At 36.4% G+C, this 122,364-nt stretch overlaps 10 protein-coding genes and 1 pseudogene across 18 annotated transcripts; 3 read left to right on the top strand and 8 right to left on the bottom strand.

Annotated features, from left to right (window-relative positions):
• Nucleotides 1–818: 818 nt before the first annotated feature.
• On the top strand, nt 819–7,900 carry LOC110633421 (protein STRUBBELIG-RECEPTOR FAMILY 8). 3 transcript variants are annotated; one of them, XM_058130487.1, is made up of 16 exons: nt 819–1,309; nt 1,829–1,961; nt 2,057–2,128; nt 2,228–2,293; nt 2,387–2,458; nt 2,545–2,616; nt 3,523–3,594; nt 3,687–3,752; nt 3,827–3,892; nt 3,982–4,292; nt 4,730–4,986; nt 5,555–5,826; nt 5,912–6,047; nt 6,176–6,315; nt 6,451–6,607; nt 7,453–7,900. In XM_058130487.1, exons 1-16 carry the CDS (start codon nt 1,174–1,176, stop codon nt 7,597–7,599), a joined length of 2,175 nt encoding a protein of 724 aa, XP_057986470.1. In that variant the 5' UTR covers nt 819–1,173; the 3' UTR covers nt 7,600–7,900. The 3 variants fall into 3 exon arrangements, with proteins under 3 accessions (XP_057986470.1, XP_057986472.1, XP_057986471.1); XM_058130489.1 differs by having other exon boundaries at nt 1,161–1,309; nt 1,866–1,961; XM_058130488.1 differs by lacking the exon at nt 819–1,309 and adding an exon at nt 1,362–1,689 and having other exon boundaries at nt 1,866–1,961.
• A 712-nt stretch (nt 7,901–8,612) lies between these two features.
• Nucleotides 8,613–14,008, top strand: LOC110633422 (O-fucosyltransferase 15-like). 4 transcript variants are annotated; one of them, XM_058130493.1, is made up of 10 exons: nt 8,613–9,400; nt 9,932–10,021; nt 10,154–10,247; nt 10,446–10,507; nt 10,670–10,758; nt 11,152–11,264; nt 11,332–11,513; nt 11,637–11,971; nt 12,522–12,665; nt 13,567–13,713. In XM_058130493.1, the coding sequence occupies exons 1-10, from the start codon at nt 8,924–8,926 to the stop codon at nt 13,568–13,570; spliced, it is 1,590 nt and encodes a 529-aa protein (XP_057986476.1). In that variant the 5' UTR covers nt 8,613–8,923; the 3' UTR covers nt 13,571–13,713. The 4 variants fall into 4 exon arrangements, with proteins under 4 accessions (XP_057986476.1, XP_057986474.1, XP_057986475.1 ...); XM_058130491.1 differs by having other exon boundaries at nt 8,624–9,400; nt 12,522–12,762; nt 13,567–14,008; XM_058130492.1 differs by having other exon boundaries at nt 8,626–9,400; nt 11,152–11,272; nt 11,370–11,513; nt 12,522–12,762; nt 13,567–14,008.
• Nucleotides 14,009–31,410: 17,402 nt separating this feature from the next.
• Nucleotides 31,411–35,652, bottom strand: LOC110631949 (uncharacterized). Of its 2 annotated transcripts, none has more exons than XM_021779999.2 (9): nt 35,494–35,652; nt 35,219–35,426; nt 35,053–35,114; nt 34,823–34,949; nt 33,922–34,070; nt 33,242–33,349; nt 33,014–33,133; nt 32,287–32,460; nt 31,411–31,763 (listed from the first exon to the last, which is right to left on the bottom strand). In XM_021779999.2, exons 2-9 carry the CDS (start codon nt 35,322–35,324, stop codon nt 31,662–31,664), a joined length of 948 nt encoding a protein of 315 aa, XP_021635691.1. In that variant the 5' UTR covers nt 35,325–35,426; nt 35,494–35,652; the 3' UTR covers nt 31,411–31,661. The 2 variants fall into 2 exon arrangements, with proteins under 2 accessions (XP_021635691.1, XP_021635692.1); XM_021780000.2 differs by having other exon boundaries at nt 35,219–35,335; nt 35,494–35,648.
• Nucleotides 35,653–37,766: 2,114 nt separating this feature from the next.
• On the bottom strand, nt 37,767–43,654 carry LOC110631920 (homeobox protein SBH1). The gene is made up of 4 exons (XM_021779942.2): nt 42,372–43,654; nt 41,727–41,970; nt 38,474–38,718; nt 37,767–38,148 (listed from the first exon to the last, which is right to left on the bottom strand). Exons 1-4 carry the CDS (start codon nt 42,732–42,734, stop codon nt 37,945–37,947), a joined length of 1,056 nt encoding a protein of 351 aa, XP_021635634.2. The 5' UTR covers nt 42,735–43,654; the 3' UTR covers nt 37,767–37,944.
• A 6,921-nt stretch (nt 43,655–50,575) lies between these two features.
• LOC110631927 (plant UBX domain-containing protein 4) lies at nt 50,576–53,948 on the bottom strand. The gene is made up of 4 exons (XM_058130497.1): nt 53,595–53,948; nt 51,924–52,209; nt 51,379–51,474; nt 50,576–51,144 (listed from the first exon to the last, which is right to left on the bottom strand). Exons 1-4 carry the CDS (start codon nt 53,741–53,743, stop codon nt 50,761–50,763), a joined length of 915 nt encoding a protein of 304 aa, XP_057986480.1. The 5' UTR covers nt 53,744–53,948; the 3' UTR covers nt 50,576–50,760.
• Nucleotides 53,949–54,735: 787 nt separating this feature from the next.
• Nucleotides 54,736–61,391, bottom strand: LOC110631926 (uncharacterized). 3 transcript variants are annotated; one of them, XM_058130495.1, is made up of 14 exons: nt 61,177–61,391; nt 60,852–60,982; nt 60,518–60,700; nt 59,988–60,118; nt 59,686–59,830; nt 59,338–59,609; nt 58,790–58,914; nt 58,358–58,401; nt 57,703–57,834; nt 57,473–57,550; nt 55,774–55,856; nt 55,564–55,686; nt 55,131–55,191; nt 54,736–55,059 (listed from the first exon to the last, which is right to left on the bottom strand). In XM_058130495.1, the coding sequence occupies exons 1-14, from the start codon at nt 61,292–61,294 to the stop codon at nt 54,892–54,894; spliced, it is 1,794 nt and encodes a 597-aa protein (XP_057986478.1). In that variant the 5' UTR covers nt 61,295–61,391; the 3' UTR covers nt 54,736–54,891. The 3 variants fall into 3 exon arrangements, with proteins under 3 accessions (XP_057986478.1, XP_021635641.2, XP_057986479.1); XM_021779949.2 differs by having other exon boundaries at nt 60,539–60,700; nt 61,177–61,390; XM_058130496.1 differs by having other exon boundaries at nt 54,828–55,081.
• A 5,266-nt stretch (nt 61,392–66,657) lies between these two features.
• LOC110631921 (uncharacterized) lies at nt 66,658–67,916 on the bottom strand. Its single transcript, XM_021779943.2, has one exon. It carries the CDS (start codon nt 67,738–67,740, stop codon nt 66,817–66,819), a length of 924 nt encoding a protein of 307 aa, XP_021635635.2. The 5' UTR covers nt 67,741–67,916; the 3' UTR covers nt 66,658–66,816.
• Nucleotides 67,917–71,604: 3,688 nt separating this feature from the next.
• Nucleotides 71,605–77,738, bottom strand: LOC110631934 (pyrophosphate--fructose 6-phosphate 1-phosphotransferase subunit beta). The gene is made up of 16 exons (XM_021779968.2): nt 77,385–77,738; nt 76,990–77,151; nt 76,763–76,884; nt 76,407–76,460; nt 76,225–76,331; nt 75,966–76,071; nt 75,175–75,238; nt 74,618–74,706; nt 74,012–74,143; nt 73,657–73,827; nt 73,462–73,577; nt 73,157–73,268; nt 72,747–72,831; nt 72,315–72,359; nt 72,055–72,123; nt 71,605–71,912 (listed from the first exon to the last, which is right to left on the bottom strand). The coding sequence occupies exons 1-16, from the start codon at nt 77,572–77,574 to the stop codon at nt 71,836–71,838; spliced, it is 1,701 nt and encodes a 566-aa protein (XP_021635660.2). The 5' UTR covers nt 77,575–77,738; the 3' UTR covers nt 71,605–71,835.
• Nucleotides 77,739–88,357: 10,619 nt separating this feature from the next.
• LOC110631947 (ankyrin repeat-containing protein At5g02620-like) lies at nt 88,358–90,871 on the bottom strand (annotated as a pseudogene).
• Nucleotides 90,872–91,424: 553 nt separating this feature from the next.
• On the bottom strand, nt 91,425–94,068 carry LOC110631928 (ankyrin repeat-containing protein At5g02620). The gene is made up of 4 exons (XM_021779953.2): nt 93,420–94,068; nt 93,175–93,312; nt 92,486–93,051; nt 91,425–92,394 (listed from the first exon to the last, which is right to left on the bottom strand). The coding sequence occupies exons 1-4, from the start codon at nt 93,949–93,951 to the stop codon at nt 91,714–91,716; spliced, it is 1,917 nt and encodes a 638-aa protein (XP_021635645.2). The 5' UTR covers nt 93,952–94,068; the 3' UTR covers nt 91,425–91,713.
• A 3,894-nt stretch (nt 94,069–97,962) lies between these two features.
• On the top strand, nt 97,963–98,841 carry LOC131170386 (uncharacterized). Its single transcript, XM_058129434.1, has one exon. The coding sequence runs from the start codon at nt 97,963–97,965 to the stop codon at nt 98,839–98,841; it is 879 nt and encodes a 292-aa protein (XP_057985417.1).
• The last annotated feature ends 23,523 nt before the right edge of the window (nt 98,842–122,364 follow it).

Raw genomic sequence — 122,364 nt, forward strand, 5'->3', positions numbered from 1 at the left:
TAAAACTTTTGATTTCACTCCTCCAAAAGTCATCATTCACGGCCCGAGTCAATTAAAAGAAGAGTTTCCATTAGTTCACAAGTGGACATTTTAGTCATTTTCATAACTTCCCTGCATGTGAAATGCTAGTCCCATTCTGCTTCAAAGTTAATGACAATGTTAGCCTTAGAATGGCCATAGTTTTGTTGTTCTCCAATCGAGAAATTATTGCCTCGACTCCTATCTCTTATACAATAAAGAATAAGAGATGTAATTTTTACCATCCATTTAGTATCTATTAGCTATTGTATTTAAAGATTTAAAATTATTTTTTTAAATAAAAATATAAAATAATTTTAAATATTATTAAAAAAATAATTTTATTATTTTAAATTTTTTATAATTAAAATTTAATAAATTTAAAAAAATAATTTTCTTAATAATAATTCTAATTAGCATGCCAAACAGCGCTACACGAACTCAATGTGTTCTCTTCTGATCCTCTCAACGCAAGAAACAAAATTGTTAGGGGTAATCTTGACATTAACCATCCCCCCTCTAAGGTTACTCGCGGAAGCCATGGGTTTGAATGTTCTACTTTGGATCTCTTTCCATATTTTTTTTACTCCACTGCCCTCATCACTAAAATTAATAAGGGCAGGAGAGCGTGCGGATGAATTGTACTCGATAAAGGGTTGGATCTGACTGCCACCAGATAAAATCAGGACAGATGTTGACTTGTAAAAGGATGGCAGTGAAAGTGTAAGGAAGAGTCGCACGTAGAGAATCCAAAGGCCAGAGGAGAAAAAGGGGGAAGAGTTACCTGAAACAAGAATCATACCTTGCTTCCCTACTTGAAAGCTCACTCCTTTCACCTGATTGCATTATTTCCTTTACATTTTATTTTTATTTATTTAACTCTTTTTCCTTTTTTGCCGACACCCATAAGCCTCTCTCTCTCTCTCTCTCTCTCTTCATCACCAAGGCCTAAGCTTCGATTCTTTCTCTCTTGCTGTCCTTTTCTTTAATGGCGATGCCTCTTGCCACTGGCTCCGATCTCAACCTCATTATTGACCACTTCCACTTTTCTTCTTTTTATTCTTCTTATTTTCAGTGTCTACGGTAGTCTAACATGCTCTCTACCTCACTCCAAGCTCACCTGTAAGCACAACCACACAACAAGAAATTTCAATAATGGCTGGGAAGCCCAGTGCTCTTTCTTTCTGTGTACCTCGTTCATCGCTTACTGAGTTGCTGTTTCTTTTATTTTTCCTCGCCTCTATCTTTGCTTTGCCGCTTCTTGTTCAATGCAATACTGATCCCTCCGATGGTATTTCCCCCTCAGTTTATTTATTATTATTATTTTTTTTAATTTTTATTGATTGGTAGGTTGAGTTGTTAGTGTGATGGTGATTGGTGAGTTTAAAGTGATTCTTTTTCTGTTTATTGCAATGAGCTGGCTACAGTCAAAGAAATGAGCTTTGACTTCGCTGATTTTTTTGTTCTTTTTCTTTTTTTTCGCAAGTTTGTTCCTTTATTTCCGTTTGTTTCCCGGGAAAATATAGGAAAATATGGAGAGCATAATGCTATAGTTTCTGTGTTTGATGTCGGTGTACGACAAAAAAATTAAGGAATTTAGTAGTAAGAGCGGGATCATTTTAATCGTGCTATGCTAAGCTGGTGGTCTCAAATGATCAAAATCAAAATGCTGTCTCTTTCTAATCTCATTTAAGCCTTTTTGTTCTTTTTCTTTGTTTCTCAGCAAATTAATAAAGGGTTTATGCCTTTTTTTTTCTTTTTTTCGTAATTGATTAGTTTTGGGAATCGAATTTAATTAGTTCTGTTCCAGTTCAAGCTTTACAGGTCATTTACACTTCATTGAACAGTCCTTCGCAGCTAACCAATTGGAAAAGCAATGGTGGTGATCCGTGTGCAGAATCATGGAAAGGAGTTACTTGTGAGGGATCAGCTGTTGTTTCCATGTATGAACTCATTATAACAAATATGGCCTTTGATCAATCTTGTGTTTTTCTTTGCGTGTTTTATATAATAGGTTTGTTTTTCTGTTCTTTAACAGCCAGATTTCTGGATTAGGACTCAGCGGGACGATGGGGTACATGCTTTCAAACCTTATGTCACTAAGAACATTGTAAGACATGATTGCTTTGGTTCATTTTTGGGTGTATGCAATCTCGTTATTTTTCTTGGTTAGTTGGGTTGTTGATACCATTTTGTTTTTGCTTGGCAGTGATCTAAGTGACAATAACATTCATGATTCAATCCCTTATCAATTACCGCCAAATATTACAAGCCTGTAATGTTTAATCATGTTGATTGTTTCTGTTTTTATGGAGCTGTTAGATTTATTGTCTACTGATGCAACTGACCTTATTGTTACTGAATGCAGAAATCTTGCGAGAAACAACTTAAGTGGGAATCTTCCTTATTCCATTTCTAGCATGTTTTCGATCACTTACTTGTCAGTGACTTCTCTCGACTGCTTTGAAATTTTATTTACTAATGTGTAGTTGTGTCGTTGCTTGATTCTAACATCCTTGGTTTTAGGAATGTGAGCCGTAATTCACTTTCCCAATCAGTTGGAGATGTTTTTTCAAATCTTTCACTTTTCACAACCCTGTAAGATGTCTTACTTCATTACATGTTATCATCACTGTTCTATTAGCTCTTATTGCAAAGAATTTTTCTTGTCTTTTTTTTTTTACCTAGCAAGCTCTTTGTAATGCTATAGTTTGTTTATATGGTGGATCTGAATTTTATATCATTTTTGTTGAGTGCCTTGCTGCCTTGTGGTTCTTTGTATAGTCAAATTAGGGAGCAATCCTTGTACTGTGGCTCTTCCATCAATCATTATAAGTTCATGCATATTTACTGATTGAGAAATACGGAAAAAGAGACGATACCCTGTGATATCATGAAGTTTTAGGACTGAATTCCTGCAAGGATAGCTATTGGAAAGGTTAGGCATCAGATAGAGCTGTATGTAAGGCACTGCTAACAAGGAAAATGGAGAACAAAGAGGTTTAGTGTTTCTCATCAGGAGAGAAAAAAGAAGGGGGTGGTCGTTGGTGGTTGGTGTGGCGGGTTTGGTGACAGATGGAAAGATGCCAGATATTGAAGGGGTGTCAAGCATTAAAGGTGAAGATAAGAAGTTCTAGACAAGATATAGTCGTTTAGCTTCAAGAGACAGCTAAAAATAATCATTTTAATAGTTTGAGTAAATCAATATCTATGATTGGCAGTCAAAATACAGTGGGAATACATTTGAATATTCTATATCTGGACTTGGTACATTATCTGAATTAAGGATTAGCAAGTGCCAAGTGGCCAATGATTTTACTTTTGTTGTGCCTCTTTTTTTTCTGTACATAAATAAAAATTAATGCCCTTGGCTGATATTTTACATGGACATGTGTGTATGTCTTGCAAACCATAATATTTGTCCCTCTGAAACATGTTGAATGCAATTTTAAATAAATAGTGCTTTTAGGTTGTTATTTTATGCTACCATGCTTGTGGATGCAGGGATCTCTCTTTCAACAATTTTAGTGGAGATCTTCCCAGTTCCATTAGTTCATTGTCCAATCTTTCAACACTGTGAGTTGAATCCTAGTATCTTTCTAAACTAATTAAATAACAAAATATTGTGCAGCTGGATTGGAGTTCTCATGATATTCTAATTGTGGCAGCAATGTTCAGAACAATCAACTGACTGGTTCTCTAGATGTTCTTACGGGTTTGCCTTTGACTACTTTGTAAGTTCTTTTACTACTGGAGTGTTCAATTTATTATCTATTTTTTTCCTTATTTTCATTTATATTTTCAATAGAAATGTTGCAAACAACCATTTCAGCGGATGGATACCTCAAGAACTTAATTCAATTCCAAACTTTATGTAAGTTTTTTATGTGATGCTTTGTGTTTCTTGCATTTCAGTTCACTTTTGCAATAAGTCTAACTTAGCTGTTGAAAAAAATAAAACAGATATGATGGAAATTCTTTTGACAATGGTCCTGCTCCTCCTTCTCCACCATATACCCCACCGCCACCTGGTAGATCTCATAATAATCGTAGTCATTCAGGATCAGGCGCACATTCACCCCCATCTTCTAATGGCCAGTCATCTGAATCGGATAAGGGAATGTCAGTGGGGGCTATTATAGGCATAATCATGGGTTGTGTGTTTATGCTTCTCCTTGCACTTCTTGCTGTTGTTTTTTGCATTAGAAAAAATAAAAGGAAGGACACTGGTGTCATAGTTTCCCAGGGAAGTCGGTCTGCTGGCACAAATGACAGTAGGTTTTCTTTCCTTTTTTCTTTTATTCTCCTTACATTACTATTTCTTCTTCTTCTTCTTCTTCTTCTTCTTCTTCTTCTTTTTTAAGCTTTTGAATGTTGACTTGTTCATTCATTTAAATGTTCACTTGAGATTTGGATATTTGTGGGACTATGATATCTGTAATAGAATATATACAGAGGGTGTCTTCTTATTCTTCTTCCTCCTCTTATTTCTCCTCTTAGAAGTCATTCAGTTTCTTTGGATCACAGATAGGAATAGCTAAAATCACTCTAGTGGCACTGGTTAAACTGTTTACTAACTATGCAGCACTTTACAAGAATTTGGAAATTTTCTTCATGTCAATTTACTTCAAAATTTGTTCATTAATAGCTTGAAAAAGGAAGCTCAATAATGCTAATTATTGAGGTGCTAAATTCTGCTTCCTTATTGCAGTAAATATGGACATACAAGAGCAGAGAGTGAAAAACATTGCTGCTGTTACAGATCTGAAGCCCCCACCTGCTGAGAAATTGGTAGTTGAGCGGTTACAGGGGAATTCTGGATCCATAAAGAGAATGAAGTCACCAATCACTGCTACTTCATATACTGTTGCTTCTCTCCAAACAGCAACTAATAGCTTTAGTCAAGAGTTTCTAATTGGTGAAGGTTCTCTTGGTCGTGTTTACAAAGGGGAGTTTCCTAATGGAAAGGTAACTTGATCATTGCATATAAAGAATAGATGTCTTTGTGATTCTTTCTGGTTTGTATATGCTTCTCTGAGTATAAGGCATTGGAGCTGCCAGTGTTGCATCTGCAGGATTCTACTGTAGGCAATCCTGCAGAGTAGTACCAAAATTTTATTTGTCCTTGAATATTTTCCACAAGTGTGATTTGAGCAACTACTCTAAAGTGTTAACAACATTTTGCTAAGTTAGTCTACAAACAGAGACAAAACTTTGGAGGTTATTAATGATGTATATGAGGTCATGTTATGCCACATCTTTTACCGATGCCTGATTGCAAGTCTCTCTGTCCCCTTTTTTCTACCAAGTTAGATAACAAATAGGCATACGTACACTGACTTAATTGGGGATAGCCACTGTTAAACTTGTGTCATGTACCTTGTATCTCAGTTTAATTCTTTTCTTGTCATGAACTTATTAGTATGATATAACAGAGCCATCATGAAATAATAGTTTTTCTTTCTGTTTTCTGGTTTGGATTTTTCTGAATTATGTTACAAAAATAAGTTAATCAAATTGTGTGCTGTTGATGTAGGCAATGGCTATTAAGAAGATCGACAATGCAGCACTTTCATTGCAGGAGGAAGATAACTTTCTTGAAGCTGTTTCAAATATGTCTCGGTTGAGGCACCCAAACATTGTTTCACTGGTAGGATACTGTTCAGAGCATGGCCAGCGCCTTTTGGTTTATGAATATATTGGGAATGGGAGTCTGCATGATATGCTGCACTTTGCTGATGATGGTAGCAAGACTCTATCTTGGAATGCACGTGTTAGGGTAGCACTTGGGACGGCGCGGGCTTTAGAGTATGTTATATTTGTATGGCATTATAATTCTCTATCTCTCATTTGGTGCCCTGCTTTTCATTCTAAACTGTAGCATATTTGTCAGGTACCTGCATGAAGTTTGCTTGCCTTCTGTTGTGCATCGAAATTTCAAGTCAGCAAATATTTTAGTTGATGAAGAGCTCAATCCCCACTTGTCAGACTGCGGTTTAGCTGCTCTCACACCAAACACAGAGAGGCAGGTAAAAGCAGAGATGGATAATTTTTACAGTGGGCAATCTTATTATTTTTTTTTCCCCTCCTTGGAACTTGTTGACATAACTTCGTTTGTATAAGTGCTGAATGAGTATAACATTGTTCACAATGACAGGTGTCAACACAGATGGTCGGATCATTTGGCTATAGTGCTCCTGAATTTGCCTTGTCAGGAGTATACACTGTAAAGAGTGATGTGTACAGCTTTGGTGTGGTGATGTTGGAGCTACTGACTGGTCGGAAGCCGCTGGACAGGTAACACTTCTGTTGTTTGCTGATTATTGTCTTTCTCTTCTAGGAAATGTTAAAGATTATTTTTTTTTATTCTGCAATTTCTTAAAATTTATTTACATTATGGCATCCTTTGTCCAATTTTTGTGTGTTTCATAGTTCAAGGGTGAGATCAGAGCAGTCACTTGTGAGATGGGCTACTCCTCAACTGCACGATATTGATGCTTTGGCAAAAATGGTTGATCCTGCCTTGAATGGCATGTATCCTGCAAAGTCTCTTTCACGTTTCGCTGACATCATTGCCCTCTGTGTTCAGGTAAGCTTCTTTATTGATGGTAAGACTAAATATATGTTGAGACCAAACTATCATTAGCACAGTTTCCCCATTTGCTTCCAAAAGCAGATTAGACATTCCCCGGATCCCTTCCTGGTGTAGCTTTAAAAAAAAAAAAAAAAAAACAACAACAACAACAATAACAAAAAACTATCAAGAAGACCTGGTCTTTACCTCCAGGAATATTTGGAAGGACATTAGAAGGTGACTTCGGTGTAACGATAAAGTTACTCCATTTGTGACATGGTTATTACATATTCAAGTCACGGAAACAGCCTCTTTACAAAGCAGGGTAACACTGCATATATCAACCCTCCTCAGAGCCCATAAGTGTGATATGCTTCGTGCATGAGGTCACCCTTTTATTAATATCTGGATTCTAGAAGGACAAGTGTATGATTGCGAGAGCATGCAAATATACTGACGCAGAGCAAACAAGAACACAGAACAAAATGAGGACTAATAATTGAAAAAGAGAACTAATTCTCAATAATTTTATTAATGTCAAATAATCATAGTCTAAAGCTACTGAATAATAGAAAATTAGCTCTATTTATAGAGCTTACTATCCGAATCAAATTAGGAATAGAAAGCCTAATTCATAATTAGGAATACTAAATAAGATAAATTAGGAAATAATGGACCTAATAATAATATAATTCCTAAACAATAAGAACTCTTTAAATTTTCTATTTCTATAATAATTAAAATTCTTAAATAAACTCTAAGCTTCCTAGTGCTGGGTTTTCTTTGATTTTATTTTGTGTAATATTATTCCCATCACTGAGAAATGAGAGGGAACAACTTTCGATTTGTTTTCTGTATAGCCGGAACCTGAGTTCCGCCCTCCCATGTCTGAAGTTGTGCAAGCATTGGTGCGGTTAGTTCAAAGGGCGAGTGTGGTCAAAAGGCATTCTAGTGATGAATCGGGATTTGCATACAAGACTCCAGAGCATGAGGCAATCAATTTGTGATTTTGATTGTCCTAGCCTTGTTGAATTGGAGGTGACACTTCCAACTTGGTAAATGACCAGAGAGAGATATATCATTGAGTGACTAAAGAATGAGCACATATTTAGAGGAAAGAAGTGAAACGAGTACTAGAATCAGATCACAGAAGATACTGTAATTATGTCCAGAACAATTGTGAACTGCAAATACTTCAGGGTATCATTATCTGTAAATGGTTCAATGTTGTATTAAAAAAATTTTCCAGAATCTTTTTGATGCAATATGTATTGCGGCACAATAAGAATTTCCATTTGATTCTTGCAAGTTTATGTTTTGATGAGATTTGTTGTGTAAGAAATCATCTTGTGAAAAGTAGTTTGATTGTGGAGACACTTGATATTGAAAGCTGACACTCTGAGACATTAATGACCCCACTGAAACAGAAAATCCAAAGACAATTTTCTTTTGAATTCCTGTTTGGCGCAAATCCAGGCACTAAAGGGTTGCCTTCTATGATTCTCTTGTTTAGAATTCAGGAAAAGTTGCATTGCAAAAGTGGAACTGAACCAAACCAACTCATGAGTTCTACTTTCGAGTGGTATTATACCAGAACCTGACCGCCCTGAAAGGCAAGTGCGTATCACTTTCGTCGTACATCAACGCATGAAGACGTGTGATACGGGAAGGTGAAGTGGAAACGACAAGGTTAACTGATCAAAACCAGGCTGTGCCACGTTGCCTCTGCGCTCTTCCCTCTTCAGTTGTAATGTAATGAGTAGGTGGACAGGCTTGTTTTTACTTTTGGGCAAGACGTGAATAGAACTGCTATCTTGTAATTTCCTTAAATCCTCGTCTTTCATGCTTGGCTTGTGGAGATGAGAAGTTCGTGAAAATCAGTTACAAACGAAGGTTGGCATTTGAGCTAAGAACTTCTCAAGTCTTCCTTTGAAATTGTGATGAGAGATTATAAAAAAAAAAAAAAAGGATTGATTTTTTTTTTTTTTATGATTTTTCATAAATTGATCCAAAATATTAATTAGCCTAATGAATCACTGAAGAAGAAAAGCAGGCAGCCAAATCGCAGTTGAAGCAAAAACTGTTATGATTTTGTGGGTCCTAGTTGTCGTTTAATAGCCGTCAATCAATCCCATTTGCTATTTTAACTCGCTCTCCTAAGCCCCACAACAGCACACCATTTTTATCTCAAGACATTTCAGGACAACAAAGAGAAAATTAAATGACCTGAAATTCAGACAGTTCCTTCAATTTTTAGCAAAGCGAGCAAGGAGCTCTCCTTGTCATAAAGCAACCTCTCTTTCCAACTTTAAAATTTCAATTTAAACCCAGATGGATTCATCATCTGATCTCTCAAACCTTCTCCAAAAAGAATACCCTCAGCTTTCAGATATGTTGGTTTCAGATCGAACCGAGAGTAGTTGTTTTTTCCACTCCCGCTCCAATTCTGCCACCTCTATGAGCCATCAATCGTCGCCTAGTCAATCACCTCGACTCAGTTCCTCTAGGTTACTAAACAATGACTTATATTTAGATAATCGACACGGCAAGCCATTTTCGTCGTCAATTTTGTTCTGTTTTTTGCGGGATCAGAAACAGAGGCAAGTAAATAGGACGGTGAAGAGAAAAGGCGGGAGGCTGTGGTATCAAAGGAAGAAAGTGAAGGGACTGGTGGCTGTGATTGGATTAGTGGGTTTGTTTTTCTTTGTTAATTGGTTCATGCTTTTGCGGCTTCAAGACCATCGAGTGGCTGACCTCCAAAACTATTCTTCTCAAAATTCTCCTCCTTCGATCTTGGTTTCCAAAAAGGTAGGTGTCGATATTTACTTACTGAGCATTTTTCTGAAAAACTCGAAGAGATATATTTGCAGTTCTACTGGATTTGGAAAGATTTATTAGAATAATTGCTTGCTGTGCAGTTTTACTTTTATTTACTACTTATTGGAAAAAAAAAGAATTTTTTTCCCCCGCTTTTCTTGAGCTTTATTTATATGGCCTCCTTCAGGAAGATTGCTTTACGAATGCTTTGGTTGGGAGATATGTGTGAATGAATGTGGCTTTTTATATTTGAACTAAGAATACAAGAATTTTTCCCACTATTTTCCTATTTTTTTATGGTGACTGCAGATTTTAATACTAATAGCAAAAAAATGTCTTATTACCTTATTTTAGCTTTACCAATTCAGGGAAAATGAAATAAAAAAAGGGGCTTTTCTGTTATTCGGAGCAAGGCGGTGTTTCAGAATTCTAGCTAAATTAGTGTGGAAGGGAGGGACATTCATTTGTAAGTAAGCCTATGCTGCTAGAGTATTGTTATTTATATACTTGGAATGTGTGCAGGAAAAATGGGGAAAGCTTAGCAAAGGAAAAAAGACGCAGAAAGGTAGTTATGAAAGGATGTTGGCTTTGGCTGCCCATGCCTTGGCAGAGGTAATTGAACATCAGAATTTCTTATCTAGTTCTTCTCTGTATGGCAGACCATTTAGCTTCAATCTTTGGGTTTTATTTGCCTGTGTAATGTATCTTAATTGATTGCTTTTGTGTTATTACACATGGTGACAGAATAAACGCGAGCCAAAAGATTTGTGGCAGGAACCATTTGTTGAGGCCTCCGCTTGGATACCTTGTGCTGATCAACGCAACTGGGATCCTAGTGGTGACTGAATTTCTCTTTCAATCCTCTCTCCCAATGTATAGGCATGAGAATGCAATTTAATGTTTGCATTTCATTGTGTCTGCATGCCATGTTTATGTGCAAATATGCTGTGGATATCTTAAAAATGGGTGAGAAGGTGCATATTATGGTTGCTAAAAGCAGCTTCTGACATGATATTTTTCTGTGTGACTTTAATAGGGGGAAAAAACGGTTATATAATGGTCACAGCAAATGGTGGGATGAACCAGCAGAGAGTAGCTGTAAGTAATGCCTGCGACCAATTACAGCTTACATGAGTTTTCTTATGAGGCCCAATCTCATAATTTTGTATGCTTCCTCTTTGCTTCTGAAGGTTTAACATATGTTATTTTGTTTATGATTTTCAATTGGTTCAAACTTAGTTCTTACTTGTTTGAAAACAGGTTTGCAATGCTGTTGTTGTTGCACGGTTGCTGAATTCAACTCTTGTTGTTCCTAAATTTATGTACAGTAGCGTCTGGAGAGATGTGAGGTAACATTTTCCCCCTTCTTTAAAATTCATTTGTATTCATATCTTCACACCTTTTCCCCCTTAAGTGAAAACAAACTATTGATTGTTGGATAGACTATAATTATCTATCTATATTATTGCTGCCCTGATAGTTTTTAGATCGCTTCACTGCTAAGCTTGAAGTTGGTTTCTTTTAATAACCTCATGGAAAAAATTCTTACTTCAAATAAGCGGCATTATAATAATATTGTGAATGCCTTGGCTATCGCCCCAACTCTCTTCTTTTTTCATCCCCCTTCTTGGAAACTCTCATTTATGATTGTGTGGTTTTGGTGGAAAAGTAATAACTGTTGCATATGATTATATCATTTCAATGAAAAAGTAATTAACTATGTCAATTGTTATATTTCATAGTCAATTCAGCGATATCTATCAGGAGGAGCATTTTATTAATTACTTGACTCCCGATATTCGGATAGTGAAAGAACTTCCTGAGGAGCTTCGATCACTAGACTTGGAGGCAATTGGTAGTATTGTGAGTTTGATATCTCAATTAATTTGAACATTTTTTAATTGAATTGGTTTTATTTACAGCAACCGTTCGTGATAATGATATTTCAAATGGTGACCAGGTGACTGATGTAGATATTAGGAAAGAGTCCAAGCCAAGCTTTTATCTGAAAAATATTCTCCCTATTTTGCTGAAAAATAGAGTTGTCCATTTCATTGGATTTGGGAATCGCTTGGCATTTGATCCAATACCATTTCAGTTGCAGGTAAATGTTTAGCCTTCATTTCTCTAGTCCATTACAAGTTATCGTATATTGTAAGAATTATTTGTCATTATCCTTTATTCTCATTCCTACTTTGCTCTTCCTAATATGGGGGATTTCATCTAGAGACTTCGATGCAGATGTAATTTTCACGCACTGCAATTTGTTCCCAAAATACAACAAACTGGTGCTTTGCTCCTTCAAAGGCTGCGTAAACGTGCATCTCATCATGGACCATTGGATCATTGTCTTGTTGGTCCTTATACAAAATCAAATGTGGAAGAAACAAGGGCTCATGGTGGAAAACCTTCAAGATATCTAGCTCTACATCTGAGGTTTGAAATTGATATGGTAGCACATTCTTTATGTGAATATGGTGGTGGTGAAGAAGAGAGAAAATCATTGGAAGCATACCGTGAAATTCATTTCCCTGCATTGGCACTTCTTGAGAGGACAAAAAGGTATGCGCTTCTGCAATTTTTGCTGTTCTCTTGCTTGCACATATTCATATGTACGCGTGTCAAATGCACATCTTCATGTATTATAATTTGCTGGATCAGTGTGCCTTTACTATACATAATTGCTATCTGCAAACAGTTGATAAGTTGCTTTGAATTTTATTTCATTTATTTGTCCATTGCCATGTTATTTTTATTATTTTTGTTATTTAGACTTACTGATGAATAGATGCTGGACTTGTAATTTTTCCTCTTTAACTTTAATGAGTCTTCAGGGGCACATGCATGGTCAAGCCCACTTTTGGAATTCTTATTTCTCCCATACCTGCCATGTGTTAATGGACTGTGATTCTTCAAAGATTTCGCATTTTGGTGTGTCTAAATAGGATTAGTAAAAAAAAAAAAAAAGGGATTATTAAACTTAATTTTCTAATATTCTTCCCCATGAAGTAAAATTTGTCATAAAAAAAGGTCATATCCACCTATTCACTATATCTTTTGGAAGGAAATATGTCTACAGTATTTTCTTAGTGAATTGTTTGACTTTTTGCAGGCTACCTTCTCCTGCAGCACTCAGGTCAGAAGGCCTGTGTCCATTGACACCTGAAGAAGCAGTACTTATGCTTGCTGCTCTTGGTTTCAACCGGAAGACGCATATATTTGTGGCTGGTGCGAGTATATATGGGGGACAACCTAGGTTAGCTGCTTTAACCAGCTTGTATCCTAATTTAGTTACTAAAGAGAAACTGCTTTCAGCAACCGAACTTGAACCATTCTCAAACTTCTCATCTCAGGTAACAAAGTGGCACTCATCTCTTTTGTTTTCTGCTATATATAGTTTAATGCACTAGGTGTAGGTGGAGAGAACTGTGAAGAATAATTTCTATAAAAATTTAGGGAAAACGAATCTTGATTCTTGACACTATATTGGTGTATGATGATATCCTTGTGATAAAAAAGAACATTAAAAGGGCTCAACAGACTTTTAGATGAAATATAACTTCATTTTCCTTCTTCTTGGGTGTGGTGAGTGGCTACAGGCAAGGAATCTTGATGGAGTTTATCTCAACGGTGAGAGCCCTGGGTAGCTGCAAGTGAATGGGTTTTATTTTCGAGTTTAACCAATTCATTCCATAAAGGGTAGGACTCTTTCAAAATCTTCTCTTCCCAGGACCTGTTTGGCAGAAACATAACCTGGTGATGGCTTCCCTTTTAGTTTGGAATCTACCATATACTTTTTTGTAGTAAGAGATAGGTCTTCTCTTAATGAGAGTATAAGATATGCCCTCAGACTATGAATGTAGTCTTCTAACCTTCTGAAAATTAAAGGTCAGAGAATATTTGAAGTTTCTAAGTTGGATATTGGTTCTTTCTCTTGAGAAACCTTCTGGCTGGGGGTTTGGCCCCTTATTCTGTGGTCCTATTCCAGCTCTCTATTCAGCTAGCTAGAAATAATTATAGGGGGGAGCTTCTGCTCTGTAGTAATCTTACAAAACCATTAAAAAGGTTCAAAAACTGTGTCATTGTCAAAGTACTTTACCAATTGACCTCATTTCTGGTTACTGTAACAATGCATGACGAGCTCATTTCATCTGCAGCTAGCTGCACTGGACTTCATAGCATGCACTGCTGCTGATGCATTTGCCATGACAGACTCAGGGAGTCAGCTGTCATCTTTGGTTGCTGGATATCGAACATATAATGGTGGAGGGAGAATGCCAACAATACGGCCAAATAAGCGGAGACTTGCAGCCATATTCATGAAGAACTCCACTATAGAATGGAAAGTGTTTGAGCAAAGAGTTAGGAAGGCAGTCAGACAAACAAAACATATTTTTGAAAGGCCCATTGCGAGGAGTGTTTACCGGTTTCCACGATGTAAAGAGTGTATGTGTTTGACAGAATAAAACTTACACTTTTAGCAGGCATGATGATGCGATAGTAACTTGTAACATTAATAGATTCATTATTATTTCATTTGTTCTGACACAAGTTACATATATTCTAAGCGTAATAGGCAAAGTTCATTGCACCTCAAAACTTCTCTTGAAAAGAGTAGGAGAGGCTTTCAGGATCAACAATAGCGGATCTAGTAGAAAGATTTTTTTCCCCCATGGCAGGCGACCATTGAAGCTAACTGCCATTGATTTCTGTATATAGGAATGTAAAGTGTCAACTCAAATCTCAATCAGAGCCGAAAGAAAAAGAATATACCAAAAGTTTATTCATGGAAAACAACCACTAGAAACCAAGTGGTTGCCTCGAACACATGATCCATCATCACGTGTAGACTGCCAACAATTAATTGGTTATCTCGTACGTGTTCTACCACTGAAGAGAAAGATTAATCTCTTTGTCAGGCAGACTGCTATAGCTTTTCGATAGATGCAGAAGAACAGACGATGGAAGATCATTGCTTTCTATCATAAGAAAAGTTGATGATCCTCAATTACTGTCAATATTTTGTCGAATCAATTTAATTTAGGATCTAGAGACTGACACCATCGGTAATGGGATTCTAACAATATGATTTAAACTTCCTGTCAGAACAATTTCTCCAAAGCAGAACACATCCCGTGCCTGGATCACGCGAAATTTTATGTCTATATCTTGAGTTCCTTGTGGAGCAATTGTAAAAAAGGCCGGAGACAGGTTAATTATGGTCCCATTAGGAGATATCACTGAGCACAGATATGTCTATAACTTGCCACCTACATTCTCGACGCTCCGCACTGTTTGAAATCCTAGTGCTGATATCACGAGACCAGCACCAAAATCAAAATGTGCGCAGAGGGACAGAAGCTGTTGATATCATGTTCTTCTGCCAGTATGACTTCTCCATAATTATCATACTTTGGTGGCAGTGGTTGAGAGGGCTGATGCGATCGTGGATGGAGTCCATGAAGGTATGAGTTGCTTTATGAGTGTTGCTATTCCCACTACATGTCTTGCTCCAGACAGTAGTGCAAAATCGTATCCTAAATAACTTGCCAATGGAATAGGTGTTTTGAATCTAGTCGCTGTACTTACATAATTTAGCAACAAATTATTGCATAATTATTACCTGCTAGTAGGGGATCAAAACAGGGCTCCAGGCTGCCCATATTTGGTGTCCTGGGGCAAGAATATCTAGCTTAAGCACGTCACCAAGATTTTGTTAATGTCAACAAAATCTGGTCTCCTGTGTCACGATGGTAATGAATTGGCCCGATGAAACCACCGTGCGGCACTAGTATTGCTCCCCCTTGATGAATACTAGTTAGCCTTTCCACTAAGTTAGTCTAGCAGAAATAGACTAACAAGGTAAGAAACTTAGCAATGGAAATGTGAAGGATGGTAATGAGGCAAAGTTTGGGCAGAATTAACTAAGTACTTGTATTACTTTGGGAAAAAGAAGCTATACAAAGCTTTACAAGAGGTACCAAGTTGCTGTACAAATGTTGCTATGGGAAGGGTTTGTCTATACACTCATACATGTCTCAAATGAAAGCCCTAATCACCTATTTATAATTGAGCCACCTACTTGGGGTTGTGGCTGGAAATGTGTTGGAGGCTTCTAGAGTCTTCTGGTGCTGGTTGGCTGATGATGGAGCGTTCTGGAAGCCTCTGGGGTCTGTTGGGGCGCGCTGGCGCACGCTAGGCCCTTCCAGTGGGCGCTGGAGCATGCTGGGTGAGTCTGGTAGGTGCTGGAATCTTCTGGAAGGCGCTGGGGCGCGCTGCAAGGCTCTCGCAGGTGCTGGAGGGATTCGGCCCATGTAACCTCGTTTCAGGGCGCTGGTAGGCTTGCGGACTTGTGCTGGCGCGCTTGACTCCCTCGCCCATGCTGCTGGCTATGTGGCCACCCTCTTGGCCTGTCCCTTGGGCGGGTTGTCCCGATCCTTCAGTGGCGCAAAAAATTGGGACGATTTGTGTGGGGAACCTTCGGTAGGCAACATTCTCCCCCACCGAATCTAGCGACGTCCTCGACGCTCGGCTATCTTCGTATGCGGCAATTTTATCCTTAAACTGCCACAGGTCGTCCAACGGTTCCCAACTTTACTAATAGCTCCCAAGTAGGTGCTTTGTGCCCATGATGCACGACTCGGTCGGAGATAATCTCCTCCACCTCCTTTGAGTATTGAATGCGAACTCTTGCTAGTGCTCTAGAGGAGATTGCTCTTTCAGGGTCTTCATGGTCTTCCACGAATGGCTTGAGCAAGCTGACATGAGAGACCGGATGCATCTTCAAATTGGGTGGCAGGTCCACCTTGTAGGCTTGCTTACCAACCCTTTTGATAACGGGGAAGGGTCCCACATATCTCCTTAAGAGTCCCCGATGCTGTCCTGCTTATCCTTTGCCATGCTGGTAGAGTTTTACCAGCACTAGATCTCCGTCCTGGAACTCTCGTGGGCGCCTCTTCTTATCAGCCCACTTCTTCATGCGCTTGGCTGCCTTGGAAAGACAAGCCCTGGCTGCCTCTTGTTGCTCTTCCCAGCTCCTTGCAAACTTGTAGGCCGCTGGGCTTACTCCTTTGTAGCCGATAGCCACCTTGTTGGGAGTAATCGGTTGCTGTCCTATGACAATCTCAAACGGGCTTCGACCAGTAGACTCACTTCGGAGCAAGTTGTATGAAAATTGGGCAACATCAAGCAGCTTAGCCCAATCCCGCTGGTTGGCACTTACATAGTGCTGTAGATACATCTCAAGCAAGGCATTTATCCTTTCGGTTTGCCCATTCGTCTGGGGATGCATTGCTGTAGAGAAGTTTAACTCCGTCCCCAGTAGCTTGAACAGCTCAGTCCAGAACCATCTCGTGAATTTGGAGTCTCGATCACTGATGATCGTCTTGGGTAGCCCCCAATACTTAACTACATGCTTGAGGAAAAGTTGAGCTGCTTGCTCTGTAGTGCAGTCTTTTGGTGCTGAAATAAAGACTCCATACTTGGAGAATCGGTCTACCACGACTAGCATGCATCCGCTGCCTTCAGATTGAGGAAGTCCCACAATGAAATCCATGGAAAAACTTTCCCAAGGCTTCTCCGAAATGGGTAGCGGCTCCAATAGCCCTGCAGGGTGCTGGTGCTCTACCTTATCTTATTGGCAGACAAGACAAGATTTTACGTAGGCCTCAATGTCATCCCTCATTCGAGGCCAGAAATAGGCGTCCTCCACCAAAGCTGTTGTCCGCTGGATGCCAGAATGTCCCGTCCATCGGCTATCATGGCATTCCCTCAATATTTCCCCTCGCACGTTGCCATGTTGAGGCACATAAACTCGGCGTCCCTTGTTGAGAAGCAGTCCGTCCTCAAGCCAAAACCTTCTGGTTTTGCCCTCCTTGACTAAGGAAATATAACTCTTGGCTATAGGGTCATGCTCTAGCCCTTGCTTGATCCTCTCCAATAGATTGCTAGTGGGTTGGCTAATGTCAGCCAGCTCCCCTTTGTGACTAAGAACATCTGCTACGAGATTAGCTTTGCCCGACTTGTACTCCATTTTAAAATCAAATTCAGCCAAGAAGTCTTGCCATCTAGCTTGCTTAGGAGAAAGCTTCTTCTGGGTCTGGAAGTAGCTAGTGGCCACATTGTCTATTTTGACAATTAACTTGCTGCCAAGGAGATAATGGTGCCAAATACGGAGGCAATGGACTACTTCCGACATTTCCTTCTCTTGGATGGTATAGCGCCTTTCGGTGTCATAAAGCTTTTGGCTTTCGAAAGCGATAGGATGCCTTTCTTGCATGAGAACACCACTGATGGCGAAGTCGGATGCATTCGTGTGTACTTCAAAAGATTTCCCATTATTGGGCAGGTTTAGCACTGTTCTGCCACAATTGCACCCTTCAAGTCTTCAAATGCATGCTGGCACTTACTAGACCAGTCCCAAGATTGACTCTTCTTCAACATGTTTGTAAGGGGTGTTGCAATGGCGGAATACCCTTGTATAAACCACCGATAGTAATTGCACAACCCAAGGAAAGACCTTAGCTCGGTTACTTTGGTGGGCGGCTCCCATTCTTGGATAGCCCTCACCTTGGAAGGATCCATCCATAGTTTGCCTCCTCAAATAATATGCCCTAGGAATGCCACTTCCTCTTGGGCAAAGGAGCACTTCTCCTGCTTGACATAGAGCTCATTGGCCCTTAAGGTGTTGAACACCTTCCTCAAATGTTCCACATGCTCCTCCAAGGAATTACTATAGATGACAATATCATCCAAGTAAACTACAACAAATTTATCAAGATAAGGAGCAAGTACCTTATTCATGAGGGTACAGAAGGTTGCCGGTGCATTCGTCAAGCCGAAAAGCATGACTAGAAACTCGTAAGATCCATATCGAGTTACGCAAGCTGTCTTCCCTTCATCACCTTCGGCAATGCGCACCTGGTAGTACCCCGAGCGCAGATCCAACTTTGAAAACACCTTAGCTTGTCCCAGCTGGTCGAACAAGTCTGTTATGAGAGGAATAGGGTACTTGTTCTTGACAGTAATCTTGTTCAATGCTCGGTAGTCTATCCACAATCGAAGTGATCCATCATGCTTCTTTTGGAATAGCACCGGTGCTTCATAAGGTGCCTTAGAGGGCCTGATGTATCCAGCATCTAGTAGCTCCTTCAGTTGTCTCCTCAATTCTTCAAGCTCTGGTGGAGACATGCGGTAGGGGGCAAAGGCTGGTGGTTTTGCCCCTATTTCAAGCTCAATTGCATGATCAACCTCCCTTCGTAGAGGCAATTTCTTTGGAAGCTCGAATGGCATGATATCCTTGAATTCCTTGAGCACCCTCTTGATCGGAGTGGGGATAGATGCTCCCCCACCTTACTGTCCTTCATCCTCCTTGAAGGCAACTAGGAATGTTGGTTCATTCCTCTTCAGTCCCTTGGACAGTTGCATGGCCAAAATAACATTGCCCTTGCCATTCTCCCTCTTTATGGGCACATAGTAGGGCTGTCCATGTTGCATAATACACATGGTGTCTGCATAGGGGACTAGCAGTGCTTGCACCTCACGCAAGAAATCAATCCCCAAGTACAACTTCTTCTCGTTGAGTGGGGCAATGGTGATATCAACTTTGCCCTGCCATTGCCCAATCTGCAAACTTACGTTCTTTGCAACTCCGGAAATAGGCATGCTTTCAGCAGTCATGCCCTTAACTGACCCTTGCACCTTCTCATAGGGCAGCTTGATTTCGTCCGCAAGTTGGGTGGACATATAAAGGGTGTCCGCACCAGTGTCCACCAATGCTACTATAGGTGTACCCTGGACACCAGCTTCTACCAACATTCGGCCTAGGTTTTGTCCCTTAACCTTGGCCTTGATTGCACTAAGCAATTTTAACGAGGCAACATGCCTCTCCTCTGGTGGTTCAGTTTCTTTTGAAACCAGGGCAGCGAGCTTGCCCCTTTTGGGACACTTAAATGCTCTATGAGGCCCGTTATAGATAAAGTAAGTAAATTTGGCTCTAGGAGACTCCCCGTCTTTCTCCTTAGCCTTGTCCCTCGCTCCTTTGTTCCACCGGTTGTCCTTGCCATGCCTGGACTTGTCTCCACCCCTGGTTTTGTGGCTTTGGTCTGTTTTCTTCCCTTTATCCTTGCTGGGCTCCTTCCTCTTGAATTCGATAAGGGATTCAGCAGCTGCCATTGTGGTGGCAAGGTCTTGCACACCTCAACGCTGGAGCTCCAATTTAGCCCAATTTGAGAGGCCATCAAGGAAGCATAATAGGGCGTCCTTCTCCCCCATGTCCGGGATCTCCAACATCAATTCGGAAAATTCTTTCACATACTCCCGGATAGCACCCTCCTTGTGCTGGAGGCGCCTAAGCTTGGCCCGAGCCTCACTTTCAGCATTCTCTGGGTAGAACTGCCTTTTCAGTTCCTTGGTGAACTCTTCCCACCTGGAGATTGTGCAAGTCCCCTTCTTGATGTCTTCATTACGCCTTCTCCACCATACGATTGCCACATCACTGAGATAGAGGGGAACAGTGCGGAGCTTTACGGCATCCTCGGTGATGCCTACTGCCTTGAAGTACCTCTCCACATTCCATAAGAAATTATCAATCTCGCGAGCATTCTGAGCACCGCTGTAGGTCTTCGATCTTGGCGCGTCAACCCTGAGGCCATGAGCTACCCCGCTGGTTCCAACCCCACTGACCAGCGTTGTCTTGCACAATGCAAGCTCCTCCTCTAGCTTGTCTACCTTCTCCCGGTAGGCAAGTAGGATTGCCTCCATGGCTTAATCCTTCTTCGACAGGACGTTTACTGCTATGTTGAGAGCCCCTTGCATCTCAGCCTGTAGCTCTACCTCGTCCCCCTTGGACTCAAGCTCGGTGAGACGTGCGTCAAGGTCGTCACTCCTATCCCTTTGCTCCGACACAATGCCCTCCAAATGGGCGAGCCTCTTTTCCAATGCAGTAATGACATCTCGGGATTTCTCCCTACCCTTCTTCCCTGTGGGTGGGGCTTGTAAGGAGGTGATGGTGGCTTGCTCCATCCCTGTGCTGCCAGACATGATGAATGCTCAAATAAGTTAACCTCGACCTTGGCTCTGATACCAACTGTGTAACACCCCCATTTGCATAGCCTGGTAGATCTCACTGTTCCGGTGACCGGTGTCGGTCCGGACAATTAAGGAGATTAGAACCACATCGAAGACAACTAAATAAGCCATAAACATAAATAATTAGTAATTGCCAATTAGTTAAGTATAAACAAGAAAAACAGAACATAAGAAGTTAAACGAGCTAAGAGTCATAGCGATGGGTGACCTTCTCGGGAAGGACTGTGAAGTCATTTTAAACTCAAATTTCAAACCGTAAAATATGACGCCGCAATCCTTAGGGCCATTACGAACACAGTGGAAAAGAGAAAATCACGAAAAAGAACTGTTAAGCCAGTCAAATAATTAGGTCAGGGAGCCGGAAGAAATATTGAATTATTTGCAAACCGGGTTGAATTCAATCCGGCAGCCATGGTTCAAATGGCCATAACTTGAGATACAAAACTCCAATTGGAGTGATTCAAAAAGGAGAATAAACTTAAGACATTAGGGAACATTTTCTATGAAGAAAGTTTTATCAAATTCCAAAAGTAAAATAACCAATGGAATAGTGCAACTTAGGATACCAAAACTGAAAATTGGCAATTTTGCCTAAAAGACCTAAGTTTTGAGAAAACAACCAAAACCAACAAATTTAGTGACCAAAATGGTGAAGTTGGAATTCCCATACCTATTATGCCTTAGAAATTCAACAAATTGACTTGAAAAGTGTAGTGAATAGTAACCCCGAAACACAAAATTTAAAGAACGTCGAGTTTAGCAGATATAAACTAGATAAAAGTGAAATTGAATTTATTTTTGGATTTATGCTAAGTTATGGTACTGAAACACTGTGAAACTGTGTGTTTCAGCTGAAAAAGACTTGGAAGGTTTGAGAGACTAAGTCAAGGCCTAGAGGCGACTCACGTCAGGTTTGTGCACAATAAACCTTATTTGAGTATTTTGTCATTGAAAAATTGATTTGATATGATTTATGAAAATTTTGTGTTAATAATGAATTGTGTTTCCACTTTGTGAATGAAATTATGACTTTAGAAATTTATCGGATTTCTCATAAATTATTTGAATAAAATGTTTGAAATAGATTTTTGATTCACACTTAGCATGACAGTGCCTTATTACTCCTCCTCCATTCATGGGGTGAGATCGATTATTTTTTCTCCCTCTCTGGTTTATCAGTTGAGGTTGTAGATCGGATGAGTACTCATTAGCTAGCTAGCCACCTCCCTCATTGATTTCGATTAGTGGGGTTGTAGATTGCTTTGTCGTGGTGTACAACACGGCATTGATCGAAAATTTTGTGTCATGGCTTAAGTTGTGTATGACTTGGCAACACTGTATTTATTAAATTATTTGACTAAATTATGTTATTATGAGTTTTGATAATTTGTGAAATGTGGTTGATTAATATTTAAATTGTGTTTTGTTAATGAATGGTTTATGTATTGTATTTAAAATTTTTATTATGCATCACTGAGTATTTTTATACTCAGCGATAGCTTATTTTGCTGTCGCAGATAAGAGCAAGGAGAAGGCAGCAAAGTGAGCTGCTATTGAATTGAGGACCACACTGATCTTTTTGTACGGGTATTATTTTATACCCTTATAGTTAATTTTGATGTAAATATTGTAATGTTTTATGTATCAATGTAAAGTTGAGCAGTTGTATAATAAATTATAATAATATTATTTTTGGATTTCCTTCTGTAAATTAAGATTTGTATTTGTGAATTTCATATTATATGCACTGTGGATGGAATTATGAAATATTTTAAGTTGATAAATTTTTTATTTGAATTGTGTTGATTTGAGATTATTTGAAGGTTGAGAGTTGAGAAAGTTATTGGAAGTGCTTTTTTTTTAGGTATTTGAAGAACTGTTTTCTCCAAATACAAACAGAACTCTGTCAAAATTTTTATAAAATTTGAGAAAAAATAAAAATGGACAAAATTTTTACTAGTTTATAAGCTTTGAATAAATGATTTTAATTCCTACCAAAATGCTCACCACTTCCAAAATGCAAGAAAATATTTTTAAAATCCTTGTAGTGTACTTAATAAATTATCGATAGGTGAAGTTCGGTAGTTCATTAGGTATTCTACAGGATCATGTTATGCCTTACAGAGGGGTAAGGTGTGGCATGTTTTAGTGGTATCAGAGCATGGTTTTTCAATAAATTTTGACTATGTGTATGAATATTTCTTTGATAAGTACAACTGCTCAAGTGTCTTTAATTGATACATATGATATATTTACATCATGAATATGCACTAACGGAAGTCAACCTCCTTGTGTTTGATCTCAGGAAGTAGAAATTTTGATAAAACGAAATGAAAGAAGGAGATCATTTCGTGGAACAATCTGTTGAGGCTGAGGTTCAAAGGGAAGCCCCAGCACTCCAGAACTTGAGTGGGTCAGCCACTCTAGCTTCTACTCCAGCACCGCAGTTTCCTGGTCAGTTTGCATAGCAGATGGCTGCGTTTTTCCAGCAAATGGCGAGAAATGTGCCACCTCAAGCTCAGATGCAAGCACCTATAGCACAACCACAGCCCTCAACTCGGCAATATGAAAAATTGATGAAACTTGGGGCCACCGAGTTTAAAGGCACTGTGGATCCACTGGAGGCAGAACAGTAGTTAGAGTGAATGGAACGGGTTTTCAGGAAGCTACAGTGTACACAAGAGCTAAAGTTCGAGTATTCTATTTTCTTATTGCAAGGGGATGTGTATGAATGGTGGAAGACCATCCCCCACAGCCTGGTAGAACCTCCAGTCCTTACTTGGTCAGACTTTTTAAGGGAGTTTCGACAGAAGTGGGTCCCCGATGCATATGTGGATATAAAGTTACAAGAATTCCTGAGTTTGAAACAAGGGGACAGAACTATAGCAGAATATGAGAGAGACTTCTCTCGACTGAGCCACTACGCTAGAAACTTAGTCTCCACCCCCAGAGATAGATGTAAGAGGTTTGAGGCTGGGTTAAGGCCGAATCTGAGAATGCAAGTTGTGGGTTTCCAACATCAGAATTTCTCTGAGTTGATCTCACAGGCCCTGGAATTGGAAAGGATAGAATCAGAAGGGGCAGTGAAGAAGGGTACACAAGAGAAAGAGAAGACTGAAAAGACTACTGGACAAGCACCTGAGAGTGGTTCTGGGAAGAGAAAATAGTTTGGGGGATCCAGCTCCCTTAGATCTGGTAGAGGCAGATTCTCTGGCCAAAGACCACCCCGGTCTGGTCAGCAGACCCAGCAAGCACCTCGAGGAGCTCTATCAGTACGGCAGTGTGAAACTTGTGGTAGAACACATGGTGGGGTTTATTTCAAGGCCACCGATGCATGTTTTAACTGTAGAGGGAGTGAACATTTCCCTAAGGATTGTACTAGTCTGCGCCGGTCTGGACCTTCTACTACATCTGAGGGATCAGCCCAAGTCTCTACACCTAGAGGATCACAGCCAGCTGGTAGAGGTAGATGCAGAGTTAGGGGTACTGGTAATACTCCTGAAAGTCAAAGCACTATTAACCAGCCAGTGTCTAGTGGTGCACCAGTCAGAGTGTATACCATGCGTCAGAGAGAGGAGGCTGAAACATTAGACGTAGTAGCTGGTATTTTCTCCATCCTTGACCAAGATGTACATGTGTTATTTTATCCTAGCTCCACACATTCGTATGTTAGTGCTAGTGTGATGTGTTCTACTGCTATTCAGTGTGTACCAATGGATTATGATGTGCTAGTAACTAGTCCATTAGGCCAGGAGGTCAGGGTAAATAAATTATATAAGGATTGTCCTTTGGTGATCCAAGGACACACTTTTGTGTCTGATTTGATTGAAATGCCCTTCAGAGATTGTGACATTATCTTGGGCATGGATTGGTTAGCCAGGCATCATGCGATGATTGACTGTAGATTGAAGACAGTCACTTTTGGTCTTCCTTAGTATGGTGATGTAGTAATACATGGGGAGAGGCAGTTATTGCCTTCAAACATCATTTCAGCTGCACTGGCCAGAAAAATGATTAAGAAAGGGTGTGAGATATACTTGGCACATGTGATAGACACCCAAGTGGAGAGTCCAAAGATCGAGGACATTCCTATCAGATGTGACTTTCCGGATGTATTTCCTGATGAATTGGCAGGATTACCTCCAGAAAGAGAAGTTCAGTTTGAAATTGATGTTATGCCTAGTGTGGACCCAATCTCCATAACGCTATACAGAATGGCACCAGCAGAACTAAAAAAATTGAAAGTGCAGTTGCAAGAGCTGCTTGACAAGGGCTTTATCCGCCCTAGTGTGTCACCTTGGGAAGCGCTAGTGTTGTTTGTAAAGAAGAATGATGGCACTCTCCGGTTATGCATTGACTATCGACAGTTGAATAAGGTGACAATAAAGAACAGATATCCATTGCCCCGTATTGATAACTTGTTTGATCAGTTGAGGGGTGCAGCTGTGTTCTCCAAAATTGACCTGAGATCAGGTTATTATCAGCTAAAAGTACAAGAGCAGAGTATTTCTAAAACTGCCTTCAGAACCCACTATGGCTATTATGAGTTCTTTGTTATGCCATTCGGGTTAACTAATGCTCCAGCTGCTTTTATGGATCTGATGAACACTATCTTCATACCATACCTTGACCAGTTTATTGTGGTATTTATAGATGATATATTGGTTTATTCGAGGAGTGCAGAAGAGCATGATAGACATCTGCGGATTGTAATACAAACTTTGAGGGAGAAACAGCTATATGCCAAATTGTCGAAATGTGAATTTTGGCTGAAGGAGATATCCTTTTTGGGATACATAGTATCAGCAGAGGGTATTAAGGTAGATCCTAGCAAGATAGAAGCTGTTCTTAATTGGAGACCACCCAGAAATGTCACAGAAATTCCAAATTTTTTGGGTTTAGTTGGATACTACCGTCGATTTGTGAAGGGATTCTCCATATTGGCATCTCCATTGACCAAGCTGCTTAGAAAGGATGTGAAATTTCAGTGGACGGACAAATGCCAACAGAGTTTTGATGAATTGAAGAGATGTTTGACTGAGGCTCCAGTCCTGACTTTACCTACACTGGGTAAAGAATATACAGTTTACAGCGATGCTTCTCATAATGGGTTAGGTTGTGTGTTGCTGCAAGATCGGAATGTCATTGCCTATGCATCACGCCAGCTGAAACCGCATGAGAGGAATTATCCGACACATGATTTGGAGCTTGCAGTCATTGTGTTCGCTCTTAAGATCTGGAGACATTATTTATATGGGGAGAAGTGCTACATCTACACAGATCATAAGAGTTTGAAATATTTGGGCACCCAGAAAGAGTTGAATTTGAGACAAAGGAGATGGTTAGAGTTGATAAAAGACTATGATTGTCTGATAGACTATCAGCCAGGGAAAGCTAATGTTGTGGCTGATGCCCTAAGTCGCAAGACTACGGTAAGTCTACGGGTTACTCCTTTGTCTATGGTACATGAGTTAAGATCATTGCATGCCAGCTTAGAGATTAATGATGAGGGGCAGACAGCAGTTGCATGACATGTACAGCCAGTGTTGATTGATCAGATCAGAATGGCTGCTCAGAATGATGAAAGGTATCAAAAGTTGTTGGAAGAAGTTCGGCAGGGCAAGAAACTAGAATTCTCAATCAGATATGATGGTCTACTGCTACACCAGGGTAGAATGTGTGTTCCTAATGATGCGGATTTAAGGCAGATCATTTTGAAGGAAGCACATGAGTCTCCTTTTGCCATGCACCCTAGTGGTACAAAAATGTATAGAGGGCTAAAGGAGCATTACTGGAGGATGGGTATGAAAAGAGATATGGCAGAATTCGTTTCCAAATGCCTAACTTATCAGCAAGTGAAGGCAGAGCATCAAGTACCAACTAGGTTGTTACATCCACTACCAGTACCAGAATGGAAATGGGAGAGAACAACTATGGATTTTGTGATGGGACTTTCGAGAACACAGAAGAGTCATGATGCAGTATGGGTCATTGTTGACAGACTGACTAAGTCTGCTCATTTTCTGCCAGTCCGAATGGACTACAGTTTAGACAGATTGGCCAGGTTGTACATCGATGAGATTATGAGACTTCATAGAGTGTTAGTATCCATTGTATCAGACAGAGATTCTAGGTTCACTTTTAGATTCTGGGGTAGTCTTCAGAGAGCCCAAGGAACTAGATTGAACTTCAGTACTGCATTCCACCCACAGACAGATGGCCAGTCTGAGAGGGTAATTCAAATCTTGGAGGACATGCTACGGGCTTGTGTGATTGAATTTGAGGGCAGTTGGGACACACAGTTGCCTTTGATTGAGTTTGCTTACAACAACAGCTACCAATTAAGCATTGGGATGCCTCCATATGAAGCTTTGTATGGCAGAAAATGTAGAACCCCGTTGTGTTGGGATGACGTGGGTGAAAGAAAGATGATTGGACCCGAAATTGTTCAGCAAACTGAAGAAAAGATCAGGGTGATCAGAGATCGACTTAAGACTGCATCAGACTGTCAGAAGTCCTACATTGATTTGAAAAGAAGGGATATTGAGTATGCAGTGGGTGAGAAAGTTTTCCTCAAAGTTTCTCCTTGGAAGAGAATTATGAGATTCAGCAGAAAGGGGAAACTGAGTCCTCGCTTCATTGGGCCATATGAGGTTCTGGAAAGAGTGGGTCCTTTGGCATATCGTTTGGCACTACCTCCAGAGTTGGAGAAGATACATACGTCTTCCATGTGTCTATGTTAAGGAGGTATCGATCAGACCATCTCATGTACTACCAGTAGAGGAAATTGAAGTGAATCCAGACCTCACATATGAGGAGGAACCCATAGAGATTCTGGCTTATGAGGTGAAGCAGCAACGGAACAAGCAGATACCATTGGTAAAAGTGCTGTGGAACCATCATTCGGGCTAGGAGGCCACTTGGGAACGAGAGGAGGACATGAGAAGACAACACCCATAGCTGTTCAGAGATTGATACCAGGTAAAATTTCGAGACGAAATTTATTTAAGGGGGGGAGAATTGTAACACCCCCATTTGCATAGCCTGGTAGATCTCACTGTTCCGATGACCAGTGTCGGTCCAGACAATTAAGAGGATTAGAACCACATCTAAGACAACTAAATAAGCCATAAACACAAATAATTAGTAATTTCCAATTAGTTAAGTATAAACAAGAAAAACAGAACATAAGAAGTTAAACGAGCCGAGAGTCACAGCGATGGGTGACCTTCTCGGGAAGGACTGCGAAGTCATTTTAAACTCAAATTTCGAACCGTAAAATGTGACGTCGCGGTCCTTAGGACCATTATGAACACAGTGGAAAAGAGAAAATCACGAAAAAGAACTGTTAAGCCAGTCAAATAATTAGGTCAGGGAGCCGGAAGAAATATTGAATTATTTACAAACCGGGTTGAATCTAATCTGGCAGCCATGGTTCAAATGGCCATAACATGAGCTACAAAACTCCAATTGGAGTGATTCAAAAATGAGAATAAACTTAAGACATTAGGGAACATTTTCTATGAAGAAAGTTTTGCCAAATTCCAATAGTAAAATGACCAATGGAGCAGTGCAACTTAGGACACTAAAACTGAAAATTAACAATTTTGCCTAAAAGACCTAAGTTTTGAGAAAATAACCAAAACCAACAAATTTAGTGATCAAAATGTGGTATGTGGGTGAAGTTGGAATTCCCATACCTATTAAGCCTTAGAAAGTCAACAAATTGACTTGAATAGTGTAGTGAATAGCAATCCCGAAACACAAAATTTAAAGAACGTCGAGTTTAGCAGATATAAACTAGATAAAAGTAAAATTAAATTTATTTTTGGATTTATGCTAAGTTATGGTACTGAAACACTGTGAAACTGTGTGTTTCAGCTGAAAAAGACTTGGAAGGTCTGAGAGACTGAGTCAAGGCCTAGAGGCGACTCACGTCAGGTTTGTGCACAATAAACCTTATTTGAGTATTTTGTCATTGAAAAATTGATTTGGTATGATTTATGAAAATTTTGTGTTAATAATGAATTGTGTTGCCACCTTGTGAATGAAATTATGACTTTGAAAATTTATCGGATTTCAAATGAATTATTTGAATAAAATGTTCGAAATAGATTTTTGATTCACACTTAGCGTGACAGTGCCTTATTACTCCTCCTCCATTCATGGGGTGAGATCGATTATTTTTCCTCCCTCTCTGGTTTACCAGTTGAGGTTGTAGATCGGATGAGTACTCATTAGCTAGCTAGCCACCTCTCTCATTGGTTTCGATTAGTGGGGTTGTATATTGCTTTGTCGTGGTGTACAACACGGCATTGATCGAAAATTTTGTGTCATGGCTTAAGTTGTGTATGACTTGGCAACACTGTATTTATTAAATTATTTGACTAAATTATGTTATTATGAGTTTTGATAATTTGTGAAATGTGGTTGAGAAATATTTAAATTATGTTTTGTTAATGAATGGTTTATGTATTATATTTAAAATTTTTATTGTGCACCACTGAGTATTTTTATACTCAGCGATAGCTTATTTTGCTATCGCAGATAAGAGCAAGGAGAAGGCAGCAAAGTGAGCTGCTATTGAATTAAGGACCACACTGATCTTTTTGTACGGGTATTATTTTATACCCTTGCAGCTAATTTTGATGTAAATATTGTAATATTTTTTGTATCAATGTAAAGTTGAGCAGTTGTATAATAAATTGTAATAATATTATTTTTGGATTTCCTTCTGTAAATTAAGATTTGTATTTGTGAATTTCATATTATATGCACTGTGGATGGAATTATGAAATATTTTAAGTTGATAAATTTTTTATTTGAATTGTGTTGATTTGAGATTATTTGGAGGTTGGGAGTTAAGAAAATTATTGGAAGTGCTTTTTTTTAGGTATTTGAAGAACTGTTTTCTCCAAATACAAACGGAACTCTGTCAAAATTTTTATAAAATTTGCAGAAAAATAAAAATAGACAAAATTTTTACTAATTTATAAGCTTTGAATAAATGATTTTAATTCCTACCAAAATGCTTACCACTTCCAAAATGCAAGAAAATAGTTTTAAAATCCCTTGTAGTGTACTTAATGAATTATCGGTAGGTGAAGTTCGGTAGTTCATTAGGTATTCTACAGGATCATGTTATGCCTTACAGAGGGGTAAGGTGTGACAAACTGTCACGATGGTAATGAATTGGCCCGATGAAACCACCGTGCGGCACCAGTATTGCTCCCCCTTGATGAATACTAGTCAGCCTTTTCACTAAGTTAGTCTAGTAGAAATAGACTAACAAGGTAAGAAACTTAGCAATGGAAATGTGAAGGATGGTAATGAGGCAAAGTGTGGGTAGAATTAACTAAGTACTTGTATTACTTTGGGAAAAAGAAGCTATACAAAGCTTTACAAGATGTACCAAGTTGCTGTACAAAGGTTGCTATGTGCAGGGTTTGTCTATACACTCATACATGTCTCAAATGAAAGCCCTAATCACCTATTTATAGTTGAGCCACCTCCTTGGGGTTGTGGCTGGAAATGTGTTGGAGGCTTCTAGAGTCTTCTGGAGTTGGTTGGCTGATGATGGAGCATTTTGGAAGCCTCTGGGTGGCGAGTCTAGTAGGCGCCGGAATCTTCTGGAAGGCGTTGGGGCGTGCTGCAGCTCTCGCAGGTGCTGGAGGGATTCGGCCCATGTAACCTCGTTTTGGGGCGCTGGTAGGCTTGTGGACTTGTGCTGGCGCGCTTGACTCCCTCGCCCATGCTGCTGGCTATGTGGCCACCCGCTTGGCCTGTCCCTTGGGCGGGTTGTCCCGATCCTTCAGTGGCGCGAAAAATTAGGGCGATTTGTGTGGGGAACCTTCGGTAGGGAACACCTGGAAGAGAATCTTACTAATAAGAGGCGCTTTACCCCCAAAAGCTGCAACTCTACCCTCTCCTATAGCTGCTTGTGCGCGAATTTCAGTCACAAATCCTCTCTGATCCCTGTGAATTGGTTGCTCCTAGAAGAGTGATATAATCTACATATTTGATTAGGTATTATTACTTTTCATAAGATTAATTGTGTCCGTGGGAAATAATAGTTGCTGTTTCTTTCTGAAGTAACATAAATACCTGTGCATCAACAACTTTTGGTATCATAATGCCTGAAACTGCAGAGGGAATGTGTTCTGCAATGAAATCGCTGTAGACTGGATTTGCAACTAAAGCAAAACCCTTAAATCCTAACGTAAGACACAAACGGTTGAAAGACCTAGCCCATGGTTACCAGCCGCCTGCGCTGCAAAAACTGCTGCTCGTTCTGCAAATAACATGAAAAATCACACGCTTAAGAATGTGAAGTCTTGTGATGCTTCATCTGGCCCAACAGAGAGTTAATATGTCCATTCTATTCGTTATCGTTATCGCCTGGCAAGAAAAGAATCCCAATCTCTATGATTTTGAGACATTTTAAGAATGATCTTGTTAAGCCAATATTATACTATGCTCGTTTCCGGGAAGGAAAATGAAGAATATGGTATCCATAAGGTAGCCCATTATTTTCAAATTAAGAACTTACACTTGAGATACAAAAGTGAGTTAAATAAATTTATTTTTACACTAAATATTTATATTAAAATTATGTAAAATTAATTAAATTTATAAATTTTGATATAAATATTTAATTTAAAAATTATTAGATTCATTTTTATATAAAATTAAATTTATAATAATTGGCCATAGTAAACAAAATTTTAGATACATTATGCTTTTATTTTTCCACACAGTAAACTTTCTGCGATATATCATACAAGAAGTTGAACTCCATCTAGGATGAATTTCACATAACAAATTTTTAAATGAAAATATCACCCATGGATCATTCAAAGCCAATGTATTCTGAAATGTGTGCAATGAAGATTGAAACAAGATGCATCCAAAACTGAGAACCAAGGGGGCGTAAATTTCTGTCTGGAAATACCAATGCAAAATCTGCATCATGCCATTTTTGATCTCTCACCGAAATTCAAATAAAAATGTTCCTATTTGAAGGGTAAACTAGTCCTAGGTAATGGGCATCTGACTGCATTTTTGCATATTTTAAGGAGAAGAAAACAATACAAGATTATTCTGGATACTTCTTGTCGTCTTTCAACTCAAAAACTAATGGAATGGAGCACAAAATGATGTCACTTCATCGATTAATTGGAGTGTGCATCCGTTCAACAATCCTGTTTATGGCATCACGAGACATCACCAGTGTATCATGCAGCAGGATGCTGTAGACATTCAAGCCCTGAAAAGAGCACAAGAAATTGCAAGCTCAGAGACAACAGATGCCCACCTCCATAAATATCCAACTTGTGTGATCATGTCTATACATGCAAGCCAGTTCATATGTTTCTATTCTGATGCAAAGAGAATCTTGAAGACACAGGAAAAGCTTTGGTGTTTGGACTTTGGGATATTTTGAAGTAAAATATTAGCAGAGAAGAAAGAAAGTGTGTAACTATTTAAGAGAAGGGGAAAAAGAAGGTTTTGTGATGTCTTCAGTGGATCACTCATGATTTTTACAGCTCTCACATGCAAGGATTCTCAAATGAAACAACACCCAAATATATCAACAATTCAAGGAAGTCAAAGAGTTATGCCACAGTTTTAGCTTTGCAGAGCCTGAACTTAGGGTTTTATCCCTGAATTATATCGAGAAGATCACACACTTGAAAGATTATTAAAATGTAGCCAAGATCCAGGCAGCAGAATTTTCATTCCATATCCAACTATATTGTGAAAAAGGATTAAGGATTGCAAGAACTTACAATTGATGGTAGTACATTGACATAATGTAGATTTTGAGTAGCCAACTTCAGCTTTTCATTAATCAGGCCACCATCCACCAGCAGTAGCTTCTTGGTGTTCTCCATTTGGTTGACATAGTTCACAATATTCTTCGTTTTATGTGTAGGGACCTCCAAATCCTCAAAAACCAGAAGCTGTATATTACCAAAATATTTTAAAGATTATTGCTCCATATATGGAAGAAAAATGCTTCGAGAATTTGACTTGTGAAGCTACCGTTAAAGAGGAAGTCTAAGAAATGTAACCAGATACACAGGCACAGAAATTATGTGAAAATTTGATATTCAAGACCAACCACAGCAGTTAAACAACAGCAGTACAGATAATACAAAGCCTGGTAAGAATGTAGATAATAATCAAGAAAGAGGTAACGTCTCTCCCAAAAGTACTCATATCAGTAGTTTAACTGGTGGAATAGATGTGACATTTAAAAATGGAAATATCCTAACATAAAGCCTTCTCAGAAATGAAGATGATAATCACAAACAAGTCAGCATCCCTCCCAAGAACACAGGCCCATGCATCAATTGTGCAAAAAATGCAACGTTACGCCACATTTCAATAAATAGAATCCATACGACCCATTAATACAATAAATGGTAACCAGAAAGGCTATCCGAAAGAAACTTCTAACCTTTTTCACAAGTGCATTCATGTAAAATTAAAAATTGAGGAACAAAGACATGCCTTTCCTTCTGCTGCTCGAGCCGTCAAAGCAATCTTCAATCCTAGACGCCTAACTTTCTTGTTGCATTTAATAGCATGACTCCGAGGCTTAGGGCCATGCATTGTAGCACCACCCCTAAACTGTTATCCAAAAAACAGTCTTTAAAGTCCAGCAAATTCACTGACATGCCGCAACAGCACAAAAGACCACCTATCTAACCATTGAGTAGGGCAAAAGAGCTTCTATACCTGTGGTCCACGCAATGTTCCATGCCGTGCTCGACCAGTACCTTTCTGTTGATATGGTTTTCTACCAGTCCCACTAACTTCACTGATTGTTTTTGTCGAATGTGTTCCCTGTAGACAAGTTGAATCACATAAGATTCTGATACCTGATTCTTACACATCAACTTCCCAACATTTACAAGTTGCAAAACTTTTTTTATAGTGTGGAAGTTTAATATAAATACATATCAGTAACATATCTAATAATAAATAATTCATCATATAGCAATGCAATAATATTAGATATGCAATATTGTTACATATGAGTAACATATATCAGACATGAATGATATGCAAATTAGGGACAGATTCATCAACACATCAACCCTCACCTTCTCCCCCGTTCATTTTCATTTCACATAGGATAGCCCCCTGACAATTTTTCCTTCATAAAAAATGTCTTATGTGGATCAAACAGAAAGGGAACCTTTGTTTTGACTTCCGACAACCAAACAAATAACATACAAATAAACTGTGATTAAGACAAGAATTTAAAGAACTACTAACAAAACTTTAACGTTCTCAATGGTATACCCTAAGCCATAAGCAAACCAATGATATTCTTTCCATATACACTTAAAGTCATAGTACCATCAATGCTATATAATCACATTCTTTAAAGCTTTATAATGGTCGACCATCACCTGTTGTCGTTTTGCAAGTTGCCATCGTACAACACGATGAATAATATGCTTCTTAATGGGCACATCAAAAACATCACCAGCCAAAACCATTAATCCCTTGTCCTCATTGTGAAAATTTGTCACTGGAATTACCAAGTCCTGATAAAGGCCTATATCACAACATAAAATTAATAAAATTTACCAATATGCACATCGTAAAAATAAAGGACAGAAGATTACAACTGAATATTGAAGGAGCTCAAAGCACCCAAGAGTCAAACCTCAGGTATGCCATGTCAACCCATAGAAAAAGTGAACCTTAATTGGTTTAAGTTTGCTTATCAATGTCAATAGCATAAGAAATGGAAGAAAGAAATAACTGTGAGCAATGGTTAGAATCTACTTAAGCAAGTGGTGGTGACAACAGACAGAAGAGCTATGACATGATAGATAGAACACTCCAAATTTAAAAGTCTATTTTCAGATATGTCACAAATAATATAAAGACATTTTTTTATTGATGAAAAATCGTACCAAAGTACTCTAAAACACTGTTTATGCGGTACTTCTGAAATTGATGAATTAATACAAAAAAATTAAGCTATGCTCATCTCTATGAAATACAAATCAGTCTTGAACTTAAAGAGTTTAGAGGTCGAAAGTTAAGGTGATGTTATCATCTTAAGCCTAAAGCATGTGAAATATTGATGCTTTTTAATGTTAGATGTTCATAATTTTTCAATAAAAAAAATTAATAATAACTCACCTGACCTTTTTTTAAATAATATTAGAATTTTGAGTCAAGCATTAAGCCATCAAATGGATATCTTAAGTAGACGTCACTAATTTCAGCAGCTATAATTTTTCCTATCCAGTGCATCACCCATAAAGTCGTGTAAGCAAATTCCAACTCTTTCCATACCTATTTTGCGCTCCGGTGTTAACACAGCCTTTGTGGATAATAAATCAGAGGGGAATGCACCATCACTTGACCCAGGAGTTAGGATAGATGTTGAAAACCTCCGATACGCAAGGGAAGCTGCCCCACCCTAAATTAAAACATGATGCAAAACAGGCTTATGACTGCAATGACCATTAAAGAATGGAATGTATTCTGATATGGCTCTTGGACAAAGAATGATGTTAAAGTACCTTGACAAAGCTAGAAGATTCTGCAGAAAATAAGCAATTCCCAAAGACATGGCCACACAAATCTGTCCAAGGTGAGGTCAACAAATGAAAGGTAAACACTTTCGAAGCCACAAAATATTCCCATTAAGCAACTTCAAGTTATATAGTAAGATAGTATATCCCCTACCATTAGAAGCTCGAAATGACTGATAACTGAGAAATGGAGAAATGCAACGACCAACGTTCAAAGACCCAAAAGAGCGTAAAATGCTTTTCGAAATCGATACCGCCATTGTTTAACGAACTAGAAAAGGCAGGCTCCACCGATTAAAATAGGAATACAGCACCAGTCCATCTTTATTCCAAAAGACTAAAGCAATGCTAATGCCCGCTAACTGTTCGAGAAAATGATTGACTAAAAAAAAAGCAGATGAAGAAAGAAGCAAACTGAGAAATACTAACAATCCTCAGTCGATCGATTTCGACAGCTAATATACGAAAGTAGCTTTGGATCCGCCTGCCCGGTAACCTTATTGTTCGAGGATGGAGGCACTTGTGAAATTGGGAAGTGCTAAAAACCCCAGCTAGTTTCGTCGTGGAGGCTTCTGTGTTCTTTTCATTTTGTTAGGTGGAGGCTCAAATCAGCCAGCCCATACATACAAGTCCAACCCAAAAGGATATTCCAGGAATGGGCTAACCAATTCAAACAACAAGAGCTAGCCCATGGAGATCATTTCGGATATTGCTTGCTTTCCCTTTCACCAAAGAGATTCTTGGGTAAATGTTCATTGGTTAACATACTAAATTTTTTTAAATATACTCTATTTCTTTAATTTTATTAAATTACTATATTATTAATACTTTTTTTGGTTAATCAACAGTACTAAAGTATGAATATAATACTATCACTTCATCAATGCATTTAAGAAATTTAAAGAGTAAATAAGTATAACATTGTCTAAATTTCTAAACCTATCGATACTGATTGGTATTCTTGGCTCATCGGACAAATGTAATTAGATTGTGAATAGACTGAAATCACAAAAAAGTGAGATCGGTAGCCTAATTGCAGCCACTTGGATACTCAAATTAAATGATTTTTTTTTAATACTTATAGAAGAAATTGTAACAGTGAAATATGAGAATGAATATAAATGTACTTGAGTAGGTGCTGAAGATCTACTTAATACGGTGATTGGAAACACTTTAGCATGATTTCCAAGATCCTGTTAGTTAATGTTGAGTTGTATGTTGTCATTCGTTATGAAATCATACTCTGTTAGCATAATTCTCGACAATGATTTCGTTTATCATTCTTAACGGCTTTTGTCTTGTCTCATTCCTATCGATATGATCTTTATCTGATTAACATGGCCAACTAATCCTACCGATCTCTATGTGTTCGAAACTGATAGCCTCGGATTGACATCAAATTGCTGGTGTAAAGCTTGTCTCCTTGCTAGATCCAATCTCCTTTAAATTGAGTCGAACACAAGGGATCCCATCCAAAAGAGATCGGTTCAACCAAGCCAACATAAAAGCCGCTAACTCTTTTATGGCATATCTATATATATATCCAGTTATCCACAAACACATTCGAAGAAAGAAATCGAATTACACTGCAAATACCATGCAAAATCCATCACAAAATATTCATTAGAGGTCCTTGAAATATATGATTTCCCATTAATAGAGTTGTCATGAAATCATTAGCAACGCATATACACAAGCTACACCTCCCACTTTCGATTGGTAGGCCTTCAAAAATAAAAAGCCTCTTATTCTTTTTTATGGGCTATTTGATTTGAATAGATTATATATATATAATCAAAAATACCAAACAAGACGAGACATTACACTGAACTCAACTATGATAGTTGTGTGTTTCTGGAATGCCTATATATCCTTTTGTTTTCCTCTTTAGACATTGTTGATGTATTTACGCACAAAGAGTAAATAGATGAGGCCTACCATCTGCTGGAGCATAACAGTTTTGAAACGCATCCAAAGGCCATGCTTTACGTGCAGGCTATATGTTGGAGTGCCTGCTCTGCAGTAAAATCTCATCTAAAATTTCATCATACAGTCGGAACTATTAATTGAGACTACACTATGCCGGCATGAGCTTAGTCCATTGGCCATGGCACGCTTATATCTAGCCAAGGGTCAGTTCTGATTCAATTCCGCTCACTTCACGGTTTTAGTTCAGAATGATTTCGATTCGGCTATACAAAATATGAAACTATGATAAATTTTAAACATTATTTATAAAAGAAAAAAATTAAGTTTTTGAATTGAGTCGGTCCCAGCTCAGTTCAAGGGAGAGAGGGAAAGAGCCCTTAGCCGGTCATCTAACCACAGTTCAAGGTCAGTTCAAGCCCCAAACCATTGACCAAGGCTAGTTTCGAGCTGACCCGAGCTGGTCCTGGTTTGGTTCAAAGGCCGAACCGGCCTTTAGCTGGATTTGCTTATGACAAAGTGAGAGTTGCCGAAAATACATTTCAGACCTTGAACATCAGACGAATTATACTATATATTTCCGCAGAAAATACAGCATCTACATATATGGGCCGTAACAAAACATGAACCATGCAAACTGCAGTCCACAGCTCCCACGACCTTGCCTTGGAAGCAATATCTTAGGGTAAGACAAAAGGGCACATGGAGATCTGAAAATTTTAGCATTCTTCAAGAACTTGAGAGGGAGTTGTGCAACAAACCATTTCACATCCAAGTCAGTTAAAGACGATACAAAAATTACATAAATAAGAGAGCGACTGGTTCAACATTCAGTTACATTTAATAGCCTTCAGAAGCATACAGTTCAGACCATAATTCCAAGTCCAACGGCGATACAGTTACAAATACACTTGCATTCCAACAACAAGGACCCCTAAACATATTTGGTCATCTTCAGAGAAGCGTGGGAGAGATATCCATTGGGAATGGATTACCGAGAACATTATCCATGTAATAGTGAGAATGGGTAGCATCCATCACCACAAACTGCATATCCTCAGATGGTTTCCAGTGTCGCTTCCTTTGGTTAATGAACCAGTTATTAATTTGCTTCTGATCCAGACCAGTAGATTCTGCTAAGGCTAGCTTTTGTGATTCCTGTTGACACGAGATGCAACTCTTAAAAGGCATATTACAAATGATATCATGAAAACTGTGAGCACAAAAGACATGGTGGCAAAGTGCAATGCTATCTCCATTATAGAACACAAAGATTAATTAAGTTGTATGTCAATAGGCCTTTTTTTAACGGTTAAAATAGTTGGTGATCTATAGCCAAATCACAAATATATGTCTCCGTTCCAACTCAGAAAGATCTAGCCATTACTCAGCACTTGCAAACTACAAGTTATGATGTGTCCATACAGTATGATCAAGTATAGCATTAGTAAAGTTGGAAGATATGCACACTAATTATTCATACCGATGGATAAGGCCATTTGTAATGTCTGCTCCACCAATCCAGTAACTGCTGCCTTGCTTCTTTAGGTAATTTCCCCTTCTTCCTCTTTTTCATGAACTCCTGCTTTAGGCTGCCCAAATATCCACTGTACCTGCGCAGTAGCTGACCTTTCAGTTCCTGATCTTCAGCCTGGGGATCTATGAAGTTGTTGTTCACATCAACTTCTTCTTCAGATGATCCATTCCTTTCATTGGCCTCACCACAAGCTGATGGCAGCAGGCATAAAGAAGTAAGAACCACAAAATGCACGAGAACTTCTTTTACCATAAACAACAATAATAACAACTACTAAAACAGTGGAGCTCTAATTTCAGCCTGTTTTAGTGAAATGCCTTTATGTAAAATATATTATTGCTTCATTACCCACACGTAAAAACCTGCAACACATTAATTCTAATTGAACAATCAAGTACTATCCTCAAAAAAAGTCATAAGTTGTGTTATTAACCAAGGTATTTCCTGTACAAAAATGATAATCACTGAAGCGCACTTTGTTATTTCTCTCCATTTTCCCAAAGTAAGCTTCATTATAGAATGGCAGTCAGCTAACCCATATCCCCAAATATATAGAACATAATTTAGTCGACTATGATTAGGATAAAGAATATATTATTATTATTATTATTATTATTATTATTATTATTATTATTATTATTTCAGACATTGAACACACTGAAGAATATATAGAAGAAAGATGACCATAAAATGAGCCCATTTCCACTCAAGCCATTGATAAGAACCACTTCTACTTCATATGAACCAGAAGTATTTAGTCCAAATAAGAGTCTCATTTAAGATGATTGCATTGAATTGCAATCATAATGATGACAAAAGTTATGGAAAGAACAAGTTTAAATAATTAATAATTGACAAAAGTTGCATTCCGTTGCACCTAATGAATTTAAATAATGATTCTTTTTATCCACCTGAGCTGGGGCTCTTATAATAACTCAAGTATATTTCATGATGCTTATAGATGCCACTTTTGGACCCACACATATCATTTCTCCAGAACCATTAGACTAGGAAAAGATGCAAATGCAGCATGTTCACATTTTTCTATTTCGAGCTTGTTTTTAATAATGCAAATTAGTTCTACAAAAGATTCATCCAATGCAATACAGCAAGCAGTATAATTAATGCCAGTTGGTCATAATTTCATATACAAGAACTCGATTTGACTCCTTGTTTCCATTGAGATAGCTCTTCCAGTAATTAATCCAATCAGAGCACTATGACCAACTTTTCCATACTGGTAAGGAGATCTAAATTTATTTTTTCTTTTCTACAAAACTATAGCAGCCTTCTTCCTCAAAATCTCCATGACTCAATATTATTCAATTTCACTTATTTCTAACAGCTTCCAAACTGACAAAAATTATAATTTTCATTACCATTACACAAAAAAAAAGGGAAAAGAAAGAAAACAAACCATGCTAATTCAGGAACAACTGAGATGGGCTTCCAAAAAAGACTTATATTCAAAAGAAAAGAATTGAATTTGTAACAAGGAATAGGAAAAGACAGAAGAAAGTTAGTCCCAAAAATTCTATCAAAATTCATTCAAAATAATATATCCAACAAATTAAGCCCCTTTAATTTCCAAACTACCATGCATTATATTTCTAATTTCCAAACTACCATGCATTATATTTCTAATATCTTCTATGGGAGCAGACTGAACAATTATACCCAGTTAAACAAAAAAAAAAAAAAAAGCAATAGAAACTAATTGAATAGCCCTTTAAGAAGATCGCAAACGCAATTTGCACAGCATTACCATATCAGACAATAAGCAAGCTCAGATACTTTCAGTTCGAGTAATACTAATAATAAAGCAAGTTGAAGCATATATTGCAAAAATGAATTCAAATAAACATTCATTGTTAGAGTTGAAACCAACACAGAAAAGTTTTGTTTACGCTAGGGTTTTTAAATAGGCAATTCAAGTTGCAACTCTATTCCAAATCTTATAGGTATCCATGGTAACAATGCATGCTAAAATAAACAATATTTTGCCAAAAGAAATGGGCTGATTGAACTTCCAGTAAATATTTGCAAGTGTAAATTCTCTCACCAAAGCTTCGTACATACAAAATACAACTCACATCCTACTTTACCAGTGAAGATGGATCATCTCCTAGCAAATGATATTCCAAGAAACCATTTCTCACCTGCCAATCTAAAACATTTTGACCTTTAGGGCATAGCTACTGAATGTAATCCCTAAAACCTCTTCCCTTCCACTCTCGAAAGTTTACGTTTATTGATAAATATATGGGGAAAACAAAAAGGGAAGCTAAGCCTTCAAGCCAAAAACCTCTGTCCAGAATTTCAAACTCCTTCGCTTCCTTGGCTAAACTTGTGTGCCCAAATCATAACAATATTTGCCGAGGGAATGGACTTGCATGATCACCCATGCACCAAGAAACCCTAAATTTCAAGATGCATCCCAAAAGTCTTCAGGATGAACAACCATAAGTACCACTGATGTTTATTTCAGATTCTTTAAGCTCAAAATTACGCGTCCATGATGCCACTCTTATCAGCCACAACTAAAGAATTTCGCATGTAATTGAATCTCCAACCGACAGAGATTTAAACACTGGCAACTTCCATAGGGTTTGCAACGATGCGGTACAAAATAGCACAGCGATAGATATTTAACTTCTAAGAGCAGGGTTATTTCAGCATCATACATGGCTCGACAGTAACATTGAAAAAATCCGTTGACAAGGCGCAAGAAATGGTGCCGAGGCATACCAATATAGGAAGTAGAATTCACGAGAAACCAAGAAACACATTAAAAATACACGAACACCTAGAAGAGAATCAAAGCAAGGAATATAGAACGCCCCCAAACCCTGCGGCCTACGCAGCGAGAAAGACCATCTTCTGCGAGGATACCCTAGCAACTCAAACACAGTTCAGTCAAGAAGATAGAGGGAAAGATTTTTTTTTTTTTTTAAGAAAAAAAGAAACAGAAAGTACCCACTTCGGGAAAACAAATTCTTCTATATTGTTAATTAATCCTTATTGGAAACGAAGACATGCATGACTGATTATTTTAATACAAAATAAATCTCGCTAAAAAAGTTATAGTGCGTAGAGATCTCAAGACCTACATGTACACACAGTCAGACAGGGTAAGAGAGATTATTATCACCACAATCATGTACATACACTGAGACAGGGTAAAAGAGATTATTATCACCAGAATTTGGAGAGGAAACAGTGAGGGCTTTGAATTGACACTCGACCCTCTGGAGGAAAAGCATGGCTTCCTTCAAGGGCTTTGATAGCTCTTGCTCATACTTGGTCAGCATCTCACAGTAAGCCTCCATGAACTGGTCAAGGCCTGGATCTTCACCAATACAACTCGTACCAGTTGGACCCATTGCTGCTGCAGATGCACAGGCTTCTTCTAATCTAGCCACCACTTCAGATGGTGCTCCAACCTGAAGATTTACATACGCCATCTATAAAACAACTAAAGGAAAAGAAAAAGAAGTGAAAACCTACTCGTGTCTCTATCATATATATTGCTCAAAACATTTTTTGACCTCTCACTTTCCCTGGAACAGAAATCTTGAATTCTTAAAAGTAAACTCAAAAAACTTTTAGAAGAATTTCTTTTCACAGATCCATAATTTTCAAGGAAACTATAAAAGCAACCATAAATTATAACCATCGTTTTCAAAGGCTTAGCATTAGGTTATCTCAGTTGGTCTACTTCACCAAGAGGAAGAGATGTGCTCTAGTTTTCCGATTAGAGAAATAAGTAACGCTAGAGGGGGAAATTTATAGTTTTAGGCTTGTCGCAAGGAGGGGTGTGACTGAAACTACTGCTAGTCTCCACCTTTTGGCAGTTGATATATGCAGCCAAGAGTCGGTGATAGTGAGGATGAGCCATGATCTTAGCCTTGACAGAAGCAGTGTTGCCATCGTTGTTGTCCATGAAATAACAGCCGTTGTTGCTGCTGTTGTTGTGATTATCAAGAATTGTAGAAGTGCCACCACCACTACTACGGTTATGGTCTTGATTGTTTGTGGGAGGGAGAGGAAGGAATAAGGTATTTGATGATGAGTCTGCATTAGGAGGGGGAGGAGGATGATGATGATGAGAAGTCATGAGAGGCATCATCATCATCATAGGACATAGTCCATTACTGTTGTCTCCAAAAGCCATCATACTAGAAGTGCTATTGGAACCACCCTCCATTATCTCTCTCTGTCACACTTACTGTCTTATCCTTAATTTCCTAATTGTTCATTTGTGCTTAGCTATATAGTAGTGGTACTAACAAATTTACCCATCCCTCTTTCTGTTTCGTCTTTCTTTCTCTCTCCTACGCGATCTTTTGCTCTAAAGATTGTTGGTATTGTATCAGCAGTGCTCTCCCGAGATTTATGCTACAACAAACAGCCTTTTCACAGGAAATCCTAAATAGGGATAGTAGTAGTTGTAGTAGTCGAAGTAAGAAGTGAGTCAGTTATGTTATCTTTGTGGGTTTTACACTCTTGCCTGTTCTGCCAAAGACTGCTCAGATTTCCTTTGGGAAATGGGTGTTCATCTTTCTGGTCTTAAAAAGCATTAACTCTCTCCAGGAACGCACAGACTACCTCTCTCTATGAATTCTGTTCGCGAGGAGAAAAAAAGGGCGGGGGAGAGAGCGCTTTCCAGCGGAATAGCAGAGCGCACGCGGGGTGAGAAGAGAGTTCTCAGATATAGAAGAAGAGGCTGTTGCTCAAGAAATGTGTCATCTTTGAGGCACTGAGGTAAAGCTTTACCTTCCCGATGAAAACTCCCTCCCTCTTTTCTCGCACTGGCACTGATGCACTGCCATTACTGCAAAGAAAAGAGAGAGAAAGGGAAAGTTTTGTAGAGAAGCAAAGTGAGAGAAAGAAAGGAACGATCAAATCGAGGAAGAACCCAAGAAAGTGGTCTACTGGTGCAATGGAGGTTTTAGGGGCTCGGATATCACTGCTTTCTGTCGAGCGCCACACTCTTTCTTTCTCTTTCTCTACTTATTGGAGCTTGATAGCAATCAATCCACTCATTTTAATATTCCCACTTTTGTTGTCCTCTTCCACGCCACTTAACCCCAGCCCCAAAATCTTCTCTTTTCTTTCAACCCTTCGCTTGTTAATTGAAGATGTTTCTTGACTCCGGAGAAATTAACAACTGAAAAAAATATACAAAAATAGTAATAACAAGTAAAAACTAGAAAGAGCATATAACCTGAGCTGGAGCCTGCAAGTTGATTAATAGAGACAAGTGAAAAATTAAAAAATAGTCTCGCTCACAATTCACAAAGTTAATAATTATCTTAGTCACAATCATAACATCTAATCCATCCATCAGTATTTACCATGGAAAAAAGCAGCAGGTATTCAGAAAGCTGATAATACTTGTGGGACAGTCCGAATGTCTCTCTCTCTCTCTCTCTCATATTAAAGTTGGTATCTGTAGCTTCACAATGCAGATCGTGAAGAATCGTAGAATACAGCTTCAATCAAGTTCGAGCAAATTGTCTCTTCTTCATACTGTCCTTATGTATAAATACACCTAATTGCGTTCCTCTTCACCCTTCAGCAGTATAGCATACAGTACAGATAAAAAATTCTTGCATTCTCTCAAGTTTTAATAGCCGGGAGTTTAAGCAATAGCAATATCAGCATATTAGTGAGATTAAAAATTCTTATATTCTCCCAAGTTTAATACCTGGGAACTGTTTTAGTTCATGTGCACTGTCAAGAATTCTATTCATTTTGGTAAATTTCTTAGAGAGGGAAATGAAAGAAAGAAAGAAATTTTTTTAATATTATTTTTTTATATTTGTAATTGAAATAAATAATAAAATTTTATTTTATTTACTTTCAAAAATTATTTATAGATTATATTTTTATATTTTTCTTTTTATTTTTTTATTTCAAATAAGTAAATAATAAAAAAACTCCTTTATTTTTTTATTTTTTTTTCTTATTTTAACATTCCAAAAAAAGGTTAGAATAAAAATTGCTAATCACTTCTCTGCTTTTTCTTATTATTTGGTCTTCATTTGTTGATCATCAATTTATAATTTGAAATCTATCAAACTTCTATTATTTCTCTTATGCTCATTTTTTTTATTGGGGATCCATCAATTTTTATTAGGGGATTCATCTTATCTTTAAGATTGATCCATCAATCTTTTTATCATAAATTATGTAAATAATAATTTAATCCATTATATGATATCATTACTTTATTTCTTGAATTGATAGACTAGCTTTTTTTTATAAGAACACAAAATAAATAATAATTTTGGGACTTAAAATATAAGAATCAGAGAGTTGATAATTATACGTCATATATGCCTTTTAAGAGATTATTAAATATATTTGTTGCTTATATATTATATTTTATAATTATGTCAAATTCATTTTATATTATAAAAAATATTTACTTTTTTATGAAAAAAAATAATATTACTTTTTTATGCATATAAAATATTCTATAATCTTATAATTTATTGGCTCTTAGTATCAAAGAGGATCAATTAAGTTTTTATTAGCATTTGTAATTAATAAAAATGTTTTTAAAAACATTAATTAAAAAAATATAAAATTAAATTTAACATATTTTAATTATGCAAAGTTACTAAAATAATTAAATATAAATTTCAAATTACTTTTTACAATATTTAAAACTATGTTTTGGAAGAAAATAATTTTTAATCTTTCGACATTAATTTCAAACTAAACTTAAAATACAACATAAAATTACCGAAGTTAAAATTTGAAATGCCTTATAATTTGGGGAGACAAAGAAAATCAACCTCAATCAATGTCAAAGGGCAAATTTCAATTTTCTTAAGCTAATTTTTAGGTTATTTTTAAAGAAATAAAAATATAAATATAAATTTTTATCTAAATTTAATTATTCATAATAAATTAACATAAGTAATAAACATTTTTCATATATAGGTCTTGTCTTTGGTTAATGAAAAGCAAGAAAAACTCGAGCACGATACAATGCAAATGGCGAATGTGGGTCAGCATAGCATCTGCAAGATGGCTGAAGGTTAGGGTTAATGAGAGGAAGAACGAGGAGAGAGAGAGAGAGAGAGAGAGAGGGCATTATAGGACGCGAATCCATCACGACAGCGTAAGAATAAAAGCAAAGCGGTGGAAAGAAAAAGGCAAGAGACGTCAGTGGTGCAAAGATATACATAAGATGGTGGAGGTGGAGAGGGCATATCATATAGATTACAGAGAAACTGTGAGTCTATTCTCCTTTCAACCTATTATAAGCTTCTCTCATTTACTTTACGTCTTTTCCATCAACAGTTGCATAATATAACGTAAAGAGTTTTCCTTTTTACTTCCCTCTATATATATATATATATATATTTTTTTTTTTTTTCCTCCTTCTAAATCATTATTATTTTTAATAAATGGACGCATATATCGCAGGCTATGTCCTCTTTTCGCCTTTGAAAATAACTTCCACCACCTTGAAGCCATGGGGTGTTCTTCTTAATCAGATAAATCAGTGAGAAAAAGTACAAATATTTAAAATATCTTTTTAGTTTATGAGATTTTAAATTCAAATCTCTATGTTTCAACTTAATCAACCAAAAAAATGTAGGCAGCTACCCAACTCATTTTGAAGGACGCTGGAGAGAGGCCAACAGTGTGCATGTGGTCCACTTGCAATAAATACTTCATTTCACCAATGATGCTCCCCAATTAGGAAATGATTTGCTCTCTTATCACTTGTTTATGACTTGTGAGTGCGAAGTTGAATCAACAAATTCCTTTTCATTTTTTGAGAATTGCTCATCAATCTTTTAGACATTTCCTTAAGATGTTGGCAATAATTAAACATTGTTACAGTAAATTATTGCTTGAATTTCTTTAATTTCAAATAATGGTTTGTCACTGTGTATGCGGCTGGGTGCAATAACAACAGCATATAATACCCATTTTGGCCTTTTGCGATATGCCTAAAAAGGACAGCCTTCTTGTTTGTTTTCTTTGTGTTTTTTTTTGCCCTGTTCCTGTACTGTTATATTCTGATAGCTCCTTGGTTCCATTTATATGCTGTGTTGTTAACACCAGGTCGCAGTGCTAGTGATTCCTGAAGATGGAGGGAAAACAGGCCACAAGAGACTATTGGTGTTGACCATAGTTTTTCTACTATTCTATACTTTTTTCTTTTAATTTTCTTTCATATATATATATATATATATGCGCACAAGTAATATATCCTAATAGATTAAACAAAAATTTAAAAAAGTACACTCTCTTAATTTTAGAGTGAGTGAGAAACTTTCTTTTAACTTTCTGTTTTATTACTTTTCCATTGACTTCCCCTGCACTTAGAGGCTAGGGCAGAGGAGGACGCTTGGTTTTCAAGCCTATCTACAAGTGTCTCCTCCGCCGGGGTTTGGAGTATATAGTATTTTTGGTTGTGCTTTGCAATTCTCGGAGGAAAAAGTGATGATAACCTTAAAAATCTGTATAGTGACTTTGTAATGTGGCATTGTTTAGGCTGAGCCAGGTGGCATTGTTGGGTGGCCACCGTCTTCTTAAAAGGTTTTTTGCATGTATGATGCCTGTTATCTTAGGTCTTAAAAGTATCTTTTGGTGGTTGCCAATTCCCCCAAGCTACAAGAGATTGAGAGGCTGTGAACTCTACTCCTTTCTGTCCGAAGGCTACCAACGATCCAATGGCTGGTTGGGTTGAAAGATCATATTTGGGGTTTCTTGAATGCATGCAGGTTTTCTTGTTGTTGTCAAACTCCGGGTTTTCTTCTTTCCCATCTAGGAGGCTTGACAAACAGCGCTGCTAGTGACTCTGGTCTCTTTGGTTGCTAATCTTCTAAGATTTCTCTAGGTTTGAGTTTTCTTTGTTTGGGCTAGATTTAGAGCTTACGACTTGTGTTTGCTAATGGCTTTGTCTGTAATTTGCCTATTGAACCTTGCAATGTAATTCAATAGTTAAAAAAAAATAAATTGAACAAAAACTGAAGCCAATTAAAATATTTAATTATTTGAAATATTTAATTATTTGAGATGGGCTAAACTTACATGGGTGTGTTTATATAGAGAGCCTAAACTAAGGATGGGTATATCCACCCGATAGATTAAAATAAATTTATGTATTTTATATATATATATATTAATTAATTATATATATATATTTTTTTATATAAAATATTTAATTTAATAATAATTAAATTCATTCTTATATGAATTTAAATTTTTATAAGATACACTTAACTTAATTAGCTAAGAAGATGTGATTCAGTTAAGAATCCATTTTGATCATAAAATGGTGGTTTGATGGAAAGAAGCAAGTTGAGATTGTTATATTGTGAGTTTGTAAATAAATATTTTGCAATCATTGAAATAAAGTTTAATTTGAGAAAGTTAATTTTATCACAAGTTGTAGTCTTTAATTACGTTGGGAAAAAAGAAAGAAAAGAGAAGAAAACACTGGGAAGTGGGTCTCAAGATGGGATGGCTGCCAATTAATTAATAATTACTTAATTACATTAATATGTCTTCTGTGTATTGACAGCTTATAAAGCTATGGTGACACTGTTGAAATAAATGGGAGGATTCATTCTTCTCTTTTTCTCTTAAAACAGAAAGTTTATATGTATATATATATATTCCCCTCTTTCGATTTCATTCCCAAACAGACTGTCAACTTAAAGGTAAAGTCTTAATGATTTTGACACCAAAGCTACTTTAACGTCAACTTAAACTACTAGTTAGGGTTGGCAAACAGTCAGGCAATTACGCTATAATTAGGACGATATTATGATTAATAAAGTATAGTCAACTTTCAGATTCATCATCAGCTTAACAAAAGCTTTGAATATATATATGGTGGGGTATGGGCTTGCCCTTCAAATTTGTCTGTGCACCACACAAGTATGTATTATTATATTAATTAATCTTACTTAAAAGAAAGTTGGATGGCACTGCTTGAAATGTGTCGACATCTATAATTCACAAATTTGACACAAAATAATAAAAATAATAAAGAAGGGATAGTTCATTGTTGCTTAGGCACGGGCAACAACTTGATCCCTCATCTCTTATAAGTGGCCTTTGGATGTTGTTCCCCTTGACATGACTCCTTTATGCTCTCCTTTCATTTGTTGTCCCATTGTTACTTAAAATAAATGGAATATATTATTTTATATTTAAATTTTATTAAAAAAAAAAATCTCATAACACTTTAAAATTTTAAAATATTTTAAAATATATTTTAATTTTTATAAAATAAAATTTAAAATGTATTATAAAACATTTTAAGGGTAAACATTACCTCTAAATTTTATTAAAAAAATTTTATAGGTAATGTTTACCCTTAAAATGAAAACCACCCATTAATCTTTTGATGAGATTTTGGAACCCATTTATGGTTTAGGTTTGGCTTTCATGTTGTGCGTGGAGAGCACATGCCACTAGGGTTTTAGGGGAACGGAGGGGCCTGCTCCAGCCAACCCTAATGAGAGAATTTTGAAACGGTTTCTTTTGGCAGACAATGTAAGCTCTTTCTCGTCCAGTCAATGTAGATGGAGCTTATTTCTGGGAGCTATGCATTTTTTATGCCTAGCAAGTTTGAAACCTGAAATGGAATTCATCCATTTGCAAAGATTTGGGCTCCAAAAAAGGATGCTTGAGAATTCTGTAAATCGTAAACCATTTTATTTACATCGCATTAATAAGTGTATATAGAAGAAATGATGATTAGCATGCACCTATGACATTAAATTGTGAGAGCTATATATTTTCGATAGTGCAAGGAGATTTCTGCAGGTGCATTAATTTGATCGTTGTTTAAGCATCCTTTTTGTTTCCGTCAAGAACAATATATGTATATGAAAATTTATGTCAGGGATGTAAGATATGCGAATGTATAACCTCTGCAATTGATGGAAAATAACCGACTTTGATAACTTCAAGAGTTATTGAGGCTTTCATTTGAGAATGGCCTGATATGCCTGCACAGGTACTAACCACTAGTGTACCCATTAGAATAAAATCAGCCATCGTTACTCAATTTTATAAGTATTTTTATATAAATTACTAAATTTTAATTTCTTTCATAAAACTCACTAAATTTTATTTTAATTTTATAAAAGTCATTATAATTAAAAATTAAAAATTTTTAGATTAATTTACTAATCTATCAATTATTTTATAAATAAAATTACATAATTAGTAGTGTTGATTAAGAAGAAACAGAGTAAAGGGAAGGATTTGATAGTGGTGTTGATTAAGAAGAAATAGAGTAAAGGGAAGGATTTGATAGTGAGAGCATAGCTGGATGCGTTGTACGTATTCATTTTATTTTTTAAGAAACTAATAAAATAAAGTAAATTTATTTATAAATAGTTGATAAATCAATAAATTACTTAAAAATTTTTAATTTTTATCATAATAATTTTTATTAAATTAAATTAAAATTTAATAAATTTTATAAAAAAAATTAATAACTTATATAAAAATATTTATAAAATTAAATAATTACGAATAACATTTACCCAATAAAATCTAGACATAATTGATGATATACTGGCTAAAGCCTTTTTTTTTTTTTTTTCTCTTCAAGTTTCAAAAGACGAGGCCCTTATGGTTAACCTCAATTCAAAGCCTCAACTGACCACGCCACAAAGTTCACTAATCAATCCCTTTTGGATTGCCTGTTATCCCTGCCAAATGTTTTTCGAAATCTGAAATTTTGTTCTCATTTGTGTAGTGAAAGCTAGTGGGGAAGCCATTTGTCTGAGTCTTATTATGTTTTACTTGCAGACAGTCGGTGACAAACAGCTAAAGTTCCCCACAGGAACCGGGCAGGTTAAAGATGGATTGCCTAGCACATTGCTCTTATAGGCCCATTATAGTGAACTTTACAACTACTCTTATTTTCCAAAGTAAAGAAGCGTTTATGTCATATGCAAGAGCTGAGGGTTGAGAGGCAGTTTAGCCTACTCCCAGGCAACAGCTAAATGCCAAGAATGCTAAATATGTACATACAATTTAGGCAACACAACGTGCAGAAAGAGCATTTTATATCACAAAATTGATTTTCAATAACCACGCAATCAGCCACCAAAATCCTCTTTAAATTATATGGGAAATGGAGTTGGGTTCTACACGTCCATGGAATTAGTTTGCTTGGTACAATAAGCAGCTGAGTAATAACTAAAGAAAGCACACGACCTTTTCCTCCAGCTTGGCTAGAATTTCTGAATAACAACTGAATTGGCAAGCTCTGCTTGTTCTATTGTTTGAGTTGGATCAATAAGAACCTTGGGAGGAAATCCCATCAGCTGCAGTTGATAATTCTGAGCACCTTCAGGTCTAGATGCATTAATGAAAGCTCGAATGTCATTCACAGTGTGGTGGTAATTGAAGTGAGCAATCATGCGGGTCCCATCTGCCAACCTAAGCTGAACAGAAGTTGATGGCAATGTTTCATCCACAACCAGGCCAATGGATGGGGTTGGGGCAGTGTTAAGAGGAGCTGAATCAACAGTTGGGTCAGTTGCTGCTGGAGCACTACTGCTACCTAGAGTTCTTCCCACACCCTGAAATGGAACATGGCGCTGCTTCTCTGGTTCCTGCAAGAAAACAATTAATGAAATACTGATCCAGCAAAACTAGCAATGTCCTTCAAAATGTTGAGCAGCAGCACATGCATTCCCATTAAAAAAATAACTGTCAACTGGAATGATGACTTAATGAAACTATTTTATAACAGATAGGATTCTCTGAAATTCATAAATGTCAAAAATCAAGCACATAATTTTAGTAGGAATGCAACACAATAAGTTAAATATGAGAAACACACTTACTGGACACTGTTCATCCCTTCTAATCAAATTGACATGAACCGAGGACCTTCTATCTGCAGGCTCAAGCTCCTTTGGGCACTCAGATTTTCTGATGCTCTGCAACAGATATGTAACAAAAAAATAAACCCGTAATATCACCATCAACAATATGCTGAAGAAAATAAAGGATGGGGGAAATGAAAACATGAGTAATAAAGCAACAGCAACACATCACACTTATGTGTAAGTTATGCTGTTTATCCAGCCAAAAATAAAAGATCCAGCAAAACAAAATGCAAGTTTGAAGTCTGCAAATTTCTTTCCTAGATAATTACTCATTGTTAAATTGGCAAAAAAAGGAAATACCAAGAAACCAGGATGCCTAGATAAGGCTTGCTTTACATTTTTCTCAGAGTGCTAACAAGTGACAGCAGAAGTAAAAAAAAACTGAAGTTGCCTACCTCCAACACAAAAGTCCAAATTATGCTCCTCTTTCTCTCTCTCTCTCTCTCTCTCTCTCTCAAGCAATATTTCATTTTATCTAACTGAAACTGAAATTGTTATACCTCTAAGAAAGATGCATTTTCTGGATCATCCAACCTCCTCAAAGGGCCATCATTTACAGTGAAACCATTGCTCCAGAATACAATATTGTGAATCACAGCCTCAGGTTGCTGAGGAGCAGATGGTACAGTTTCCCCTGAGAGTAATCTACCAGTTCCAGTAAAGCTCCTTGAGCTCGAAGATGGACGAAACTGATCAAGAGGACCTTCAACAGCTCCCAATTGCCTAGCTTGATTGAAAATTGCATCCACATCATTACCTTTTGAAGGATCTTGAACAAGCATACCACTGCAGTTACAAATCTCAGTCATTAATAAACAAGCTTCTTAAGAACACTGCATGCACGAAAAAAAAGGTCAACATGATAAGATTATCGAGTCAAATAAATAAATTAGACAATAGAATATGGATCAGAAAAGATTTCCACCCAGTCAGGTAAATGTGACAACAAATTGCATGAATATCAGGTGCTGCAATTGAACTCAATATTTTCACATTTGTGACTCAGCAAATTGAAGTAACCAATGTTACTTCGAAAAGCACTGTTCCATAGACCATCTGTAATAATATGTTTCCACCCATAATCCATCACCGCCTTCTAATTGATGCTTCACAACTTATGAAATTCATGCACCGAATCAGAGCCATAAAAGCACAAAGTATAATCATCTTATCTTTCAGAGTAGGAAACAATTGCATTTTACAGACAAATTTATTTTTAGCCAATAACTAATACAACAACTATAATGAAATTAAATATCATCCACGAATTCCTTGTCTCCATAAAATTTATAAAGGCAAGCTTTCCTTTTCATTAAAATGCCTAAAACGAGAACATACCCTAAAATAAGAGACAAAATCAATTTCCATATATAAAATATAAGGAATTCTTCATCTAAAGCTTAATAATTACAAGAATGAACATAAAGCTAACAATGCACTACACAACAGCTAATAAGCTCAGTCCCTTTTCCTTAACCTCACAGCGTCTTTACATAATACCATTTAGGTCCCATTCCAAACTGTTTCTAGATCATTTATAGATCAATGCATATATAGTCCCTTATCTCCAAGTAACCTGCACCATGAGAGGTTATCCTACCCTAATCTACATTTCCTAATCCTTCGAAGGCGCAGAGCTTCCATTTTCCTTCACTATTAGAGATAAAATGAATACACCCAACCAACGGCATGCCACATAATCCAGACCTACCCAAGAACTCATACTCAAAGCAGCTCTCCACCTCCCCAAATGCTAGTTCCTCAAGCCTGCTAAGCAACCTTCAACAGCCCATGCCGACACTAGCGTGCCTAGGAATGTTGCACCCACAATTTCAAAATTAAGCTCAACTTCAAGTTGGTTAAAATAACCATTTATTTCCTTTCCAAAACTATTCTCTGTGAAACTTAAAGGCAATAAGCATCAATAACCCCAAATTTCATCGACATCAAACCATTCAAAGGTCAAGAAAATCGATCGTATCGTGCCTGGTAATCTCTTGCCTGTATCTTTCCCTACCTTTCCCCTCAATACTCTAGCCCAAACCAAACAACAAATCATAAATTAAATCGCAAAACACACGAAACAAATTATGAAATTAGAGCTACGTAAACAAAAGAGTGGATACATAAATGAAAAGGGAATTTAGAGTATAAAAAGAAGAAGTAGGGACCTCTTCTCGCCACCGGTGTAGTACTCTTGAGGAGCATCATCGTCACTGTCGGAATCGGGGCCCGAGTGTCGATTCAGATCGGAGAGAGTGCGTATACCGGCCGCACGACTGCTGGATGGTTTGGCTGGTTTCTTGTCTCGTGATGCCATTTTGATTCCCCTGATTGCTTATTGGATTGAAATAAGAAAACTGGGAGAAAATGAGAGACGCAACGATGGTTCTAACTACCATCTGCGTTTCCTTCGCCAGTAATTTATGAGAATACAACACGCTCTGTAAAGCGCGTCACAGGATTATTCTCATCTCTCTCGGGGTTACGCGCATGATTAAGAACTCTCTGTCTTGTCAAATAGTTAATACTATTGTTATTATTATTCATTGATTACACTCTATTATTGGTTGTTTAGTGCTAATCTACTGTGAAATTTATATGTGCTCAGGCCCAATGGGCCTTCCAAAAGGAAGAATAGCTGACACCCAGTTTTTAACTCTTTGGTACGGTAGTGAAGGCTGATCCGCCCAGTCGAACCAGAGCAAACCTAGCCGCAAGAAACGAAGAGAACCGTCCCAGGTTGCGCTTGTGATGCTGGAAGGTGACCGCTGCCTTTTTCGGAATCCGTATTATGGAAATTAAGCCAGTGAATACTAGAGCCAGTGAAACGGTAGCTACTAAAGCATAAGCTGCTCAGAAGAACAGATCAAATATGTCAATAGTCTGTTTGAATTCCTAATAGAAAAAGTTGTTTGACTTCTTGACGGACAATCTCAACGCAGCTGACCTCGTCAGCGAAGATTCTAACAGCCAACTAAGTTTTGACTCCAAGAGCTGCTAGTTTGGACGATCAGGCAGCCAGTTTTCAACCAGGCATGCCTCCGAGACAAAGTCATTATCTCACTTTCTTCAATCAAAAGCTTTGCTTCGCTCAACTGAGTAGGCTATTTGTTTGCATTCGTGATTTACGGGGGAGGAGCTTTATTGCTAAGCTTTTGAAGTTCGCGATGACACTGGCACTGGTACTTCATTTGTATTACTATTTACTCTTCTTTCCGGTCAAGCAGAAACCATGTGAGCTTCGTATTGATATTGAGCTGTTATCCTCAAGTATTTCATTTCGCTGATGAATTTAGTGAGAATCAATCGTAGCCACAGACATCATATGATCACTGACAGAAGATATTGTGTTTACAGAACACAAAAATGATATATATAGTCTATACATTATAAAGAGAATATTCAATTGCAAGCAATACTCCTGCTAATTATGTGTATTCATTATCATCGCATCTTTGCATACTCTTAACATAAATCTAATTGACCTCTGCTTGTGCGTGGATTAAAACCTGGACTTCTTTGATTTGCAATGCTAAGTATAGCCTTTCGCCTATTCACAGCACTTTCAATATATTCTGCCAAAGATGGAAGGCACCCTTGCTCTCCATCTTTATCTGCCTGTCCTCGGATTATCTGTTGAGGCCATCAATAGAGACTGGTAAATAGTACCATTTGAAAATTTAAAATTTATAAGAAATAGTTACCTTTGATGCCCGCGACCTTTCAGCTTGTTGACAAACATCCCTAATATCCCTTCCAGACATGCTGAGTATAGAAAGGAGCAAACCATAAGTAACAAACAAGAAAAATATTCACTAAAAAAAAAACCAGCCCATGTTATTGGGTCAAAGAACAAAGAAGACAGGTCAAATATCAGTCTAAACAGACAATCTCCTTATATTAACTAAAATCAGATCAAGTTCTGAGCTATAAAACAATCAAGTAAATTAAGACAATAATCCTTTCAAAGCCGTGTCCATAGAGTTTTAGCCAAATTATTACCCATATTATGGGGAGTGCACTTACACATACCCAAATGATAAATATTTTCCAAAGTATCAAAAAAAAAAAAAAAAAAGAAACTCAGATGATTAAGATAATACAGCATTTGCTCTGTCAGAAATTTGTCCAGCTTACTCTTCTGTGACTTTGGCAAGCTCCTCCATATCTGATTTGGTTAGGTGCTTTGCATATTGGGCAACAATTTCCTGACGGTTTTTCTCATCAGGGAGGCCAAAAGTAATCATTGAATCAAATCGGCTGATAACACAGGTTAAATACGAGTTAGAAACACTTTGATCGGTTCAGGCTTCCATCAACCCCAGAAAATAATATGCAACAATATACCTCATTAAAGCAGGATCAAGGTCTTGTTTTCTATTTGTTGCAGCAATGACAACCACTTTCTTATCCTGTTCAAATCCATCAATCTGCACAAATTATCAAAGCACATCAAAAGCTCAGTCAACGTCATATGCAAAATTCATACTTTAAACTACAAAATTTTCATATATTTTCATATGAATGCACTCAAACAAGAGACTGTTCTTGGGCGCTCCAATGGACTTGGGGTTTAGAACAAGAACTCTAAGACTACTTGAGTAACTAGTAAAGCTTGTATTAAGGGGCTTCCAAATACCTTAAAGCCACAGTAAAATATAGATCATTGTTTTAAGGGAAAGTATAAAGAAATACCATGTGGTTTGGGCTGCCATTTTCAAGTATGGTCTTGTGACTTGAATTTGACAAACCAGTACCCCATTGTTAAATCTCTTAGCAAAGAAGGTGTCCAAACATCCCAACGATGTTACTAGCCGCTGATATTACACTATTTTCAATTAAAAAATTCATTTTTAATTAGATTATGGAGCCCATTTACAAATAAAATAAAAAAATTAAAATAATGCCACATGGTTCCCATAATATTTTTAAGGGCAAAGCACACTTTAGTACCTTGAACTTTTTCAGGGTCAGAACAAAGTTTCATTGCAATTCAGAGATGAAACTTTCCTGTTCTTAGCACTTGGTGAAAAAGTGCATAACAGCGTTAACGGTGCTGATGTGTAAGCTGACTCTAATTGTTTCTCATGGCTCGGAAATTTGTCGATTACTTAATGGATTGTTAATGGGTTTTTGTCAATTTCATGTTTGTTTCGATTGATTCGGTGACTATGTAATAGTGTGAGTTGTTAGACGCTGAACCAAAAAAAAAAAAAAAAAAACCGAGATTGAAAAACCAATCCTTCAAATTGAACTAGATCGATTTATTTTAGTTTGGTTGGTTCTGTTGTCTCTACAGTTCGATTCAATTCGGTTTTAGTTTAGACTAAAATATGGTTTTTTGTTTTTTAGTTCAATTCAAAATTGAATTAACTATTTGCACACCCTATGAATACGGTTTTAAATACGGGGATTTAGCGTTTTTTATCCTCTTTTTTTATGACTGCGGGACCCACAATCCATATTAGCACCAAATCTTAAAAAAAAAAAATGCAAGCCAAGTCAGCAAGTCAGCTTACACATTAGTACCATTAATGTCATTAAGCACTTTTTCACCAAAGTGTTAATGACAGGAAAGTTTCATCCTTGAATTATAACGAAACTTACTTCTGACTGTCAAGTTCAAACGCGCAAAAGTTTAGAGTACTAAAGTATACTTTGCCCTTTTTCTTTTACTTTTATTTGCAAGCGAGTCTCGCAATTTAATTAAAAATTGAATTTTAACTGAAAAATGGTACCATAACAAATCATCAACAACACTACGATGTTTGAACCTTCTTTGCTAATGGACTTAACCACAAAGTACTAGTTTGCCAATACCTAAACCATAGAACCCTACTTGAAAATGGCCTAAATGACATGGTACATTTTTGTACTTTCCCCTTATTTTAATTAAAGCATGCAGAGTATTTCTCTGATAGATTTGGGCAAACTGACATAACAAACCATAGCAAGAACAAAATATAGCAGGGGCAATATACTTAATAACATAAAGAATTAGCAGCCTGCAAAAGGCTCATGAAAGTACAGTAAATGCCATCTTCACCTGTCGCAATAAAACTGACAAAATTCTACGTGTAGCTTCATGCATTTCACTATCCCGAGCAACGGCAAAAGAGTCAACCTGTTATGATGTTGAAAAACAGGAAGAGAACACAGAATGTTAAATAGACTGGCATAGCTTGTACTGCAACTGAGGGCTATGGCAAGGTACTCAGTACACTATGTAGAACATTAGGAAACCCCTATCAAGTGAGCCTAACTTGCTTCTGTTACCTCATCCAGAAAAATGATAGCACCATTAGGAAGCTCATTAGCAAGAGAGAAAACTTTTCCCAACAATCGTTCACTTTCCCCATAGTACTTTGACATCACAACCTCCAAAGGCACATATAGCAATGGGACACCCTGTCAAGGCATAAGCATATGCATATTTGATTTATTTATATCAAGTGTTGCAGACGATATTTTACATCAAGGGTAAAGCAAAACTCAGATGCTATCAGTATATCTTATCCTGAAGTTTGTATCATGCAGGTGAAAAACTCTCCAGGACACACATTAATTTACTCTTAATTACATTAGCATATCAGCAACTCAAGCAAGCAATAAACAGCAAACATGTATTCTTATTTCAGGAAATTATTATTGATATACCAGCAATCCTTGTCTTTATCAGGTTCAAATTCCTTTAGAAGAGAGAGAGAAAGGATACCAATCCATGGACGAAAGATCACATGGGTAAGGACACCTTATGAAATAACTCAGAATCAAAGTTCTGAGAAATTTCTTCTCATTGGCACAACTCAAAAGGCATGATCAAATATAACTAAGAATGATTTAAATAAAATTAGAAAGACAAAGAAGAAGAATGCAAGGATAGTATTAAGGTGAAAAGTACTGATATTGTCTATTAAGTACTGTGGCTCACCGCTTGATTAGCGATAACACGTGCACAAGATGTCTTCCCTGTGCCTGGAAATTATCATAAATTATAAGCAGGCTTGTCCATATCAACTAAGTATGTGTCTCGCTACAATATAGGTGTACAAACCAAATGAAATGATTATACAGGCAGATAGGAATACTGACAATCAACAGAACAAACAACAATGTTTTATGTATTTCACTAATCATTCAAAAATTAAGGCCAAGAATCATGTAGTTTTGTGATCAAAATAATACAATAAAGCTTTGGAGTGGAAGGCAGGCCTATATGTGTTTGATGCCCTTCAGGCTTCCAAAGGTTGACAAAAAAAATGTAGAAGCACCATAAACATTATTCTTACACATGAATAATAATAATAATAAAGAAATCACTTTCAACAACATATTTCCCTGAGATCTTGGCTAGAAGATGAACCTGGTGGACCTTCAAAAAGCACAGCTCGAGGTCTATTTGACTCAAACTTACGCCGTGTCCCACGAGCAATATCATCATATACTTCAGGACTATGAAGAGCCAACAAGATTGTATCTTCTATTTCTCTAGATAATGGCCAGTTAAAGAGGAGTATCTGTCAGCACTTTCATGCATATGACTAGAAGCATGATACTAAACAGTAAAACAATATGTGCTTGTAAGTCCATCCCATGATAACCACATATATGCACTCTTCTGCAGAGATAGCACAGCAAAATGAACACAAATTTGACTAATGAGTCATTCTGGCTCATTAAGAAAACCAATCTGATTTCCATACATAATAAATTGAGACTCAACTGTTGAAATATAAATAATTCGGCTAAGTAAAAATTGCCATTACATGTTGACAGGTCCTCAAACGCCAATTTCATTGTATTATTATCCCAATTCTTATAATATCACGCCAACAAATGCAAGAAAAAAAAAATTAAATTCAATCAAAATGTAATAATAAAGGTTGTACATTGAACATTCATGTTACATACCGTTTTTGCTGATCATACCCAGCAATATTGTCCCATGTTATCTCACCATTAGAAGAATTTACATGTGGTTCATCGAGTCCATATATTCTGACTCCCATGGACTCCAAAGTGGCAACTGATTTTTCTGCAGACGGCATTCGAGCAGCACCTTCCCCTGGTTTTCTTTCTGTTCTTTCTGAAATCTTCAATCTCCCACCAGCTAATTGTAGAACAGACACCAGAGCTTCAAGCTCTTTGGTGCTTAAGCTTCCACCCTTTATAAACTCAATTTCCTGCAATAAATTGGATGTAATTTAGAAGAAGCTTTTTCTATTATCACTGAGAAATTAGTTTCCAGACTGTACTAACTGCTTTATCTGTGCTAATGAGTGAACGAAATATGAGAATGCATAGATTTCCCTCAGTTGTATTAACATCTGCAGAATGTCCTGTGTCCCCATCAGGTTTCTTCTGTTTTTCTGGACAGCTAAGTGTTAGTTGCCAGGCAACTGCACTGACATTGCACATGAGAAACAGAGATTTAGCACAATTTAAGCAGTGAATGAATAACAAGCACAAGCACAATAACAATAAAAAATAAACAAAAGAGAATTATTTGAAACTAGATATTCTATGAACAATTTCACAATGAAAACTTCATTTCAATAAACCTGTCCCAGGCACGTAACAGCATGTCTGAACCACCACCACGCTCATCAACCTTCAGTCCAAGATTTGAAACCAGGTTTGCAATCAACTGTGGAACATCACATGCAGGAGGAATTTGAAACTTGATCGTGACCTATGACATAACATACACTCTTGTTAGAAATATTTTAGCAATCAACTTATCACTGATTATTCATTTCAGATAAGGAAAATGAATTAGTCCCTTGTGGGATCAACTTTCAGAAATTAATATTCACATGAAAATAGTAACACTCTCAAAAACAAAGGAAGCATTAAGAAAGTAAGTATAATTTTTTTTTTTTAATCAGTCATGAGGCCCAATGGTCTGAGGCACACAATGAGGGGTAGGCCATCCCTTTCCCCAATCCCACCCCATTCAATAATTCAATCAAATACTGGTGGTTGGAAGGACTCAAACTCAAGACCCTCAATTCCCCAACAAAGTGGAGAGATTATGGCTGATTGGCATAAATAGTTTTGTTATAGCTCTAGGTATGGTTACTATAATTACATTAAACTTAAGTGTAATAACCTTTTGACCCTTAACAGCAACAGTGAAGCGGGGGTAATAACCGAATCTAACTCCTTTACTTTTAAGCAGCTCCTCAATTCGCTGCCTTTCTTGCTTGGCAATCTCCTCTAGGTCCTTATAACTTGAAGGAGATTCCGACGGCAATGAAGGTTCAGCAGCAGCCTGCAGAAAGCTCAGTTACAATCAATGCAAAGAATCACAGCTTTTCACATTGTAAAGCTTGTTTCAGAAACTATAATGGTACAAAATAACATATTCAATTCTTCATAAATGGTGTTTATTATGGTATAATTTAAATGCAAATTGGATAAACCTGATCAGAATCCGCATAGGCCACTTGTAGCATTCCAACTCCAAAGAAAGCAGATAAAATAGCTGGAAGTGTTGAGTAAGTGCGATCAGCATTAGGCAGCAATAGTGGCCGTAGAATTTCTGATGCAGACCCTGCATTTCCCAATTATAACAGTAAATGCACGCACTGCGACTTGATTATCGTTGAATATTTTATGTAGTCTAATCAAATCATGAAGGGTAACCATCCATATCAATGAAAAGGCGCCTAATTTACACGCCAAACCAATAATTCAAAGCAATTTTGATGGCAATTACTGCCAGGAGAAAGAAGTAGAGAAGCTTACGGTGATGAAGACGGCGAAGGAAGTCATGTGAGCGGACACGAGAGAGGTTGAGGGTTTTGGGATACGCGATTTCACGCCACGCCCTGGCGGTTCTAACAAGTCGGCCGAAAGTCGCCATGACTGCTGCGCCTTTGTCTTCGGAGAGGCTGCACCAACACCGCGGTGTAGTGCGTAGCTGCGTACCAGTAATGGGCTAGGCCCATTTGGAATTAGCCTGCTAGACTCTTGATGATATTTAACTAGGATTTGATTTTGTCTTTTGTCGATTTCGACCATGCTTAATGATAACTTCTAAAATAACATTTAGTATTTTTTCCTGTAATTAAAATATTTTTTTTATTTATACTATTTAATAATATAATATTTATAGTAATATTTAAAGTTTGAGAAAGTATTTTATGAAAAATTATCTCTCCTAACTTTTAGGTTAAAAAAGCGTTTTGATTAGTATCAACAAAAAAATATCAATATTTTTATATTTAACAGCTAATCTAATAATTATTTTTATCAAATATTTCTATTTTAAATCACTATATAAATAATTAACCACTAACAATTAATATTTAACAGTTTATATTGATCTTTTCGAACTTAATATTTTTTTTAAATGATTTGTATATACTGATAGATGTAGAGAACACTCTAACCATTGTGCGGATCCCTGACAATTGCCTAGAAATGAATTAGTAAAACTCTTAGCCTATCACAAATAAAAACAAACACCCTTAAATAATCCTTTTGATCCTTCTTTTCTATTTTCCTCTTATAACTTCCAATCCTTCTTGCTAAAGCCTCCACCATCTTTTGGATCAAGGGACTTTGAGGAAGAAAAAAAAAGGAAAAAGGCACTTCTCCTAGTGTAAAAAGTTACCTACATCGAAGAGACTCCTCTCCAGACTCTGTCTTTAAATAGGCTCGCATGTCATTTATGTGGCACCCAGGAGTCACCACGTCAGCGCTACGTATTCGTAATGTTAGCGTTATTTAATAGTAACTAACACTTTGTACCACATTTATTAATAAAGAAAGATACATGATATTAACTTGATAAAAATTATATTACAGCCTCTCATATGTTAAAGCATAAATTATATATAATATATATATATATATATATATTACTTTTCGTTATTTAATTTTACATGAGCTCATGTTTTACAATAGCTATCATTTGATCAATATCATGAATTACAAGACATTAGTGGATAATATTTTTCACATTTTGTGTAATTTAATTTATGGATTTCTAGCTTCACTATAAATAACGTGAGTATAGGTAATCAAGGCAAATTATTAAATACACTTTTTATAAATGTTATCCTTTTTTATACTTCTCTTATTGAAGGCTTGGATGACTTTAAGGTTCGAGGGTTGATTAATGAGAATGGGTCTAATTGGAATGTAGATCTATTAAATGAGTAGTTTTTTCGTGATGATGTGAATAATATTATTTGTATTCCTTTGAATTTATCCAGAGAGGTAGATATGGGAATTTAGCATTTCAATAAATCAAGTAAATATACAATGAAATCTGGGTATCACTTAATTATTAATTCTATGAAGAATTATCTAGTTTTGTTATCCCAGGTCATTGGAGAAAAGTTTGGAAGCTCAAAGTGCTACCCAAAGTCAAGAATTTTATGTGGTGAGTCATGCGGGGCATTCTTCCCACAAAATTGAGATTAAGAAATAAAGGTGTTAAGGTTAATCCCATTTATGCTTCATGTGGCTTGAAAGGAAGTGATTTGCATGTTCTTTTATATTGTCCTTTGGCTCATGACTATTGGCAGTATTTTCGTTTTGATCCCTTTTTTCGTATTTTTCCTTCCTTTCATGAGTGTTTTGACTTTTTGTTGGATGCAGTGGATGATGACACTCTAGCCAAAGTTAACATGATTATGTGGCATTTGTGGTGTTGTCGCAACTTGTTGATGTGGCAAGATACTGTGACATCAGCTCATGAGATTGTCAGGTTTTTGCTTTAAAGTTTCTTGATTTCAAGTTGCTTCCATGTGTAGGCAAAGTTCTGTTTAGTGCAAACATATAAGGGGGATGTTTGAAATGCAACCTTGATGTTGGTATATTTCGATATGAAAATAAGACAACTTTTGGTGCTATTCTTCGAGACTCGAATGGGCAATTTATTTCGGGAGTTTCAGGTTTCAGTATTTATACTTTCATTCCTAATATTGCCAAGGCCCTTGCACTTAAAGAAACTCTTCTTTGATTGGGCAATTATCATATTAGTTGTGTGGATATTAAGATTGAATCAAAAGGTATTGTTGATGCAATTTATTTTTTGTAGGATAATCTCTCTGAGTTTGGTTATAAGTGTAACACCCCTAATTTTAAATTAATTATTTTATGAATAGATATTAATATTTTATTTTATTTAAATTTTGAGAAATTATTTGAAATTTTTCGAATTTTTGAAATCAGGTTCGGTTTTTCGAAAATATAAAATTTGATGATTTTTAAAAATTTATTTAAAGACCACGTAACAAAACTAGAAATATATTTAGACTCTACAAATTTTTCTGAGTTTTCTGAAATTTTTTCGAAATTTTTGGGCCTCGTTTTCGGTCCCAAGGCAGAGTAAAAATTTAATTTCGGGTACCCTGAATCGAACCGGACCGAGTCGGACCGGTCAAATAAGACCGGCCCTCTTTCCCTTCTTCTTTTCTCCCCCGCACGCCCCGACACCCTCACTTCCCTTCCCTTTTTCTATCTCCTCCCTCCTCCCCTCGCCGGCCAACAACCGCCCCTCCCTCCCCAGCTCGCTGGCTCACCTCCAGCACCTCTCTCCGCCACCTACCGACGCTCCAGGCTGTCGAAAAAAGACCCAAAAACTCCCCCTACGCGCTGCATAATATTTCACCTTCTCGACCAAAATTCAACCGATCCGGCCACCAATTAGACCAGGTCTTGTTCCAAAACACATCTACACCTCGAGAGCTTTCCATAAACACTAAGAACACAAAAATCTATCAAGCGGTTTATCCAATTTTTGCCTAGGAAGTTTTAGCCCATTTTGACTTTTGGGCTAAATTTTTCGAAAATTGTAAACCCCACCAAAAATCCTAGAGTACCGGAGTGCTCCACTCGTTGAGAGTTTCGCAGCAATACCCATTTCAAATTTTTTCGACACCATTTTTCAGTGAGTCCGGTGAGACTTCGCAATGTTTTTTCGAGAATTAAATGAGTTTAAAAAATTCCGTAAAAATTATATACTAACTCACGTGTTATGGGCTTCTCATAGGTACATTCAATTTATGAAAATTCAACGATTGCTTGGGTCTGTAATTTCAGGCTCGGCAGACAGACTTCCAGGAAAGATTCAGAACCGGGTTGAGAGTATAGGCTACCCCACCATTTTCAGAGGTCCTAGACGCGTCTCTAGGGTCGGAATTGGCATAGGTAAACCCGAACTCTCATTTTCTTAATTATCTAGTGCCTGATTTTGATTAAAAATCTATAAAATATTCGTGGTAGGTTAGAACAATATAATTCCTTTTGCATTAGCTCTACAATATTGTTAAGGACCGTAGGGCAAAGTTTTAGAATTTTTGGAGCTCAAATGGGTAGTTTTTGCAAAAGGGATAATTGTAGGGACTAAATTATAATTTTTTAAATTATGGTTGTTGACTGTTTGGGTGGGCCCAAGAGGGGCCATGTGATATGATTGAGTTGTAGATGTGTGACTTGCAGATATAGAAGTGCATTTTGAATCCTTTTGCAGGTTAGGTAGGTCCTAGGTATAGGGAAGACTCTGCCGGATTTTCAGCACGACTTAAGGTGTCTTTGATCTTTTACAAGCTTGTATTGAGTTAAATATATTAAATAATTACAATGAAATTTGTCAGGTGAGTCGAGACAGCCTTCCTCCTCCGCCCAGCTGCCGCAGTGACCTCGGTTTAAGTCTGTGAGTAAAATATTAATTTTAATTATAATTTTAATATTATTATATGTTGAAGCATGCCCATGCATCACTTATAAATATGTATCTATGTAGTTTAATACTAGGCACGTCTTATATTACATTCTTAAATTGATGAAGTGCCATGGATGTTGTTTGTGGTAATTTAGAGCCCTGTGCATGTGGTGTGTGGTATTGGATATGGATAGGACGGGTAGACATGGCTTGAGAGATACTCGCTGGGATCCGGTCCTTTATGGATAAGTCAGGATAGACACGACTTGAGAGACACTTGCTTGCCCCGCATTTGGTTTATTAAGCAAAAATCCAACTTGAGAGACACTCACTGGCAGAAGTTGGATTAAGAGAGCTATATAGGAGATCAGCTCCCATATATATACTGTTTGAACAGTATTGGGTGTTTGAGTATTCCAAGTTACCTTTTTACTGTTATGATGTGATTTGTATGAAATTTATGATGATGTTGCATTCAATTTCTTAGGATGCTTTAGCTTTAGATAGCTATAGAAATTGTGGCTAAAATTAGTATTTTACTCTCTGAGTCGAACACTCACTCCTGTTCATCTATTTTTCCAAGTTACAGGAGGATTACTTGTTGTGACTAACCTGCTCTTCTTCTTCACAGGTCAATTAGTAATATTTAATGTATTTTATACAATTGAGTTAAATTTTACACTTCGCATGTGTTAGGAGTATTTTAATTAATTTGGGTCTGTAATATAATATTGTGTTGAATTTGTAAGAATATTAATTGCATGCATGACTGGATTGGATAAGGGAGCTGAGCTCGCATTGGATTTTGTGATATTATGAGTATGTGAAGGGTGAGCTGAGCTCGCCAATTTATTATATATTGTGTTTACAGGACGGGTGAGTCAAAAACTTCATGTTGAATGGTCTATTTTATGGCTAGACTCTGTCCGGTTGAATTCTTGAAATTGGGCCCAAATGGGCCTTAGGATTGGGTTGAGAAATAGTTAAGTTTACTACAGGCTCGGGGGCTTTAGACTGGCCTAGGTCTTAGTGTCGTTTTGGCCCATAGGTTGGGTCGTGACAGTAAGTAGTTATTATCACATAGGTCTGATTAGATCTTGGCATAGGTTTAGAGACAAACTAATATAGCCGCTCACTCTCTTACTAGGGTAGCTACCTTATATACTAATCCTACTTATTAGTCTAAGCTTCCAAACTTATTATGTAATGTTCTTTTTTCTGATGTTGTTACAATTTTTTTCACTTAACATTTTAGCTTCTAATTTGGGTATATTGAAGAGACCTGCTAGCCTGAGTTTATAATGAATCTAATATGTTAAGTTTTTATTATTATTATTAATAAAATATTATTATTTAAAAAAATTTTTTTTTTCCCTTTTCTACAATAATATCTCCATAAGATTTGAATTCTTATTTGGGAATAATATATGAAGATGGAACATTGTTGTCGAGAAAAGAGAGGCAGGTAATAATGTAAAGCAAATTATAGTCGGTAGTATGATGAATAATGATGATGTACTCATATCATATCCTATGTTACAAAACCAATAAATAATAATCACCTTTTTTCTCTATTAATTAGTAAATTAATTACACAACTTAAGGAAAACACGTACATCAGAATCAAACTTAACATATATGGTGGAAACAAAAACATATGGAGTAGTATATAATTAGCTAGGGGGTTAATTATGAGTAGTATACATTACTCAGTACACCTTTTTTGTGAAGAGGCTGCGTAAACTGAAAAGATTACCAGTCCCACCACCTGCAACATTAGATTTAGAGCTGCTGCTCCTACAATTTAATGGCTCCGTACATCCATTACACATTGGCACATTCAAATTTACAACTTTGCCATCTTCCTTTCTTGTTTTACTCGTCATCTTTTTACCGCTCCGATTCACTGCCTCTGAGTAACCACTCTTTGCTTCTGTAACTCCACCTCCACGCCGCACCTGCCAAACCGGGCTGCTCCTCCCCAGATGGACTCCAGTACCCCTACCCGGACTACTCAGCCACTTTCTTGACTTTGACTCCCCCGCTGAATTACTCCGCGAGCAAGGTGCGCTGCTCACCTTTCGGGTTCCAGGAAATATTCTGGGTCGGGCTCCACTGTTCCCTGCGGATCTACTGCGTGAAAATGGCCATATATTGATATTCAACTCGGCTGAAGAACTTGCTCCACCTTGACTCTTTTTCTCTCTCTTCTTTTCTCTCTCCTTCTCCTTCTCTTTATCTTTATTCTTATCTTCTTGGATCTTTGCTGTTGAAGTTTTTTTGAAGATATCTTTCCATCTCTTTGAAGCGGTTAAAGGATTGGTCTCTGCTGCTATGTTGTTATGTGATATTTGGGGTTCTGCCTCCGGCTGTGCGTTGGGCGGTTTAGGGTCTGGTTGCGAATCTGTTGTCTCTGGGTGGTGGCTGTGGAGGTGGATTAAGTGGAGAGGAAGGAGGACCCCATCAACAAAGAGTTCATCGGCGGAAAGTAGATCAGGCTCTGGAAAGGACGGATTTCGGACCATCCAGAACTCGAATTCGGGGGAGTTGGAATAGCTGCTTCTTTTTCCGCTTCTGCGTGAAGAGGGAAGTAGTCGGGGTCCTTGGCTGGCTATTCTTTTGGGGCTGTCCATCGTTGAGGGAGAGAGAGAGAGAGAGGCGTTTTCTGAGACGAGGTGGCCGTGGGGAAGTTTCTTTGTTGGGTAAGGAGTAATGTGGAGGTGACCCTACAGGCAATAAAGAAAAGAGAATGAGCGATATAAATGAGGGAAGAGCATGCTATACATGAAGTTTGAATCCATTATGCAAGCGAGTGTGTAAACAGATAACTATTGGGAGGGCATGTAATAATCAACAAGGATAATCTTTAATCTTAACCACTTAAATCATGGTTAAGCAATGCCCATTAATGATTAAAAAATTCTACCAAAAATTATTATAATAATAACTCATCAAAACTATGACATGAAAGGTGATTATTACTTAATGTAAATTGGTTCAGAATAATAATAATACCATTGTATTACATTGTTTTTAGGTTTGTGTTTGTCCCATTAGCCACCCGCAGCACATTCAAAGTGTACGGACGCATGAGATGTGCAGTGGTAGTGTAAGATATAACTCATATCGAAGTGAGAGAGAGCATCAGGAGAATCTTAGCCATCTTGAACATTGGAACAATCCAGTTTCAGTATTATGCATGGAAAGAAATTGATATAAAATAATAATATTATTGGAAATGGGAATGGATCTTGGCCGAGCAAGGTTGACTCCAAGTTATAACATGGGGCCACACTCAGAGTCTGAATTATGAAAGAAGAGAAAGAGTGATGTCAAGTCATGTTGGCGGACAAAAGCAAATGGAGGTCATCATATTCTTTAGATTAGAAGCGTAAAATAGAAGCATATAAAGGAGCTAGAGTTGACATCTTTCAATATGTCATGTTCTATGGGGAGAATGTCAAGCTCAACAAATTTATAATTAAACCCCTTTGCCGAATTTACATTTAGATTGCTCACAATTTCAAATCAAAAATAAATTCATTCAATTTAAAATTGAAATCATATTATATCAATTAAAATTAACCTTGAATTGAACCATAATTGATCGATTTAATTTAATTTAAAATAATATTTAATTTTTTATTAAAAAATAAAAAATTAAATATTATTTAGTGATATAAAAAATATCGATATATGGATTAGTGTTAAAGGATATAAGAATAGGTATTTAGATAATTAAGGAAGTTCTATATGGATAATTTTTACTTATCTGACCAGCTTCTAAGCGTTGAGATAATTAAAATATTATCTGCAATATAAGAAAAAATCAAAAGGTCTGCCTGCTAGCATTTCGATGTTCAAATTAGTTCAAGTTAGTGGACGCCTTAGAAAAGGTGATGTTCTTATAAGTAATAAATAACTCTTCATCTTTTAGTGAAGTGTTTTTATCTTCTAAATATAACTTAGTAGAATAAGTTTCTGATATTAATTAGTATCTCCCTCGAAACACTTGTCGTTTATCTGTCCAGTTGGTCAACCCGTCTAACCTAAATGGACTCAGTAGCCAACCCTAACATTAGATGTATAAGGAAGCAGAAAATATATTTTAAATTTTAAATTTTTAAAAAACGTTGATGCATGCAGAGAAAATTCAATTATGAAGCAGGATAAAGCACTGGTGTGTAAAATGGTCCCTTTATTTATTTATTTTTTTTCCTTTTTAGAAGCAATAACGTGAACCACAACAGGGATCACTAGTGATAAGTAGGACACAGTGGGCCCCCAGTCTGAACCATCCGACGGATACCATAATATATAATTTGAAAAATCCAACGGTAGCGAATAGACGATGGCCAATGGAATCTAAAAGGAGAGGATGGTCCAGAGGAGTGATTTGTTGATGCCTTTTGTTTGTAGGCAAAAACACCATTATTTTTGTTAACGTGTTGGGTCCCATTTTACTTGTTCTTGAAAGCAACTGCCTTCAGCCATCAATTATCACAAAGGATGTGCTTCATTTCCACTATTAATATTCCAAGATTAGCCCGTCATTGAAGTTTGTAATTACCACATATCATAATGAAAAAACATGGTTGAAGATCTACTCAATTATGGGATCTTACCAATTTGCATTATTGCAATATCCTGATCTTTAAGTACAATGTTATGTTTAATACTACAAAAAGAGACATGATAGTAAAAAGTATGCAAAATTGAGTTTTTAAGAGCTGCATGTAATCAAAGACAAAAATAAGAAAGGGCTTTGAATATGGCAGTTGTTACCTTTTAGATTCAGGGTATGCCACTAAATGATTTCATTATTTTTTATTTAATTCACTTTACAGGGACTTACACTTAATTCAAGATGAGTCACAAAGCACTGAAAAAGAGTATAATTTGAGTTGATTATTTTCAACTCAAGTAAAAATAATATTTAGTCATTATACTGATACGAGAATCAATTCAAGTTGAAAACCCTAAAAATTATCACTAGACCATCACATTCATGTGTGTTTCACTAATGGAGGTAGATAGGAACAATAAATAAATAAATAAATAATAGTAAGTGAGAGAATCGGGTGTGTTTGAGAATAAAAACAAACGATGCCCAACCCCCAACAATAGATGGCAACATCAATAGCTTAGCTGGTTGAGAAAAGAGAATAAGACCACAGCCGAATCTACATAACCAGGTGGCTCAGAGCACTAAGCCTTGAGCTAATCACTTTCTATCCCTCGATTATCTAGCGTTTGACTTTTGTTTATCATTTTCTGATAACCAAAACTCTAATTCTATGAACAAAATTCATATCTATTTCAATGGATTAGTATTTAGCAGACAATCTGCCAGGGTAGAATTTTACAGCATAACAAAAATTGTAAAGGGCTACAAAGATTTTTGCGATGGGTGATGTTTTCTTGGAGATGAGCATAAAATGTGAAATTGTGTTTCTGGTTGGTGGAGAGTCTCTTTCATTCAACAAACCATAGCCTATAGAATAGTGACCCTTTAAAGCAATGATGGATGAATAACAGCGTATTTCATTTTCGAAACCGTCTAATTAAGATTCATCTCTGAAATTACCGTATCATTAATTATATAGTGCTTCCCGTCATCTGCTGATCAGAAATTTGGTAATTTGGACAAAAGTTCTCCATATGAGTTCTGAAATTTGGAGCAATTGTCTTACAGTTTCCCCTTGGTTTTTTTATTGTTTTCATTAGCTTGGAGAGCTTGACGCTTGCCAATTTTGTATCTTTCCTTCATGTGATGACTGATGCTATTTCCCTTTCAACTTGCTTGTATCTTTTCCTTCATGGAAAGCGAATAGTCAACTTGCTTGTATCTTTTCCTTCATGGAAAGCGATTAGAGAATGTTAGGGGTGCACACCTACTGAGCTGATCGCGGGTTGTTTGATACTCAACTTGATAAAAGTTAAACTTGATTTAATTCAACTCAATTTATAATTTAACCCGATTTATAAACAAGAGCTCCAACCACATGTTTAAGCTCATTTAACAAACAAGATGAATTCAAATTTAATAATATTCAACTTGTTTAAAGCTCATAAGTCAGTTTGAAAACAGAGCTATTTATAAAAATATTTATATTAATTATTATATTTTATTATTTATAAAAAAATACTATAAAATATAGTAATTTATAACTTAAATTTATTTTTATGAAAATTAAGTTAATACGATTAATAATTAAAATTACTTATTACCTAAAATCTAAAATTCACTAAAATTGTAAATGAGCTAAACTATTCACAAATTGTTTAATTCTCCATTCAATAAAAATTCGTTTTAATTAGCGTCTTGAAAAATTTTGACTAAGCTAAATTCAGCTCGCCTATACCCCTAGAAAGGAATGTATAGAATTCGAAGGAGTGCAAGTGTACCGATATAGCCCGGCCCCTACATTTCCCATTCATTGTACATCAGTCTTTTAAAAATAAATAAATAAATAGATAATTCGGGAAGGACCTGATTTTGCATATTTTCAAGAGCGCTGTTTATTCAATTGACACGAAGGACGACGATTAGAAACTTCAATATACAAGTCCAGCCGATTGGTATACACCTTAACCACACTGAAATGCCAGAATCCTACACTCAGAAAACAGCAGCTATAATAACCGGAAATGGGAAAAAGGGGAAACAAAAAGCAACAAAAAAGAAGATTTTGCGCTGGTGGCAAGCCACAATCCCATACACACGCCTAAGCATGAACCCCCAATTCCAATAATAAGGTGTGATTAACCGCGTCGGATCCTCGGCCCATAAATTGGATGGGACCTGAGATTAAATCAATATATAGTTAACACATAAACTTAATTAAGCCATGATCACCCCTAAAGTAGCTAATGTTTACAAAAGAATTCACAGCAAGAATGCCAAGTCATTAATCAAGGATACAGTTTGCAAATTGCCAACTTACCAGGACTAATATATCGATTCTTGAGGGCCCACTCATCCCGCATGGATGCAAATTTTTTGAATGGCGCACCTGAAATCCCATTCATGATAACTAATTTACTGCTTAATATTTCTCAACAGAATCCAGATAGATCAATGCAAGTAAATGTATGCTACTTTGAATAGTGCCAGGTACATTATACTAAATAAAACCAACAATCAACTTAACCATCGGCAGAAAAATGAACTGAACAGAAAGCCAACATGACAGCAAATTCTTACCTTCAAGCTCCACCATGGCCTTTTTAATTACAGGCTTGAATTTACCTACCAAATGAAAGAAAAAGGAAAAAAACACTTATTTCAGCAACAATTAAATGAAAAATAACACCCAAACAAATTTATAATAATAGCATTCCTAGAATGTTACTGGAACACTAACAAAGGAAGTTTTGGAGACCTTACAAGTTTAACTTACATTCTCATGGATAACATTCAACCTTACTACTCCATGGTGAATAAACAACATTTTATTTTACAAGCAAAGGAAAAAACTACTAGCAAAGGCACTGAAAGGATCCCACTCACGCACACCACCCAAGTATCGGTGTCAAATATATAACATGTCTTGTAATTCTCAAAAAGAAGGAACGAGAACCATTATATCATCAGCACAAAAAATGGAATAGGGATTCTAGAAAGAAGAAAGCAAACCATGTCTCCTCTCCACATCCATCATAGAAGTCAGTGCAGTGCCACCAACTGTCCATTCTGCAACAGGCGCACCCAAATTCCCGACCTGAACATATAAAAAGAAAAATTAATAACATCGTCACTAATTACAGTATTCAGTCTTTGATTTTCCTGAAAAAGGACAAAAGATAACCAGTCTAGAACTACTCTAGAAATGAAAAGAAAAAAAGATAATTGTATTTAACAAAATTTGGAATTACTAACAAAGTAAGGTTTTCCATATATGACAAATTAAAATGAACTGACATTATTTTACTAAATAAATTGTTTACTATTACTGATAAAAAACATTTCAGTTATTTCACAAGAAGAAAAAAGGAAAGAACAAGGATGACAAAAACAAATGAAATGCAAGGGGTAGAATCACTCACTGATGATATCAGCCCAGTTTTCCCACTATGAAGGAGCGCTCCAGCTCCATAGCCCAACGCATAGCAGTATGTAGCATCAAAGTTTGTTGGCAAACCGCATCTTCCTTCATAACTGAGTAGTAGAAATCAAATATCATGTAAAATCCACAAAGCAAACAACATTGATTTTCCCATTTACATTGCCAAAAAAGATATGAACATCAGGTCAGTATCCTATCAATGACATGCATCAATGAATACAACAATGATTACACAATCTCATACAAATGGAATCAGATATTCTTTTGGTTAATGGTGATGATTACCCAAAGAAGTGGGACTGTCCTTTGAATTGGGCTTTGTATGAGCCTTGCTGCTTCCTCTTCTCCAACTCAGTTTCAACCATTTGAATAAGCATTTTCTCTGTCTCTATTTTGGCAACCTAAGAATAAAAAACAAAAATAATATAAACAACAATGCCCAGAAAGACTGTCAACAGAGAAATGATGCAGGCTAAATACCTGGACGTTTCCATGTGGATCTCTTTCCAGCATCAATTGTTCCCGAATTGCTAGCGGCAGAAATTCGAAAAGCTGCAAAGATTGACTTGTAAGTTTCTTTTTCCATAGCCCACCTTCATCGACAACATCACGGGCCAAAATTTCATTCAGTTCTGCAATGAGATGCTGCACCTGCAGAGTAAGATGAGATATAGATGCCAATTAACATGTGAAATATTCTGCGCGTCAATGCAGAAAAACAAAATTAACACAGCATTGATTACCTATTAAGCATGATCATTAAAATATAAATACATATATGTGAGCAAGGATGTGTGTAGGTAATGTCAAAAGTTTTAAGCTTAATGAATGGTACCTCAGGAATGAAATCAATTAAACCTTCAGGTATAAGGATCACACCATAGTTATAACCCAGATCAGCACGTTTACAGATTATATCTACAATGTAGTCAGTAACATTTTTCAGTGTCAGCTTCTTTGCAGCAACCTGCAACAAAATAGAATCAGGCCACTAGCATACATAACTTCTCTAAAAATGATAAATAAATGCACCACACAACATTACAATGAATTATTTCCCTAAAACTTGGCAAACTATTCCTCAAAGCAAGCTCAGTCTTATGCAAACACCTGTTGCATGGGCCATGACACAACTAAGCTCACCTGTCAAATATCAAATCTGAGCATAACTAGGCTAAATCAAAGGACCATAATTACATGCAAAAAAGAAGGGTAAATAATCAATTGAATAGCCGTAAGAGTTAAGAAACAACACAATAAAACTAAAAAGTCATCAAAGTTTAGAACACCAACAATAAAACTAGCTTCTAGTCTTTTAACCAAAAAAATTACTAGTTATCTCAGTGCATCGTTAGGTTAAAATTTGGATGGTAATTATTAATATCCATTCACCAACTGAATCAGCCAATAATTTTGAACTAAGACGAACAAAAAGAGGCACCTCTTCTCCAATGATTGTAATATTTGGATGAGTTTGCAAAGCACACTCTAAGGTAATGTGTGAAGCTGCACGCCCCATAAGCCGTACAACTGCAGTGAAGACACATTAGCACTGATAAGTAGTTATTCTTTACAATTCGTTCAGTACAAAACACATTTGTGTTTGCATGTGTAAATAGGTTGATGTGTGTGGAGTGAAAGATAGTCAAGTAAACCATAGAAGTTGACAATTATGGAATCTAGGCAAAATATTCACAACTTCATAAGAAAATTGAATTTCATGATTTTCATATGTACCTCTAGGTGAGGGAACATGTAACACAATTTCAAAAAGGTCAAAAGTTAGTTTTCCTGTTTCTATAGAGAATTTCAGGCAACAAGAGGCAAAATTCAAGCAGTTGGCATTCAAGAAGAGTTATAAAATTCTGAATAATTATGTACAAAGGATGGTTTGCCAACATGATTATCTAATAACTAGTCTTAATATTAGCTTAGCTTCAAATTCATCAAGTGGAGAAAAGAATGCTATCTGCAAGTTTGCTCAACCTATGCACTTACAGTGATAATATTTTCCAGTTGATCGAGCATCAATCATGACATTTCCAATCATTTCTGAATATATCTGCATGTACCAAATATATTATGGTTATTTTGCAACGTGTAGATAATATAGGTCACACTTGCAGATCAGACACTGTAGCATTGGGGTGGTTGTAACCTAATCCAGATAGCAAAAAATTCCCAGTGTACCAATAATAGAAACCAGAGAAAGAATAATGTACATGTACACGTTATCATGTTTAATTTACGAATACTTGCAACAGCACTGGAGAAAGAACCTAGCAGGTAAAAAAAATCAGTAGATAAAAATGCATTTAGGTTACAGTATGGCAACAAATTCATCACAGACCAGGAAATAATTTAAGAGTAATGTTTTTAAAATCAGATGATCACAAAAATGTTTGTAAAATGGAAAAGTCTAGAATCATCTGTGCATTCTGCAACCCATATAGCTTGTCCAAGGATGGAGACATGTACACAATGCAGAAACGAAACTGAGTAAGGATAAAGCAAAATGAATGTAGCTGAAGACAATCAATGATTAAAGAAATTAAATCAATTATAAGGACAAGTACTAGAGGATTTGCATCGGTAAAATGAAATTCATTAACAATACATTAAAATACTACAAGAGACTGTTTCATGTAGACAACATGAATCCAATCACATTAACATATTTGAAACAATTTTTTTCCCTCACAAAAAAGTCATACAAATTTTTGTCTGTGAAATATAGAAAGTTATGCTAGATATTCTTTATAGCATGAAAAATGCATAATCATAATCACCTTGCATGCAGTATCAAATCCAAAACTGGTTGGGACCTCTTTGCATTTCAGATCACCATCAATGGTCTTTGGGCATCCAATGACCCTAGTTTTCATATTTTTACTCCTGAATTAACAAATGAAGGAAATGCAAGTTATACTGACAGGACCTTCATTGATAAACACACACGCACACACAATAGCTTCTATTATCATCACTACAACAACAGTAAACCATTTCAAAACATTATTCCAATGTTAAAGATTTGTCATGGCATACCTGAAGTTTTCTGCAAGAAGGCAAGCATTAGTGTTTGAGTCATCCCCACCAATAACGACTAGTCCATCCAAATCGAGTTTCAATGCTGTCTCTTCAGCTTGTTTAAACTAAAACACACACCAAATTCATTTCAACATATCTTGTAAAAACACAACTATGAAGAAGCAAATAAACAGGCCCACCTGCTCGGGTGTCTCAATTTTGTCCCTTCCACTGCAGATCATATCAAAACCACCCTGAATTTTGGATTTAAAACAAATTCAGATAAGCCCTTCATAGAAGCATGGCTGACTTGACAAAAATAAATAGCTAAAAAGGATGAATATGCATTTTGTAACTTATTGAGTACTAAGTCTAAGTTAATTTCCAGAGGAAACAGCTTTTAAATTAAAATGTGGAAAGCTACACTATCATAATAGTGGTTACAAATACATTGCCAACCAATTAATATTTGAACATTCACTTTGTGCAATTAACTATACCTCAATTGTACCGATTACTCAACCAATCACACATTCGCTTCGCTGAAGAGAGTTACCTGATTTCTATAGGGATAAATAAAATCAGCGGTTAATTCTACATATTTGCACTTCATGATCCCAGCAGGACCACCTCTAAACCCGTATAATATGCTTCCCTTCGCACGTTCCTGCAAGTAATCTACCGCCGCCACCAAGCACCACAAATTACATTCAGAAAATAAAGCAGCCAGAAAAGAAATGCATGCATTGTCATTTCAAATAGTCAGAACAAAAGGATCCTCACCGAAGATTCCAGAGATCACATTGTGTCCTCCAGGTGCCTGACCTCCGGACAAAACAACACCAATCTTCAGCTTCAGATTCGAATGCACTGCATCAGCCCCATTTGGCACAAACATTGACGATGGCTGTCCAAACAGATTTGGAAATAGCTTCGCGATCTCATCTACAACCATCATGTAATATACATAAAAAAAAAAAAAAAAATTTCCGCAGCAATAGCCATAAAGTGAATCAACATTGTAGTTTCACTTCTAGAAACAATATTCAAAACCTAATCTCCTCGATTCTCCCAGCAAAAAAAGTGAGACAGGGAGAGAGAGACATTGTTGAGTTTAAATGACCAAAATCAATTGATCGACAGCGGAATAAGATGAAAAATGAAAAGATAAAAAGGACCTGGATTGCCAGCAGCGGAGCTTGGGGGGCCTTCGACGACTTTGAAGGGGTTTTTGAGGACAGAAGGGACAGGAAGAGAGTGGTCGATGCGACTCGCTTGCAATTCACTGTAAACAGAAGCGAAGCGTCCCGTTGCCGGAGAGGATTTGACGGTGGGGACTTCGCCGTTGATTACAAAAGAAGGAGCCATTGATTGTTGGTTTATAACTAATTCTCAGTGATTAGGTTTTTAGGTACGGGGGGAGAGTGAGCGATGAGAGTAGAATAGTGAAGGTTCTGCCTCTTGGTTTTTAATACACACAAAGATTCACAGCGTTGAAAGGGTAAGATAGTCAATTTGACTTCCAGAACCTTGGACTCTCCGCCCCGGAAAGGCAGTTACCCTCCGGTTTAAGGGCCAGTTTGAAGGTTTCAGAAAAAAATCAATTGTCAATGTACTACACGTGGCGAAGTGTGGGGCTAAACTTAGGTAGGCATTGTCGGTTACAGATTTGGTGATAGGGTTGGGATGGGCTCACCAAACATTCCAGAGGTTGGTGGGGGCGTGAAATCTAAACGCCATAGGATATTCCAGAAGGATCGTCGCAAGTGGCACGAAAGGGACGATTGAGTGCTGCTAATGCAACAAAAGATAATATTCAGTGTTTATCCCTTCATTTACTTTTTTGTCCCTATCTTTTTCAGGGACATGGACCGTGGATTTCACATGTGAAATTAATTAAAAAATTGAATTGATTAAACTTGAAATTAAAATTAATTTGAAATCAAGTTATTTTAAATTTTTTTAATGAATAAATTAAAATTAAATTGATTCAATTTAAAGTCTGTTAAAATGTTTCTTTTTAGAAAATTACAAATTTAAATTAAAATTTAAAGACATTTCAATCTCAAATATTCTAAATCTTTGAATTGAAACCATTAATTCAGTCCCACATAACCTGATTGACGATTTGACAAAGCTGCCTCTTTATGCTGACACAAATCGGACGCCTCAGCATTTTTTCCATTCGCGACAACTGAATTTTATTTTCTTGCAAAACCGCGGGCTCTTAAACACACAGAACAAAAGCTTGAATAATTATTATTGGTCTGTGAAAGCTCAATGATATTGCAACAACAAGCGCAATTGATCAACACTTGACAATGAGAGTTTTCTAGAAAAAAGGTATCAGCGGCAAACTTTCTAGCAGGACTGGACTCAATCTTATCCGGTCAATATTTTTCTCTAAAATTTTCTAACAGGATTTGACAAAATTTTCCAATTTCTTAGACTATGACACGCTCACAAAAGCAAGCCCTATGCTTCTTACTACACTCAGCCCTATGCTTCTTACTACACTCAGCCCTGGCTCGGTTTGAAGTTGAAATTATATTAATTCAATTCAAAATTGTTTAAAATTTAATGAAACATAATCTATTTTAAATAAAAAAGTAATTGAACTGATCAATTCGATTTTAAATTAAAAAGGAATCTTTTCTTTTAAAAAATTGAAAGTGTAATACGAGGGTGATCATGCAATTCGGTCTTGGCTCCCTTGCGCTGTAAATTGAATCCGTTAAATTCAATATGGATTGGCGCCACGCTAGTACTTGCTATTGTGCCGAAACACGTTTCCTTTGCTAATGAGAAAACACTTTAAAATATATAAATATATATATTCGGCAAAGAATATTTAAAATTGAGAAGAAAATAAAGTTGATATGTTTTAATAATAAAAATATAAAAATGATAATAATTTTTTAAAAGCAATTTTTAATAGTATTTAGAATTTTTTTAAAAATATTTTTTTTACCTCAAATCTATCTACGTATAAAGCAAACAAAGTATTATTCTCCCATATTGCACTTTATTCAAATAAGTGTATAACTTTTTTTTTAATTTTATTTTTTAATTTATTTTTATTTTTTTAATTGGTAACTAATTTATCGCATTTTATATTTTATATGTGATTATACAAGTCACTTTTACGCTAATTATTTAATTTTTTTATTTTTTAAATTATCATTATTATTAATATTATATCTCAATTTTTTGATATTATTTTTAAAATTTTATTTCAATAAATTAAAATCTTTGTTATTAAATGTATTATTTAAAAATTTTTTATATTACTTTTTTTTAATTCATTTATATAAACATGTTATTCTTCATTCAAAAAAATAAGTGTATAATTCTCTTTTATACTAATTATTTGATTTTTTAATTTTTTATTAACATTATTATTCACATTATTACCTTAATTTTTATTGTTTAAATTATTATTTTTTAAAATTTAATTGTTAAAAATTAATGCTTTTGTGATTAAATATATTATTTAAAAATTTTTATATCATTTTTCCTTTATAAATTTATTTATATAAAAATATTATTTATCACATGTCATCTTCACAAAAAATAGTGTGCAACTCTTTTTTATGCTAATTATTTAATTTTTTATTTTTCTTTTAATTATCATTATTATTATTATTGTCATTACTATTTTAATTTTTATTATTTAACTTATTTTTTAAATTAAGACCTTGCAATTAAATACATTATTAAAACATTTTTATATTGCTTTTTCTTTATAAATTTTAATTCATATTTATGCAAAATATTTTATGTTAATTTATGCTCTTTTTATTTTATTTTTTATTAATGAAATATCTTTGCTTTTTATAAAAAAATAAATTACGTAATTTATTTCATATTGATTAAATAATAAATATGAACTTTTTATCATTGTAGCCATTTCAAACTTAACTTTATTTTTGGAGAGAATTTTGCATCACTATTACAATACTATCTACTTAAATATCTCATACACTAAATCTATTTACATATAATTAATAAGTGGCGAAAGGAGGGGACTAGGGGGAGCCTTGGCCCCCCAACCCTTTCAAATTTCCCCAATATACATATACATATTTAGAGAAAAATTAATTTAATTTAGGCAAAATTAATTTATTTTAGCTATTGGCCTAAAAAAACAATTATGTTATTTTATTAAAATATAAATGATGTAAAGTATTGAATTATTTATTTTTCATCATATATTCAAAATTTTTTTAAAATATTAGCACATTTGAAAAAAATAATAATATAATTACACTCTATTATGGTATTTTTTAATATGCAATATTAAACCTTCAAAATGTACAATTAATAAGAAATATATAGGAAATAAGTTTAATTAAATAATATATTGAATCAATAATGTTGGTCCCTCAAAAATAATTTTCTGGCTCCACCCCAATATTTAATGTATAATTTACATAATATTATTTAAATAATCACATATTATTACACTCCAAAAATATTATTTAATTATATATTCAACTCTTAATAATTTTACTTTTAACTTTATAATATTACAAGTGAGAAAAGAATAAAATGTATTAATTGATAATATTATATTTAAAATGAATTAATTGCAATTTGTTAAATGGAAGTATATTTTTTATGTTTTATTTTACTTTTTATTTATATATTTTTTTAATTATTTGAGATATTAATGTAAGTTTCTATTAATAATTATTTTTTTAATATTTTATATATTCTTAATGTATTTTAGAGATATGTCTTTTAATAATCTACGACTCAACTCAACTCAATTAAGTTTTTATTCTAAAAATTTTGGGTCGGCTATATGGATTCTTTTTCTCCACTCTAAACGATTTTGTGTTAAATCTTTTGAAATGTGTAATACTTTTAGATCGTGTTGTACGACTCTCCTCCAAGTTAGTTTAGGCCTGTCCATTCTTTTCTTTCCTCTAACCTAATGTGCTCTACTTATCTAACTAGAGTCTACGTATGTCTACGCTTCACGTGACCAAACACCTCAATCTCCTTTCTCTCAACTTATCCTCAATTGGCACCACTCCTACTTTTTCTCTAATACTCTCATTATGGACTTTATCTAGTTTAGTATGGCCACTCATCCACCTTAACATTCCCATCTCCGCAACTCTTATCTTAAACACATACGACTCATTCAGTGCCCAACACTCATTACCATATAACATGGCCGGTCGTATGGCTGTACAGTAAAATTTTTCTTTCAACTTATTGAGAATCTTGCGATCACATAAAATTCTCGTGACATGTCTCCACTTCAACCATCTGTCTTTAATCCTATGACTAATATCCTTCTTACATCCCCCCATATACTTCAAGGATTGAGTCGAGATATTTAAAGTAATTACTTTGGGATAGTACTACTCTATCCAAACTAACTCCTTCCTTATCATCAGTTTGGCCTTCACTGAACTTGCAATGCATGTATTATATCTTTATTCTACTTAACTTAAAGCGCTTTGATTCTAGAGTACTTCTCCAAAGCTGTAGCTTTCTATTAACTCCTTCTTGCTTCTCATTTATCATAACTATATCATATGCAAACATCATGCACTAAGGGATACTCTCTTGTGTATGTTTCATCAATTCATTTAAAACTAATATAAAAAAGTAAGGGCTTATGTCATGACCCAACCTATGGTCCGGACCGGCACTAGGACCTGGGCCAGCCTAAAGCCCCCGAGGCCCGTAGTAAGCCTAACTATTCCTTAGCCCAACTCTAAGGCCCATTTGGGCCCAATTTCAAGAAATCAACCTGACAGAGTCCGGCCATAAAATGGACATTTCAATGGGGAGTTTTTGACTCACCCGACCTGTAAACACAATATATAAACAATTGGGGAGCTCAGCTCACCCTCCACATACTCACATCAACATAAAAATAAATGGGAGCTCAGCTCCCTCATCCAGTCCATCAACATGCATAAAATATTAAGTTTACAGGTCCAAAATAACAATTTATAATACAGACCTAAATCATATAAATATTTCTAACACATGCGAAAATTCTAGAAATTTATAGAATTACACAAACATGAATAGACGACCTGCGAGGGAGAAAAGCAGGTTAACCTCAAAAATATCCTCCTGTGGCCTGGAAAAATATTGAACAAGAGTGAGCGTTCGACTCAGGGAGTAAAATATTAATTTTAACCATAATCTCTATAACTATCTAAAACTAATGCACCCTGTAAAGTGAAATGCAACAACATCAATAATTTCACATCATAACAGCAAAATAGTAATTTGGAGCACTGACACACCCAGTAATAGCAATTATAATATATGGGAGCCGATCCTCTATACAGCTCTCTTAAATCTAATCTGTGCCAGCGAAGAACTCAGCTCGGACTTTCACTTAATAACTAAATCGGGGTCCCAGCGAAGAACTCAAGCCGTGTCTACTCCGAAGGACCGAGTCCCAGCGAAGATCTCAAGCCGTGTCTACCCGTCCTATCCATAGCCAACACCACATCACCACATGCGCCAACGCCGCGCTGCGCTCAAAATTACCACAACAACATCCATGGCACTTTAACAGTTATGAATGCAACATAAATTGTGCCTAGAGTTTAGCTACATAAATATATGCATATAAGTGATGCATGGGCATGCTTGAACATATAATAATATCGAAATTACAATTAAAATTAATATTTTACTCACAGACTTGACAACAATCACTGTGGCGGCTGGGCGGAGAAAGAAGGCTGTCCCGGTTCACCTGACAATTTTATTACAATCATTTAATACAATTGACTCAATACAAATCAAGAAAAGATCAAATACGTCCTAAGTCGTGCCAAAAATCCGGCAGAGTCTCCCCTATACCTAGGACCTACCCAACCTGTAAAAGGGCTCAAAACACACTTCTATATTCACAACCCATATATCCACAACTCAATCACATCACATAGCCCCTCCTGGGCCCATCAAATCAGTCATCCATCACAATATGTAAAATTTCAATTTAGTCCTTATAATTGATCATTCTTGCAAAAACTACCCAAATAAGCTCTAAAAATTCTAAAACTTTGCCCCGCGGTCCTTAGCAATATTACTAGGCTATTGCAAAAAGAATCATAATTTTTTGAGCTACCACGAATATTTTATGGCTTTTTAATCTTATTTAAGCACTAGAAAATTACGAAAAAATAAAGTTCGGGCTTACCTATGCCGATTCCGACTTTCGGAGTCGAGCTCAGGACGTCTGACAATGGTGGGGTAGCCAAAATCTCGATCCAATCCGGAGACTTTTTCGGTAACCGGTATGTCTGGCCGAAAATTCACAGACCCGGACAACTGTCGAATTTCCAGGAATTGAAGATACCTACACGAAGCCCACAACACGAGGGTTAGTACATAAATTTTACGGAATTTTCTAAGCTCATTTAATGCTCAGAAAAACATTGCGAAGTTCCGTGGGACCCACCAAAAAACAGTGTCGAAAAATTTTGAAATTTATATTGCCGCGAAGCTCTCGACGAGTGGAGCGCTCTGGTACTCTCGATTTTCTCGTGGGGTTCACGGTTTGCGAGAAATCTAGCCCAAAAATCAAAATAGGCTAAAATTTCCCAGATAAAAATTGGACAAACCGCTCGATGGATTTTGGTGTTCTTGGTGTCTATGGAAAGCTCTCAAGGTGTAGATGGGTTTAGACACAAGACCCGATCCGATTGGTGGCTGGATTTTGGCTGGGAAGACGAAACGGCACGCTTGCGCGTCGCATCGCTTCGGGCGCCTTTTGCTGGCGTTTCAGGAGGCGGCCGACGAGGGGAGGTGGCTGGGGAGGCACGCCGGTGGGCTGGGGTGGCAGGGGAGGCGGCGGCGCGACAAGGGGAGGAGGGAGGAGAGAGAAAACGGGAGAGAAAGAGAGAGGGGTCGGGACGCGCGGCGGGAGGAAGAAAAAGGAAGAAGCCGGTCCGATTCGACCTGTCCGATCCGGTCCGGTTCGGTTCGGCCTGTTCGATTCAGAATACAAATTTTTATTCTGCCTTAGGACCGAAAACGAGGTCCAAAAATTTCGAAAAAATTTCAAAAAACTCAGAAAATTTCGTAGACTCCAAATATATTTTTAGTTTTGTCACTTGGTCTTTAAATTAATTTTTAAAAATCATCAAAGTTTTATATTTTCGGGAAATCAAACCAGATTTCGAAAATCTGAAAAATTTCAAATAATTTCCTAAAATTTAAATAAAATTAAAACATCCATATTTGCCCAAAAATAATAAATTTAAAATTTAGGGGTGTTACAGCTTAGCTGAACCTTGGTGTAATCCAACCAAGATATGAAATTCTCTTGTGTCCTTGTGCGCACAATAGTAATTGCTCCTTCATATATATCTTTCAACACTTGTATTTACCTAATAGATACCCTCTTTTTGTAATAACCTAAATTTTTTTAATAATTTTTAATATTATTTTATTAATATTATTATAATTTAAATAATTTATTTAAATATACTATTATTATATTAAAATTTTGGTGTCAGGGAAATTTCATTATTTTTATATTTTATTTATGTTTGGGTTATTAAATTTGGAGTGTGTTTGACATAGAATTTATGGTAAAATTATATTTTACAATTGAAAATTTTAGTGGTAAGATTCTTATGAAGTAATAAATGAATTTAAGTGAATATAGTTGACTACATTATCATTCACTATTGTTATTACTATTATTTTACCATTATCAATTTGGGTTTTTAAGATTTAGTTTATTATTAATTAAATTCTGTTGTTAATTAAATTTACTATTATTATTGTTATTATGATTAAACTAAATTGTATTTAAGTTATTTATTAAATAAACAAATGAAAAGAATTAATTAATTAAATGTTTCATTATTATTGTTATTATATTCTTAGTTTAAGTTTAAAATATTCGGTATAAAAATTAATTGTATTATTTTACTACTTTAGTGGGGAGATTTTTTTTTCTTAATAATAATAATAATAATAATAATAATAATAATAATAATAATAATAATAATAATAATAACAAAATGATAGTTCACCAATCTAGAATTGCATCCAGATTAAGGAAATAACAAAAAAATAAAAAACCTAAAATAACTTTTTTTGGACCAATCGGCAAGAAGGGACCAAAATTGGTCCTCTTCCTCGCATGCTGGCCAAACAGAGACTTTCCTCTTTTCATTTTTCGGCAAGCTTATCACCATGGCCGGCGAGCGTTCTTCTAGCCCAACATCATGAAACCCAACAGTTCTGGTGAAGGCTGTCACACACTCCTTTGTCATCCAAGCGGCATCTTAATGGAGGTGGAAACCTCCATTGTTTCCGACGACGCTAGGAAGAACCCAAGAATAGCCATTTTCAACATTTCTCTGGCCATGCTAACAACCCAGACTAGTGCCTCTCAACTATGGAAAGGAGAGGAACACATGTGATGGGGAGAGGACCATCCAAGGCCGTTTCCGGCCATCTCCGATGACGAGAAGATAGTGAACGCTGGCAGCGAGCTTCTAGCAGCACTGGGTTCCTTGTCCGGCCAAGACTCGCTGGTTTTAATGGAGTTTTCCTGCGAGTTGAAACGAGAAAGAGGAGAGAGAAAATGTTGGGCAGCGAGCATTCCGGTTATTTTTCCGGCGATCCGACTGTCGGATCGGAAATTCGAGACCATCGATGGACTCGGAACGACGAGATCTTTGAGATAGGACCAGTCACGCTCTGATCGGACATTGTTTGAAAAATACGATAATCAGACGGTCCAGATCGTTTTGTAAGATTTTCAAATTTTTTTAATTTCTAAAATTTAAAAATAATTTTATGATAATTATTAATAAAATTTAGACTTAATTTAGGTGCAATCGGATCGAGGATAGTTCACCGGCGTTGGAACTGCATTTTCAGCTAGATCTGGCTACCTGACGGCCCGTCTCAGAATGTGATCGATATTATAGTTAATCCTAACATTTTTAGATGTTCTGGACACGTTTCAGGTGTCAGATTTGGCATAGGGACACCCGAACTCTACATTGCTCAATTTTTATCTTGTACTGGGTTAGAATAAAATTCATAAAATATTCGTGGATGATCAAAAAATTACGATTCCTTTTGCAATAGCCTTATAATATTGCTAAGGACCGCGGGACAAAATTTTAGAATTTTTAGAGTTCATTTGGGTAGTTTTTATAAAAGGGTTAATTATAGGGACTAAAATATAATTTTTTAAGTTTATGACTATTGTCTGATTTGGATGGTTCAGGAGGGGTCATATGACGTTGATGAGATGTGATTATGGAAATTGTGAATATAGAAGTGTCTTTTGAACCCTTTTGCAGGTTGGGTAGGTCCTTGGTGTAGGGGAGACTCTTCCGAATTTTTGGCATAAATTAGGATATGTTTGCCTCTTTAAATTTATTTTTATTTGAATTAGCACTAATAAATTCACAATAAAATATGTGCAGGTAATCAGGGTCAACCATATTCCTTCACCCAACCTCAACAGTCGTCTCTGGTGTACTATGAGTAAAATATTAATTTTAATTATAATTTCAATATTATTATATATTCAGGCATGTCCATGTATCACTTATAAATATGTATATATGTAGTTAAATATAAATATGTATATATGTAGTTAAATACTAGACACATTTTATATTGCATTCTTAATTGATAAAGTGTCATGGATGTTGTTTATGTTAATTTGGAGCAGTGTGCGTGCATTGGCGTGCATGTGGTGTGTGGTATTGAATATGGATAGGACGGGCAGACGCTGTTTGAGAGACACTCGCTGGGACTCGGTCCTTTATGGATAAGTCAGGGTAGGCACGACTCGAGATGATCTCGCTAGCCCTCGCATTTGGTTTATCAAGCAAAAGTCCAGCTTGAGAGACACTCGCTGGCAGAGGTTGGATTAAGAGAGATGTATAGGGGATCAGCTCCTATATATGTACTATTTGAACATTATTGGGTGTGTGAGTACTCCAAATTGTCTTTTTGCTGTTTTGATGTGATGTGTATGAAAATTTTGATAGTGTTGCATTCCACTCCTTATGATGCATTAACTTTACATAGCTATAGAAATTGTACTTAAAATTAGTATTTTACTCTCTGAGTCAAACGCTCACTCTTGTTCACTCTATTTTTTCAGGCTACAGGAGGAGACTTTTTTTAGAATAACCTGTTTCTTTCTTTGCAGGTTATCAATAATTACTTAATATTATTATTATTATCTAAATTTGTAATTTAGAACTTTGCATGTAATAACAATAGTATTAATCTTGTTACGGACTGTATAAATTTAAGTTTTGTATTAATAAATGACAAATTTTTATGATTTTTAAATAGTTTATAAATGATGTAACAGGGTTGAGCTGGGCTCCCCTAATTTTAGTTTCTAATAATTATTGGGTTAAGTTGGCCAAAAATAAAATTATAATAGTTTAATTTAAATTATTTTATAGACATGTTGAGCCTAAATTGTGGGCCTGGTCATGGATTTGGAAACAATAAGGCTTAATACGGGCCTCGGGGGCTTTATGCCGGCCTAGGTCCTAGTGCCGGTCCGACCCATGGGATCAGGTCGTGACACTTTTGTTCTAATACTCTGCATAAGACATCTCTTGAAACACTATCATAAGTTTTCTCCAAATTGATAAAAAATTATGTGTAAATCTTTCATAATATTAAATTTATATTTTTTATATTACAATTGATTAATGTTAACGATAAATATAAATATATTAACAATTTAAATATTAAAAATAAAAAATTACTAAACTTACGTGCAAAAGCACGAGCATTTAGCTTAGATTGGGACATTACGGGCCCATTAGGCTATAGTTATTTACACTTTTAATTAACGGATGCGGAGGTGTCTTGGAACTAAAGTCTGCCTTAGGCTGCACACCGTTTCCACTTTCCTTTTCACTGGCTTGGAAACAAGTAACAATTTGGAAAAAGTTTTGCCCAAGAGTCGATAACCGTTGAAGGTATAAACATGGGATTCATGAATTTAATACATGCATTACGATATATTTTATATCTTAAATTTATTTAGATAAGAAAAATCTAATGATTTGTTAGCCGAAATGTTTACAGTACATGCATCCATAATATTTGTATTATTTTTTTAATTCAAATAATATATTATTCTTTAACATCATACTTAATCAAGGGTGTAATTAATTTATGGTAATTTTACAAATTAAGAGAGGAGAGACCAACTAAATACACAGCACACAGATTTAAACTTTTCAGACAGAGAAACTAGAATTTGGTGGGGATGTTTTATACCCTTTAGAAAATTTCCAAACCCTTGCCCCAAAAGGAATCGCCTTTGTAAGCAAGTATTGATAAGTCCTTGATAGCGATGAATACAGAGGAAAATGACAAAGAGCAAAGATGCCGACAGGAACGAAAGAAAGAGAGTACAAAGCAACTTTAGTCCAACTTTCCTTGTTATGTATCATAAGGATGATGGTTGCTCCAAATGCCACCATCATCATGGCCACTGAAAGGAAGAGAAAAGTGAAGCCCATCATGAGCTTATTGGGAAGGGAATGCTTGAAGTCTTGAAACCGAAATGAAGAAGAGAGGATGGAAAGAAATGTAACCACTGATGTCAAAGCAAATGTAAGAGAAAGTACGTCTGTTACAGTGAAAACTACAAAAAAAGGCTGATTGAGGAGGACAGGAAAACCAGTTCTTTGATTTGGACCTCCAGGCACAGTGTAGGCTGCAGCAAATGCAACGGTTGCAATAAGAACTGCTACCACGGAGCATCCCTCTGATGTTCTCTTCAACCATTCTTTACCCATATTACAAGTTCTGAATTTGCCTCAGTGAAAAATGGATACGGAGCAAGCTTCATATCATTTCGGTGATGCAGAAAATGGGGAGGAGTCAATGCTTTCACACGCTGCACTTTGGCACACGAACAGATTAGAAGATGGTAAACTTCAACACTGCTGAGGGGAAATTTTATGTTAGACCTTATTTATCATAACTCTAACTAAGTTATAACATGTATAATGGAATTAAAATTTTCCCCAAATAAAAAAGAAAAAACTGCACCTCAAACCATAATAACTCCTGTTGCAATAGGATTGCAGGGCCCTCGGTGGTTTCGGGTGCGACTGTCTTTCTTTTAATGGCCACAGTGTGTAGGATAGTATTCCCTTCGTTGTCGACCTTTTGCACTAGCCTCCTCATGGGGACATCCATTCCGGTCACAAGCTCAAAAATCTTTAATTGGCGATATTTGATTGCTACATGCAATATATTGCGGCCTTCATCATCAATATGCTCAACTGCTTGCGGATACAATTTGATTATTTCTTCAACAATCTCCAGACAGCCTGACTTAGCGGCTAAAATCAAAGGGGTTTCTGCCATGCCTTCTATTTGTCCCATAATATTAGTCGGTAACTCTTCCTCAACTCTCTTTTCCATAGACGAGTATTTGTGTATTTTAGGTTTGCTTGTTTCTTTGCTAGTGTGAGTGTCCTCCCAGGAGAGATCTCTTCTAACTAAAAACTTGGCAAGCTCCACAGCTGATACATAATTTTGCTTTTGCTTCTGAGCTTTTTCTTGCCAGGTAGTACTAAAACATAATTTAACTTTCCAAGCGAAAAAAAAAGGTAGTCAGTATCAGTCGTTGGATTGCATACGTAATCTAGCCCAAAATTATTAGGTTCGGAGCCAATTTGGATTAATGGTATTCATATTGAATTTACCATGATTAATGTTTATAATAAAATCATTATATATATAAGGGAGGGAGTCATGGTCAACGTACCAAAGTTAATGAACCCTTCTTCACTATCGCATTTAAAAGCTGAAGGGTTACATGAGAGAAGTTGGAGAGCAGTCATCCCATCCCCGTCTTTTTCACCAATTAAATGTTTGTAATCTTTTGCAATTTGGAGTGCCAAATCTGCATTAATTTTGCATTTATATAAGAGAAAATAAAGACTACAAAAAAGAAATTTAAATGAAGCAGAAAACAAAATAGAATTTAGAATTTACGTACCGAAGTGCTGAAAAAGAATGCAGATGTGAAGAACAGTGGTTTTATCACTTCTCTGAAAATAGAATTGTCGACTGGCTAGATCATATCCAGAGATTTTACCGGCAAGACAGTTAAATATATCAGTTTTACCGAACCGGGCAGCTCGAAAGAGAGCAGTCTCTCCATTGAAGTTGCGCATTCCTAACAATCCTGGAGCTTTCTTCAACAATTTTTCTGCTATATGAACGGCAAGGTTGGTGGTAGCAGCTTCGTGGAGGATAGTGTTTCCAATGCCATTTTGACGGGTCATTTTGTCGAGATGATACTCAGGCAAATCCTCTAGTAATTTGAGTGCCAATTCTGCTTCTTTAGCGTAGGTAGCCATGTGGAGTACAGTATCATCATTTACTGTTAATATGTGCAAGGCGTGATCGGGGACTTTTTGACAGTTCCATCACCACCTTCTTATTGTCCATCATTAGAGCCCTGTACAAGTCTCCGTTTAGTCTCTGTTTGGAATCGTAATCATCACCAATGGAAACCATCTCTTGATCGGCGGATCTGTCAAGCAGAAGAATTCCTGCGTTCCACTCCTAATTGATAATAAGGCGCCAAATATATAGATATAATAATACAACGTTTAACCATCTCTGTAGTAGGATCCTCTTGTTTTGGTGTGAATTTATTCTTGTTACTGGACGCTTACAAGTCCACTATTTATATATATAAAGAAAATGCATTCTTTGCGTTAATTGTACTGAGAATCTTCAACTTCTTAAAGTGGTTGCTTGCCATCCATTTTTGCTTTAAGTCTTTAAAGATTCTGATCATTAGCATCGTATAAAAAAGCAGACACCTTGATAATGATAAGTTGATAATCCTAGCTCTTGTTTTATGCCTAATATGTCATATAATATATAACGTAGGAATATTAGCTTTTTTCCCCTTAGCATCCGTGCATTATCTTTTTAAAATTCTTCAAAAATATCTTCCTCTAATTCAGCTTTCAACTTATCATCAGATTATAATATTTTCTTTTCTTATATATATTTTTGAAGAATTTTTAAAAGAGAATGCATGGATGCAAGGAAAAAAAAGCTAATATTCCTACATATATATAATAATTTTAATTTTAATCCAATTCTGCTTAATTTTCTTGTAGCATGATAAGGACGATTATTATATTGTTGCTCCAAATGCTATTATAATCATAGCCCAAGAGTGAACAGAAATGTGAATCTTAGCATTTAACTTATTCGCCAAGAATTCATAGATAGCTGTCTTCTTTCTGACAAAAGAAGCTAACAGGTCAGTTATAGAAAAAACACGTTAGTTAGTTGAAGTTAATACTCAGCAGCGGCAACTAAAATTTATCATTATTTGAGAAATCCTTGCAACGCTAAGCACCCACTATTAAGCCTCAGGGACTATTTAGATCTTTTCCCTTTATTCAATCCAGTCTGTAGTTTGTTGTATAGTACTCCACACGTACAGGTCACAACAATGAACTTTCAGACCAATGAAATGTGAGTACGAGATGATGCTCTGAAGGAGTCGGGTTTCTTGTCATCGGATACCATGCATGTGCTCAAAGGAGCTGCTTGTCTTGCCTTTCCAAGCAAGTATTTGTAAGTTTTTGACAATGATGAATAAAGGTTAAAATAAGACAGGGCAAAGATGCCCACTGGAATAAAGGAAAGGGCATACAGAGAGATTTTAGTCCAACTTTCCTTGCTGTGAATCATAAGAAAGATTGTCGCTCCAAACGACATCATCATCATGGCCACAGACAGGAACAAAAATGTGAAGCCAAGCATCAACTTATTAGGAAGGGACCGCTTGAAGTCTTTGAATCTGAACGGTGATGAAAGGATTGAGAGAAATGTTACAACTGCTGTTAATGCGAAATTCAAAGAGAGTACGTCTGTGACTGTGAAAACCACAAATAATGGGTGATTCAAGAGAACAGGAAGACCGTTGCTCTGGTTTCCGCCTGGTACAGTGTAGGCCGCAGCAAATGCAACAGTAGCTATCAGAACTGCCACAACGGAGCATCCCTCTGCTGTGCTCTTTAGCCATTCTTTGCCTGCACTTCGAAGTTCTGAATTTACTCTATTGAAAAACTCATCCGCAGCGAGATTCATATTGTTTTTGTGATACATGAAAAGAAGTGGAGTTATTTCTTGCACCCTCTGCGGTCAGACAAAAATACGTTGTAAATTTATAGTTATATGTATATGCGTGTGACGATTATTGTAAGGAAGCAAAAATCTAAAATCGCACCTCAAACCATAGTAACTCCTCTTGCAATAGCAGCGCAGGACCTTCCACCTTCTCAACTACAAAATCTTTTCTTTTCAATGCGACAGTATGCAGAATAGTGTTCCCATTATTGTCAACTTTTCGAACAAGCCTAGCCATGGGCACCTCCATTTCTTTCACAGACTCAAAAATCTTCAATTGTCGATATTTAATTGCTACATGCAATACGTTTCGTCCTTCATCATCGATATGCTCAACTGCCTGAGGATAGACTCTGAGTATTTCTTTCGCGATCTCCACACAACCTGACTTCGTGGCTAAAATCAAAGGAGTTTCTCCAATCTCTTCTTTTTGCCCTTGAGTGCTTGCAGAAGACCTTTCTGCTGCAGCTTCCTTTACCATAGAAGAGGCATCACCACCACCACCATATCTATGTATTTTAGGCTTGCTCTTATCTGCAGCAGAATATGAGGCTTCCCATGAGGTATCTCTTTTAACTAAAAACTTCACAAGCTCCACAGCTAATTTGTATTTTTGTTTATCGTTCTGAATCTTCCTCCGCCAGGCAGGACTGCAGCACCATTTAACTTGTAAAGAAATTAATTAGACAAAGTCAGTCAAACTAAAAAATTATATATAAGTTGATCAATTTATTAAGTTACAGAGATGAAGTGATTGGCTTAGTTGCAGAGATGAAGTGATTGGCTTACTTAAGTTGATGAATCCTTCTTCACGATCGATTTTAAAAGCTGATGGTTCACATGCAAGAAGTTGAAGTGCAGTCATCTCATCCGAGTCTTTTTCACCAATTAACTGTTTGTACTCATTAGCAATATGCCTCGCCAACTCTGCGTTTCACATTAATTCCAAACAACATTTCATATGTGTTTTAAAGTTGAATATTAGTGAAACAATAATGAATAAATGTGAACATTAATTACCTATATTTACTCACCAAAGTGCTGAGAAATAATGGCAATGTGGAGAACAGTGGTTTTATCAATATTCCTCTGAAGATAGAATTGCTGACTAACTTGGTCATATTGGGTTATTTTAGAACCAAGAAACTTGAACATTTTAGTGTTTCCATAGCGCGCTGCCCGAAATAGAGCAGTCTCTCCATTGTTGTTACGCATCCCTAACAATCCTGGCGCTTTCTTTAACAGTTTCTCAGCAATAGGGATCGCATAGTTGTTTGTGGCAGCTTCGTGGAGGATAGTGCTTCCAACACCATTTTGGCGCGTCATTTTATCTAGATGATGTTCAGGCAACTCATCTAGCAATTTGAGTACCAAATCAGCTTCCTTGGCGTATGTAGCCATGTGGAGAACAGTATCATCATTTACTGTTATTCTGTGCAATGCATGATCAGACACTTTGAGGCACAGTTCTAGCACCTTCTCCTTGTCAGCTTCCATTATAGCGGAATACAATGCTCCATTAATTCTGTGTTTCGTATCAACATCTTCAGCGATACAAGACATCATGAGTTGCAGCAGATAGCTAGAAGATTGAGTGCTGGAGTTCCTTTTTGTTCCCCCCTTTATCTATCTATTTTTAGTTGTTGAAAGACAAGATTATGGGAAGATGGGGAGCAAATTAAAGAAATGCTATCTTCTACTTCTCCATGATATCCAGGCTCTATCTCCTTATATATGAGCGATCTGGGTGCCAAATTGTGCTGTGCTTGGGCTACAATCAAACGCTCTTAGAATTTTTTTCCCCTAAAAAAATAACATTTTCCATAAGTAGATATTTAATGATGTTAAGAATTAATTAAAATGATTTGTGACAATCGAAATTTGATCAACTATAATTCCAATTCATTAGCTTTATTGGATATTAATCATCTTTACTCTTTCGAGTGGAATCTTGAACTTATCTTTCAACCAGCTTAATATAGTATTTAAAAAAAAAATGAAGAAAGAAATATGGTTAGCACTTTGAAAGATTAATGGTGGGACTCCATGCTTTATCCAAAACGTGCTGTCGTTATGCAGAATAATCCTTGCGTGAAGCATGGCCTCTCTCTATCTCTCTATTTTCCAACAGGAAGGGGAGCTGGGACGAATAAAACCGGCCAGAAATTATCATCTTCATCGTGGTTCATGTGGTTGTGATTTTGCTTTATCTCATCTTAACTGTGATTCATTGTGCTTCGACAAGAAAGTTGAATTTGGAAAGCATCCTTAATAATCAAGCAAAGTTGATAACAAAAGAGAAAGATGATAAAAAAAAAAAAGAAAATTATTAGATGCACCTGGTATACATACAACATCTCTCAAGTGGAATCCACTCTCAACTATAATTCCAATTCATTAGCTTTATTGGATATTAATCATCTTTACTCTTTCGAGTGGAATCTTGAACTTATCTTTCAACCAGCTTAATATAGTATTTAAAAAAAAAATAAAGAAAGAAATATGGTTAGCACTTTGAAAGATTAATGGTGGGACTCCATGCTTTATCCAAAACGTGCTGTCGTTTTGCAGAATAATCCTTGCGTGAAGCATGGCCTCTCTCTATCTCTCTATTTTCCAACAGGAAGGGGAGCCGGGACGAATAAAACCGACCAGAAATTATCATCTTCATCGTGGTTCATGTGGTTCATGTGTGAGAGAGGGAGCACTATTTTTTAATGCTCTCGGTGTATCTAATAATTAGCAAAAAAAAAATCATTGAAAGTTTGTTTAAATTTTTAAGTGATTAATTATAAATAAATATTTTTTTAACTTTTATACATAATCTTTCCAAGTAATATCAATCATAGAAAATTTAGAAAGGCATATTCTAAAGTTGTTAACCATTTATAAACATAATTATTTTACTAATAATAAATTTGGTTTGCAACTAATTTTCTCAATTTTCAATCTCTTTTAATTTCCAATTACGTGTATAAGAAACTTGGTCTATCTGAAATCATGTGTAATTATTTGATATATTCTCTTAGTTACATGCATTGATCATATATGTGCATGCTTGTAGTTATAACAGAAAGTCTCTTGTTCTCCATATTATCAAGTTAGATCGAGTAGCCGAGTACATTATATGAATTCCATAATAAATCAACCAAATTAACCACAAAATATATATATATTAGGAAAAAAATCCATTCTTTTTGGTTATTCTTGTTATAAAACTGGGCTAAATGATATTGGTTATTGTTATTTAGAAGAATATGTAGCAGAATTTTTTTTTTTAAATGCAATTGCAAGTGCATCATTAAGGTCCAAAGAGCAAGTTACATAATCTAGGCCTACAACAGAAACAATATAGAATAGAAGGCCTAAAGCTCAGGTCAACACTCCACGCATATACAGACAGCCCAAGTCATTCTTCTACTCAAAAACTCTAACTCAGAAGTAGGATTTGAGAAGAAGACCAAAGCCGATGCTCTTCTTACAGCATCGAACTGGACCATCAATGGGATGTGAAGCCACCAACATTCGAAACTCTCAAATAGACCTTGCACAAGCACTAACCACTTGTTTAAATTCCCAATCGGCAATTGACCTCCATTCTTTTCCAGATCAAAATCACTAGCATGGTCGAGAGTGCGATAAGATAAAGCACTCGGCGTCTCAATCTCGTATAGATTTTGGGAACCACCTTCAGCCAGAGAGGAAGACTATATATATATATATATATATATATATATATATATATATATATATCCTGGAGATACCATCATCAAAGACTGCATATACTCCTCCCATCGAAGCAGCGACAGATGATTCAACAGTCACAATCAGAGATTCAACAAACCCAGCTCATGTAAATGCTCCCACAGCATGAAAATTCCACCAAGATCAACAAGCCAAACCAAAACAACTCTATCTATACACCAACCCAAAATGGGGAAGGACACTCGCTCCTAATCGGCGCAAAATAGAAAGCCTTCCCCCTACCCCAAATAGAGACCACTCATCTTACCAAGAGACTGAAGACCAAAAGAAGAAGTTTGAGAGAAATTTGGGATTTTTACTGTATTAGTGTTAAACAAAAGAGGAAAATACAAGAATAGGTGATCAACACTTAATTTACCGGAAGGGGGTGAGGAAGCATCGAGACTCCAGTCATACTAGCGTCCGGAAGTGGGACGCTACTTATACTAGCGTGCAGGTGGGTTGTAGCCGAGGTGGCAAATATTGTACATCCAGACGCTTCTTATACTAGCGTCCGAAGCTCAGGACACCACTAATAGTAGCATGCAAGTGTGTTGCAGCCCGCCTGACAGCCCACCTGATAGAGATTCACTAGGAAAGGTCACGTCAGCCAGTCGGGACGCTTCTAATACTGGCGTCCGCAGCTCGGGATGCTACTGATAGTAGCGTGCAGACCCTGACGACCATTGTCTAGTACATGGTCAGGCGTGCTTTGGGATGCTTCTTATACTGGCGTTTGGAGCTCGAGACACCACTAACAGTAGTGTGCAGAGGTCACATCCCTTCATGCCACAGTTGACCGAGCTCGGGTGCTGATCCTGGGACGCTACTTATAATTGCGTCCGAAGCTAGTTCATATTTCCCACTCCACCTTCATCGCCTCTCTCACTAAACCCTCTCATCCCTCTCATCCCTGCGATTCTCTCATCCCTCTCTTCTCTATTGTCCCTTTCCATTGTTGTGCGGAGTGCTGCTCGTTGAACCAGGTGGTGGGTTGCTCAGTGGACCAGCAACTAGAAGGGAACCGTGGTGGACCAGCAAGACAAAAAAAAACTATTAATGATAATTTTTAGAACGCCATTTAAGTAATTGAACTTGTTCTTTAATCAGAAAATGTCAATTTCGTCTTTTGCTACTATATATTGGGATGGAGATATTATTATGGATGACGAAGGTGATGGCTATTGTGGGGGTTCATCAACAGTTATTACTATATGTAGACGCATGAATATTGGTAATTTAGGTATGAAAATAGTCAGGGGAATTGGCCTTAAAGCTGGACATGAGTTTATATCGAGTATATGTTTCAGACAACCCATTGTAGAAGATGATTCTATCAAGTGGGAGTGCATGGGTTTGGCTAACGATGATGATGTCAACATTATGTTTAATTTTACTGATCAAATTGGAGGAATGTCACCGATTGAATTATATGTTGACATTTTTCTACCGAATGCATCTGCATCTGATGGTGATGAAGCAGGGCCATCAAATGTTGGTTCCACTGATGCATACAATTGTCAAAGTCAATTGGAGAATGATTCAAAATCTATTGACACTGATTATTGTCCAAATGATGACGAGACCCAAGACGATTGTGATGAGGACTGGATTGACAGTGATAACACGAACGTAAATGAGGATGTTGATCATGAAATTGACATGGTATTAGATTTGCCTTTGTACTACAACGCTCATATTGCGAACCCAATAATGCTTGTTGTCCCTCCTCCAACCTACTCTGAAATAGATTTTTCATTACTAACGGTTGATCCATGGTCAAAACCGCCATGTACGTCAATGTGGGATCCATCAAAGGAGTTTTAAGTTGGAATGATATTCCCTTCTAGAGATGTTATCCAAAAAGCTGCCAAAGAATATCATTTACTGAGGCAGCATGAGTTTTGTAACGATGAGACAAAGAGTAGAACATATGCCATCAGGTGCAAAGATATAAGGAGCAATTGTAAGTGGAGAATGCATGCATCACGACGGGAAGGATGTGATATATGGAAAATTACCAAAATTGACGGACCCCATACATGTGTTAATCTATCACTATCACAAGATCATGTGCAATTGGATAGTAGATTTATATCCGAGTTCATCCAAGCTATAGTATGCGAACAACCAAGTGTCAAAATAGCTGCGTTACAAGTTGAAATTAAAGATAATATAGGATATATGCCGAGTTATCGAAAGACATGGAAGGCTAGACACGATGCAATTGTTAAGATCTTTGGTGGTTGGGAGGAATCTTATGGAAGATTGCGCCAATTCATGAATGCCTTATGCAAACATAACCCTAAGTGCTCGTTTCTGATTGAAGATGACCCTCTTTTTGTTAATAATAAGTTAAATCCCAAATATCGAATTTTCGATAGAATGTTTTGGGCATATAAACAAACAATTGAAGGATTCAAGCATTGTAGACTGGTTATTTTTATAGACTTGATGTTTTTATACAGAAAGTACAAAGGGTGTTTATTTTGTGCAACGGTACTAGACGGCAATAATCATATTTTTCCAATTGCATGGGCAATAGTTGATTGTGAAAACACAAGGAATTGGGATTGGTTTATGTCTTGTTTGAGGGTTTTTGTAACAAATCAGAAAGGTATTTGTGTTATATCAGATAGGCATATTGCTATAAAAAGGCAATGCAGTAAGATTGGTGGCAGCCTCCTGATGGACATCATCGATACTACTTAAGACATATCCTCAGTAATTATAACATGAAGTTTAAAAATACTTACATGAAAGAAGCTCTCCAAAAGGCAGGTTAGTTGTGTAAGATTATTACTTCTTTTCACTAACATTGAATTATCAATGTTAGGTACTATAAACAATTGACATTGTTTTTTTATACAACCAATCAAATTCAGAAAAAGAAATTTTATGAGGCCCTGGAGACAATCAAGAGCGAGCATTCAGAAACATATGAATGGGCCTTAAAGATACCATTGGAAAAATGGACACGTTCTCATGATGGGGGGAAACAGTATGGCTCGATGACAACTAACACCGTTTAGTCGGTAAATGGAATGCTAGAGGGGATCCGTGCATTACCAATAATTGTTATGGTTGAGAAAATATTTTTTCAGTGTGTCGAATATTTTAACATACGCCGCACGGCGTTCCGTGAGCAACTGCAACTTGGCTTTAAATTTACACCAGCATGTCGTCAAGTTTTAATTGAAAATTTAAATGTAGCAAACTCACTTCATGTCCAGTTATTTAACCACAATTGTGGTGAATTTGAAGTTTGGAAGGTGGATCTGGAAAGAAGTATGTAGTGAAACTTGATGAAAGGACATGCACATGTATTCCATGTGGCCATGTGATTGCAGCATGCCAATCAATGTCTATTGATTATGAACAATACGTTTCAAATTATTATACATTGGAACGAATGCTTAAGTCCTATGAGTGGAAATTTTATGCACTTGGACATCATGATGATTGGTTGACAGACAATAATCCGATTCTAGTACCTGATCCAGCACATAAAAGGCCGAAAGGAAGACCGAAGTTGTAACACCCCTCACCCGGCTACAGTGTAGCCGAGCAAAGTGTGTTACACGGAGTGCCGGAGCACCTGATTTTATTTGATTTCATTACAATTCTTGATTTATTTATTCAAAAACTTTATTTAAGGTTTAGGCTATTTTTACTTTTATCAAAATCTAACTAATTTGGAAATTTTAAAAATTTTAACGATAATCCGGCAGAGTGCCGGCTGTAATTTGGACTAACAGTTCTTTTAAACCTGCCAAAAACAATTTCAATATATGCTTAAATTCATAACTTAGATTATCTCAAAGCATTCTCATCAGTTTCTCAAACTCAGATTCAGTCTCAAAATTTCTCAAACTCAATCTCGTTCAGAATCATTATGATTAGATAATCAATTCAAATATCAAAATTCTTATATTTCATTAACTTATATAATTTGCTAATTAAGTACATAAATTTATCAAGTACAGGATATGCAAATGAAATTACAATTACTAATTCACATTACAATATAAGCAGTAATTATAATGTACAGATTAGAAAACATGCTTAAAATGAGCCCTATCTACATGTATTGCTAAGGAGGTGACAACCTTGAACTCTTCTGACACTTCTGCAGATCTGGACTCCAAAAATCTCAGTCGACAGTCTATTGGTTTTACCTTCAGTACCTACGCGAGGAAGCAATTCCATCTCGCTAAGCATTTCTGCTTAGTGGTGCAATAGTATAATAAGAAATAATATATACAAATAAAGAAAGAAATAAATCATAATTCGGATATCTAGGAATCAATTATTCTAACTGTATTGTATTTTAAGTCTCTACGGTTCTGCAAATTATATCTTTGTTATGTTTCTATTGCTAATCTCTTTTACTCATTTCATTCAATGCTTAATTTAATTATACTGAAATTTTCGTATACTTAACTTAACTTAACTGCCTGAATTGAATAATGTTTTAATTGACTGCTCGTATAGCCTATATACTGACCAGACTGGATAAACGGATATACTAGCACTGGGTACCTAGTACCTCGGGCCGTCATACCATCGGTTACAAAGTATCCCCCGCTGTGCAAACAGTGTGGCTAAAAAGCCATATAATCAATCAGGCATTAAGCCGAGTATAATAACACAATCCGTATAGCCATAGGCTATTAAAATCATAGTATGGCATAATAAGTCAGAAAATACAGTATGGCGTGAAGCCATTTACAGAACAGCTGTCAGAATTCTATTGGCATGCCAACCTATCCAAACTAGTCAACTAGGCAAATTAGGGCATATTACAAAATTAAATATTTATTTCTTTATTTTTAGGGTTTACTGGTCATTATACAATTTACTAGTCAATAAAAATGTTGATCTTTTTATACATCATGGATAAGTTGATTCTAGTATCAACATGTCACAATTTGTAATTCAATATGCTGCTAATATAGTGCAATTTACCATTTTTACAAGTTGGCATTCATTGCCAAATTACTTCAAGCATCATTATAGGTAAATGTCAAATTCTCAATTTTAGTGTGTTAGATTGGTCTAGCTTAAAGTTCTATTTCTCTTGGTTTTTCGCTTCTGGTTAAAGAAGCAAAATTGTAGCTCTATGTCTTATTGAACTTTTGACAAAATTTCAGGTCATTCTGAGTTGTATAGACCAAGATATGGTCAATTTACTAAAGCTGGACAGATTGCATCTTTAGTGCAAAATTTGGTCACTTTAGGTCACATTCAGTTCTAGCAGTTTTGGTACCCGAACTTGTGCAAGCTATTTGACTTGGTTCTGGCTATTTCTGGGCTTTGGTGTCTTCATAATAATTGTAGCTCTATGTCTAAGCTATCCATGGTAAAAATTTCAAGTTATTTGGACCCGTTTTGAGTGAGTTATGGTCATTTTAGTGACTACTATTTATATGGTCAAAAATCTGGGTTGCAAGGTTGCCATTCAGGATTTGGTCATTTTTAAGGTCAGTTTCTAAGCAGAATTTTGGCAACATTTCTATATGAAAGTTGGCCTATTTGGTGTCTAATTTCACCTCCCATTGGACTCATACCAATTGGATTTACAGTTTTGCACTTATAACCTAATTTAGGTACTGTCAACACACACAACCTACAATTTTACACTTCCAATTTTGACAATCCTCCTCCTCCCAATACTTCAATATTCAATCATGGCACTTCTATATATATTGTACACAATTCCAGCAAGCATTTTGGGCAGAACACTCAAGTGCTCAATGCACACAATACACCATTCAAGTTTAATATTTACTTCCACCGAAATTCAACATACCTCAACACCAATATTACACATTCACTTCCATGGCAACTACACATGCTGCCCACAATTTAACACTATCACACCTCATCAATATATTACATAAAATCACATACAATTTCATAACATTATAGGCTGCCAAACATGGCAGTTTACCAAGGTATCAAAGTCTCATTTTAAACCCTTAATTCAAGCACTAATTTGCACATACTTGGACATTAACTTACTACAACTTCCATTTGAGTTAATCCACCTAAATTCCGATCCATATAAATATAAGAATAAGTCACTAACCATGCATTTTCATTGCTGCCAAAACTAAGGTTTACCAATATTCAATCATTTCCTCAATTGTTCTTAGCAATTCAACTTACCCAAAGCTCAACACAAGGATTAGTGAAGGAAAATGGGAAGATTAAGCACTAACCTTTATTTGGAGCTTGCTAAACCTCACCAAAACTCTTCCTTTTTGTTCCTCATAATCTGTCCAAGGTGTGTGGACCACTTTTAATGAAGTGAGTTACAAGAACCATGGCTTAAAGATGAGGATTGAAGCTCTTGCATGTGGCCGGCCATGGAGGATTTAGGGAGAAGGACCATTCGGCCATGGATGGTGAAATGAAGAAAATGAGGTTTTTAAGTGATGGAATCTGTCCATATGTACTTATATACTCCACTAACTTTAGGTTAATTAATATAATATACTCCACTAACTTTAGGTTAATTAATATAATAAGTAAAGTTTTATTATTTCAATTAGTCCCCCCTCATTTTTCTTTAATTATATTAGCTATGTAATTTCATCTTTTTATGGGGTTTCGAAATTTATTACCACTCTTTTTTTTTTATGAACATTTAAGTCAAAGGTCAACTCTAGGTGTCAAATGACCAAAATGCCTCTCTTCAGGTTGCATTTTGAATTTTTCGATGCTATCGATTTACTCCTTGTACCGCCGATTCCTTAAATTTTTGTTTTTCATTTATACTAACTTACTAATTTTTCTTTGACATTCCCAATGTCAATTACACCTCAGTAGACCTTTAATTAGATTCCGAAAATATTTTCTCGAGTTCCCCGCGGTCTAAGGCTAGTCAACGGTCCTCGCCGTAACTTCCCGGTGCGGTCACCCATCGCTACGGGTTCGGCTCGTTTAACTTAGTCACATTTTATCTCTTTTATTTTTTCTTAATTTTCTCATCACATATTTTATTATTTTATACTTCCTCACTGTCGCCGAGCCCAAATTTTTGGGATAAAGGCTTAGTTGAGTTGAGTTGTATACTTCCTCACTGTCAATTAAGTGTTGTTCCAGACATTCTGACTTTCCGGGGCAAACATTAGTCATTGGAACAGTGGAACATACAGATTACGTAAAGTGAGGATGTTACAGAAGTCATCAAGAAGGAAGAATGAAATGGATTGGACGGTTAGTGGAAAAGTAGGAGAGACATCTAAAATCAAATATTTGCTCTGTCTTCAACAAGGGCACACAAAAAAGAGTTGTTCTGTGGGACAAACCACCAATAATTAATTTTATACAATTTTAAAAATACGTTTTATTGAACAAATCATCTCATTATTTGTAATTTCTCGATTATTTTGGCACAAATTGTTTATTGTTATGTTTTCTTTGTATGTGTGTAAATGTAACAGGATTAATGCAAAGGAAGATGAATTGTGTGTTATCACATGAGAGACATCCAAACACTTCAAATAAAAAATCATATGAAAATATTGTAGACAAATATACAGACCCTAATGGATGCACATGGTATGGTCATAAGAGAGCTTTTGTCAATCAAAAGTATTATGCATGTCTACAACAAGGATTTGCAAATCATATATTTATAGGTAAGCATTCAAGGAATATTTCAGATTTCAGAAAAGTTAGAATTGCTTAAAAGCATGAATGGGATAGATTATGGGAGACACATTGTAAATTGGAAGCATATTGTATGTTTCATGATTTACCCATCCCAAAGGTTCGATCAGCTGAGATAGAAAGGAATTCAACCGATGGTATCCAGAAAGTTAAAGCACAATTGTGTATTGAGAATGAGATAATGAATAATCGTCTAAAAGTGTTTCACAAACAACAAATGGCATTTATAAATATGGATGAATTTAATAGTATAGGTGAAGCTATCTTAAACATTGAGGATGATGACATTTCTGATTTCAGTGACGATGAGGATTGTCACACCCTACCCCTCCGTAAGGCATAACATGATCCCGTAGTATACCTAATGAATTATCAAATTTCATCTACTGATAACCCATTAGATACACTACAAGAGATTTTAGACCTTTTTTTACTTCTTTTTACAGTGGTGAGCACTATTTATAGGTGTTAAAAATATTTTTAACTGAAGTGAAACCAGATAACACATTTGAAGTATTAATAATTTCTATAAAAATTTTGGTAGAGTGCCATATGTATTTTGAATAAAACGTTCTTCAAAAACCTGTAAAAAGCACTTCCAATATTTTGTTCAATCCCCAAAATCCAATATTCAATCAACACAATAAGTTTCTCAACATTTGCCAACTCAAATCCACAATAATTTTCCAGTGTTTTCAAAAGTTGAGATAAAAGATATATATCACAATATTTACAAGCCAAAATAATTTACAAATTTAGTTTTCAACTTTAATGTATAATTTTAATGTACAATTTTAATTTACAACTGCTCAAAACCAAGAACAATATATACATACAGTGAACATACATTACAATACAAAATGCAAAATATGGTATACTCAATATAACCGATGATCTCTCATTGAAGCACTAGCAGTCTAGTCTGCTGCTCTGTCAGTCTGTCTACCTGCGACAACAATGAAAAGCTATCGCTGAGCCATTGTCTCAGTGGTGCACAACATTAACCAAATATAACTTTAAATTACAAATCATAAGTCATATAAATAATGGATACTTAAAACCATAGTTAAATTCAAAGACAGTGAATGTCAATAAGAATTTAAACTCCATTTCACAATATCACAATAAATATCAATAAATCATACACACAGCTTAATCATGTTCCAAAGTCCAATTCATCCCAAAAGCCGATGGCTAGTGAGGAATTCAATTCATCCCAAAAGCCGATGGCTAGTGAGGAATAACATAGCTAGCTAGCAATAATATGAGTACTCATTCTATTCGTCCTCAACAGGCACACACCTCAACACTTCAGCCAGAGAGGGAATTCAATTTATCCCACTAGACAAGCTAGCGAGGAATTCAATCAATATACATCATAGCTGTGGTTTCAAACCATTTATAATGCTTTTCAATCAATAAGTATCCATCAAATATCATTCAAACAATTTTTCACAATTTAAAACAATGATATACAAATAGTAATAATTTATTTCAATTGAAAATTCAAAAGAAATAACTGTTGTGCACAAACCTCTGATAACTGTCTCTTGGTCCTGACTCAGTGTTTTCTTCCCTTTCCCTGAGTCTTTGCTAACTGAAATACACAATTTGAAGTGTTTCAGTATTTATTTAAACCGTCTCTAACAATAAGGCATAATACTTAATTTATTGAATTCTATTATTTCCTTAGTCAACCTAAGATGTTGACCCTCGATGCAGTCTAGGTGAATTAGGTTTTAATGTTACCAATGTGTTATATTTAATAGCCTTTTAGTATTGGTACATGTTACCCAATTTATTTTCATGTATATTGCATTTTATTGCAATTTGTCGAATTCCGGTATACTAATTTGACCTAGCCGGATGACCTAGTTCCCTCAGTTTTTGGGTTTCGGTCAAAGCTACAAACTTGTAGGTCTATGTCTTATTGCACGCGAGGAAAAATTTCAGATTATTCTGAGTTGTGTAGGCCAAGTTATGGTCAATTTACCAATGCTGGATAGAATGCACCAAAATGGTAGCTTTAGGTCATTTTTAGGTCACTTTTGGTTCGGCCAGTTTTTGGACCTGAACTTGTGCAAGCTATTTGGCTTGGTTCTGGCCATTTCTGGGCTTTGGTATCTTCATAAGAATTGTAGATATATGTCTTAACTATTCATGGTAAAAATTTTAGGTCAATTGGACCTGTTTTGAGTGAGTTATGGCCAAAACACTAACTGCTGCCCAAATGGTTAATTTTCAGGTTTTCAAAGCACTAATCCGGATTTGAACATTTTTCAAGTCACCTTCTAAGCAGAATTTTGGTAAGCTTACTTCATGAAAGTTGGCACATTTTGTGCCTAGTTTCACCTCCAATTAGTTTCATACCAATTGGAGCCACACACTTAAGGTTCTAAGCCAAAACATACATTGCCCTATTGTACATTGTTCACTCTTTACCAATTACACATCCTATGCTTACCAAGTCATTTCCTTCATGTCATTTCTGGTTTGTACCATAACATAAACACATTTAGCAACTCATTTTTGGTCATTTTGGCAGCTTATAACCATTCTCAATATGCACATTATAGTACAAAATTTTCCAAGTCCAATTACAAACAATTTAACCACATGACATAGCTCATTTACCTGTCCATATTCAAACCTTTATACACATATATATGCTGCCATAACAAGCACTATAATTCAACAATATAATTCCATAAACCAAACCATGAAACAACACATTTTGGTCTACACTTTAAAGTTGCCGATTGTACATCTCCTTCAATTAGTTCCCAAGCTTCCAAAATCAAGTGTACTATCACACATACATTTAGTATACATTATCCAATTTATTCCTACACACATAAACACTTATATCAACACTTTAATCTACCATTTACATGTAAGGATAAACTGCTCTTATTGAAGTTCCATGGCTACGAAAAATGTACCTCTCCCTTAACTCATCAAACTTCAAAAATCGTTCCACAATTCAACTACCCACAACACCCATTCAAAGTTTAATGAAACAAGCATAAAAAATACATACTTACCACTTTTGAAATTCTTCAAAACCTCACCAAAACTTGATTTTCTTGCTGCCTATCTACTGCCCAAGTTGTGTAGAACAACTTTAGCGAAGGAATCAAGTGGAATGGAGATGGAATTCATGGTTGCATGAAGGTCCTTCAAATTCGGCCATGGAAGAACTTCTTTGGGAGATTTCGGCTAGTTTTTGGGAGGTTGAAGAAGGTGAGTTTCTGTCCAAAATATGCTGATTACATGTCCACTTAAGTGGAGTTAGTGGACCACTAAGTAAGGTTTTAATGTTTATTTATTCTAAAGTTTCTATATTCCCACATTTAACTCCTATCTTTTGCTATTTAATTTATGTACCACCAATTTAATTTTTCATGATATTTTTCAAGTGTAATATCATTTATTTTTAATGGACATTTAGGTCAAAAGATAACTCGGGATGTCAAATGACCACAATGCCCCTGTTCGGTTGCATTCTTGATTTTTCGGTAACACCGAGTTTTCTCGTTTTCTCGATTTCCCGTTTTTCTTTGTACTGATTAATTAATTTTTTCTTTGATATTTCTAATGATATTTATACTTCAATAGATATTTATTTAAGTCTTAAAAATATTTTCCAGGGTTCCCCGCGGTCCAGAGCTAGTCAACGGTCTACGCCGTAACTTCCCGGTGCAGTCACCCATCGCTATAGTTTTCGGCTCGTTTAACTTGGTTACATTTCATTGCTATTATTTTTCCTTTGTTTTCTTGTATTTTCCTTTCTTGTATTTCATTATTTTATGTCTCCTAAACATTTAAATATAGTTCTAGGCATCCTAGCTGTTCGGACCGACACTGGTCACCGGAACAGTAGAACGCACTACCGAACATAGGGGTGTTACAATTCTCCCCCCCTTAAATAAATTTCGTCTCGAAATTTACCTGGCATCAGTCTCTGAACAGCTGTGGGTGCTGTCTTCTCATATCTTCTTCACGTTCCCAAGTAGCTTCCTGGCCTGAATGATGGTTCCACAGCACTTTAACCAGGTGTATCTGTTTATTCCTCAGCTGCTTCACCTCATATGCCAGAATTTCTATGGGTTCTTCCTCATATGAGAGGTCTATATTTACCTCAATCTCTTCAACTGATAGTACATGAGATGGGTCAGATCTGTACCTCCTTAACATGGACACATGGAAGACACTGTGTATCCTTTCTAGCTCTAGAGGTAATGCTAACCGATATGCCAAAGGACCCACTATTTCCAGAACCTCATCTGGTTCGATGAAACGAGGACTCAGTTTCCCCTTTCTGCCAAATCTCATAATCCTCTTCCAAGGAAAAACTTTGAAGAATACCTTATCACCCACTGCATATTCAATATCTCTTCTCTTCAGATCAACATAGGACTTCTGACGGTCTGATGCATCCTTGAGTCGATCTCTAATCAATCTGATCTTTTCCTCTGTCTGCTGAACAATTTCTGGCCCAATCATCTTCCTTTCACCTACTTTATCCCAACATAGGAGAGTTCTGCACTTCCTGCCATACAAAGCTTCATATGGAGGCATCCCAATGCTTGATTGGTAGCTGTTATTATAAGCAAACTCAATCAAAGGCAAGTGTGTATCCCAACTACCTTCAAACTCAATCACACAAGCCCGCAGCATATCCTCCAATATCTGAATTACCCTCTCGGGTGGCCATGCATGCGTGGGTGGAATCTTTGTCTTTGAAGTTCAATCTAGTTCCTAGGGCTCTCTGAAGACTACCCCAGAATCTAGAAGTGAACCTAGGATCTCTGTCAGATACAATCGATACTGGCACTCCATGCAGTTTTACAATTTCATATATGTACAATCTGGCCAATCTTTCCAGGCTATAGTCCATCCGAACTGGCAAAAAGTGAGCAGACTTGGTCAGTCTATCAACTATAACCCATACTGCATCATGACTATTCTGTGTCCTTGGAAGTCCCATCACAAAATCCATAGTTATCCGTTCCCATTTCCACTCTGGTACTGGCAATGGATGTAACAAACTAGCTGGAACTTGATGTTCTACCTTTACTTGCTGACAAGTTAGGCATTTGGAAACAAATTCAGCTATATCCCTCTTCATACCCATCCACCAGTAATGCTCTTTCAGCCCTCTGTACATTTTAGTTCTACCAGGGTGCATAGCAAAAGGAGACTCATGTGCTTCCTTCATAATGATCTATCTCAATTTCACATCATTAGGAATGCACATTCTGCCCTGATGTAGTAGTAAACCATCATCTCTCACAGAGAATTCAGGTTTCTTGCCCTGCTGGACTTCTTTCAGTAGCTTCTGATATTTTTCATCATTCTGAACAGTCATTCTGATCTGATCAATCAACACTGGCTGTACATGCCATGCAACTACTGTTTGTCCCTCATCATCAATCTCTAAACTGGCATGCTGTGCTTTCAACTCATGTACCATGGACAAAGGAGAAACTCTAAGACTTGCCATAGTCTTGCCACTTAAGGCGTCAGCCACCACATTTGCTTTCCTTGGCTGATAGTCTATTAAACAATCATAGTCTTTAATCAGTTCTAACCATCTCCTCTGCCTCAAATTCAATTCCTTCTAGGTGCCCAAATACTTCAAGCTCTTGTGATCTGTGTAAATGTAACATTTCTCCCCATACAAATAATGTCTCCAGATCTTCAGAGCAAAAACAATAGCTACTAGCTCCAAATCATGTGTTGGGTAGTTCCTCTCATGCGGTTTCAGCTGGCGTGATGCATAAGCAATGACATTCCGATCTTGCATCAGTACACAGCCTAACCCATTGTGAGAAGCATCATTATAAACTGTGTATTCTTTACCTGGAGTAGGTAAAGTAAGGACTGGAGCTTCAGTCAAACACCTCTTCAACTCATCAAAACTTTACTGGCATTTATCTGTCCACTGAAATTTTACATCTTTCCAAAGCAGCTTGGTCAGTGGAGAAGATAACATAGAAAGTCCTTTCACAAACTAGTGATAATATCCAGCTAAACCCAGAAAACTGTGAATTTTTGTGATATTCCTGGGCGGTTTCCAATTAAGGATAGCTTCTACCTTGCTGGAATCTACCTTGATCCCTTCAGCTGACACAACATGTCCCAAGAAGGAGATTTCTTTCAGCCAAAATTCACATTTCGACAATTTAGCTTATAGCTGTTTCTCCCTTAAAGTCTGCAGTATAATCCGCAGATGTCTGTCATGCTCCTCTGCGTTCCTCGAATATATCAAAATATCATCAATAAACACCACCATAAATTGGTCGAGATATGGTCTGAAGATAGTGTTCATCAGATCCATAAAAGCAGCTGGAGCATTTGTTAACCCGAATGGCATTACTAGAAACTCATAGTGGCCATATCGAGTTCTAAAAGCAGTCTTTGGAATACTCTGCTCTTGCACCTTCAACTGATAATAACTAGATCGCAAATCAATTTTGGAGAATACAGCTGCACTCTTTAACTAATCAAACAGATCATCAATGCGAGGTAATGGATATCTGTTCTTTATTGTCACCTTATTCAACTGTCGGTAGTCAATACATAAGCGGAGGGTGCCATCTTTCTTCGTAACAAACAATACTGGCGCTCCCCAAGGTGACACACTAGGGCGGATGAAGCCCTTTTTAAGTAGTTCTTGCAATTGTATCTTCAACTCCTTCAGCTCTGATGGTGCCATTCTATATGGTGTTATGGAGATTGGATCCACACCAGGCATAACATTAATTTCAAACTGCACCTCTCTTTCTGGAGGTAATCTTGGCAATTCATCAGGAAACACATCTGGAAAGTCATATACTGTAGGGATGTCCCTCAATGCTGGACTCCCCACTTGGGTGTCTACCACATGTGCCAAATATGCTTCACACCCCTTTCTAATAATTTTTCTGGCTAGTGCAGCCGAAATGATGTTTGATGGCAATAACTGCCTCTCCCGTGTATTACCACATCACTGTACTGAGAGAGACCAAAAGTGACTGTCTTCAATCTACAGTCAATCATAGCGTGATGCCTGGCTAACCAATCCATGCCCAAGATGATATCATAATCTCTGAAGGGCATTTCAATGAGATCAGACAGAAAAGTATGTACTTGTATCACAAAAGGACAATCCCTATATATTTTATTAACCCTGACCTCTTGTCTTAGCGGACTTGTTACTAGCACCTCAAAGTCTATTTTTGTACATGGAACAGTAATGCAATCAATGATGCTAGCACTCACATAAGAATGGGTAGAACCCGGATCAAATAACATAAATACATCTTGATTAAAAGTTGAAAAGGTACCAGCCACAACATCAGATGTCTCAGCCTCTTCTCTTTGTCTCATTGCGTAGACTCTAACTGATGCACTTCCTTGCTCTGACTGATTCATTGTGCCTTGGCTACCTGCTGGACTACCTCTACCCCTGCCTCTACCTCTGCTAAGTGGTTGTGAACCTCTGGTGACAGGATTCTGAACTGACCCTTCAGCAGTAGTAGGAGGTGGCCCAACTCTACGAGTACTGGTGCAGTCTTTGGCAAAGTGCCCTGTGCCTCCATAGTTATAACAGGCTCCTATGGCCTTGTAGCACACCCCACCATGATTTCTTCCACAAGTTTCACATTGACGGGGAGGGTAGGAACTTCTGGTACTCTGCTGACCAGATAGAGGAGGTTTCTGTCCGGAATATCTTCCCTTACCGGACTTTTTACCACCTTTGTTGTGTCCCCCAAAGTTCTTTCTCTTCCCAGTAGGACCACTGGAACTCTAATATACTGACTTTCCCTCTTTTTCTGTCTTCTCTGATTTCTTTTTCTCAGGGGCCGCTTCAGATTCAATTCTTTTTAATTCTAGTGCTTGAAAAATAAGCTCAGAGAAGTTGTTATGTTTGAATCCAACCACTTGTAATCTGATACTAGGCTTCATACCGGTTTCAAACCTCTTACATCTCTTCCTACTGGTAGAAAGTAGACTTACTGCATAATGGCTCAAGCGGAAAAATTCCCTTTCATATTCAGCCACTGATTTACTCCCCTGTTTCAGACTTAGGAACTCTTGCAGCTTCTGGTCCACATAAGCATCAGGGACATATTTTTGTCTGAACTCCCGTAGAAAATCATTCCATGTTAGCACTAAAGGTTCTACCAGACTATGGGGAATGGTTTTCCACCAGTCATATGCACCCCCTTGTAGCAGAGACACTGAATATTCAAATCTGAGCTCCTCTGTACAATGTAGCTTCTTGAACACCCTATCCATTCTCTCTAACCACTGTTCTGCCTCTAGAGGATCTACTGTCCCCTTGAACTCAGTAGCCCCATATTTCATCAGCTTGTCATACTGCCTAGTCGAAGATTGTGGTTGTACCACTGGTGTCTGTAGTGGGACTTGAGTAGGCATATTATCAGCCATTTATTAGAACATTGCAGCCATCTGCTGAGCGAACTGAGCAGGAAACTGCGGTACTAAGGGGGCTGGTGCGGCTGATCCACTGACATTGTGTAGGGCTGGGGCATCCCCTTGTACCTCAGCCTCTATAGATTGATCGACTGAACGATCCCCTTCTTCCATAGTCGATTTGAGGATCTTAGACCTCCTGAACAAATAACACAAGGAGATTTCCTCCTGTTAGTGCATATTTATAATGTAATATACTGTATGTATCAAACAATGACATTGAGCAGTTGTACTATGAAGAAGGAATATTCAAATTACAAGTCAAAACAGAATTTAAAAACCTAGCTCTGATACCACTTAAACATGTCACACCCTACCCCTCCGTAAGGCATAACATGATCCCATAGTATACCTAATGAATTACCAAATTTCGTCTACTGATAACCCATTAGATACACTACAAGGGATTTTAGACCTTTTCTTACTTCTTTTTACAGTGGTGAGCACTATTTACAGGTGTTAAAAATATTTTTAACTGAAGTGAAACCAGATAACACATTTGAAGTATTAATAATTTTTGTAAAAATTTTGGTAGAGTGCCATATGCATTTTGAATAAAACAGTTCTTCAAAAACCTATAAAAAGTACTTCCAATATTTTGTTCAATCTCCAAACTCCAATATCCAATCAACACAATAAGTTTCTCAATATTTGCCAACTCAAATCCACAATAATTTTCCAGTGTTTTCAAAAGTTGAGATAAAAGAAATATATCACAATATTTACAACCCAAAATAATTTACAAATTTAGTTTACAACTTTAATGTACAATTTTAATTTACAACTGCTCAAAACCAAGAACAATATGTACATACAATGAAACATGTCACACCCTACCCCTCTGTAAGGCATAACATGATCCCGTAGTATACCTAATGAATTACCAAATTTCATTTACTGATAACCCATTAGATATACTACAAGAGATTTTAGACCTTTTCTTACTTCTTTTTACAGTGGTGAGCACTATTTATAGGTGTTAAAAATATTTTTAACTGAAGTGAAACCAGATAACACATTTAAAGTATTAATAATTTCTGTAAAAATTTTGACAGAGTGCCATATGTATTTTGAATAAAACAGTTCTTCAAAAACCTGTAAAAAGCACTTCCAATATTTTGTTCAATCCCCAAACTCCAATATCCAATCAACACAATAAGTTTCTCAACATTTGCCAACTCAAATCCACAATAATTTTCCAGTGTTTTCAAAAGTTGAGATAAAAGAAATATATCACAATATTTACAAGCCAAAATAATTTACAAATTTAGTTTACAACTTTAATGAACAATTTTAATGTATAATTTTAATTTACAACTGCTCAAAACCAAGAACAATATATACATACAGTGAACATACATTACAATACAAAAATATGGTATACTCAATATACCCGATGATCTCTCACTGAAGCACTAGCAGCCTAGTCTGTTGCCTATCGATCTGTCTGCGGCGACAATGAAAAGCTATCGCTGAGCCATTGTCTCAGTGGTGCACAACATTAACCAAATACAACTTTAAATTACAAATCATAAGTTATATAAATAATGGATACTTAAAACCATAGTTAAATTCAAAGACAGTGAATGTCAATAAGAATTTAAACTCCATTTCACAATATCGCAATAAATATCAATAAATCATACACATAGCTTAATCATGTTCCAAAGTCCAATTCATCCCAAAAGCCGATGGCTAGTGAGGAATTCAATTCATCCCAAAAGCCGATGGCTAGTGAGGAATAACATAGCTAGCTAGCAATAATATGAGTACTCATTCTATTCGTCCTCAACAGGCACACACCTCAACACTTCAGCCAAAGAGGGAATTCAATTCATCCCACTAGACAAGCTAGCGAGGAATTCAATCAATATACATGATAGCTGTGGTTTCAAACCATTTACAATGATTTTCAATCAATAAGTATCCATCAAATTTCATTCAAATAATTTTTCACAATTTAAAACAATGATATACAAATAGTCATAATTTATTTCAATTGAAAATTCAAAAGAAATAACTGTTGTGCACAAACCTCTGATAACTGTCTCTTGGTCCTGACTCAGTGTTTCCTTCCCTTTCCCTGAGTCTTTGCTAACTGAAACACACAATTTGAAGTGTTTCAGTATTTATTTAAACCGTCTCTAACAATAAGGCTTAATACTTAATTTATTGAATTCTATTATTTCCTTAGTCAACCTAAGATGTTGACCCTCGATGCAGTCTAGGTGAATTAGGTTTTAATGTTACCAATGTGTCATATTTAATAGCCTTTTAGTGTTGGTACATGTTACCCAATTCATTTTCATGTATATTGCATTTTATTGCAATTTGTCGGATTCCGGTATACTAATTTGACCTAGCCGGATGACCTAGTTCCCTCGGTTTTCGGGTTTCGATCAAAACTACAAACTTTTCGGTCTATGTCTTATTGCACGCGAGGCAAATTTCAGGTCATTTTGAGTTGTGTAGACCAAGTTATGGTCAATTTACTAATGCTGGATAGAATGCACCAAAATGGTAGCTTTAGGTCATTTTTAGGTCACTTTTGGTTCGGCCAGTTTTTGGACCTAAACTTGTGCAAGCTATTTGGCTTGATTCTGGCCATTTCTGGGCTTTGATGTATTCATAAGAATTGTAGATATATTTCTTAACTATTCATGGTAAAAATTTTAGGTCAATTGGACCTGTTTTGAGTGAGTTATGGCCAAAACACTAACTGCTGCCTAAATGGTCAATTTTCAGGTTTTCAAAGCACTAATCTAGATTTGGTCATTTTTCAAGTCACCTTCTAAGCAGAATTTTAGTAAGCTTACTTCATGAAAGTTGGCACATTTTGTGCCTAGTTTCACCTCCAATTGGTCTTATACCAATTGGAGCCACACACTTAAGGTTCTAAGCCAAAACATACACTACCCTATTGTACATTGTTCACCCTTTACCAATTACAAATCCTATGCTTACCAAGTCCTTTCCTTCATGTCATTTCTGGTTTGTACCATAATATAAACACATTTAGCAACTCATTTTTGGTCATTTTGGTAGCTTATAACCATTCTCAATATGCACATTATAGTACAGAATTTTCCAAGTCCAATTACAAACAATTTAACCACATGTCATAGCTCATTTACATGTCCATATTCAAACCTTTATACACATATATATGCTGCCATAACAAGCACCATAATTCAACAATATAATTCCATAAACCAAACCATGAAATAATACATTTTGTTCTACACTTCAAAGTTGCCGATTGTACATCTCCTTCAATTAGTTCCCAAGCTTCCAAAATCAAGTGTACTATCACACATACATTTAGTATACATTATCCAATTTATTCCTACACACATAAACACTTACATCAACACTTTAATCTATCATTTACATGCAAGGATAAACTGCTCTTATTGAAGTTCCATGGCTGCTAAAAATGTACCTCTCCCTTAACTCATCAAACTTCAAAAATCGTTCCACAATTCAATTACCCACAACACCCATTCAAAGTTTAATGAAACAAGCATAAAAAATACATACTTACCACTTTTGAAATTCTTCAAAACCTCACCAAAACTTGATTTTCTTGCTGCCTATCTACTGCCCAAGTTGTGTAGAACAACTTTAGCGAAAGAATCAAGTGGAATGGAGATGGAATTCATGGTTGCATGAAGGTCCTTCAAATTCAGCCATGGAAGAACTTCTTTGGGAGATTTCGGCTGGTTTTTGGGAGGTTAAAGAAGGTGAGTTTCTGTCCAAAATATGATGATTACATGTCCACTTAAGTGGAGTTAGTGGACCACTAAGTAAGGTTTTAATGTTTATTTATTCTAAAGTTTCCATATTCCCACATTTAACTCCTATCTTTTGCTATTTGATTTATGTACCACCAATTTAATTTTTCATGACATTTTCCAAGTGTAATATCATTTATTTTTAATGGACATTTAGGTCAAAAGACAACTCGGGATGTCAAATGACCATAATGCCCATGTTCGGGTTGCATTCCCAATTTTTTCGGTAACACTGAGTTTTGTCGTTTTCTCGATTTTCCGTTTTTCTTTGTACTAATTAATTAATTTTTTCTTTGATATTTCTAATGACATTTATACTTCAATAGATGTTTATTTAAGTTTTAAAAATATTTTCCAGGGTTCCCTGCGGTCCAGGGCTAGTCAACGGTCTACGCTGTAACTTCCCGGTGCGGTCACCTATCGCTATGGTTTTCGGCTCGTTTAACTTGGTTACATTTCATTGCTATTATTTTTCCTTTGTTTTTCTCGTATTTTTCTTTATTGTATTTCATTATTTTATGTCTCCTCAACATTTAAATGTAGTTCTAGGCATCCTAGCTGTTCGGATCGATACTGGTCACCGGAACAGTAGAACGCACTACCGAACATAGGGGTGTTACAAGGATTGTGATTTTGTACATTATCTCCCTCGTTGCTTACCCCCTTGTTGCTAGGTATAGTACAATTCAATGTGAACTTCATCTTTATAATTTCTAATTGTGACTTAAATGTAAGGGATTTTTAATTATTAATTGTTTACTTTTGATGTATTTGTTTTTTATTGACTATTAGTAATTTATTTATTTTTTTTATTTACGTCTTGCAGTCGTGTTACATTAAATAATGGCTCGTATAATGCAAACTCCTAAAAGGATAGTCAGTCCAGCACAACGGGCAAGGGTGAATGCTATGATTAAGAATTTAGTTGATCTACCTATGGAAACAACAATCTCAACCACAGGGGATTACCTACTTTGCCTTGTAATGCATATGATAAGGGTGAACGGGCTAATTCAACAAATTATATGGGAAGGAGAGCTATTAACAGATAAATCTAGATATTTGGCTTTGAGGTCAGCTTTTAGTTTTGTTCAAGATAAGGGTATACTCGATTGCGTATGGCGAAAATTGGAAGCAAACCGTACCCCATCATATTTACTACTACTTAAACACTTTGTGAAAGAGTATACTATTTGGGTGGCCAACAAGACTATGTGTCGGTCCACCGGTATAAAGATGCGTTATAGTAACAGATATCGTCTAGTGAAACCTATGTTACCTAAAATGGATTATAAATTAGACAAAGACCTTTATGATGAACTTATTAAATCATGTCCAGTAAAGAAAAAAGGTAGATTGACCTAGTTAGTTATAATATCATGAACAATATGTACATATTTTGTTTATGTATAAAACTATATTTTGCATCTATGTTTGTATTATCTATGTATTGAATAGTTATAATTAACACATAAAGTAAAATGTTTGTTTATAAAATTCCTTTATTAAATGTTTAAAACATTGTGCAATAGAAATATATGCATTGTTATAGTTGTGAAATTCCATATTTTTAAATGTATGTTTGCCACAATGAATAGGTATGGCAAGAGAACAACAAAGGAGAGATTACATAATGCCAGGTCTAATTGATCCATAACTTCTTCGTCTCCAGTCACAGCACCGTTCTGAAGCAATTTGGAATGGTACACTTGAGCATGAAGTGCTTACTGTAGGAGGTAAGGGAACATCTTACATGCTAACATTGACGACAGAATAGTTCCCCATCTAACAGATTTTAGATTTATTGGAATTGCTCAACTAGGATTCTTCGCTCTTGACTGGCACCTAATTAGTGCCTTTGTAGAGCGATGGCGACCAGAGACCCATACATTCATGATGCCAATTGGTGAGTGTATAATCACTCTACAAGATGTATGCATTATTTCTGGTTTGCCAGTTGATGGTTCTCCAGTTACTGGGAGATTAAGGGCCGACTGGCCAGCAGTTTGTGAGATGCTTTTGGGCGTTAGACCACCCCAGGCTATGATTAGAGGGCATACACTAAAATTATCACGGTTAGCTGATGAGTTTGGAGATATTCCACAATTTGCAGATGACCTAACTGTCTTACGCCATGCACAAGCCTATATATTACGACTCATCGGTTCCATTTTTCTTGATAAAATAAACTCACGTTTAAACTTGATGTTCCTTCCGCTTTTAGAAGACTTGAGGGAAGCTGCAACATACAGTTGGGGGGGAGCATGCTTAGCCTTTCTTTACTGGGAACTACGTCGTGTTGCAGTCACTGAAACAAAGGAGATTTCAGGGCCACTATTCCTGTTACAGATTTGGGCCTGAAAGAGATTTAAAATAATATCTCCATCATCAAGAGATCCATCAGCACTTGATGATGCACCACTAGGTGTTAGGTATGTCCCTATACTTTTATATTAATAACAATTAAGAAATGTTTCATTTCATTTTTATTTCATTACATCTAAATTTTTCTTTTCAACTAACAAGTGGAGTTGGCCTAGACAAATTACTGAAGTGACAACCCATGTACTACCACAAATCCGGTACAACCTTGACCGGATGTGCCCTCAAGATGTAAACTACACTTCCATAATTATAGTTAAAACATTCATTTGTTATATTTTTTTTCTTTACATTTATCCTTACTTAATGTGTTGTGACCATTAACTTGCAGACTACATGGGAACCATATTCTGACGAATTGTTGGATGAGCTTCCAGACATGTGTTCAAGGCTGTCCCATCTGGAAGGTAGTGGTGCCATTAGTTTGCTTTTATCTTGTTGAATGGCACCAGCCTGATAGGATGCCTCGCTAGTTTGGATTGATTCAACCTATTCCACGGCCACCGATGCAAACAGACGAGTTGCACGAGATTACTCTCTAATTGAGTGAGAGTAATTAGGAGCACCACCATGCCACCTACATTAATTGCTGGAATATGCAACAACAATTTATTGTTTAGGGGCAACAAATGGTACAACCACTCCACCATCGTTCTGAATATATGGAGTGGTACCGCCGAGTTGCTAGATGTTGGATCTCAATCAGTAAAGCTACTATTGGTTCTGTGGTAATAATTTCGAACACATGTTACTGTTATTCATTAAATAATTTTGTGCAATAAAATTTTATTTATTACATATATGTTTTTTTTTTGTTTAACAGGAGGATGGAATTGAGGATTGTTTGCTAAAATTATAGAACTCATCAACTGAAAATGTGGAGGAAGTTAGGCTTACACTGAGGAATATGATGAATGCTCTAGAGTAGGAAAGTCGCCTTTGTCAGATGCCTCCTCCTCAGCCTGCACCTCAAGCAGCAACTTTCATAGATGAATTAGAAGAGGAGCAACCAGTTGAGCAGCCTGAGCTCTCACATAGATGACGTCGATCACGTCCTGCTCGATGTTGACAATAGCCAGTTCATCCACAATCGCCGCCTCGTGATGTTTTGCCCCCACCTGTTGTATTCCACCCTTATTACCCTGATCCTTCTGATCCAGTTCCCATGCCACCTGCACCGTCTGATCCTAGTCGGTCCACCATTTTCCAACCATATTCAGAAAGTATCCCAACACAATACAGTGGTTGGGTGTCTGGCCCATCAGTCCCTGGCCCAACAACTACATGGATGCCATACCAATCTCACATGCACAGCAGAACCACATTTGATTTCATTGAGAATCAACAGCCGCAAACACCATCTAGCGGCTGATTTGCTCCTTTTGGCAGACCATCTAGTATTGGCCCATCACATTATATTTTCCCTCCATTGGGTGCATATGGTTCAGAACAATACTTTGCACCATATCACTCTGGTTCCTTAAGCCATATTCCTTCTAGTGCGGGATTATTTGGAAACTATGAACAAAGTAGTTTGCATTCTACTGCAGGGGGGAAATCATCAAGACGAGAACAAGGAGAACCTAACCAACCCCAAGATGCACAAGGTGATCCTTCCAGATCAGGAAGAAGGGGGACAACATCGGGTTCTTCGACCGAGATGACATATAAGGAGACCTGGCTGTGACACATTACTTATTTTTATACTTGTCTTATTTAATATATTAAATATGTTGCTACTTTTATTTTTGTTTTATTATATTACATCTTTTAAATGTTCTGCTATTTTATATACTTCTCTTAATTTATATCTTCAATTTTTCTTTTATATCTACAATATTTGCTTCTTACTCGTGCAATATGATGATGAAAATATTATTATTTAATATTTGTAACTTATACAAATGTTTTATGGGAACGCTACTAAATGTCACGTGCAGAACATATTATGCAGTGTACCTAATTTGGTGTATGTAAAAAATTTAAATATTAAAATTTTCATTTATCATACTAAAATATTGAAATTTTAAAATAAAAAATATTCTTCATAAAAAACATATTGATTTAAATGTTATATGTTTATATTTTTATTCAATAAAGAAAACATATTTTACATAATATTTAAAAATTTTCTAATATGTTAATAAGCCATTAATCTTTTTAACACAATTTTTTTTTCTATAAATCTATGTTTTTTTAACAATGTACAATTACATTTCAGAGATATTATATTACTATTTAAAAAATAAATGAGTATTAAAAAAATTGAAATACATATTTTCACAAATTTAAATTCAAATACATATATTTACAATACATTAATAAGCCATTAATCTTTTTTTTTTATCTATAATTTCTTTTATAATGTATAAATACAACATTTCACAAAAATAAAATAAAATAATTTAAAAAATTTAAACCACCGGGACGCGTTTTACTGGAGGGATTGGAAAAAAATTTTGCAACCTGGGACGCTAATATCATTAGCGTCTTCATCTCACGAGGCCACGGAATTTGGCGGCGGACCTAGGACGTCACTTATAGTAGCGTCCTGGCTTTTGGACGCCACTATTAGTGGCGTTTTGGCATGGGAGCAGTTTTGGGAGAACCAGGACGTTACTTATAGTAGCGTACCCTGTTCTTGATGCCACTTATACTGGCGTTTTTATGTCAACGTTTGTCAACGCAGAATTTTCACCTCTGGACGCTACTAATACTAGCATTTTGCTATCCTCCCTTTTCATGTCACTCACATTTACACCGTGTTGATAAATAACTGAAACCCAATACTTTTTCAGTAATTTATTTGGTAGAATGCCCTTATACGGTCAATTCCCTGAGAAATTTCTCACTCTAGAAATTTTAAAGAGTCGAAACTTCATATGTTGTAGAAATTCTTGATCATTTCATCATTGGGATAATGAAATAATTTCTTCGAATTAGGCACCATATATTTGAGATGCAACTCCTCTTTCATACTCAAATATATATCAGATAAAGCATAGGCACACTTACATACAAAAATTTAGTAATTACAAGCTTCATGCCCCACGCGTGTCACGACCCAACCTATGGGCCGGACCGGCACTAGGACCTGGGCCAGCCTAAAGCCCCCGAGGCCCGTAGTAAGCCTAACTATTCATTATCCCAACTCTAAGGCCCATTTGGGCCCAATTTCAAGAAATCAACCGGATAGAGTCCGACCATAAAATGGACCTTTCAACGGGGAGTTTTTGACTCACCCGACCTGTAAACACAATATATAGTCAATTGGGGAACTCAGCTCACCCTCCACATACTCATATCATCATAAAAATAAATGGGAGCTCAGCTCCCTCATCCAGTCCATCAACATGCATAAAATATTAAGTTTACAGGTCCAATTTAGCACTTTATATTACAGACCATGATCAAATAAATACTTCTAACACATGCGGAAATTCTAGGAGTAAATAAAATTACACAAATATTGATAAACAACCTGCGAAGGAGAAAAGCAGGTTAACCACAATAAAATCCTCCTGTAGCCTGAAAAAATATTGAACAGGAGTGAGCGTTCGACTCAGAGAGTAAAATATCAATTTTAACCATAATCTCTATAACTATCTAAAACTAATGCACCCTATAGAGTGAAATGCAACATCAACAATATTTTCACATCATAACATCAAAAAGGTAATTTGGAGCACTCACGCACCCTGTAACATCAATCATAATATATGGGAGCTGATCCCCTATACAGCCCTCTTAAAATCCAACCTGGTGCCAGCGAAGAACTCAAGCCGGACTTTCGCTTAATAAACCAAATCGGGGTCCCAGAGAAGAACTCAAGCCGTGACTACCCCTGAAGGATCGGGTCCCAGCGAAGAACTCAAGCCGTGACTACCCGTCCTGT

The sequence above is a fragment of the Hevea brasiliensis genome, chromosome 11 (assembly GCF_030052815.1).
Source record: "Hevea brasiliensis isolate MT/VB/25A 57/8 chromosome 11, ASM3005281v1, whole genome shotgun sequence".
NCBI lineage: Eukaryota > Viridiplantae > Streptophyta > Magnoliopsida > Malpighiales > Euphorbiaceae > Hevea > Hevea brasiliensis.

What these genes read in the sequence shown, in the direction of transcription:
- LOC110633421 (XM_058130487.1), top strand. Translation starts at nt 1,174, where the DNA reads ATGGCTGGGAAGCCCAGTGCTCTTTCTTTCTGTGTACCTCGTTCATCG. An exon ending in CAATACTGATCCCTCCGATG is followed by an intron (nt 1,310 to 1,828) that starts GTATTTCCCCCT and finishes GTTCTGTTCCAG; the next exon opens with TTCAAGCTTTACAGGTCATT. An exon ending in GTCTGCTGGCACAAATGACA is followed by an intron (nt 4,293 to 4,729) that starts GTAGGTTTTCTT and finishes TCCTTATTGCAG; the next exon opens with TAAATATGGACATACAAGAG.
- LOC110633422 (XM_058130491.1), top strand. Translation starts at nt 8,924, where the DNA reads ATGGATTCATCATCTGATCTCTCAAACCTTCTCCAAAAAGAATACCCT. An exon ending in CGATCTTGGTTTCCAAAAAG is followed by an intron (nt 9,401 to 9,931) that starts GTAGGTGTCGAT and finishes GAATGTGTGCAG; the next exon opens with GAAAAATGGGGAAAGCTTAG. An exon ending in CTTCTTGAGAGGACAAAAAG is followed by an intron (nt 11,972 to 12,521) that starts GTATGCGCTTCT and finishes GACTTTTTGCAG; the next exon opens with GCTACCTTCTCCTGCAGCAC.
- LOC110631949 (XM_021779999.2), bottom strand. Translation starts at nt 35,324, where the DNA reads ATGGCGGTATCGATTTCGAAAAGCATTTTACGCTCTTTTGGGTCTTTG. An exon ending in GTCATTTCGAGCTTCTAATG is followed by an intron (nt 35,115 to 35,218) that starts GTAGGGGATATA and finishes CACCTTGGACAG; the next exon opens with ATTTGTGTGGCCATGTCTTT. An exon ending in AACACCGGAGCGCAAAATAG is followed by an intron (nt 34,071 to 34,822) that starts GTATGGAAAGAG and finishes GTTGTGATATAG; the next exon opens with GCCTTTATCAGGACTTGGTA.
- LOC110631920 (XM_021779942.2), bottom strand. Translation starts at nt 42,734, where the DNA reads ATGGAGGGTGGTTCCAATAGCACTTCTAGTATGATGGCTTTTGGAGAC. An exon ending in CATATATCAACTGCCAAAAG is followed by an intron (nt 41,971 to 42,371) that starts GTGGAGACTAGC and finishes GTAAATCTTCAG; the next exon opens with GTTGGAGCACCATCTGAAGT. An exon ending in ACAAATGGCCTTATCCATCG is followed by an intron (nt 38,149 to 38,473) that starts GTATGAATAATT and finishes TCGTGTCAACAG; the next exon opens with GAATCACAAAAGCTAGCCTT.
- LOC110631927 (XM_058130497.1), bottom strand. Translation starts at nt 53,743, where the DNA reads ATGGCATCACGAGACAAGAAACCAGCCAAACCATCCAGCAGTCGTGCG. An exon ending in TACACCGGTGGCGAGAAGAG is followed by an intron (nt 52,210 to 53,594) that starts GTCCCTACTTCT and finishes TTGTAACTGCAG; the next exon opens with TGGTATGCTTGTTCAAGATC. An exon ending in GAAGGGATGAACAGTGTCCA is followed by an intron (nt 51,145 to 51,378) that starts GTAAGTGTGTTT and finishes GTTTTCTTGCAG; the next exon opens with GAACCAGAGAAGCAGCGCCA.
- LOC110631926 (XM_058130495.1), bottom strand. Translation starts at nt 61,294, where the DNA reads ATGGCGACTTTCGGCCGACTTGTTAGAACCGCCAGGGCGTGGCGTGAA. An exon ending in GGGTATGATCAGCAAAAACG is followed by an intron (nt 58,915 to 59,337) that starts GTATGTAACATG and finishes GCCATTATCTAG; the next exon opens with AGAAATAGAAGATACAATCT. An exon ending in TGTCAGTTTTATTGCGACAG is followed by an intron (nt 55,857 to 57,472) that starts GTGAAGATGGCA and finishes TAATTTGTGCAG; the next exon opens with ATTGATGGATTTGAACAGGA.
- LOC110631921 (XM_021779943.2), bottom strand. Translation starts at nt 67,740, where the DNA reads ATGGACAGCCCCAAAAGAATAGCCAGCCAAGGACCCCGACTACTTCCC.
- LOC110631934 (XM_021779968.2), bottom strand. Translation starts at nt 77,574, where the DNA reads ATGGCTCCTTCTTTTGTAATCAACGGCGAAGTCCCCACCGTCAAATCC. An exon ending in TGTGATCTCTGGAATCTTCG is followed by an intron (nt 76,885 to 76,989) that starts GTGAGGATCCTT and finishes TGGCGGCGGTAG; the next exon opens with ATTACTTGCAGGAACGTGCG. An exon ending in TAATTGATTTCATTCCTGAG is followed by an intron (nt 73,828 to 74,011) that starts GTACCATTCATT and finishes CTTACTCTGCAG; the next exon opens with GTGCAGCATCTCATTGCAGA.
- LOC110631928 (XM_021779953.2), bottom strand. Translation starts at nt 93,951, where the DNA reads ATGATGTCTTGTATCGCTGAAGATGTTGATACGAAACACAGAATTAAT. An exon ending in CATTATTTCTCAGCACTTTG is followed by an intron (nt 93,313 to 93,419) that starts GTGAGTAAATAT and finishes TGTGAAACGCAG; the next exon opens with AGTTGGCGAGGCATATTGCT. An exon ending in AGGAGTTACTATGGTTTGAG is followed by an intron (nt 92,395 to 92,485) that starts GTGCGATTTTAG and finishes GTCTGACCGCAG; the next exon opens with AGGGTGCAAGAAATAACTCC.
- LOC131170386 (XM_058129434.1), top strand. Translation starts at nt 97,963, where the DNA reads ATGATATTCCCTTCTAGAGATGTTATCCAAAAAGCTGCCAAAGAATAT.